This window comes from Pleuronectes platessa, chromosome 10 (assembly GCF_947347685.1).
Source record: "Pleuronectes platessa chromosome 10, fPlePla1.1, whole genome shotgun sequence".
NCBI classification, from domain to species: domain Eukaryota; kingdom Metazoa; phylum Chordata; class Actinopteri; order Pleuronectiformes; family Pleuronectidae; genus Pleuronectes; species Pleuronectes platessa.
This window is the reverse complement of record NC_070635.1, coordinates 16,582,122-16,726,300: the sequence shown is the minus strand read 5'-3', so window position 1 is coordinate 16,726,300 and position 144,179 is coordinate 16,582,122. Positions and strand designations below refer to the sequence as shown.

The 144,179-nt window shown below is 42.6% G+C and overlaps 6 protein-coding genes across 6 annotated transcripts in view; 4 read left to right on the top strand and 2 right to left on the bottom strand.

Annotated features, from left to right (window-relative positions):
• Positions 1 to 1,525, top strand: part of LOC128449866 (ribosomal protein S6 kinase alpha-3-like) — an 8,778-nt gene extending 7,253 nt beyond the window's left edge. Inside the window, exons 9-11 of the mRNA XM_053433207.1 lie at positions 641 to 819; positions 936 to 1,173; positions 1,400 to 1,525. Of these exons, the coding sequence (XP_053289182.1) occupies positions 641 to 819; positions 936 to 1,173; positions 1,400 to 1,525 (543 nt within the window). The remainder of the gene's footprint in view (positions 1 to 640; positions 820 to 935; positions 1,174 to 1,399) is intronic.
• Positions 1,526 to 42,354: 40,829 nt separating this feature from the next.
• LOC128449621 (lysophosphatidylcholine acyltransferase 1) lies at positions 42,355 to 62,622 on the top strand. The gene is made up of 14 exons (XM_053432881.1): positions 42,355 to 42,847; positions 48,889 to 49,028; positions 50,318 to 50,532; positions 53,436 to 53,548; positions 54,013 to 54,073; positions 54,271 to 54,329; positions 54,776 to 54,810; positions 55,220 to 55,274; positions 55,583 to 55,665; positions 56,472 to 56,597; positions 57,084 to 57,237; positions 57,517 to 57,615; positions 58,052 to 58,193; positions 58,399 to 62,622. The coding sequence occupies exons 1-14, from the start codon at positions 42,725 to 42,727 to the stop codon at positions 58,620 to 58,622; spliced, it is 1,629 nt and encodes a 542-aa protein (XP_053288856.1). The 5' UTR covers positions 42,355 to 42,724; the 3' UTR covers positions 58,623 to 62,622.
• A 997-nt stretch (positions 62,623 to 63,619) lies between these two features.
• LOC128449296 (transcription factor 7) lies at positions 63,620 to 66,686 on the bottom strand. The gene is made up of 6 exons (XM_053432373.1): positions 65,907 to 66,686; positions 64,851 to 64,915; positions 64,657 to 64,743; positions 64,327 to 64,483; positions 63,895 to 64,002; positions 63,620 to 63,780 (listed from the first exon to the last, which is right to left on the bottom strand). The coding sequence occupies exons 1-6, from the start codon at positions 66,684 to 66,686 to the stop codon at positions 63,721 to 63,723; spliced, it is 1,257 nt and encodes a 418-aa protein (XP_053288348.1). The 3' UTR covers positions 63,620 to 63,720.
• Positions 66,687 to 76,236: 9,550 nt separating this feature from the next.
• slc6a3 (solute carrier family 6 member 3) lies at positions 76,237 to 88,324 on the top strand. Its single transcript, XM_053432752.1, has 15 exons — positions 76,237 to 76,323; positions 76,823 to 77,033; positions 78,049 to 78,180; positions 80,255 to 80,471; positions 81,634 to 81,772; positions 82,023 to 82,157; positions 82,904 to 83,007; positions 84,401 to 84,525; positions 85,087 to 85,199; positions 85,360 to 85,488; positions 85,689 to 85,788; positions 87,112 to 87,212; positions 87,747 to 87,914; positions 88,081 to 88,152; positions 88,301 to 88,324. Exons 1-15 carry the CDS (start codon positions 76,237 to 76,239, stop codon positions 88,322 to 88,324), a joined length of 1,857 nt encoding a protein of 618 aa, XP_053288727.1.
• Positions 88,325 to 95,435: 7,111 nt separating this feature from the next.
• LOC128449295 (doublecortin domain-containing protein 2-like) lies at positions 95,436 to 118,022 on the top strand. The gene is made up of 11 exons (XM_053432372.1): positions 95,436 to 95,722; positions 96,691 to 96,745; positions 99,949 to 100,025; positions 100,692 to 100,826; positions 101,272 to 101,421; positions 102,313 to 102,367; positions 102,744 to 102,927; positions 115,306 to 115,376; positions 116,162 to 116,476; positions 116,669 to 117,209; positions 118,000 to 118,022. Exons 1-11 carry the CDS (start codon positions 95,436 to 95,438, stop codon positions 118,020 to 118,022), a joined length of 1,893 nt encoding a protein of 630 aa, XP_053288347.1.
• A 5,353-nt stretch (positions 118,023 to 123,375) lies between these two features.
• On the bottom strand, positions 123,376 to 127,921 carry nrsn1 (neurensin 1). Its single transcript, XM_053433289.1, has 6 exons — positions 127,854 to 127,921; positions 124,653 to 124,771; positions 124,320 to 124,412; positions 124,084 to 124,202; positions 123,630 to 123,817; positions 123,376 to 123,479 (listed from the first exon to the last, which is right to left on the bottom strand). The coding sequence occupies exons 2-6, from the start codon at positions 124,749 to 124,751 to the stop codon at positions 123,376 to 123,378; spliced, it is 603 nt and encodes a 200-aa protein (XP_053289264.1). The 5' UTR covers positions 124,752 to 124,771; positions 127,854 to 127,921.
• Between the last annotated feature and the right edge of the window lie 16,258 nt (positions 127,922 to 144,179).

Below are 144,179 nucleotides of genomic sequence, written 5' to 3'. Positions count from 1 at the left end.
ACAGGCCCATTTCTGCTGTGATGTTGATATATATCAATATACATATACATATATAGATATATATTTAATCATTTTTAATCGTTACACACTTGATTAGAATAGGGAGAGAGTTTTCAGTAGAAGATCACTACTTTCTACTGTTTTTTTAATGAGACAAACTAGAGACACTTCATCCATATGTCTCAGTAATATAAGGGCACCTGATGTACCTGATCAACAGTGATGAGTTTGCAAACTTGAACTAAACTAATTCTCCCGACATTGTGTTTTCTCCACAGATGAGGCTAATTAGGTTAAGGAAGGATCTGCATGAGAGATACCTCACTCCATACTGGTTCTGGCCAATACACTTGATGGAAAGCAGATTTATGGTAAGAAATTAGTTAGCAGCACTTAGCTGTGTCTATAGCTCACTATTATGATGTCTTTCCTTCAGTCTGTGGTTCTTTTCCCTTGTCATCCACTGCCAAAACGATCTCAATGAAACTATTCTTCATTTCAGTCAATAGTTTCAATTCTCGTTTGTGATCAACAGCCTGGATGAATTTGTAATGGCACAACATACCTTTTGAAAAACATTTGGCTTCATAATCCAAACACATGCAACAAACAATGCTTTTTTCTCATCCTGTTAAAGCAGATTAATCAGTCCTCGGGAGAAGACGCCAAAGCTGAGAACTGTGACCTGGAGAGCTTTAACGATCTACTGGCACAGATGCTTATGACGAATCGGTTCAAAAGAATTGACCCAAGACTAATTCTCCAGCATCCATTCCTGTCGATGAGCCACCTTCAGGGACGGTTCAAAAACAGCCTCTAGTGAGTGTGTGCTTAAACGGTCTGTTTAAATCTGTGCTGACAGATAAAGGTAAAACAAAAAAATTTGATGAAAGGAGACTAAGGTGTTTGGCCCAGCAACTTAATTTGTCTTCCAGTACGAAATCGTCTGAGGGTCTGATGGACATCTGCGAGGAACAGAGCTATGGCGATGGAGCAAATGCAGACCACACGGTCCTGCAAAAGTCCCCGAAGGAGGACTCCTCAAGCAGCCCAGCCATGGAGGGCAGCCCTGCTGGGATGGGAGGGGAGAAGCAGTCCTATTCCTTCCTGCAAAACTTCATCAGCAGTCGGAAAAAAGAAGAAATGAACGCAAAACTGAAAGCCGGGCAAAGGGTGGGTGTTGAAATATCTCCCCGTCTTGAGCATTTTATATGGTAGAAGAAAAATTGAGCATTTTGGTAAATATTCTCTATTTTTGCCCAGATTTCAATGGGAAGAATGATAAAACTCTCATTAACTGTAGAGCTGCCGCCAAGAGCATTTTACAATGTGCATTTTTGTCAAATGTCAAACCGCTGCTTTGAGATCAAGAGTTAAAAAAAATGTATCCACTTCACAGACCAGTCAACTCCAATCCCAGATAAAAGGGCCCAAGTGGGAAAACGGGTCCACCACAGTCCCCAAGAAGAAGAAGAGGGACGCCCCGACATCCTACTGCAACCCCGCAAAAAAGAGAAAAAGATGACCTTCAAAAAGAGCTGACGGACTGTCAGAGGCAGAACCATTTAGAAGCTGCCAACTCCAAATCAACCCAGGTGCATTCCCTTAAGAACATGAAGAGGGATGAAGAAGAGCTGCCAGTGTTGGACAAAACCTGCCCAGAAAAGACAAAGAAATTGGTTGAAACGCGGTTAAAACAAGTCATCTGACAAACTAAACGCCAAAGCGCTTCCAGATAAGTTAGCACTTTCTGGTTGGAGGACGACTGTTCTATTGTCATATATTGTAAAAATGTGGTGGTTTTGTTTGCCCATGTGGGATATGACAAGAAATAAAAATTGCTATACCAAAAAAAAATTGAACAATTTAGTTCTCTTTCTTAGCATTCGTTTCGATGTCTCACTATGGGATACGCCCCACGCGCGTATTCACAGAAGCACTTATTCCAATTTGCCAGCCCTGATAGGCTGGCAGTCGTGACGTCCGCGTCAAGGTGCCGCACCTTAAATACGGTGGACGCGGCGTCACACGTCATTCAAACACCTCTTCTCGCTTCACGAACAAGCATTTTTTCTAATCGACGTTGATGCTAACTAGCTGCTGTCCACAGACCGGAGCTAACACCTCCATCGCCGGACGCTAGTGGAATAAACGCCGATCCGACTGCCTTCACCATAGGTAGTTGCTTCTATTTGAATAGCTAAACGGCACCGGGAGCCTGCGGTCACCACACTGCCTGCCACCGGAGCTAGCTAACAGCGACTATCATCCCAGATAATTCGCTCCCCTTTAGCACACCAAGCTAAATGGATCAAGCTGCAAAGCTTCCTTCCACCTCGCAACCAGGCGATGCACATCGCCTGTGCACCTGTGGAAATAAAATATCGAGCATGGACACTCACCAGGACTGCTCCGCGTGTCTCGGGCTGGAACATGCCCGCGCCGCTGTCAGCAACGCGAGCTCGTGCGCCGACTGCGCCCGCTTCACAGCGAAGAGTCTCCGCCGACGACTAGCACGCCAAGCTAGCGTCTCTGAGAGGGACCCGATCCTTTCCAGTGCCAATACCGAGGAACCCCAACCCGGTGTGGACGAGGAGGACGCTCCCGAATCAGAGATTCGGCACTGGGGCTCCACGCTGGATTTGCTTGACCCGCTAACAGAGCCACCCCTCATGTTGGATTATGAGGAGGAGGATGAGTTCGACGGCGGGGATTGTCTGGTGTCGGACGGTGACGACGAGGATTATGAATCCTGCTTTGTCCCACCTTCACAGGCTCTCAGCTCTCCAAGCCCTGCAAAGGGCTCGGTTGGGACAATTACGCCCCAGCCCAGTGGCGACATGCACGATGTGTGTAAACGCGCCGCAGAGAGACTGAAGATTCCATGGCCCGCGGTCGTGGCGGAGGCCTCAAGGTCCCGCTACGAAGGGAAGAAATTACCCCAAGCAAAGAGGGCTGCGAGACAACTTCTCCCGGTGTTCCCGGAACTCCTGGAGGAAGTTACCGCCTCATGGAAGCAGAACCCTTACTCCAGCAAAACCACCATTCAAGGTGCGTCTTCCTTGGATATTGAGGGGATGGATAAGCATGCCATGGCCCGCATGCCTCCCATGGAGCCCCTGGTGGCAGCACACCTTCATCCACGGCTGTCGGCTGCCTCATCCAGGGCCCCCACACTTCCCACGAAAGCCGATCGCTTCCAATCTGCCATGACTGAGCGAACTTATAAAGCAGCGGCTTTGACGGTGAGGGCTCTCAACGTCACCTCCATGTTGTCAGCTTACCAAGCGGAGCTTTTTGACGACATAGCCGACATGCCCGAAAGTTCCGCGTGGGACGAGATCACCACAATCGCGGATATCTGCCTACGCGTCCAGCGATGCGCTGTACAAGCGGCAGGCAAGTGCATGTCGATGTTGGTGTTACAAGAGAGGACGAGATGGCTGAATCTGACCAATCTGTCCGATAGAGAGAAGGAGGACATCCTGGACATGCCTATTGTCCCCGAGGGTGTCTTCGGCTCCGCCCTCGCCTCAATGCAAAAGCGCTGTGAGGCGAAGAAAAAGCAGGATTAGGCGCTACAGCTCTGCCTTCCGAGGAAAACACCTGCCGCGGCGCCTCCGCCCCCCCGGCAGACTTTCGCTCAGGTTGCCTCTAGGAGCGCCGCTCCTGCTTTTCGCATCCCGAAGCGCCCCAGGGCTCAACCGGGTGCGAACACCAACGGCCCCACGGAAACGAAGCCCGCTTGGCCGAGAAAGCCCTTCTATTCCCCGTCAACCCAGACTGCTCAACCGGGCCCGACACCCAGTCAGCAGGCCAGGCGGAAGAAGAAGGCGACTTAGCGGTTAACCCCACCGCGAGCGGAGCTGCCACCCGTTCCCTGTTCACTGGCAGCCCAGCTATCCCGTGTGTTAGGGGAGAAATTACCCAGTGCCACCCATCCCTCTCGGCGACGCGTGGGCCCAGAGCTCAGTTCGTGCGTCCCAGTGAAGAGGCGAAGAGACATGTTCCAGATGTGGGATTGTTCAACGCCACATCAATGTCTCACAAGCACGCACACAGAGTTTGTGTTAATAAAAAGTTTTCCACTGACGTATCCAGGCTCACAGCCGAGGGCGCAGGGTTGCAAAATCATAAAAACACAAAAACAAAACCAAAAAAATACAGAGGTGCAGAGCACACTGTTGTTCCCCATAACACCACAAGGGGGAAACAGCGTCCCACCTGTGGTGAAACATCCCGTTCCGCTCGCTCCGATCCTATCAGACCGCACATGCGCAGTGATACTCGGAAGAGCGCAGCTGGTACGGGCCCCCAAAGATCGTCTGTGTCAGACAGAGCTTCACTCACCCCTAACTTTGAGGCTAGAGAGTTGGAAAGCATGCACAGCGTCAGAATGGGTATTGAGAACACTGGCCAAAGGCTACAGGCTTCAATTCGCCACAATGCCCCCCCGTTTTCCCGGCCTCATCTCTTCCCGTGCGCAGGGAGAGTCGGCCCGGGTGTTACGGGAAGAAATATCAGCTCTATTAAACAAAAGAGCCATACGAATAGTGCCACACAGTCAGGGACTGGCGGGTTTCTATTCGAGGTATTTCCTGGTCCCAAAGAAAGGGGGGACCTCATTACGTCCCATCCTGGACCTTCGCATTTTGAACTCGTATCTCAGGAGATACAAGTTTCGCATGCTGACACACTCAACGCTGATACGTTTGATCCGACCGGGGGACTGGTTCACATCAATCGATCTGAAAGACGCGTATTTTCACATTCCCATTTATCCTCCGCACAGGAAATATCTGAGGTTCGCTTTTCAGGACACAGTGTACGAGTACCTGGTACTCCCATTTGGCCTGTCACTGAGCCCGAGGGTCTATGTAAAATGTGTCGACGCCGCTATAGCCCCCCTCAGGGAGCGGGGTATACGCGTGGCCACTTATCTGGACGACTGGCTGCTGCTGGCGCGCTCAGAGCAAGAGGCTGCGGCGCACACGAGCATTGTACTGACACACCTGGCCGATCTCGGTTTTGTGGTGAACAGGGAAAAGAGTGTGTTAACGCCGAGTCAGGAAATTGCCTTTCTGGGTCTCACGTTAAATTCACTAACCTACACGGCTCGCCTGTCAGCCGAGAGAGTGCACACTTTCAGGTCCACTCTCTCTCATTTTGCCATAACACGTCGGGTCACGTACGGACTGTGTCTCAGGTTATTGGGACTGATGGCCACAACAATATTGGTGGTGAGGCTGGGCAGGCTGTACATGAGAGATTTTCAGCGCTGGGTGGCTTCTCTCAGACTGGATCCTGTGCGCCACAGACGCCGCAGTGTGACGGCTTGTGCGTCCTGCGCCCTCGCGCTGCTACCATGGCAACGCCCGTCTATGTTGACAGCGGGGGTGCGCATGGGCGCAATATCTGCCAGAAAAGTGGTCACAACGGACGCCAGCCTGTCAGGCTGGGGCGGTCTGTTCGAGGGCAGATCCGCGAATGGGATGTGGAGCACGGATCTCAAACATGCCCATATAAATTATCTGGAGTTGATGGCAGTGTTTCTGACGCTGAAACATTTTCTGCCGTTCCTCCGGGGACATCATGTGTTAGTGAGGACGGACAATACGACCACGGTGGCGTATATCAATCGTCAGGGGGGTCTACGTTCCCTACAGTTACACACTCTTGCACGCAGACTGATATTATGGGGCGAGGAGCATCTCCTCTCAGTGAGAGCGACCCACGTTCCCGGAATTCAGAATGTGGGTGCGGACCTTTTGTCCAGGGGAAATCCTCTCTATGCGGAGTGGAAACTTCACCCGGCTGTAGTAGCTCAGATTTGGTCACATTTCGGCCGCGCAACAGTGGATCTGTTTGCGTCGAGGGGGAACACACAGTGCCCACTGTTCTTCTCCCTGCACGACCAGAGCGCACCGCTGGGGCTGGATGCGTTCGCTCACAAGTGGCCGCGCGTCCTGCTTTACGCTTTTCCACCTCTGGCTCTGATTCCCCCGACACTGCTCAGGGTGCGGGAGAATCGTCTGTCACTAATTTTAATCGCTCCTCACTGGCCGTCCATGCACTGGCTGGCGGAAGTGAGACAGCTCCTCCACGGTCACCCATGGCCTCTCCCGCTGCGCAGGGACCTGCTCTCCCAGGCGTGCGGACAGATATTTCACCCTCATCCGGAGCGCCTCGCCCTGTGGGCTTGGCCCGTGAGTGGTTTGATTTGAGCCTGACTGGATTATCACAGAATGTTGTTAACACAATTCAGAATGCCAGAGCATCATCCACTAGGTCTCTTTATGACTGTAAGTGGAGATTGTTTGAGGATTGGTGTGCTAAGGCACAGGAAATCCCTTTTCAATGTCCAGTTGGTACAGTCCTGTCCATCCTGCAGGACTTGATTGATCAAAAGAGGGCATTTTCTACTGTCAAAGTTTACTTGGCAGCTATTTCTGCTTGCCATGTTGGATTTGATGGGAAACCAGTGGGCCAACACCCCCTGGTTTGTCGTTTTATGAAGGGTGCACGGAGGTTGCTGCCCGTCTCTAAGACTATGTCACCATCATGGGATCTAACAGTGGTGCTTGGAGCCCTCTCTAGTCATCCTTTTGAACCATTGGATAACGTGGACATGAAAACGTTATCCTTGAAGGTGGCTCTGTTATTGGCTTTGGCTACAGCTAAACGTGTAAGTGATATTCACGCTTTATCTGTACATCCAGCATGTATGCGGTTCACCCCGGGGAACCTTGGGGTGACGCTGAGACCGAATCCTGCATTTGTTCCAAAGGTTGTTAAACCATGCTCCCCAGTGGAACTGTCAGCTTTTCAGCCACCTCCCTATGGTTCTGCAGAACAGCAGCGGTTACACATGCTGTGCCCTGTCCGTGCCTTACACACATATGTGGAAAGGACAAGGAGCTTTAGAAAAGGGGATCAGTTGTTTGTGTCCTGGGCTAAGCCCCACTGGGGCAAACCTGTCACCAAACAAAGACTCTCTCACTGGATAGTGGACGCCATTGCATTGGCCTACTCCAGCTCAGGCCTTCAGGTTCCGACTGGTTTACGGGCACATTCTACTAGAGGTCTCACGACCTCTTGGGCCCTGTTCAAGGGAGTCTCTATCCAAGACATCTGCGCTGCAGCTAGCTGGTCTTCTCCCCTCACATTTGCGAGGTACTACAGGTTGGATGTCACATCCCCTGGCCTGACCCACGCTGTCTTGAGCGTGGGCTCCAATGTGGATCTCACTTTTAAGTGATGGGGGGGGCTGGCGGTCAGTCACCGAGATAAGCTTGTCTGGCAATACGGGAGTCTCCATATCCCATAGTGAGACATCGAAACGAATGCTAAGAAAGAGAACTTTAGGTTTCTTTCGTAACCCCGGTTCTCTGAGTAGCATGAGTGAGATGTCTCACCAGACCGCCCTTCTTGCTACTGGGGTGAAGCGAGAAGAGGTGTGCTTGTTTTGAATGACGTGTGACGCCGCGTCCACCGTATTTAAGGTGCGGCACCTTGACGCGGACGTCACGACTGCCAGCCTATCAGGGCTGGCGAATTGGAATAAGTGCTTCTGTGAATACGCGCGAGGGGCGTATCCCATAGTGAGACATCTCACTCATGCTACTCAGAGAACCGGGGTTACGAAAGTAACCTAAAGTTTTTATTGCAGAGCAAATACTGTCCTGATGCTACTAATACTGTCCTGAATGAGAAGTAAACCTACATACTCCTATAATCGATATTTATAAATTGATATAAAGAGAGCACATTTCTCCAATATTAGCATCGCTACACTGGCTTCCAGTTAAATCTAGAATAGAATTAAAAATTCTCCTCCTCACCTTCAAGGCCCTTAATAATATAGCGCCTTTTTACCTTAAAGAGCTGTTAGTACCTTATAAACCCGCTAGAGCACTCCGCTCCCAGAATTCAAGCCTACTTGTCGTCCCTAAATTCTGTAAAAGTAGAGTAGGAGCCAGAGCTTTTAGCCATCAAGCCCCTCGGCTGTGGAATAATCTACCACTTTCAGTTCGGGAGGCAGTCACCATCTTTTCGTTTAAAAGTAGGCTCAAAACCTTCCTTTTTGATAAAGCTTATAGTTAGAGCTAATTAGTGCGTCAGAACGTTACTTGTTCTATTTTATGACACATGACACACGGAGCTTCTCTTTCCAGCTTCTCCTTCCTCTTCTCCATCCCTATCCCCCTTCCCCGGAATCCCTTTGCTTTATCACCCGCAGATCCAGGGCCTCTGTGGCCGCACCATGGATTGCGGTTTGTGGATCGCGCACCGGGGGTCGCGGTGTTGGATCCAGTGTGGCGGATTCTGAGTCATGTGGGCTGATCGTGGTGCTGGTGGCGGACCCTGTGCCGCGTTGGCATTGGGCACGGGCGGTGGACCAGGACCGCGGTGGTGGCTTGTGATGGGTCCTGGTGGGCGGCGGTGGACGGTGACTGAGGACTGGAGTGGCGTCTGGTCTGGATGGTGGATCGTGGTCTAGATGGTTGCTGAGCATGGACTGTGCTTGCAGCGGGACTGCTTGGCATGTCATGTTGGGGTTGTCCTTCGGGATGTCTACCCTCATCAAATGCTGCTAGAGACTTTGATTATTGATGATGTTCTCCTGCACGTGGCATCTATTGCACTTCTGTCCGTCCTGGGAGAGGGATCCCTCACATGTGGCTCTCTCTGAGGTTTCTACATATTTTTACCCTGTTAAAAGGGTTTTTAGTAGTTTTTCCTTACTCTTGCTGAGGGTTAAGGACAGATGATGTCACACACTGTTAAAGCCCTATGAGATGAATTGTAATTTGTGAATATGGGCTATACAAATACAATTTGATTGATTGATTGATATACTTTATATCATATTTTTATAATATATAATATAATGCTGCATCGCATGTGGTTAGCTAACACACTGTCACTGGTGTGTATGGAAAGAGGGGGACCAGATAATATCTGCTTCTTACATAATATAAAAATCAATGTTCAGGTTTCTTCAATAAGCTTCTTCAGCCAGGGAAAAATTTACATTACCAGATATTGGTGTGTTTGTGTTTTTCATTAAACAAGCTAGTAAAGCAATTGTTTTCAAAGCAATTAATAAATTGAATTTTTGTTCAAGTAGTCCCTTAATCTATCAATTATTTTCCAGTTTCTTTTTTGAAATAATTTTTGGTTAGTGGATTAATCCGTCGTTATCCTAGCAATCAAAAACCATAACTTCCACAGTTAATGTTTTAATCGGGTTAAATGCCTGAAAAAGTTATGGGCCATTATTTCGAGATCTTGAATCAGCATATATGTGGGTACCTGGGATTGCGCACCTGCTATATTAAACTGCAGTACTGAGCTGTACCTAATAAATTGGTAACTAAGTGTATCTGTGTATGTCTGAAGTGTAGTGTCGCTGTATGAAGAGATAAAACACATTGTTTAGCAGAGTTTCCAGACTGCCTGAAAATCTGTTCGATTAGAGCCTTAACACAGACTGAGTTTAAGTGGAGCCGTGTATTGTGCGTTCTGGTTTAACATAAAGACGATGGTAACGTCGCTCCTATATCTATGACGTCACAAGCCTCTGTTTCTACTTTGTTTTATTGGCGGGTGGCAACCAACGTCAAGGTGAATTACCGCCACCTACTATTTAAATCATGCTTCACAAATATCTACATAGGCATATTAAAGGCAATAACAGACAGAATGTAGGCAAATATGGCTATGATCTAATTTGGCATCAAAGCCGGGGGTTCATTAAGATGTTTAGTGATATAGACACACACAAATCATTTCAGTCACATTAACCTATTGTGAGGAGCACTTGGTCAAAATCTTGCATAATTTCAGACATTTAACACTGTTTTTAAAGATTTTGACTTCTTACTCAAACAGCTTCCTTGGATCAACCCTTTGGTAAGTAGATTATTTTCCACCTGACACTTGTTGAATTAAGCAGATTAAGTATGTTATTAATTATTAGAAAGTATGTTGTTACAATTTGAGCTTGGGATAAAAGGTTGGGAAAAGATATTTGTATGTGCCATTAGTAGTTTTATCTTCATATATATATCTTATTTAGTATATAGTGTGGTCTTCTTTTTATTGCGTACAATAAATATTTTCATAGGAGTAGTATTAGTGATTGAAATAAGCAATATTTATTGGTTTGTAATGTATCTTTGTTTGAAGCAGTAGTTTTAGCATTGGTGGATTTTCAAGATTAAATGACTGAGCTTGATGAAACTTCTGTAAACCTTTCTGCTAGATCCCTGGGAACTGGCTGTGTGAGGGCATATGTGGCTTTTTGTCTAAATCCCGTCTTTCCTATTCTTCTGACAGATGCTAGAAATCAGTATGCCTGAAAATGAGTTTGAAATCATTGAAGGGGAACTGATCAATTCCCCAACTACAACATACGAGGCACAGAAATGCCTTGGCTGTGGAACCAACGGACTGGTCATCCAATGCAGGGATGTGAGAACCAATGACACGGTGGCAATAAAAATGTTTAAAAGGAAGACAGACATTGAGTTTGCGAAGGAAGAGGAGGAAATCTTAAGAGCCTTGGAGGACCTACACTCAGAATGGTTCAACGTTGTCAGATTGAACAGCTCATTCACTTACAAGAGCCATTATTGTCTAGTGTTTGAGCTCCTAGACATGGATCTGCTGAAATTCATGAAGATCAATCCGGGTAAACGCCTTCAGCTGAAGGAAATCCGCCCCATTCTGCAGCAGGTTTGTTTTTTAAACTGAAGTTCTTCCACTGACTGCTTTGTAGGGTGAAGGCTGAACGAAAATGTGTCTGTTACAGTATTTTATTTAAATAATGATAATTACAAAGATAAGTTAAATAATGTCCTTAAAGTCTAGAGATGGTGACTTGTGGAGGACACATGGACACCTTCAGTTCTTCCAATCATCACATTTAGTGTGTTCAATCACTAGTGCTATGTATGTTGGTCTATCTCCAACTATCTTATTAACCTGATCCTATAGTCGACTGTACGACTTTGGAATATCTGACTAATACTCAGTTGTTTTGTTTTTGGCTGCCATCAATGAATATATGTTGTTGATGAAATGAACTCAGTACTTCATGATTGTTATCATGTTATTCGTGATTTCAGCTGGCTACATCATTGGACTTTCTGAAAAGCGCAGGGGTCGTCCATTCAGATTTAAAGCCTGAAAACATTATGATGGTGGATCATATCAGGCAGCCACTGAAGGTGCAAGTCATTGACTTTGGCTTAGCCTGCAACAATCCTGAGGAAAAGATAGGACACACCCTCCAGACCTTGTATTACAGGTATGTAACTGACAGTACAGCTGTATACCTGGGAGAGCTGTGTTTGCTAAACTAAACAATTACAATAAAAAAAGACCTGAAGTACTATATTTGTGTTTCTCGTCTTCTTCTAAGATCTCCTGAGATTCTGCAATGTGCACCTTTCGACGAGGCCATCGACGTTTGGTCGCTAGGCTGCATTGCTGCAGAATTGCTTATGGGCATGCCACTGTTCCCTGCCCAGGATGAGGACAGCTTGGTCAGTATCACCTCACTGCACTGCAAATACAACAAACAGGCCCATTTCTGCCGTGATGTTGATATATATCTATATACATATATATATAGATATATATTTAATCATTTTTAATCGTTACACACTTGATTAGAATAGGGAGAGAGTTTTCAGTAGAAGATCATTACTTTCTACTGTTTTTTTAATGAGACAAACTAGAGACACTTCATCCATATGTCTCAGTAATATAAGGGCACCTGATATACCTGATCAACACTGATGAGTTTGCAAACTTGAACTAAACTAATTCTCCCGACATTGTGTTTTCTCCACAGATGAGGCTAATTAGGTTAAGGAAGGATCTGCATGAGAGATACCTCACTCCATACTGGTTCTGGCCAATACACTTGATGGAAAGCAGATTTATGGTAAGAAATTAGTTAGCAGCACTTAGCTGTGTCTATAGCTCACTATTATAATGTCTTTCCTTCAGTCTGTGTTTCTTTTCCCTTGTCATCCACTGCCTCGGGAGCAAACGATCTCACAATGAAACTATTCTTCATTTCAGTCAATAGTTTCAATTCTCGTTTGTGATCAACAGCCTGGATGAATTTATAATGGCACAACATACCTTTTGAAAAACATTTGGCTTCATAATGCAAACACATGTAACAAACAATGCTTTTTTCTCATCCTGTTAAAGCAGATTAATCAGTCCTCGGGAGAAGACGCCAAAGCTGAGAACTGTGACCTGGAGAGCTTTAACGATCTACTGGCACAGATGCTTATGACGGATCGGTTCAAAAGAATTGACCCAAGACTAATTCTTCAGCATCCATTCCTGTCGATGAGCCACCTTCAGGGACGGTTCAAAAACAGCCTCTAGTGAGTGTGTGCTTAAACGGTCTGTTTAAATCTGTGCTGACAGATAAAGGTAAAACAAAAAAATTTGATGAAAGGAGACTAAGGTGTTTGGCCCAGCAACTTAATTTGTCTTCCAGTACGAAATCATCTGAGGGTCTGATGGACATCTGCGAGGAACAGAGCTATGGCGATGGAGCAAATGTAGACCACACGGTCCTGCAAAAGTCCCCGAAGGAGGACTCCTCAAGCAGCCCAGCCATGGAGGGTAGCCCTGCTGGGATGGGAGGGGAGAAGCAGTCCTATTCCTTCTTGCAAAACTTCATCAGCAGTCGGAAAAAAGAAGAAATGAACGCAAAACTGAAAGCCGGGCAAAGGGTGGGTGTTGAAATATCTCCCCGTCTTGAGCATTTTATATGGTAGAAGAAAAATTGAGCATTTTGGTAAATATTCTCTATTTTTGCCCAGATTTCAATGGGAAGAATGATAAAACTCTCATTAACTGTAGAGCTGCCGCCAAGAGCATTTTACAATGTGCTTTTTAATCCCAGATAAAAGGGCCCAAGTGGGAAAACGGGTCCACCACAGTCCCCAAGAAGAAGAAGAGGGACGACCCGACATCCTACTGCAACCCTGCAAAAAAGAGAAAAAGATGACCGTCAAAAAGAGCTGACGGACTGTCAGAGGCAGAACCATTTAGAAGCTGCCACCTCCAAATCAACCCAGGTGCATTCCCTTAAGAACAGGAAGAGGGATGAAGAAGAGCTGCCAGTGTTGGACAAAACCTGCCCAGAAAAGACAAAGAAATTGCTTGAAACGGGGTTAAAACAAGTCATCTGACAAACTAAACGCCAAAGCGCTTCCAGATAAGTTAGCACTTTCTGGTTGGAGGACGACTGGTCTATTGTCATATATTGTAAAAATGTGGTGGTTTTGTTTGCCCATGTGGGATATGACAAGAAATAAAAATTGCTTTACCTAAAAAAAATTGAAGAATTTAGTTTTTATTGCAGAGCTAATACTGTCCTGATGCTGCTAATACTGTCCTGAATGAGAAGTAAACCTACATACTCCTATAATCGATATTTATAAATAGGGATGCACCAATATGGAAATTCTTGGCCGATACCGATACCGATATTTAAAATAACAATCTGTCCGATACCGATACCGATATTTGTTTATTTTCTTTTTGTTGTTATTCATTCACTCTTTTGTGCCAGAAAAATAATTAAATAATTATCTAAAAAGCACCATTTAAAAAATGTTCAGCCCTTCATCACTCTTATCTTTTAATGACACAAATTGAATCAGATTTATGGAACAATCTTTGATTTAACTAAACTTTATTTAACAGAGACATATAATGACCATTTTTCCGCAAGTGGAAATGGTTCCTTGGGATCTTAATGAAAGGACTAACATATTTTGGTCAAAATACCACAAGGATTATTTAAATAAGCACCTTTTTACCCTGTCTAAAACAGCCCTGTTAAAGTATCATTATAGAGAACGCTCTTCTCATTGTTTTACGGTAGCAGTATTGCCCGTTTTTTAGAGGTGTTACGGCTTCTGTGTGTATGACGTATGTTGTCAGCAACAGATGCTACGCTCATACTTTTTACGCCAAGTTACACTGCGTGAGTCAAGATAACTTAACAAGCCCTCCTCAGTTTGACCTGTTTTTAGTGTCAACACCCACCGTGGCCCTTCGCGATGCTTGTTTTAATTAACAGTCGGATTCCCCTGGTCCGCACCAGTTCTCAGTCAGCTGCTAGGCGCCAGCCGAGGCGCACCGCAGGGTGCCCCCCCCCCCGCGCGAACAGAGGGTTACCCCAGCGGTCGCCGTAGCTGAGGTGATCCGCGAGAAGGGCCCGACACGCGTCCAGAGTGGCCGCCGCTGACCGCGTACCCGGTCCCCTCCAACAGCCCGCCTTCCGCGCCAGCGATGGACACCGCCCCACGGTCCAAGAGAAAGAAAGCCCCCGCACCAGTGACGCCGTGAGGCGGCACCGGATGAGGACCTCCCGGTAGTGATGTGTCGGTCGTGAACGATTCGTTCATTTTGAACGAATCTTTACAAGGACTCGGGAGTAACGAGTCCTCTCAAAGAGAGATTCGTTCATTTTCTCGTGGCCGCGCATCGGGACTGTTGCATAGGATGATGCAGGTCACGTGAAAAAGGATCCAAAGACTCGTATCCGGCAGATGAACGAATCACTGATCCGAAGACTCTGTTGGCAGAAGAATGAATCACTGATCTGAAGACACGGTCGGGAGGTGAACGATTCGTTCATCTGCCGGGTACGAGTCTTTGGATCATTTTCTACGTGACCTCCATAGGCTCAGAAGAGGAAACAGTTACCTCATTCCCTTTCATGTGACCGCTGTTAAAAAGTAGCCATGACTTTGTGTGGCAGATCATATATTTTTTAAGAAAACCTCCTCTATTAAATACAGTAAAACATTACAGTTTGTATGGTTTTAAATGGTCATTTATTGTCACACTGGCATTTAATTATCACGGGAAATAATTACACTGCACTAAACTGTAAGTGTAAATGTCAAGTGAAAATAACAAAACCAGTCATTATGACTTGTGAATAGGGCTGAACGATTAAGATTTAATATGCGATTCTTTTATTTTATCCTCTCTTTCCCCCCCCCCAAAAAACGCAATGAATGATTTAAATATGACCAACACAATATTAGATACTGTACAGTATTCTTTCCCACATTTTTATTTGAATGCGGCGTTGTTATAGTCAGTGGAGCAGCAGCCGTTTAAGCTCTGTGTCCGCGGATGCGGCGGGCCAGCTGGATGCGCTGGAAGGGCAGCGTGCGGATCAGCAGCTCCGTAGATTCCCGTTCATGTCCGGGTGGTCGTGCAGCGGCATGGAGGTGCCAGGCCTCAGCAGGAACACCCCCATGCTGAACACCTCCATCCCGCAGATGTGCATGTAGGTGACCGGGGGGGCTCTGGAGCCCCGCCGCCCCGGAGCTCGGCTTGCTTTTCCGGGGAGCGATTTTCCCGTCACCGGCGAGATGAGCTCGCTCTGTGTGGCCGACACGTCGGCCAAAAACACGGTCGGGAGTTGAACGATTCGTTCATCTGCCGGGTACGAGTCTTTGGATCGTTTGCAACTCTATTTTATGACACATCAGAATCAGAATTCTTTTTATTGCCATGTATATTTGCACATACAGGAAATTGTCTTGGTGTGGTTGGTGCACTTTACAAACAACAAATTAAAAAACACAATATTGAACAATATAAAAATATTAAAAAAACAACAGTATATACAGTTAAAGAGTTACGTGCGGTTTTAAGGTGCAGAGATTGGTAATAGTGCCAGTAATATAGAGTTATAAATTATGTGCAAGGGTGGGTGGGGGGTGGGGGGGGTCAGCAGAGTCTGTGTGATGCAGGGGGCTTGTTTGTGAGCCCCACTGCCATGGGGAAAAAAACTGTTCAGGTGACGTGAGGTTTTAGTCCTGATGGCCCGGAACCTTTTTCCGGACGGTAGTCTCTGGAACAGGTGGTGAGCGGGATGGGAAGGATCAGCAATGATCTTGCGGGCTCTCCTACTGGTCCTGGAGGGACTTCCGGATGTGCTTTGCCGTGTGAAGACACGGCGTGCGGAGGCTCCGTGTAAAAGTTGTCAAAAAATATTAATATCGCCATACTGTTATCAGTTTGGGGGAGTGAACGAATACTGTTTTGTTCGGGTACTAGCAAGTGCGCTTTCAGTACATTTTTAGACCGAAAAATGACGACTCGAACGAGTCGAACGGGAGGAGAGAAGCAGCAGGTGGCTAGCGGCGTAGCCTCCTTAGCTAGCAGGGACAGTGTTAGCCCATCACAAGCCGACAGCATACCTCAGTGGGCTCAGGACATGATGTCCGAGATTAAAAAAGCCAACGTTGCGTTTAAGAAATACAGAGAGGAGACAAAGACTGAGATCGCAAAGTGTAAGGAAGAGATAGAAAAAGGAAGAAAAAAGATGACAACCGAGTTGGAAAAATGGACCAAAAGTTTGGAAGAGAGCACGAGAGCCCAATCTGAGTTGCTACGCGGGGAGCTGAAGCTGGTTGCTGATAAAATTAGAAGTCTGGCTGATAGGATGGACAAACGAAAAATGAGGTATATGAAACGTTAAATGATCAGTCCGACACCATAACCGACATGGGGACAAGACTGAAAGAAATGGAGAAGGAGATACTGAAGCTGAGGGGACGCAGTGAGGATCTCGAGGCGCGATCACGGCGCAACAACATACGTGTCGTGGGGGTAAAAGTTGGGTCTAGCGGCGGCACCGACGCTGGACCATGCGCACCGGGCACTCGGCGCGAGACGAGACGGGAACGGAGGCCCACCGAGAGCATTTGTAGTGAGATGTCATTACTACACAGAGAGAGGAGATACTGAAAAGGGCGAGGGAAATGGAGAGAACACCCGAGGGTCGGAGCGGAGGGATTCACATCTTCCCGGACTTCACCCAAGACGTAAACAGTAAGAGAGCAGCCTTCAGAGAAGCAAGAAGCCTCCTGCGGACCTGCACGGGGGTCAGATACGGGCTACGTTACCCGGCAACACTGGTGATTACGCCAGAAGGAGGACAAACGAAAAGCTTCGAGAGCCCAAAAGACGCTGTGGACTACATCAAGAAGAAATTGAGCCCCGGGTGAGACCTATAGACGGATCTGATTCTGGCTGAGTAGATACTATACATGCTTACACTGTTGAATTGGTTGGGGGATTAATGTAGGCAGGATATTGTTCACCAGTCCTGACAACATTGACAAAATATTTGGCTTCAGTGTATATTTAAAAAGAAGTTATGTATACATATTTACAATCCTCATCTTTCTACAAGCTACTGTTGTCCTCCCTCATACTACTGTTTTACTCTATTCAAGGTTTGAGGGTTGAATGTTCCCCCTTGACTATTGTTGCCTACCCTTTATGGCATTGTTTTTTGTTTTTATTTCACTGCTTTACCCTATTCAGGACCTCATTGTGGAGAGCTCCCCCTTTTTGTTTTTGTTTTTCCCATTAGGTGAACAAGTTAAAAGGGTGATGTCATACTTTTCAGACTAAGAGCGATATACACGGAGCTGCACACGGTAGGCTTGGTGTGCAGGAGATGGTGGACCGGTTGGCCACGAGAGAGCTCGCTAAAGAGCATTATATTTGGGTTAGTGTTTATATATGTTATGTGTTATGTATTGGCTGTGTCTGCGTGTGTGATGCCCCCCCCTTCCTTTCCAGACCCCCTCCTTTTAACTTTTTTGCTTTTGTTGCCAAAGGCCACAGTCTTCTGACATGGCACCAAACATGGATCCGAGCAGAATGGCCACAAAACTGATGAGCTGGAATGTAAGGGCGATCAATAATCCAGCTAAACGGAGTAAGGTATTTTCACATTTGAGAGACCAGGGAGTAGAGATAGTATATCTACAGGAGACACATTTGTTGAACAGGGACCACCTCAAGCTCTGTAGGGGGGGATTTTATCAGGTTTATCACTCGGATTTCAATAGTAGGGGTCGGGGAGTGGCCATCCTCATACACAGTAATGTACAATTTGTAGAAACAACCACTATAAAAGATAAACATGGTCAGTATGTTATTGTAGTTGGAAAATTATTCAATATGCCAGTGGTTCTGGCAAACATATATGCACCCAATTGGGATAATGTTAAATTTTTTAAGGACCTATTCTCATTATTACCAAATTTGGAGACTTGAATTGTGTCCTAGATTCAACTCTGGACCGCTCTAGTCCAACACCCAGTGTACTGAGCAAATCAGCGCAATGCATTAACTCCTTCTGTAAGGTATATGGTATATTTGATCCATGGAGATACGTAAACCCAACCTCCAGGCAGTACTCTTTTTATTCCCCACCACATCGGACGTATACTAGGATTGACTACTTCTTATTAGATAATAAACTGACCCCTATATTAACAGGTATGGAATACTCTGGTATAGTAATATCCGACCACAGCCCAGTCATATTGAAACTTCACTTTCCAGAAAACATGCCACCTCAGAGAATGTGGCGCCTTAATAACAGGCTATTGGCAGATGATAATTTTACCAAATTTATAAACTCGCAAATAGTTTTTTTCTTAGAGCTTAATGACACCCCCGACATAAGCAGTGCCATTTTGTGGGAATCCTTAAAAGCTTATATTCGAGGACAAATAATTTCATACAATGCTGGTGAAAGGAAAAGAAAGATGAAACGTACCACAGAATTAACAAAGGCAATAAAAGAAGTTGACCTGGCAAATTCTAGGGCTCCCTCTGAGGAGCTACACAAAAAACGTATTTTGTTCCAAACTGAGTATGATATCTTAATAAATCAGCGTGAGGAGGATCTATATCTTAGGTCGAGACAGGATTTCTATGAACATGGTGAGCGTGCAGGTAAGCTCCTCAGCCACCAGCTGAAGCAGTCAGCAGCCGCTGGTATGATAGTGGAGATAGGGGATAACCTGGGGAATAAGATTATAGATCAGAAAGGTATTAACAACCAATTTAAGTCTTTTTATAAGGATCTTTATACTTCGGAAGTAAATGACAGGGGGCGAGTGAAGGATTTTTTTGAAAGGGCAGATAGGGATAGACTAGAGGGTCCCCTGACTGCAAGGGAGATAGAGAATGCGATTCGAAACATGAAGACAGGCAAAGCGCCGGGCCCTGATGGGTTCCCGAGTGAATTTTATAAAACATTTGCCTCTAAACTGATACCCCTGCTCTGTAGAGTGTATGAGGAGGTCCTTGACAGAAAAACTTTACCTCAAACAATGTCACAGGCTATGATCTTTGTGCTCCTTAAGAAAAATAAAGATCCACTTAAGTGTGGATCATACCGCCCGGTGAGTCTACTTGGATGTGATTATAAGATATTGACCAAGGTTCTGGCAGCTAGGATTGGGCCTGTTATAAGTAAGATAATACATCCTGACCAGACAGGGTTTGCTGCTGGCAGACAACTTTCCAGTAATCTTCGTCGCCTTTTTAATGTGATATACACGGCCGAGGATAACATTGAGCCCGAGATTGTGATATCCTTAGATGCCCACAAAGCCTTTGATAGAATAGAGTATCTCTATTTGTTCACGGCCCTTGAGAGATTGGGATTTGGTCCTAATTTTCGTTTGTGGATTGAGATAATATGTGCGAACCCCCAGGCTATGGTAAGAACAAATAGTATAATATCTGATCCTTTTCCTCTGTTTCGGGGAACAAGACAGGGGTGCCCCTTGTCACCCCTGCTCTTTGATGTGGCAATTGAGCCCCTTGCAATAATGCTGAGGAATGCTGCTGGACTGGGGGGAATACACAGGGGGATGCAAAACCATAAACTTTCTCTATACGCTGACGACCTCCTCCTTTTCCTGTCGAACCCTGTCACAAGCATCCCGGTGGCTCTGGATATTATCGAAGACTTTGGGAGGGTTTCGGGTTATAAAATTAACCTTGAAAAAAGTGTTATTTTCCCAATTAATAAACAGGCGAGGAGACTATCATTCCAGGCCTTTTACAACAAACAAAGATAAATTCACCTATTTAGGTGTTACTGTAACAAGTAAATACAAAGACTTATTTAATCATAACTTTAAAGTAACATTGGACAAGGCAAAATTAGATATGGAAAGGTGGTCATCTCTCCCAATATCATTAGCAGGGAAGATAAATTCTGTTAAAATGACTGTAATGCCACGGTTCCTGTTTTTATTCCAGGCAATGCCAATTTTCATTCCTAAACCTTTTTTTAAAGAACTGAATAAATGTACATCTACCTTTATTTGGAAAAAAAACAGTCCCCCGGATAAGAAGAGAGTTCCTAGAGAGGCAGAGAGAAGAGGGCGGCCTGGCCCTACCAAATTATATGCATTATTATTGGGCTGCTAACCTACATAAGCTGTTGTTTTGGGTCTCACAGTTAAATGATGATGAAACCCCAGTGTGGGTACATATGGAAAGATATGCATCTAGCCCGGTATCCCTACGCTCCCTGGTCTGTGCTCCTCTGCCCTTAAGCAAACACCTTTACACAAACAACCCTGTTGTACGTGACTCTATCAAAATCTGGGTCCAATTCAGAACTCATTTTAAAAACAGAAACGCCCTCCTGTCTGCTCCCGTTTATGGCAATCACTTGTTTTCTCCGGCCCTTGGGGGAGCAGCGTTTAGGGAATGGTATAGAGCTGGGGTGGAATGTGTTAAAAATCTGTTTAAAGATGGTGTATTTATGTCTGCTGCTCAGCTGGAGAAGGAATATGGAATCCCCTTAACCCTTGTGTTGTCCCAGGGTCTGGTTGACCCAGCATGTGTTTGTGTGTGTGTGACAGTCTCCCGTCTTTGTGCGTGGCGTGCAGCAATACAAATTATTTTTAGAAAAAAACGTGTGCCACCTCATTTTCTTCTACTACCTCTTCTTCTTCTTCTTATAATTATAATTTTTATTATCACCAAGCAACAGCAGGGGCTCGGGTACCCCATGCTGGCAACCGGGGACGCTCGCGGCGCGTGCCCTCGGGTCACCGGGACCCCGGCCGATGTGTTACAGGCCCTACGTCTAAAAGAATAAAAATGAATTTCCTTCTTCCTTTATTATTATTATTATTATTATTATCATCATCAATGAGCAAGAGTCTTTTTCTTCTCCTTCTTCTCCTTCTTCTCCTTCTTCTCCTTCTTCTCCTTCTTCTCCTTCTTCTCCTTCTCATCACCGAGCAAGAACAGAGGGACGCCGATGGGAGAGATGGCGAGCAGCCGCGCAAGCCCCTCGTCGCGAGCCTTCAGGTCACAGAGACCCAGGGCGAAGAGATTCCCCGACCCGGGCATCCCAGGGGTCCCACGATTCACCGGCCCTACGTCTTTGCGTGTGTCATTCAGCTATAAGAGAAATAATAAAAATTAGTTTCCTTTTCTCCTTCTTCTCCTTCTTGTCCTTCTTCTCCTTCTTCTTCTTCTTCTTCTCATCACCGAGCAAGAACAGAGGGACGCCGATGGGAGAGATGGCCCTCAACGCGAGCAGCCGCGCAAGCCCCTCGTTGTGAGCCTTCGTGTGTCAGAGACCCAGGACCCGAAGAGACTCCCCAACGCGGGCATCCCGGGGTTCCTATGTCACACCGGCATGCAAATTGGAGCGTGGCGTGCTGAGATTACACCGGCCCAATGTCTTGGAATGTGTCGTTCGGCTATAAGAGAAAGGATACAATTGTGTTTCTTTTTTATTATTATTACTGCACAAGAGTCTTCTTTTCTTCTCCTTCTCCTCCTTCTCCTCCTTCTTCTTCTCATCACCGAGCAAGAACAGGCTCGAGAACAAGACGCGGGGAGCCGGACAGAACGCGTTGAGGGCTGTGTCTCCCATCGGCGTCCCTCTGACCCTGAGACTCGCGAAGCCGTGCCGCTTTGGCTCCCCGCGTCGTGTCCTCAGCCCTGATGCTGCTCAGTGATTGTTGAAAAAAGAAAATTAAGATGCTGTGGCAAAGCGTTTGACATTTTTTTTGTAATCTCTGAACGCCACGCTCCAAGTTGCGCACCGGTGTGACGTAGGACCCCTGGGATGCCTGCGTTGGGGAGTCTCTTCGGGTCCTGGGTCTCTGAAACCCGACGGCTCACACCAAGAGTCTCGCGTGGCTGCTCGCGTTGAGGGCTGTGTCTCCCATCGGGGTCCCTGTAACCCTGAGACTCGTGGATTCTAGCCTGTTTGGTTCCTTGCGTCGTGTACTCTAGCCTGTTCTTGCTCGATGATGAGAAGAAGAAGATGAAGAATGAGGAGAAGGAGAAACTCATTTGTATTATTTCTCTTACAGCTGAACGACACATGCAAAGACGTAGGGTCGGTGTTATCTCAGCACGCCACGCTCCAAGTTGCGCGCCGGTGTGATGTAGGACCCCTGGGATGCCTGCGTTGGGGAGTCTCTTCGACCTGGTTCTCTGAAACCCGAAGGCTCGCGCCGAGAGGCTTGCGTGGCTGCTCGCGTTGAGGGCTGTGTCTCCCATCGGCGTCCCTGTAACCCTGAGACTCGTGGAGCCTAGCCTGTTTGGTTCCTCGCGTCGTGTACTCTAGCCTGTTCTTGCTCGATGATGAGAAGAAGAAGATGAAGAATGAGGAGAAGGAGAAACTCATTTGTTCTATTTCTCTTACAGCTGAACGACACATGCAAAGACGTAGGGTTGGTGTAATCTCAGCACGCCACGCTCCAAGTTGCGTGCCGGTGTGATGTAGGACCCCTGGGATGCCTGCGTTGGGGATTCTCTTCGGCCTGGATCTCTGAAACCCGCAGGCTCGCGCCGAGAGAATTGCGTGGCTGCTCGCGTTGAGGGCTGAGTACACGACAAGGGGAGCCGGACAGGCACGCCTTCGCGGGTCTCAGGGTCGCAGGGACGCCGATGGGAGAGACATCACTGTGACCCTGAGACTCGCAAAGCCGTGCCGCTTTGGCTCCCATCGTCGTGTCCTCAGCCCTGATGCTGCTCAGGGATTGTTGAAAAAAGAAAATTAAGATGCTGTGGCAAAGCGTTTGACATTTTTTTTTGTAATCTCTGAACGCCACGCTCCAAGTTGCGCACCGGTGTGACGTAGGACCCCTGGGATGCCTGCGTTGGGGAGTCTCTTCGGGTCCTGGGTCTCTGAAACCCGAAGGCTCGCAACGAGGGGCTTGCACGGCTGCTCACGTTGAGGGCCGTCTCTCCCGTCGGCGTCCCTGTGACCCTGAGACTCGCGAAGCCGTGCCTGTCCGGCTCCCCTTACTCGAGCCTGTTCTTGCTCAGTGATGAGAAGAAGAAGATGAAGAATGAGGAGAAGGAGAAAAAGAAGATGGTTGCTCGCGTTGAGGGCTGAGTACACGACGAGGGGAGCTAGACAGGCACGGCTTCGCGAGTCTCAGGGCCACAGGGACGCCGATGAGAGAGACATCCCTGTGACCCTGAGACTCGTGGAGCCGAGCCTGTTTGGCTCCCCGCGTCGTGTCCTTGATCCTGTTGTTGCTCAGTGATTGTTGAAAAACGAAAATTATGATGCAGTTGCAAAGCGCTTGACTTACGAGGGGCTTGCGCGGCTGCTCACGTTGAGGGCCGTCTCTCCCATCGGCGTCCCTGTGACCCTGAGACTCGCAAAGCCGGGCCTGTCCGGCTCCCCGGGTCGCGTCCTCGAGCCTGTTCTTGCTCGGTGATGAGAAGATGAAGAAGAAGAATGAGAAGAAGGAGAAAAAGAGGACTCGTGCGCAGTAATAATAACAATAAAAAATAAACTAATTTTTATAATTTCTCTGATAGCTGAACGACACATGCAAAGATGTAGGGCCGGTGTGTCGCGGGCCCTGTCGCTTGTCGGTCAGGGCCTATGACCCTGAGCCTGTCCGGTTCCCCTTACTCGAGCCTGTTCTTGCTCGGTGATGAGAAGAAGAAGACGAAGAATGAGGAGAAGGCGAAAAAGATGCGCGCCGGTGAGACATAGGACCCATGGGATGCCCGCGTTGGCGAGTCTCTAGGGGTTGGGTGTCTGAAACCCGAAGGCTCGCAACGAGGGGCTTGCACGGCTGCTCACGTTGAGGTCCGTCTCTCCCGTCGGCGTCCCTGTGACCCTGAGACTCGCGAAGCCGTGCCTGTCCGGCTCCCCTTACTCGAGCCTGTTCTTGCTCGGTGATGAGAAGAAGAAGATGAAGAATGAGGAGAAGGAGAAAAAGAAGATGGTTGCTCGCGTTGAGGGCTGAGTACACGACGAGGGGAGCTAGACAGGCACGGCTTCGCGAGTCTCAGGGTCACAGGGACGCCGATGGGAGAGACATCCCTGTGACCCTGAGACTCGTGGAGCCGAGCCTGTTTGGCTCCCCGCGTCGTGTCCTCGATCCTGTTGTTGCTCAGTGATGGTTGAAAAAAGAAAGTTATGATGCAGTGGCAAAGCGCTTGACTTATTTTTGTAATCTCCGCACGCCATGCTCCAAGTCGGCCGCTTGAGTTGAGGGCCGTCTCTCCCATCGGCGTCCCTGTGACCCTGAGACTCGCAAAGCCGTGCCTGTCCGGCTCCCCTTACTCGAGCCTGTTCTTGCTCCGTGATGAGAAGAAGAAGACGAAGAATGAGGAGAAGGCGAAAAAGATGCGCGCCGGTGTGACCTAGGACCCATGGGGTGCCCGCGTTGGCGAGTCTCTACGGGCTGGGTGTCTGAAACCCGAAGGCTCGCAACGAGGGGGTTGCGCGGCTGCTCACGTTGAGGGCCATCTCTCCCGTCGGCTACTCTTTTCTCGCAACACACAGCAAAATGCATGATTCATTATTACAGCGATCAGCAAATAAAACTTTACTTACTCACCATGTAAATATCTTATTTTGGATTAAAAACAGAAGAAATTCTCACCCGGTGATGCGGCTTAACTCGCAAACTTAACACCCTTGTGTTGTCCCAGGGTTTGGTTGACCCAGCATGTGTTTGTGTGCGTGCGCGCGTGCGCAAGAACAGGTTCAGTTCATTCCGGTCAATAGATACAGGCAGCCGGGCAGGCTCGCTGCGCGTGCCCTCGGGTCCCGCAGACCCCCGATTGGAGACACTGCCCTCAACACGAGCGGCCGTGCGGGCCCCGCGGATCACGTCTTCGGGTTGCTGAGACCCAGACTGGAGACATTACCTACCGCGGGCGCAACTTGGAGTGTGTGGCGTGCGGAGATAAAAGTTAAAAAAAGTTAAACACTCTGCCACTGTATCGTAATTTAATTTTTTCAGCGATCACTGAACAACAGCTGATTTTTACTCACCTAACGATGGCTTCTCTCCTTCGAAATGAATCCTGCCTTTTCACTCTCTCTGCCAAAGACAGCGGCCGTGTTGGTCTGTCTTCTCTGTAACTCTGAGCTCGATTGATCCTAGCTGACAGCGTCCAGCATGAAAAGTGTGTCTGATGGTGAAATACTGTAAGTCAGGTGGTGAAAGTGGGGGTGAGTGTGTGAAGTCTTATGACTCCTGAAAGACGAGAGACTCCACAGTGAAGGCACAACACTGACATGGCACGAGAGGCAGCTATGTTTTCCCTGAAGCTGAACTTTTCAAAAATAGACAGTGATACTCTGCATAACCTGGATTCAAATATGTGCACAGAGTAGACTTGTAAATGTGCTAAAAAAATCCACACACGCTTTTATTATTTTTTTATTTCATCTTCCTTGTATTTCATCCTGATTTTTACCCCTAAACTGAATGGACATCTGACAAAAAAACTTATGAATCTAAGCCATGATCTTATATAAAGGAACATAATATTAATTAAAATATAACTTTCATTATATTGAAAAGCAATGACTCATCTTATAGATTTGTTGTACATGTAGTTGATACATCTCACCACCCACTTCAGTATCTGGTTCGGTTTATGCGGCATATGAACGTAACTGATAATGGCTAGACCAGTATACTTCCCCTGTATCATTTTATGTGCTGCTGCACTGTATTGTAATTTTGTTTTTTTCAACGATCACTGAGCAAGAACAAAAGGTTGGATAAGTGATCATCGTAGCATCTATAACTCTGAGCTCGAATGATCCTAGCTGACAGCGTCCAGCGTGAAAAGTGTGTCTGATAGTGAAATACTGTAAGTCAGGTGGTGAAAGTGGGGGTGAGTGTGTGAAGTCTTATGACTCCTGAAAGAAGAAAGACTCCACAGTGAAGGCACAACACTGACATGTGAGCAATAACAAAAGGTTGGATAAGTGATCATCGTAACACCTATTTTCATGAAACATAACGTAAAAAAAATTGACAATGAGAGTGTAGCAGGGATAAAGACACACACTTTATTTATCATCTTTTCAACCTAAACCATAAACTGCTGGAGGGATTGCCTTTCTTTTTGTGCATGAACTTCCTTACGACACAATGGTGTGATAAAGAGTTTTGCAACGCACCCATGTGGGGGCCGGAACACCCTCGCCCACGTCATCTAACTTCACACACATAACTCCAGAAGAAATAAAGGCCCTACAGTGAAGCGAAAACCCTGACATTTTAACAAAGTCAGCTGATGATCACAGAGCGGCCAGTCACACAGAGAGAGAGAGAGAGAGAGAGAGAGAGAGAGAGAGAGAGAGAGAGAGAGAGAGAGAGGGATATATATATATATATAGAGAGAGAGAGAGAGAGAGAGAGAGAGAGAGATTTTGATTTTTCAAGTCACTTTTATTTTCTCAGTGAAGTTCCAGAGAGAGAGAGAAGATACATTTATTGGTCCCACACACATGCACACACACACACACACACACACACACACACACACACACACGACATGCAAATGGTGGAAAATTTGTTCTCTGCTTTTGTCCCATCTGATGAACACAGGAGGACACAATGGTGGAGCAGTGGGCAGCCATGCACAGCACAGCAGAGAGAAAGAGAGACAAAGAGGCCCCAGCATCCCCCAAGGCAGGCAGGGGATGTTCCCTCATTTTTCAGAAACGGGGGCAGATATGAGATATGCGCACCTTCTTGACCGGATCAGCCAGGGACAACACAGGTGTGAAGGAGCCCTGAGTCACCACTCCCCTCTCAAGTAGCTGGTTAACTTTTTCTACGCTATCTATAAACACCACCACAGCACTGTTCATACGTGAGGCAGACTTCACACTGTCATACCCCACAACCACTTCACCCACAGCCGGACTGACCTCCTCCACCGAGCAGTCCACAGCTGGACACAGTTTGATGCTGTGTCGGCGCGTAAGCTTGTGGAGGCCGGAGCCTCCACCTGCAGCAAACTTTCTCCAGCTCACTCACCACACTCACTCCCAAGATGCACACTATAAGAAATAAACAAATAAAAAGTAATTTCTTTTTTATTATTACTCAGCAAGAGTCTTCTTCTTCTTCTTCTTCTTCTTCTTCTTCTCATCACCGAGCAGGAGCAGGTTTCGATTACACAAACGGATGGAGCGTGTCAGTCCAGCGTCGCGAGTCTCAGGGTCACAGGGACCCCGATCAGAGTTACGGCCCTCAACGCGAGCAGCCGCACAAGCCCCTCGGCGCAAGCCTTCGGGTCTCAGAGACCCAGGCCGATGAGACTCCCCAACGCGGGCATCCCAGGGGTCCTACGTCACACCGGCGCGCAACTTGGAGCGGGTGCGACAAATACATCTGCAAGGGCTGTTCGCTTTTCCACTGCCCTTCGTGCGCGTGCTGATGTGTGGTGGGCTGTGCGTGTGCACGTGTGCGCGTGCGTCTGTGTGTTTGAAGCAGGGTATCGCAAACAAGCGTTAGTCAAATCGCTACCCAAACGCTCACAGCCAACAGCATGGGGAAGCAGGGACAACACAAGGGTTAAAACTAAGTTAATGATTTATTTTTTGGGAAGAAGTGTTTAGCTGTAATTATTTTGATGTGTACAAATCTTTATTTATATTGAGATAATAATAAAAGTCTTTAGTTATTTTGATATCTTTTTATTTCCAAATAGTTCAAGAGAGACCACTACAAATGAGCAATGTTATGGACATTGATGGAGTTTTAAATTTGAATGTGTCTAGTTACAAGGATTAATAAATCACATTACATCTTTCTTTCAACCAAAAATGCTTTGCACTGGTTAGGGGGTACTCTGCAGAATTATTTTTTTCAACGGGGGTACGTCACTGAGAAAAGGTTAAGAACCACTGATGTAGTAGTTCTTTCCGTATTTTCTGCTGCTTCTCCTTCTCCTGCTTCTCCCTGTCTTTCAGGAGCTTCATCTCTCTTTGTCTGTTTTCCTCACTTCTTCTGGCTTTGTCGCTGTCTGACATGAGGGCCAGCTCCTGAAGCTTAATAGACTTCACGATGAGGGACTTAATATCCTCCTCCATCTTCTGAACTTTCTGTTGTGAGTCCTCCTGCACGTTGAGCCACTTCTTCTTTGTGGCTTCAACCAGACTCTCCAGCTCCTTGGTTCTTCGCAGGCAGGTCTCTTTCTCCACCTTCTCACTCCTGAGCTGATCCTCCAGACTGTTGACTTTAAGGTCTGAGGTTTCAACCAGACTCTCCAACTCCTTGTTTCTTTCAGAGCAGACGGAAAACTGCAATGCCAGACCTTCGATGTAGTCGACTTTGCGGTTAAAGGCAGTCTTGCCATCGCGGATCTGAGTCTGTGCGGTGCTCAGTTTGGCCCTGAGCTCAACATTCTTCTGCAAGTCCTCCTGCACATTGAGCCACTTCTTCTCTGTGGCTTCAACCAGACTGTTCAGCTCTTTGATCTTTTGAAGGCAGGTCTCTTTCTCCACCTTCTCACTCCTGAGTTGATCCTCCAGAGTGTTGACTTTAAGGTCTGAGGTTTCAACCAGACTCCCCAACTCCTTGATTCTTCGCAGGCAGGTCTCTTTCTCCACCTTCTCACTCCCTAGTTGATCCTCCAGAGTGTTGAGTTGAAAGTCTGAGGTTTCAACCAGACTCTCCAACTCCTTGTTTCTTTCAGAGCAGACGGAAAACTGCAATGCCAGACCTTCGATGTAGTCGAATTTGCGGTTAAAGGCAGTCTCGCCATCGCGGATCTGAGTCTGTGCGGTGCTCAGTTTGGCCCTGAGCTCAACATTCTTCTGCAAGTCCTCCTGCACATTGAGCCACTTCTTCTCTGTGGCTTCAACCAGACTGTTCAGCTCTTTGATCTTTTGAAGGCAGGTCTCTTTCTCCACCTTCTCACTCCTGAGCTGATCCTCCAGACTGTTGACTTTAAGGTCTGAGGTTTCAACCAGACTCCCCAACTCCTTGATTCTTCGCAGGCAGGTCTCTTTCTCCACCTTCTCACTCCCTAGTTGATCCTCCAGAGTGTTGAGTTTAAGGTCTGAGGTTTCAACCAGACTCTCCAACTCCTTGTTGCGGTTAAAGGCAGTCATGCAATTGAGGATCTGAATCTGTGCGGTTATCAGTTTGGCCCTGAGCTCAACATTCTTATCGACCAGCGCGGTGTTTTCACTTTGGAAAGTATGGATTACTTTATCTCTTTCCCTGTCGACAGCCTCCTTCATGATCAACATGCTGTCCATTTTCTTCAGCTTGGATGTTTGTTCTCTCTGTACATCCTCAAGAGCTTGGTTCTCCAGCAACAGTTTAATATTAGTTGACTGTAAGCCTATCAATTGTTGCCGGAGTTCCTCCATTGTATTCATTGAGTATGGCTCCATGTTGCTGTCGGAGCGCTTGTCTTGAAGACTCATGATTGTCTCAGCTGTTGACTGATCAAGTTGTCGTTGTGGACTTGTAGAGCTGTCTTGACTTGTTGTCATCTTGCACTGTTTGATCAAACTGACAAGTGTCTCTTCGGTGGTCAGTTAGGTAACCACGGATTAAAGAACCTAATGTCTTTGATCTCTCTGTTCAACAAAGGAACTCAAAGGCATTAGCCTGCTGATTAAAGATGGCGCTAATGTCTCTGATCTCTCTGTTCAACAAAGGAACTCAAAGGGGGTGTGTCACTGTGTGGCTGTTTTGTCTCTTTTATTTAAACATATGAGTGTAAAATTAGCCTATTTAGCATGGTTGGTTACCATGGTTACGAAGGGTCCTTTGGAGTCTCCAAATGGTCTTTGTGGAAAACATGCCCTTAGGAAAAGAGCTGTCAAATATAAACTTTCTGTGGTATTGTTATCATATTTGAACTTGGGCTAGTCAAGGCTTCATGCTAGGGTACCATTGTGTTTTCCAGCTCATAAGTCCCAGCTAGAGTCATCTGCAAGCTTCTGTTTACGGTTTGGTGGAGGAGATGGACCCAGGATGCAGAGGTTTTGACAAAAAGGTCTTTAACAAGACAAAAACAAAACACTAACAGGTACGTTCTGGCGACAAAGCGCACGGAGAACAAGGAAGGAAAAGCAGGGGAAAACAAACCATATCTGACGATGACTAGAAACGTGTAGAACAACAACGAGTACGAACCGACAAAGGGCTTGGGGAACACAGAGGCTTAAATAGACACACAGAGGGAAGGCTGGAGCAATTAACCACAGGTGAAACACATGAGGACTGGGAAGACAATCACCGAAAGGAAGTGAAGATAGAAACCACACACAAGGGACAGATACTACAAAATAAAACAGGAAACAGAAAATACACTGATGAGACTGAAATTAACAAACTAAAATGACAGGACACCACAGGCGGAAATAAAAAACCTTCTTCTTCACCGTGTGCCAACTGCTTTTACTCAGTGCCAGTAGCACTTCGAGTGATTGTGACTTTTTTTTTTGGGGGGGGGGGAGTTCCGAATGTTGCCTTTCAAAAGAGACCAAGACCATGCATGTACTCCAAATGGTTCAAAAACAGCTTTCAATTTAGTTTGAAGTTCCTCAGACAGGCGTTTTAGGCTAATCTCACCCGCCTCATGTTACTGTGAAACTTTTGAAAATTGAATTTGTCTAATCATTGCCTTTCCCACTTGAACCTCAAATCAACGAACACGACGCTGTCCGGTCCGGACGGGACCGGGCTCGACAGCTCCCATGTTAAACCTTTGTGCGGGTCACACCGGAGGCTGAAGCACCGCGCTGCGCCAAGGCTGCCTCGCACCGTGCAGCGATCGTTTCGGCGTCGAGTCAATTTTTTGCGCTTGACGCGAGTGTATCACACCAGGAAACACACTGAAAAACGATCTTAAACTATATTGATGACATATTTTATATGATATAAATGATCAAATATGCATCCCATACTTTGAAGTCCCCTTCTGTTGTCCTGGAGTTTTAATTTGACCAATGACATTATTAAATGTCCCCCTCTGCCCATCCACTACAGCCACACAAGCAGTGATACAGATAAAAAGAGAGAGGGGGGGGGGGGGGGGGGGGGCTACGTATTCTCCACATAGGCTTGAGTGGAGAATACGTAATTTACCCCCGACACCCGACATGTAACGGAGCAAACAGCGAAGTTCTTCAACATGGATGATATTAAATTAATAATTGAAGTGGAGAAGTACAGTGAGTTGTACATATATATATAGATATATATTTAATCATTTTTAATCGTTACACACTTGATTAGAATAGGGAGAGAGTTTTCAGTAGAAGATCATTACTTTCTACTGTTATTTTAATGAGACAAACTAGAGACACTTCATCCATATGTCTCAGTAATATAAGGGCACCTGATGTACCTGATCAACACTGATGAGTTTGCAAACTTGAACTAAACTAATTCTCCCGACATTGTGTTTTCTCCACAGATGAGGCTAATTAGGTTAAGGAAGGATCTGCATGAGAGATACCTCACTCCATACTGGTTCTGGCCAATACACTTGATGGAAAGCAGATTTATGGTAAGGAATTAGTTAGCAGCACTTAGCTGTGTCTATAGCTCACTATTATAATGTCTTTCCTTCAGTCTGTGTTTCTTTTCCCTTGTCATCCACTGCCTCGAGAGCAAACGATCTCAATGAAACTATTCTTCATTTCAGTCAATAGTTTCAATTCTCGTTTGTGATCAACAGCCTGGATGAATTTATAATGGCACAACATACCTTTTGAAAAACATTTGGTTTCATAATCCAAACACATGTAACAAACAATGCTTTTTTCTCATCCTGTTAAAGCAGATTAATCAGTCCTCGGGAGAAGACGCCAAAGCTGAGAACTGTGACCTGGAGAGCTTTAACGATCTACTGGCACAGATGCTTATGATGAATCGGTTCGAAAGAATTGACCCAAGACTAATTCTCCAGCATCCATTCCTGTCGATGAGCCACCTTCAGGGACGGTTCAAAAACAGCCTCTAGTGAGTGTGTGCTTAAACGGTCTGTTTAAATCTGTGCTGACAGATAAAGGTAAAACAAAAAAATTTGATGAAAGGAGACTAAGGTGTTTGGCCCAGCAACTTAATTTGTCTTCCAGTACGAAATCATCTGAGGGTCTGATGGACATCTGCGAGGAACAGAGCTATGGCGATGGAGCAAATGTAGACCACACGGTCCTGCAAAAGTCCCCGAAGGAGGACTCCTCAAGCAGCCCAGCCATGGAGGGCAGCCCTGCTGGGATGGGAGGGGAGAAGCAGTCCTATTCCTTCTTGCAGAACTTCATCAGCAGTCGGAAAAAAGAAGAAATGAACTCAAAACTGAAAGCCGGGCAAAGGGTGGGTGTTTGAAATATCTCCCCGTCTTGAGCATTTTATATGGTAGAAGAAAAATTGAGCATTTTGGTAAATATTCTCTATTTTTGCCCAGATTTCAATGGGAAGAATGATAAAACTCTCATTAAATGTAGAGCTGCCGCCAAGAGCATTTTACAATGTGCATTTTTGTCAAATGTCAAACCGCTGCTTTGAGATCAAGAGTTAAAAAAAATGTATCCACTTCACAGACCAGTCAACTCCAATCCCAGATAAAAGGGCCCAAGTGGGAAAACGGGTCCACCACAGTCCCCAAGAAGAAGAAGAGGGACGACCCGACATCCTACTGCAACCCTGCAAAAAAGAGAAAAAGATGACCTTCAAAAAGAGCTGACGGACTGTCAGAGGCAGAACCATTTAGAAGCTGCCACCTCCAAATCAACCCAGGTGCATTCCCTTAAGAGCATGAAGAGGGATGAAGAAGAGCTGCCAGTGTTGGACAAAACCTGCCCAGAAAAGACAAAGAAATTGGTTGAAACGCGGTTAAAACAAGTCATCTGACAAACTAAACGCCAAAGCGCTTCCAGATAAGTTAGCACTTTCTGGTTGTAGGACGACTGTTCTATTGTCATATATTGTAAAAATGTGGTGGTTTTGTTTGCCCATGTGGGATATGACATGAAATAAAAATTGCTATACCTAAAAAAAATTACTCGTTAAACAGAGAATTTTGTTACTCCGTCGTTATCCTAGCAATCAAAAACCATAACTTCCACAGTTAATGTTTTAATCAGGTTAAATGCCGGAAAAAGTTATGGGCCATTATTTCGAGATCTTGAATCAGCATATATGTGGGTACCTGGGATTGCGCACCCACTATCAGGGGTGGACTGGCCATCTGGCATACCGGGCATCGTCCCGGTGGGCCGTTGACCCAATGTGGGCGGGTCTGGTCCGCTATGTTTTTTTTTTTTTTTTTTGTTTTTTTTCCTCTTCTTCCTCTCTAAATTCCCTCCAATTGGGCCGGCCAATTGGCGACAGAGGGCTAGCAGTGTGTTGCCAGCATCGACACATATTATTGGTCTATTGTTTGTCATTGTCAATCAATCATGTGCTGACAGGCTCAGAGAGCCCTGACAGTGCTGTCAATCACAACACAAACCAGGGTGGGGCGGGACCTCATGGCATTGGCGGGGGGAGTCGCGGGACGGGCTGCTGCTGAGACAGAAACTTAAAATGGATAATAAGAGTAAAAAATGCCCGGGTGGCGCTGTGAAGCAACGAAAAAAAAAGCTGAAGTCTCTGTGGGTGGAGGCTGCTTGTAGTGGCCACTCCACTAAGTTCCAATACGATGGCCACTTGCTTGTGTCTGAGGAGTAATTTCACAGCTGACTCGTGTCCAAACATCAGACCCCGTCCCGTTGTAACCCAACGTTAAACGAATCCAGGAGGCCGATTACACTTGAAGTGATGGATTTTATTTTCCTTTCCAGCACAGTTCAGAAACACCGTTCAAATGATCCATTATCAAAGATTTGGCGTGCCTTAATTCCATGCTGGTCACAAAGTCACTTTATCTATTATCACTGACGTCAACAATCACTTTCCCATCATCTTCATGTAAATGTCATTCACATTTTTCCGCACGGTCCACACAAATGTTGCATATATTTCACGGTCAAAACTTGTTTGAGTCTACTCCTACAGACTCCTCACTCACCACTCTTCATGCGCGTCACTAACCAACCCGCGCTGGCTCCACCACGCACCTATATGAAGAACCGGCTTACGGCCTCTTCAAACTGTGGCAAAAAAGACGCAAACAGCGCTCAAAACAGAATATACTTGAATATAGAAAACACAATATACAAAATATAATTCAACTGCACAAAACTTAAACTACAAAAACTGGACAATATAAGAAAATATCAAAACAACATAAATATTTAACTATACACACACACTTGCTGCATAATGGCTCTTACAATTCCGGCCCCTAATTATAAGGCAGGATAACTTTATAATTATTTACGCACAACATAGTCACAAGAGCCAAGTTACAACAAAATATCATCAACTTACAAATGACACTTTTTTTTTCTTTTTTCTTCTTTTTTTTACACTTTGTACACACATGAGAGGAGGTAATCCGTCTTCACCCCGTAATGGAGCTTCAAATGTTCAACAGTCACTTTCTCCTTTCAGTTACTGAGTAGCAATACACTTACACTCCGGCCCTGCACACGACTGCAGCTACTCTAAGTGTCCACGTCACATATGAGGCAGAGTTTATCCACAGGCCTCTCCAAGGTCCTGAACTTGGTTTTGACTAGTACTCGTCGAACGAGTCCCTTATCGTCTGATATGGTTTGTACGACTCTACCCAGAAGCCAGGAGCTCCGGGGGGCATTGTCATCCAGGATCATTACAATTTGTCCTGGTTCCATATTTTTCTTGACAGTATTCCACTTTTGAAGTTCTTGCAGGCTGGGTAGATATTCACGCACCCACCTTCTCCAAAACAGGTCTGCGAGATACTGAGTTTGCTTCCATCTGCGGCGTGAGTAGCAGTCATCTTTGTGAAACAGGCCTGCTGGAAGAAAGGGCTTCTTCTTTAACAACAGCAGGTGATTAGGTGTCAAAGCCTCAAGATCATTCGGGTCTTCAGACAATGTCGTTAGTGGTCTGTCATTAAGTATTGCCTCAACTTCACATATTAAAGTCTGAAGACACTCGTCATCTATTGTTTGCTCTCGAAGCACAGACTTGAGAACCTTTTTCACTGATTTCACTTGTCTCTCCCACACTCCTCCAAAATGGGGTCCAGCAGGTGGGCTAAAAATCCAGTTGACTCCCTTCTGAGCAAGAGCATCTTGGATATTGGCTTGGTTCCATTGCTGCATAGCTACTCGTAGCTCTTTCTCAGCAGCGACTAGGTTGGTGCCATTGTCTGACCTTATAACGGAAGCTTGACCTCTTCTACACAAGAACCGTCGGAGGGCATTTATGCATGAGTTTGTGTCAAGCGTGTGAGAGACCTCCAGGTGAACAGCTCGGGTTGTCAAGCAGGTAAACAGTACGCCATACCTTTTAACGATACTTCGACCTCTTTTGACCTCTATGGGGCCGAAGTAGTCCACACCCACATGGGTGAAAGGTGGCTTGTCTGGTAGTAATCTATCTGAAGGCAGGTCTGCCATTTTTTGTCCATGAACTTTTTCTTGGATTTTTCTGCATGTAACACACCTGGACAGAAGTTTCCTCACTGCTGTGTTAGCTGCTGGGACCCAGAACCTTTGGCGTAGACGAGAGATTGTATAGTTTCTCCCTAAATGACCAACCTTTTCATGGATGTACCGCAGAAGCAGGGTTGTGGGATGCATGTCCTTCGGCATAATTATGGGATGCTTTGATTCCTCAGGCATTGCAGAGTTGCTCAAGCGACCTCCTACCCTTAGGATGCCGCTGTCAAACTTTGGATCTAACTTGCATAAGGAACTGTTTCCTTTCAGAATCAGTTTTCCTTTTTTCAGTGCGGCGATTTCTGCCTGGAACCTGCAACGCTGACAATATCGGATTATATCCATCTCGGCCTCGTTCAGACACTCCCCGCCAAGAGGTCCTTTAAGCAAGGCAGTTCTCAAATCTGGCTGTCCTTTACTTGAAAGCAGCAAGCCCTCTTTCAGTCGTAGCATCCAAGCTACTGCTCTCTTAAGACGATGCCAATCAGAGTAATAGTTCATTAACTTATCCAAGCCAGTACTCTCCACGACAGCTGTACAGTGTACAATGACAGCTTTCCTCGCCTCATCATCATCCTCAGAGAGCACCACATGGTCCTGCTTTCCTAAATATTGATTGTTCACTTCTTTCAAGATTGATGGTCCTTCGATCCAGCTCTGTTTAGCCATGAACTGCTCTGCAGTGAGTCCACGAGATGCACAGTCGGCTGGATTTTCTGTTGTGTTAATGTAACACCATTGTTCCTTTTTTGTTGCTTCTTTGATAACTGCAACTCTGTTTGCTACAAAAGTTTTGAGACGTAATGCTTCATTTCCAATGTACTTCAATACAGTGGTGCTGTCAGTCCAGAAGATGGAGTCTTGTAAATCCAGCTGGAGCTCCTTTCTTAACATTGTGTCCATGCTGACAGCCACCACAGCAGCTGATAGCTCCATGCGTGGGATGGTCATTTGCTTCAGTGGTGCCACCCGTGCCTTTCCCATCATGAAAGCACAATGCACATGGCCTGCATTGTTTGTCGGCTTCAAAAATGACACTGTCCCATATCCATTTTCACTTGCATCCGAAAAGTGATGTAGCTGGGCATTCACTATAGGTCCAAAGTTATCAGGCTTAATGCATCTCCTTACTTGGAAGTTGGAAAGCTGAGGCAGGCTGTTCACCCAATTCTTCCAGTATTGGGAAATTTTGTCAGGAATCCTCTCATCCCAAGTGAGCTTTTCCTTGCAGAGCTGTTGCAATAGGATTTTAGCCGGTAGAACAACTGGAGCAAGGAATCCCAGTGGGTCGTATATGGAGCTTACAAACGATAAAACTCCTCTTCTTGTGACTGGTCTCTGGATGACATTGACCCGAAACTTGAAGCAGTCTGACTCAATACACCAGAGCACGCCTAGTGCTCTTTCAACAGGAAGGGCATCCGTAGACAGGTCCAAGTCCTTAACTTCTTTTGCCCTCTCATTTTCAGGAATAGCCGCTAAGAAAGCTCGGCTATTGCTTGTCCATTTTGTCAGGTGGAAGCCTCCAGCAACACACAGGGTCATGAGGTCACTACCTAGGGAAATAGCATCAGAATCACTGCTGACTGACTTTAGACAGTCATCCACATAAAAGTTCCTGAGAACTGTGTCCACAGCCTCAGGTGATGCTTTTGGTCTGTTTTCTTCTGCTGTTTTCCTTAAAGCATAGTTGGCACAGCTAGCGGATGAGGTGGCACCGAAGAGGTGTACAACCATTTTTTACTCTTTAACTTCCTGTGTCAGATTTCCTTGTGGCCACCACAAGAAACGCAGGAGGTCTGTGTCCTCTTCTGGAACTCTTACTTGGTGGTACATGGCTTCAACATCCGCCATTAGCGCAACATGCTCCTGTCTGAATCTTGTTAACACTCCAAGGAGAGTGTTTGTGAGATCTGGTCCTTGAAGCAGCTCTTTGTTCAGCGAAGTGCCCTGATAACTTGCAGCGCAGTCAAAAACCACACGGAGCTTTTTCTTTTGTGGGTGGTAAACCCCATGGTGTGGGATGTACCAAACCTTCCCGTTCTGTAAGTTCAGCAGTGTTTCTGGCAACTCAACTGCATACCCCTTTTTTAACAAGTCATTCATACAGTCATTGTATTCCTGGTGAAATTTGTGGTTCTTGATGAGCTTCTTCTGGAGGTTCAGCACTCGCTGCACTGCAGCACTTCGGTTGTTTGGCATAATAATCAGAGGTTTCTTTGTTGGTAGATTAATGTAATCATGTCCGTTTGCATGGTTAACTGAGTTAGACACAGAGGAAATAAACCGCTTGTCCTCTTGTGACATTTCCACCTCGTCATTATTGCAATGCTCTGGAAAATCAGCGCTATATTGCTGTATGAGCAGTTTTTCAACTGTCTCCACTGAGATGCGGTTAATTGTGACATGCTGCTGTTCATCACCGTCCAAAGCACTGTCCCTGTGATCTCGGAGCGGACCATTAACTGTCCAACCAAGAATTGTCTTCACAGCATATGGCCCATTGGTTTGACTGTGTATAACCCTCCATGGCTCGAAAGCTTCATGCACACAATTTCCAATGAGGAGCCCTATTTCGGCATCAATATGCGGCAGCCTCACGTCATGGAGATATGGCCATGCTTGTATGTCCTCCTGCATAGGAATGTGTTCCTTTTTTACCGGAAGGCTCCTTTGAGTGAAGACCTTTGGCAAGCTGATGAAGCTAGTTTCCTCAAGTCCACATACCTCCAGATCTCTAAGGAGGCAGCTTCTCACTTCCTTAGTTGAGCCCATTGTTGTTAAAATCAGCTCAGTTCCTTTTCCATGAAGATTGAGCTGCATTGCTAAGGAATCTGTGCAAAAGGTTGCTGAGCTCCCAGGGTCAATAAACGCATACGTTGCAACAACTTTATTTCCTTTCTTTGCCTTTACATAAACTGGCAGTATGGCAAGAACACACTTTTCTCCGGCCCCAACACAGGGCTTTTTCTTCTGGGTTAGGCTCACCATTGCGCTGGAAACAACAGCTTGATCTGACGAAGCATCCTCTTGTCTTTTTACACCTGATTGGTTGTAGGCGTTTTCGTCTCTGTATATGTGTAACATGCTGGGATGCTTTCCTGAACATGTTTGGCATGACATTTTCTTTTTACATTCTTTACTTGTATGCCCTTTAACTAGGCATCCAAAGCAAAGTCCAGCCTTCCATATGAAATCCAGCTTGTCCTTATGTGGTTTAACTGCAATACTACGACACTCCTCTAGTGTGTGATTCCTTTTGCAGAACAAGCATGGCTTAGTGAAGGCTACAGTGATTGATGTAGTGAAACTCCTTGTCTTTGAACTTTCATAATCCTTCTCTTTGGCTGTGGCCACATTTGTAGCAAAGCTGCTTCCTTTTATTCTTTCTTTCCGGAAATTTCTCTCCATCATTGAAACTTTCTTTTCCTTCTTTTCAGCAGCAAGGCCATTCAAATCTCCAAAGAGAGGGTCTGTGATGATTCTTGCTTGCCTGTCAACAAAGGCGACTAGATCTTTAAATCTTATTCTCCTCTGACTTTTTTCCTGGATCTCAAATGCCAGTCCCCGCCATCGCTCTTTCATTTTGTAGGGAAGCTTGGAGACAATAACTCTCATGTTCGTAGGGTTATCCAACTCATCCAGGTAGTCCACATCTTCTAACGCATTACGACAGCCCAAGAGAAAGAGAGAGAAATTGTTAAGTGCCACCCTGTCCTCCGATTTTATCTAAGGCCAGTTAAACACTTTTTCCATCAAGGCTGTGGCAATTTTCAGTGAGTTGCCATAGCGACCAACCAGCATTTGCATGGCTTCATGGTACTCGCGATGTGCTGGCATATGCTGGCAACTTTTCACAAGGTCCTGTGGATCACCTCGTGTGTACTGCTCCAAGAAGTTGGAGTGTAACTGTAACGCTGATACAGTTTATCAGCGTTATTGTCTGTTCTGGAATCCACAGTGTGCTCGAAAGCCTTGAGGAAAGATCTAAAATCAAGAGGGTCACCACAGAAAACAGGAATGTCTCGTCGTGGCAGACGTGCTAAGTTCTGATTTTTCACAAGCAACTCTGTGATGTCAGTCTGCTGCTTAATGACATGGAAGATATCCTTTGTTGTGTCAATTTGATGCGGAGGAACCCCATGGGATTTTGCAGCTGATTCTTCATCTCTGCGTTCTTTATATCTGGCTCCACCAGCAGTAAACGTCCTCTCAGGAGGCTTTTCATACTTGAGGGGGGCGTGTGTTCGAAGGTGTCCTGCTTCTGACTGGGACCTCTCCTCATTTAATTGAGTGTGTGACGGGTTTTCAGCATCTATGTATTTGTTCATGTCATCACCTTTAACAGGGGAATCATACTCTTCGTAGATCTTTATTTTAGCATTAGACACTGCCAAAGCGGTTTAAGTTCCAGTTCCTCCTTCTCCGTATTTAATTGTACTTCCTTTAATGCTAAAGCTTGCCTTTCTTTGAATACAGCTGCCTTGGCTTCCAGAGCTGCTCGCTTGGCTACTTCTCTTAAGCGTGCAGAAGATGCTCTACTACTTCCTCTTCTGAATGAATTCCTTCACCCTATCTTCCTTAGGATAGAACCATTCTTCTTGGTCCTTATTTATTTCATCCTGATGAAGATAGAGCAGAACCGTGCTGTTGCATTCTTTGAAGTCCTCATGAATTGCTTTAAGAACTTTCAGCCTTGACTTAACTTCCTCCAAGTTGCAGTTGTTTTCCATTAATAAATCCAGTTCGTTTGACTTTGTTGTTAACATTCTTAACTTTCCTCTTCTGGCATTGATGTGATGATGGATCATCTCCTCCATTGACTTTTCCGTGGGCTTGACTGCTCTCTTGTGGCCGTGGTCCGCAAGTGCGTCATAATCATAATTTTCATCCGCCATGACGTAGTGCTGATGTAACGTCTCACCTTGACTTTGTCAGCAGCCTGTTCTTAGAGTCCTGCAGCCTCACAGACATGCACAAGTTGCTGTCCGTGCTCAATAATCCAAATTCCTGCGTAATTCCTGCGGCAGGTCCTTTTCCAATCACACTGGGGTTTGTCCGTGCGCTCAGGTAATAGTCAGATCCCTTCACGTCACGGTAGCTGCGCAGTCCGCTGCGCTCGTAAGTTTTGACTTGATGTAGTGGCCACTCCACTAAGTTCCAATACGATGGCCACTTGCTTGTGTCTGAGGAGTAATTTCACAGCTGACTCGTGTCCAAACATCAGACCCCGTCCCGTTGTAACCCAACGTTAAACGAATCCAGGAGGCCGATTACACTTGAAGTGATGGATTTTATTTTCCTTTCCAGCACAGTTCAGTAACACCGTTCAAATGATCCATTATCAAAGATTGGCGTGCCTTAATTCCATGCTGGTCACAAAGTCACTTTTTCTATTATCACTGACGTCAACAATCACTTTCCCATCATCTTCATGTAAATGTCATTCACATTTTTCCGCACGGTCCACACAAATGTCGCGTATATTTCACGGTCAAAACTTGTTTGAGTCTACTCCTACAGACTCCTCACTCACCACTCTTCATGCGCGTCACTAACCAACCCGCTGGCTCCACCACGCACCTATATGAAGAACCGGCTTACGGCCTCTTCAAACTGTAGCAAAAAAGACGCAAACAGTGCTCAAAATTCAAAATTATAATAATTTTCAAAAGGTTTTAAAAGAAACACACATCCAAAAAGTTCTCAACTCTAGGTTCAGGACAGAGGAAAACATTTTCTTTATTTTTCAGACATTATAATGTATCCATGTCCTTCTCCGGTTGACCACTTGACATGTGAGAGCCTGAGGAGTTGTTCAACCTCTGTCCATGTTCGAGGACTTGCTCTCTGTCTGCCTCCACTCTCTGCCTTCACTGTACCAAAGTGTGTCTGTTGAGTCTCCTCCTAGTCTGGTGAGTTTATCATTGTTTATGTTTTATGAAATCATACTTAATTTGTGATGATTAGAGACATTATAATGTATCCATGTCCTTCTCAGGTTGACCACTTGACATGTGAGAGCCTGAAGGAGTTGTTTTCCAGACACAGGTAGAGCTGGCAGGGGCGTCACCCTGGGCCTGCCCTTTTGGGCTGGGCTTCAGCTGCAGATCTAAAGGCTGCTTCCAGGGGCATGGGGCCCTCAGCCTTTGTTTTTCTTTGCTTCTGCACCTTACAACATACATCACACCTTATTTTCATACATCCAAACACTGTTAACACCACTGACGCGTAACATATTTTACACATCCCACTACGTAGTTAGAGCTATCTTGATTTGGAGTTAAATAAATTTACTTTTGGCTTGAGAGGTTTGTGTGTGGCCTCCCTTCTTGTTGCCATCTTTGAGCTAGGTGGTAACAATAGTATGCATGAGAGAAGACGCCGCGAGATTTGTGGACTTCTATGTGGTGTCCGCTGATAATGTAGTGGGCTGGTCTGGACAGACAATGCCAGGGCTGCATTTTTGTCCCAATCCACCCCTGGCTGACCCACATAGACGTGCCGTGAGGTGTGAGAGATTGAGAAACATCTGGTGCAGATGTGAAATAACTGCGATCACACTGGGCCGTGGAGGCAGCATCACACCGTGAGACACCCTGTGGCGTCCTCTGCGCATGCGCCCCTGCCAGATCGGAGGAATCGTGGCTGCGCTAGCATTGGGGTTAGCATTCCGGAGCTAACACACTGGGAGCGCGGTGCGTGCGGAGGGAGGAAGGCGTCCTGCACACGGGGAGGCACAGAGACAACGGCGACTTCGAACACCCCCAGCTAATCCTCGAGCTAACCATTATCCCTCCATGCTGCCCGGGGAGGGAAGATAACGTTAATAACCCCGGCGCTGCCACCTCAATTAGCGAGGCGGTGTGAGGCAGATAAAGAGGAGGAGGAGGAAGAGGAGGGGGGGACTGCGTTATTTTTTTGGTTTAAAGCGTGAAGACGACCCTCTCTTCCCTGACGGAACCACAGGTTTCTCCCAGCACCGAGGAAATCCACCCGCAGCCTCGCCTCGTCTTCAGCATGAGGCTGCCGAGCCACCGACAATGTGCGACGGAGGCGGACGGGAAGAAGATGGACCAGCCGCCGCCGTTCAGGAACCCATTTGTGCACGTCTTGAAATTCAGCCCCCTGGAGAAGGCGAAGGTAAATGTTGTGCCCGCGGACGTGTTGCTCCGCACGCCGCCCTGCCGCGGCTGCTCGCGGAGCCGTGTGGCTCCGGTGCCACCCGGGGCAGAGGGGGCTGTCACTGCACGTCCACTTGGCAGGGTCTTTTCCCCCTCTGATTGCTAGAGTTAGCCATCCTGCTAACGTTAGCTGCATACATGTTGCTCCCTGGGCTTCTGGCTCTCTGCATCCCTCTTAAGTGCTGCTGTACGTTATAAAAATGGATGCTTGGCTGCAGCCGTGGTGTGCACTTCACATGTGAGTGCATATAACTGCGAAATGCAACATGTCACAACCCCCCTAGATTCAAATGCAGGTATTTGAGCGTGGCCGCTTGAGCAGGCTGGGCCTAGCTTGTTGCTCTTTAGCTGTTACCATAGTTATTGTGCATCAACAGCACGTGTCTTTGCGGAGAAATTACAATTTATTATAATAATGGCAGAAACCTCTAGCTTCCTATGCATTCACACCTATCTCTGTTGCCTGTAGCGGGTCGTCCCAGTCAGCCAGCGGCCAACACGTGTGGATGTGCAGGCTGGAGAATGGAATGGGAAAGTGACAGTCATGTTCATATTTGCCCCTCAGCTGCAGCTCGGATAGATGTCCCCCTCCAGCTGTTCATAACAGACCAGTCACCTGATTGAATTCAAATCAGAGCAGGTTTGCAGATATGCTGCCCAGTTACCCAGTCAATGCTGTTGATAATCAGATTTAGGGCTTTCAGGCTCCCCTGGAAGAGGGGTTCTCTTGCAGGCTGCCTCCAGCTTGAAGCCACAGGTTTTGTGTTTTGGAGCTTTGCTGGTCAACACCTATGAATAGATATCATTGGAATGTATTTTGCACATACATAAAATACAGATAAACTAAAGGCTCTTTAGTCTGATTGATAGAATCCTGTCTTTCATTCCAAATATTACAAAATGAGAGTAGAATTATGTGCAGATGATGCAACTCTAAACTCATATGTCCGAGCATCGCAATATCCTCCTTCAAAACTGAAACTTCTCACAGTTTGGAAAGACGTGTGGGCCCCCTTGAAGTCACCTCAAATGATCTCAGTACAGCTTAAATATTTAAGGAAGTGAGTTTGTGATCAATAATCGTACACTGACTAGATCCTGATCCATACGTCTGGAGGGATTCAGATGATGTTAAGCTATTTCCCTGCTGAACATCATGTACTACATTTTATCTTGTTCAATTGTGTAGTTCATTCACACCATGTTAAAAATATCACAAAAGTGTAGTTAAAATGTAGTTAAAATATCAGCCTGTGTTCTAAAATAATTAGATTTTTAGTGTTTTGTTGGTGAGCTCTTAACTCTTGCTCACAGCTCCAGGATAAGACAGGTGAAGACATGTTAGTCTTTTAACTGGAAAGCTTCCAAACAGCTTCCCAGAGTTGCAGTGTACTGACTTGATGTCAAACCATGATTGCATTGTTACCTGTAAGCACAAAACAGTAGAGCTTATTTATTTCTTAGCATGTTAAATGCCAAAACTGTTACCTTCAAGATTACAACATTTACTGTGCTAGAGTTAGTAAACTAGTGTGGAACTGGGGCACAGGTGTGAGGTATTTCCAGTAACACTAAAGTATATTGGGCGAGCCTCATTTTATGAATGGCGCTGCCCTGGCATACAAGGTGTGAGATCTTGTTACAAGTAAGAATAGTGACTAGGGGAGGTTCACACGCATTTCTTTTTTCTTGGCTTTTATGTGAGAGGTTAATTGGGGAAAGTATGTTCTCTCCTAAGTATAACATAACTTCACAAAAAGAGCATTAAATGCACCTTATTTGTTTACACTAATCACATGTTGCTTGTTTGTTCTACCATGAGAATACATGTGCATATTACAATTTGCGTAACGTTTTGACAACTGGGCCAAAGTAGATAAGATATCGCATGTAACTCCCCCATTGAAACATAGAATTACATTTAGTTGGCATCTTCTTGGCAACAAAGCTTTTTCAGTACACAAACGACATGCGTTTTAACATTACATTAAGGACGTCACAGTAGCTCGGCACTTAAAACCCGTTTCTTGTAAACCGTAAGTGCTGAACAAAAACTGGGTCATGGGATGATGGAACATGGTTTCCTAGTCGTTCTGATGTTACTGGGAACAGCTGTTTTCAGCATGTTGCGCTGGTCTTGCTATCACATCCATGAGGAAGATGCAATCTGAACTGAAACAGAGAACTAGAGCAAAACACAATACTTTTGTGTGTGACCTGACTAGACAATACATTAACAAACCCACAGAATCTGTTCTAGGTTGAAATGAGTATTGAATGACACTGCGAGTCAAAAGCATTATGATTTTTGAATATTCCTGCATGATAAGAAATACATTTGTCAGGGATTAAGAAATTAGTTGCAACTTTCCTGCAGCAATGGAGGTAAATGTTGCCTTGAAAGTTATAGTGCAAACAATTCTTACAGGTTCCCAGACTACTGTCTATACAGAAGGAAATGTTGGAACAAACTGTCTCTACAACCTCTATTGCTTTATTAAGACAATACTGTACTGCAGGAAGTAGTGTTGTATATTGTTGTTAGAATGGTAAGGAAAAGACAAGTGAGAGCTGATGGTCAGAGGATCAGCCTACAGCAACGAAGACTTGAGTACCATGGAGCTGGTTTATTATGAACTGGACAGAAGCTGAGAGAAAAGCAACATGCAAGTGATACACAATCACAGGACTTTTCTGGGCAATATTTGATTTTCATTGTAGATCAAATGCCACAGATTGTAGCTGACAGACTAACTGGATGATGTATGATTACTCATTTTGAATTGTTTGTATGTATTGAATTGTTTATTTTTCTGGTTTCAGCATCACTATAATGAAACCAATTTTTTGTGTTGCAATGGTTGGCCACAAACACATATGATTGTCTCATAATTGTATTTTGACAAATAAGTAATATACATTTAAAACCCTCTAGAAGCCCCATTTGGAGGGTAACTGATGGTAATAAGAAGATTTGAACAGATGAGTTATTTTGGATTAGCCCAGGCCATGAGTTTGCTTGATGTTCAACCATAAGACCATTGCATATAAATGCAGGAGCTAATGAAACACTTATTTTTGTAAAAAGTCGAATTGGTATCGTGGTTCACAGTGCGAGGGTCCGTTAGGTTCCTTTTGTAATCTATGATTCTCAGTCTTATCAAAAGGAACAGCTGTTAAGGAAAGGGGACATAGTTAATAACATGGCAATTCTGACTAATAGCCACATTAGTCAATCGCCTGAAACGTTGGTTTGAGTGCGGTGACTTGCAGATGCTCATTAGCAGTCTGCACTGTAATTCAGTATCCTGACCTTTGAATCCACATAAAGATTTGCTCGGAGGTTTGCACTTCGATGAGCTAATTAATGGTTCAACAGAGGTTGGCATAGTCCTAACATGAAAACATTTTGCTGTGTTCTTTTGAGATTTGAGGGTATTTGAAAACATTTCATTCCTCAAACAGCCACAAACTCTTAAGACTGTTGTTGTAGTGTCAGACTGAAAGCCTCTAACGTTAAAGTAAATGTAATGGCCAGCTTAGCTATGACAAGCCTAATTTATATTCCTGTGTGATTGATTGGGGAACTCCAACAAAGACCTAAATCTCTTTTGATCCTGTCAGAGTCAATAGATTGTTCCCACACTATATAGATCAGTATTTCTGTCTATTTGCGCTTTTGATTACATGAGTAGTTGCAGTATCATCGGATAGATTTAGAAGGTAATGTTTTCTCAGTTTAAAGTCCTAGGTTTAAAATGTCAGGTGTCAGTAATGTGAATTATTGCTTTCCGTTAAGCCCAGAGGGTGTGGTTGAAGTAAAGCCAATAAGCTTTCAGCTATAAAATTGCTTTTCCCGTTTCTATTTCACTGTGTTCTTCCATTTTACAAGTATTTAAAACTTATGGATATATTGTTGTTTTCCTATTCTGACTGAATACCTGAAGTAACTCATGATGTTTTCTACTTTGACAGTTGCGTAGTTTCTCTATGACGTATACTTGCACATTTTAGAGTAATAATTTGAGTAATAAATTGTTCAGCATGTCCAACTAACACACAGAGAAACCTTAATGAGTTTGAGAAACTAAAAGCATCGCTTCATCTTTCAAGGAAATTGCTTTCAAGTGTGCAACATGTGCACTTTGGAAACAGGAAGCTCGTACATGCGTCTACTAGCAAAAAAAGAGCTGCAGGCTTTCTGTCAGTGAGCAGATGGTCAACAAGGTAAACCCTGAAATGAAGCCTGATCTGTAACCATGGTTGTGCGTTTATCACTGAAAGCACATATAGACACAGTTTATAACAACCGGAAACCTATGCAAATGGTATGCCGCTACATAAAGCCGGCACTGAACGCCTGAAGTCATTGTAACTTCTAAGTAACCTCTCTGCGTTTTGTAGCATTGCCTGTATTCAAATTCTTAGTGACATTCATGCACTCTCATGCTTTGGCTCTGAATAAATCTTTTAAGAAATGCATTATCGAGTGGCTCTCAAACATTTCTAGCAAGACCTTTTCATAGTAAAAAAAACTAAAAATACTTACAGTGGTTGTTCTTTTCTTGAAGCACATCATTCATATACAGTAAACAGTTTGCAAGTCTATAAACAGAACCGAAACTAATGTGATGTGTGACTTTGAAAAAAAGTAGTATTGGTGCATTGTGTCCTAAACATCACATCATAATATAAGTATGGTCACGGTTATGTTTCAGGGTAACTTGACAGCCAAAACCGAAATTATTTTAGTGCTCATTCTGTGTCAGTAGTTTAACAAGCAAATGTTCAGTTGATTGATGTCAATTTACAATACCACCAGACCAGAACTGTCTGTGGATAAGAGACTTCATACTCATTTGTAGTGGTTGTTATCTAGGCAAATATTGACATTAGATAAGGAGGATTATCAGAGAGTCATAAAAAGAGCTTAAGTAAACAGCCACCATTTAGCTCAAACAATGAAGCTCCAGGTTTTGTCAGAGCCTTCAAGAATGACACCATGTCTTGTAACATTTACATGTGTTTGTTTGTGAAGTGCCGTATGCACGAAGGCTGGGTGTCAGTGTCATTTATTTAAATTGTCTATTACATTTAACACACACAGCTCATCATGTAGTGTCGCTGGTGTTTTGTATTGCTGAGCTGTTGCTAGTAGTTGTGTGCAGAGGCCATGCTGCAGATCTATTGTCCTTGTATAGTATATTGGACACATGTGGGAAAAAGTCAAGTTCAGCTTCATTAGATCCTGGAAGTTGACCTATAAGCAGCTTTTTTGTCTTTACAACGGTTTTTATCCAATAGATAATGCTGATCATCTACTGTGCTCTCGGCCGAAGTTTCCTTGGGCAAGATAATTTCCCCTCATAGAACAAAACTGCTGCCCATAGATGCACTGTATGAATGAGTGTGTGAAAGTACAGTGAAAACTGTACCTCAAAACACTTTGAATGGTCATCAAGAATAGAAATGTGCACTATAAATGGACCATTTACCATTTTCAGTGATTGCCAAGTCTCCAAACCATGACCAACACATCTTAGAGGATATACTGCATGGACTAAAGTGAAACTGAAACTGTCTCCAAAATCCCTCCTCATTTACTGCACACTGTTCTCCATTAACCTTCAATCCTCAAGAACTCCCCAGTGGAACCAAAGCAGTTCCATTGTGTCCCTGGCTTGCTTAGTGCGGACTGCTTTCGATCACACAACGCAAGGCTCAGCACTGTACAGATGAAAACTAATTATAGTCGATTTTGCGTGATTTAACAGTTGTTACTGAGGATGCAACATGCTGATAATTGTGTATCCGAAATCTCAATTCACTGCCAACTATTTTGAGCATCTTTTTTGTTGTTGAATGAGTGAATGTTGCAGTGATTTATTTTTTTACGGCAGAATAATTTTTTAAAGGAAAACAGTTGTGATGAGTGACAACATTGTATCGATGTGGATCTATTTCTCTAACACTTTTTCCCATTTCTTCAATTTCTTACAGATTGCATTGATGACAGTCACACTATTCCCCATCCGTCTCCTCATAGCTGCATTCATGATGCTGCTGGCTTGGCCTTTTGCCTTCCTGGGCTCAGTTGGGCGCTCGGAGACAGTCGTTGAACCCCAGTGCCTCTGGAGGAGGTGAGTGCTTCATATGTATATTTGTTTGTGTTTGTTAAAAGGTGGATTTTCTATTGCATGAAGCACTACAGTTCTATCCATATTGGGACGTTTGCCTTGGAGGGATTTTTTGGGACTTGACACCAGCAACAATAGAATGCTATGATACAAGCAATACAAGCATCAGTGCTGTTTTCAGCACGATAGAAGAACCATATTGTCAGATTTTGTATGATTAGAATTAATTTGATGCCCGATTAAAACTAGAAGAATTGATGCTACTAGTATCTTCTGACTGCAGCTATGATATTTGAGAACAAGGTCCAAATTAAAACGATCTTGTTTTGAGTCAAACAAAAAACAATAAAATTGATAATGATTTGTTAGCTGTCTGCTTTTATCCGGATTCATCCTTGAGCTTTGATAATTGTCCTGTTTGACCCTCTGCCTTGTGCTCCTTACTCTGATTGTGTAATGGGCTGTGCAGGGAAGCACACAGCAGCTGTCTAAAAATACAACCTGGAACTTTTATGAATAGGCAGATGAACAGTGTCATATTTTCAATGGAGACTTGGGTGTAGACAGTAGTAGTATTTCAAACGTGTGGTTATGGCAAATATAGATTTTTTTTTTTTAAACCGACTAAGGGTCAAGCAGGGTAGAGAAAGCACAAGTCAGTAAAGTGAATGAAAATGCTACAGGTGGGTAGCAACCGACATCCTCATACCATGATTCAGCATATAGCAGGATGGGTACTAATGTGTTTTTGTGTTTGAGCATCTTAACAACACCAAGTGGCAACTATTGATAGAGTTTTTGTTTTTTTAATCTTGTATTTCGGTTATATTTAATTATGATGCATTGTGCCCTGCTGATTTATTTTTATGATGTTAAGCTTTCATCTCATTACATTTAAGCTCTAAGATGGTTTGACTCTTGCTTGGTCTAGATGACATCAGTTTCGAGCTCTCATCAGTTTCTCAAGGCAGGGCAAAGGCAGAACACAGACTCAATGTGCAAAATGGCATTAATGTCAGGTCCTACACATTGTTGAGATGTGCGTTGAGGTGTTATTTCTTTGTGTCATCTCTCTTTTAACAGCACACAAACCATATTTATTTTCTTCATTAATTCATAACTTTAACTCTACTCAACCCTGTCTTTTGAAATATGATTCTCTTCTATCATCCAGTATTTGTCATTAGAGCTTATTGACTTCTATTATAGCAAAGTATATTATATCAATGTAATGTGTCTACAGACCTTTTTTTTTTAATGAAATTACATATCATGTATAATCTTCTTTCCAGACTTGTGGACATAATTCTGAAGATCATCATGCGGGTCATGTGGTTTGCGGGAGGTTTCCATTGGATTACTGTGAAAGGGCAAAAGGCGTTGCCAGCAGAGGCGCCCATCCTCACCCTGGCACCCCACTCATCTTACTTTGATGCCATCCCCGTCACCATGACGATGGCCTCGATTGTCATGAAGGCAGAGAGCAAGGATATACCTGTCTGGGGCAGTAAGTAAACCTATATCTATGACATAACCTTTATTGCAAAGAGAGGGAACAGATATATGAAGCAAATCTGGGGAAAAAAGATCTGATCTGATTCTTCTTGGCAACCTTACAGTTTCTATTTGATCACGATCCAGCATCTCTATCCTTAGGAAAACCTATTAACTATGTTGGTTACTCAGTACAGTACGTGCCTTATGCTGTAATGTGCCCTGAGGCAGGCAAAGGCCCTTTTTAAAGGGCAGGGCACAGCAACTCTCTGTAATGTTTCCGTTGTATCAGTAAATAAGAGGGAATTGCCCAAACAAAAAATGATTTCACACATAAAAATGCACATACACATAACTGTTGTGGAAGCAGAAGTCAGTTTTCAGTTCTGTCTCAGCAATTTAATTCTGTAAAAGGTTGGGATTGTCTTGTGCTTACAGTTCTGTAGTGGTGTTAGATGTGGTCTACATAACATTGTTTCAGAAAGAAAACAAATCAAATGTTCCTGTCTGTTTTTCTCGATCTCACTCAGACAAGGAAAGGAAAAACAATAACTCAAAAATCTCTAAAACACTGAATGCTATGGATGTAAAATAAGCTTTAGATTTAAGGTTATCTCAACCACCTCATCCACCTGTTGGAGAAGTTTCTCTTGTTGAGTAATGTGAGGTGATGCTGCCAAGGGGCTAGGTGGGGCCATCTGATACAGTAAAGGCTAAAGATGCAACACAGAAGTCTAAACTGAATGAATGTCAAATCAATGTGGAGAGCACTGACCACTGTTTTAGTCAGATTTTTGTAAATTATAGCACTTATACACTTCTAATAACAATAACAGTCCAAAATATTTTTATAGCAAATCAGGCTAGTGAAAACGTCTAGAAGTCAAGCAGTGATAAAAAAACAAAACATGTATAGAAATACAATTCTTTGATGCATCGATAATAGTTGTATAATCGAATGTTAGCTGCCTGAATGGGTATATAATTGAGGTACCAAGAGATTCCCCTATAAGTCAGTAATGAGCCACTTTTCTACCTCTAGTCTTAGTGAATCTTGCCAAGTCACTCCAGCTGCATTTGAACACATTTCCACATTGACAAACTGATATTTTTCTGAGCAGCATGCATTCAGCATAAAGAAAAAGTATTTTGTTGCAGGATTCCTTTTAGTGTATAGTATTATATTATTCTGGTACGTCTGCCACCCAATAATGTCTCTGTTTAAGTAAGCTTGACTAGTTCTTTGGCTTTGCAGAAGCAGGCTCCAGGCCTGGCCAAACAAGTGCAATCCAGAATAAGCATTAAGAGCTGATCAGCCACTGTGACGTGTGAAGTGTCTCTCAGGCCACTTGCTCAAGCCCTAATCCCTTCGTATAGGCAGAGAGCTCACCGTTGGAATCCGTTTCTTCCTCTTCATGGTCTCACCCACTTCTTTCTTCATCTTGTGTTATCTTTGCTCTCTTGAACTTTTTCTCCCTCATTCTTTTTCTTCTCTCCTCTCCCAGTCAGAGGGCTACCAGTAAATTGTTTTTGATAATTCTTCCATGTCTTAAGATGGGATGCACAATACATGTTTTCAGTATCTACAGACGCCTACAAATGTAATCTAATGTACTTAAACACAGTCTTTCTGTTTGCTGTTCCTTTTTCATTGCATTGTACATTTTCCTTTGTGGGTCAGCTAAGCTAATGTGTCTCGCATCGCTAGAGAAGAGGCGCTCTCAATGTTTGCCCTGCAGATTATACACTATGCAAATATCATTGAGCCGAGTGCTCTTTTAATAATTCATCCACTTTTTCGTCATTGCATTTACATCTGAGGAGTTTCTCAGTCTGAAACTAACAAGTGGCTGTGCTGTGGAAAAAGAAATTGGCAAGTGGTGTGTGTTAGTGTGTCTCTGCTATCAAACATGACGAGGTATATATGAAAGAAGGTGAGACTTGATGTCTTTCAATTTGTATTGTAGTAAAACTTATTTAACATCTGAAGCAAAAATATCGGTAGAACAATACCTTCATGCCAATTTTAATACAGTTTTTAATTAGATGAGTTCTCGGCTTGCTTCTATTACATGAGCACACTTAGCAGAATGGCTTTTTTGTTTGTTGAAGCCCTTGAATGTTTGATTGTGACAGGATCTGCGAAATTACAAATGTCAGTCTGCATTTTGAAACTCTGGCGCTACTGGTTTGTTCGTCTAAAGTCCTGACTGGGCTGTGTAGGTTGTCGCGGAAACTACCTCATCCTCAATCAGGTTAAGCATTAAGGGAGCATATTATCATGTCTTAATACAGAAGAATGTAGCTTTTGATTATTTTATTTTCAATATATAAGGTATTAGGTTGGCTGCTTCCACTCTCAGCGTGAAGAATCTAATGGCTGGTTAGCAAGGCACATTAACTCTGTAATGCTGTGATACAGATCAGTAAACATTAATGGATACTTTTGTGCCTTTATCAACGGTAGTTTCTCATAGGTAACAAGATTTGTATTTAGCCGTGCTGTACTGTTATAGGAATCTCACATTCAGCACAGCTACATTCTTCCACTCTTCACCCCCGTGCAACTCTGTTAGACTGATTCGATTTAAGTGTTTTGTTAAGCGATGCCATTAGAGTGGTGGCTGCTGTAAACAAGAGGATTCCATTCCTAGTCAATACACTGAATTGTTTGTGCAACAGAATTCATCAGATTATTCAACACTTATAATCTTAATATCTAGTGCAGACATATTTTAGTTTGATTCTATTCGACTGTGACATTTACATAATGCGTGGAAAGGTCTTACTGGGTTCTTGTTGTGTTCAACCAAAGCACGACATGCAGTCGATACAGATGATGAAAAGAAGCTGTGGAAGGATATTTCTTTTGTACATTTATATTTTCTCGATTCTCTCTTTGATTTTTGCTTCTAGCTTTGATCAAGTTCATCAGGCCAGTGTTTGTGTCACGGTCCGACCAGGACTCCAGAAAGAAGACAGTGGAGGAGATCAAACGCAGAGCTCACTCAGGAGGGGAATGGCCTCAGGTAAGTGAACGCAAGTCTCACAGCTGCCAAATTACCAAATCCTTGTAACACAGCACCTGAGATTTAACATTAACAGTCAGCAGATAACTCTCATTGACGCACATGTAATGAAGAGCAGCCATGATGAAATAAACACTAACTCTAGTTTATTGACTCTATGGCAGCAAATAAAAAACGAAAGGTTATTGGTGAACTTTTATCACAGCAAAATGTAAACCCAATTCTAAAATGGCAGTTCAATACATACAACACCAGGGTTTCAAGACAAACTGCAGTTTTCATTTTAACGAGGACACTGCTGACAGACCATTCCAATCCAGCATTATTGACAACAGTGTTGGACTAATTGCTCATCTGACTTACTGTGACTTGCATTATTTTCCAAATTAATAAAACTGTACATACAACATGCTGTCCAAACTGTATTTTCCAATATATAACCTCTTGCCCTCTCTTTCCAACAGATAATGATCTTTCCAGAGGGAACATGCACCAATAGATCCTGTTTAATCACCTTTAAGCCAGGTAGCTCCCCTGCGATCCCTTCTGTCCTCATTGAACCGTCATCTCCTCTTTTGAAGCCGGCTGTTTCTGTTGAATGTGATGTGAAAGTTAAAAACTAAGTGACCTTCCACAAGACAAAGACCTTGAATATACAAATTGAAAAATTGGTACGAAACAGAAATGTGACTTGTTAAATTGAAACATTATTTCTCTAATAGGGGCTTTCATCCCAGCTGTACCAGTGCAGCCTGTGGTGATTCGTTACCCTAATAAACTGGTAAGATTGCTTCTGTACATTTTGCTAGCACACCTTCATAATTGCACAGTTATATGTAGAAAAATCTAATTCACATTTTTTTTAATGCAAATAGTTAAAGTAACATGTATGATGCGGATAGTTTAGCCCATGGCAATAGTTATATAAAGGTTAAATAATCATGTAAGGTTTTTATTAGGAGAGCATTAAATGACCCTGTTCAAGTTTTAGCAACTTAAGGCAACTCAACCCATTTTATGACCAACTGATTTTCTGCCTGAACCTGATGCACAGTAATCTTGTTATTGGTCCACAAATATGCGTAGTGTCGCCTTTTATTGAGTCCAAGGACAGCTGCAGTTAAAGTGAAGCATTACTCCAATACCCTTTGTATAAATGTTACATAAATAAATAAATACATTTATATTCCATTCTGTTTATTGTATTGACATTATGTGCTTTTGCAGGACACCATCACATGGACATGGCAAGGACCTGCAGCGTGAGTCCACAATTTATTTTCATATTTGTATTTCACATGTGACGTTTATCAGATTGTTTTAAGATAGAAAAAAATATATGTGTTAATTTTATAATTTTCTCAAATTGAAAGAGAAACATCGTCTTTCTTCTATATCTCTGTCGTGTTGTCTCATTACTAAGTCAATTGATTCAGCCTCCGTCTTTGTGGTGCCTTCTCAGCTCAGTTTAACAGAACTATACACCACATAGCGATGGCAGTAGCTGCAAGTGTGAAACCTTTTTTTACTACTAGGAGTTTTCTTGTGTCTACCTTTTAATGTGGACAAAGAAAAGCAGGTTCTCAACTGTGAAATAATTTGTCCTATTAGACATGGACCCTGTTTTAGACTCTTTGTGTTTATTCATGTTTGTGTCTTTTTATTATCCAGGTTTGAAATTCTGTGGCTGACCCTCTGCCAGCTGCACAACGAGTTTGTGATTGAGGTAAGCATCACATTGTTTCTCCATATTGTATGTATCAACAAGAATATAGATCATGTCCTGTTTTCTGATGATGACCTCTGCAATGAATTCCAAATTAATTAAAGATGCCAGACGTTAATTATATTCTATTTATTTCTTAAAGATATTGTTATGTATATGCATGTCCCTTCTTTTTATCTGTGTTCTATTTTTCATCAGTTCTGTTTGTGAATTTTTTATATAAAAAATTCTTGAGTCAATATAATATAAATATACTTTTAACTATATCTATATTCAAAGTTTAATAATTATAAACTTCTAAATTACAGTTCCTTCCCATCTACACACCCTCAGAGGAGGAAAAGAAGAACCCTGCTCTGTTTGCTATCAATGTGAGACGCATCATGGCAAAGTAAGTGAATGAGTTGTGTCATTATGTTGGCAGTTCATCTTTTATGGCGTTATAAATATTATTTGTGTACTCAAAGTATAGATGACTTTTCAGCATGACCCTGATCGTAAACACAAAAATCCTGCAAGAGCTTGTAAAGAAGTAAAAGTGAGTTACCTGATTTCACTCCAACAAAACCTTTGGAGTGTTTAAAAGAAGAAAGAAAAGCAAAGAGCAGCTAAAGAAATTCAGAATTATGACCAAAGAATTTTACCATCCATGATCAGAAAGAGCAAACGTCCCGTTTTTCAAATTGTCAACTTTTTTCTTGACTAAAATGTTAGAAATGGCAATTTAGTGATTGACATTTTAGTGTGGTGGGTTTTGTTGTATATTGTCAGTAACTTGTCGGTCTCAGCAGTTAGAAAGGACAGAGACAAGTTCAATTCCTCTTTCTCACAGAGCAAGTGAGAACAGGTCCACCTCTGCACAGCCTCACTCTGAACTGAGGTTCTAAATATTATCCGGCTTTGAGTAAGACACCTTAATCATGATTCACATAATTATGATTATGATAACACAGCACCTCCCTTACTTTCATGCCAACTCCTTCATGCAGTGCTTGTTTTAAAGGCTACACTAACTACCTGTTCTCTCATACACCCCCACACACTGTGCTTCACTGCTGTGAGCCTGGAATTCTAAACTTGATGCATACAAAATATGTATATTTTTCTGAACATCAATGTTGTTATATCAGCCTTAAGCAAAATGTTCATGGTTTTGCACACAGTGATTATTTATTGTGTCCTCTGTTCTCTGCCCAGAGCCCTGGGTGTACCCATCACAGACTATTCATTCGAAGACTGCCAGCTGGCCATGGCAGAGGGCCAGCTCAGACTGCCAGTCGACACCTGTCTGCTGGAGTTTGCCAAGCTTGTCAGGAGACTGGGGTGAGTCACTCAAACCTTCCAATGGGCTGCACCCATCGGTGAGAACTAAGTGAGGGGCACCAGGGTGAGACGGCAAGAATACTCACAGCACACCGGGGGCAACCAGACTAAGTTTTTCTGTCAGTGGTATCTGTGGGTGGGGGGGCCTTTAGGGATCCATGTCCCCTGGCCCCTAGGGATTCCCAGTAAATGGTTTAGCTGCCGGCACAGGATGATATCTGGAGGGGGATACTGTTATCTTCACTCGCGTACAGTTTCTTGGTAAATGACCGTCCACTCCCTCGCTGGTCTGATGGTAGAGGGGACCATGAGGTGGGAAATATGGAAATAGATAAACCTGGTGACATTATTATTTGAAAATATCGCAGTCCAACAAGATACAGGTTAAAAAGGTGTCGTAGCCTTTTCTGCTCTAATGGTGTCGTTTTATTTATTTTTCTCTGAAATTATTCATCAACATAACGTATCCTCCCCTCACTCGTTCAGGCTTAAACCACGGAACATCGAGAAGGTTCTGCAGGAGTATGGGAACAGAGCCAGGAAGCTGGAGGGGCAGAAGCTGGACTTGGACGACTTTGCGCAGTTCCTCGACGTGCCAGTCTCCGACATGCTGCAAGACATGTTTGCTCTTTTTGATGAGGTAAAGATTGAGGAGATTTTTTTACTGTTAATCTCGATAGAACCCCAGTTCTCCTCAGTAACCAGTATTAAATAAATTATAACAGGTGTTGACAAAGTGCTGTGAAAACACTGCTTAGCCGAGAAAGTGGGTTTAATACAAAATGCAATTATAACACTGATCACAGTACCTTGTCTTTCACTGGGGGGGATACTTTGCATTGTAGCACATAAACACTCATGGTTTTATTGCTCTGTGTAGTGGTCTTTCATAAGGTGTTGTTCTCTCTCTGTTTTCCAGCATGAAGATAACTGCATGGATATCAGAGAGTATGTGGTAGCCTTATCTGTCGTATGCAGACCTGCCAACACTCTGGAAACGATGAAATTAGCCTTCAAGGTTTGTCCTGATTGAAGCTTTTCTAATCGCCCGGCAGAATATCATTTCCTGTGCATGTCGGGGTCAATGGGACATTTGATACCTTAAAATGCCACATTGTGTTGGTTGTCTTATATTTTGCAAACAGAGTTTATCATTGCAGCCGATCTGTTGTGGTTGCTTGAAAATCAAGATTGCTCAAGTTTGAGTCACTTCCATGTTTCGACTTGAATTACTTTATATAATTATTCAGCAAGTTCTTTGACCTTAGTGCTCACAATGCCTCTGAGAACAGATTCATTATTTATGACAGCTGGTGTTATTTCAGACGAAGGGGCGTCCGTTTAAAGACTGATTTCCGTGGCTTGTAATCTCACAACCCTGTCAGAGTGACAAGCCACGAGGTAACGTCCAAGAGATCTGACTTCTGCACTTCTTCCCGTTTAATCTTCTCCAGATGTTTGAGGCAGAGGAGGACGGTGCCATCACAGAGATGGAGTTGGCAGTTGTACTGAAGACCGCTTTAGGAGTGACTCACCTCAGCGTGTCGCGTCTCTTTGGGGCCATCGACTCTGAAGACACAGGGAAGATTACATTTGGTAAGAGAACAAATAAAATAATAAAACCATTCCTGGTTATTGATTGACCTAAATATTTCTTGAGTGAATTTTGTCCTAAAATTGGGTTTGTCATCAAAGCAGTTGTCATCTTTTCTGTCTCCAGGCAGTAGATGCAACCACCTTGTCACTTTTTTAAATCTTGTTTTCTTTGTCTCTGGTGCCCTCTTGTGGTCTTTTTTCACAGACAAGTTCAGATGCTTCTTGGAGCAGCACCCAGACTTTGCTGAGGAGTACCTGCACACAGAAAACCCAGGACTGTACAGCGGCCCTTGCCAAGGTCACCAAATAAAGACCAGCTTGTCTTCCCTTAGCCTGCGAGGCACTGCCCCCACCAAAACTTCCAACGGTATCTGCCCCGATTTTACCCACAACGACACAATAGACGGACTCCTCAAGAAACACAACTGAGAAGGTTTAAATTGTAGTGGGAGAAAACGTACTCCTCTCCTGGTGAGAGGATGTTAATAAGGGGCAAAGGGTTGTTGGTTACATGTTAGTAACTTGTTTGAACAGTAAGTGACTACATTTCAGTAACCATGACGACAAATGAAGAAGGTTACCTTACCCTTTTTTATTAATATTGTATCCATGAAGTTTTACTGAGGTTGTTTTCTGCCTGGCAACAGTTTATTTTGTTATAAATTACTTTTTTTCCTTTTCTTTTTTTTTTATAGCAAGAATTGTCAAAATGCCAAACACTTGTTGTTTCAGATGAAATGATTGAATACTTGAAGGGCAAGCACTTCCTGGGACAAATGTAATTTTTTCTCTTCTCCCTCCAACATAGTACTGACTGTGCATGTTTGTAACAAGAGGGAGCCAAGAAAAAGAATCGAGCCCCAGAGAGTGAAGTGACTTTAAGTGAAATCAGTGTTCGATTCTCATTTTATTTGTAACTTTTGACGGTTTCTTTTCTGTAATGGTAGCTGCCTTTTGGGGGTGCAGAATGCATGGGCTCATGTTATTTTGAGCAGGATTGAGGATTATTAATCTTATGGTGGGAGGCCCGAGGGTACCAGTGACCATTGTTTGACCACTACAAGCGTTCAGCTTTAGTTGTCACATTTGAGGTGAACTCAGGTCTCTAAGAATTGATGGTCATAATTGCTATGAGCCTGATATACATATATGTATAAACATATATACATATAATTATATATTTGATTTAGCTCAGGGTTCAGTGACAAAAATGAAAATTTAAACTTGTATGATGTCATCATTTTTGATGCTCACTGAGTTACGTGCATGTTTTTTGTTCTTATGACATCAGTTCTCTTCTGCCCGGTCATTCCTCCTCCACATAAACATCCCTGATGTTTTCTGTAAGGGCGGCAGATTCAAGTGTCTTTTTATTTTTTTAAATAACACAATGTGGACCAAAAATGTAGTGGGGTGATTTGATGTCACCTGTAAATGTCCTTTTCTTTGAGTCAGTGGTGTAATGGCTTTAAAGGAAAAGATTCACAACGTGTGACCATTGAAAGCACATTCTGTTGGCCGGTTAAGTTTGGTTTTCCAAAGGCGAAGGTCATAGCTTTTTCCTTTTCTGCATTACACTGTTATAACTTCAAGTAAGTCCTCCAATCTTCACAGCATATGATTCCTCAGTCTGTCTGAAATCTCCAATGTTCCAGCATATTGTCACTAAACATTGGCCCCTTTGTCACGTGTAAATTTACCATATTTCAGATGTGCATGTTCTTCACTAACTGGCGCTTGTTTTGAAAGTGAAACATGCACCGTTGCTGTTTAATCACATTGTGGGGACCAGTCTAGAAATATCAATTTGTGCTAATATTTATGCCTCATTCTTCAGATTTTTTTTTTTTTAATGTTGGTGTTATTGGCATGAAAACATTTGTCACAGATATAATTTAATGACTTTAATAACTTCTCACTAAACCTTACATACATACTCTGGCTATAAAATGTATTTATAATTATATAACTGGTGGTCCTATGATTTCTGGTTGAAATAACATGAAGGAATATTTAAGATAACCAATTTATTTTTGAATTAGGCAAAAAGTAGAACTGTTTAATAGTAGCTTATAGTCTTTAAATTATTGATTTTAAATTAAAGTAACTGGGAACTCATACTGGGAAGAAGCAATTCTCCCGGTACATTTTTACATTGTCCAGTACCCGTCGTTCTTTTTGTCCGATTTTAATACAAGAAACCTAATTGAAATTACAATCAAGTGACAAAGTGTTTTACAGTAATGCTTATTCCAATCATCCAAGAGTTTAATAATCGGCTGTTTTTTTTGGCTTATTGTCTCTGGAAACAAACAAAATAATCTAAAACTATAGGAAAACACACACACAATGAAATGTAGATGACGCTGCAATTTATTTAGAAATGTACGTATCGTGCTTTATATCATGTTTTATAGGAAAATGGTTTGTTAAAGGGAATACTTCTCCTGAGCAAGTTAAAATAGGTTTGCAGCCAGTTTTATTTGTGATCTATAAAATTTTGCTCACTGACAATGGATGAATTTCAGTTTTCCTTTTTTAAATCGATGACGTTGTCAGTGAGCATCATGTTCCCCTCACACTCACGACCATGTGCGCTGTACACGTTTCCCTGTTATGGCTTTTAGTGAAGCAATATTTCACATCCCTTAGGCCTTCTCCAGATGTTTGATTTTGAAGAGTTCTGATATGTATTTTGAATATTCCAAATGCAGGACATTTTGTGAATTTTTGATATACGTATATGAATGATTTTTATTTTCACTGCCATGACAGAGATCTGTGATCTTCTCTCCTCTGCAGATTGTATTGATGGTGAAAATTTAGCCACGTGTTATTTTTTCTTTTCTGTGTATAATACTGCAGTTGTTTTGTGCTGTACTCCTCCTACACAGTGTAAAGTTTTATCGTTGTTATATTATTACTATTATCGCTGAGTTGACTGCTTAAAAACATAATGCAGATTTCATATGGAAACCGATAGCCTTGAATCTATAGAATTTTTATGCTAAAAAAAACAGAATGTATAGACAATCCTGTCATAATCAGAAGCTACTCGAAGCGCTGATCTCCAGTGGACATTTTCCTAACACGGTTTTCAATTGTACATTTTGTCTCATTTCCTTTTTGTTTGTTACTTTTAAGGCGTGAAGGTTGAACTAAGCAAAGTGTGAGTGTGTTCAGCATGTCAGGCCTTGAGGTAACGTCTGCCGCCACATGACGGGCCGCACAGCACAAACACTCCAGACTGTACGCACTACAGAACTAACATTTGATATGTTCACAATCCTTTAGTTCCACTTTGTCCTTTAAACTCTCTGTATTTGTGCTTGCACTTTAGATTGTTTTGAATTATTTGTTTTAAAGAAAACTCACATTGCTTAAAAGCATAGGCTAAAGTATCGTAGCTCACCCCTCTTATAATTCTGGATTGTTATATTTGCAGTGGGAGCATAGAGAAAATTATGAACCCAAATAACAGAAGCTGCCCTATCTTCCACATTTTATTTGACTGTATATAAGAGTTGAGTTACTTTAAAACACCTTCTAGACCGACTGCTTTGTTACAGGATTGTGGAAAGTCTGTAGTTTGAAAACGACCTCTTATACATACAGAACTCAATATCGTACCGATTTGAAGGACTACAAATAATTTGCACCGTGGAATAGATTAAGGATTCAATATACTCCAGAGTGATGTGATTTTTACCACAGGATGTTAAATGTACAATTCACCATGTATTGGAAAATCCTGTTCTTTTTTGTACATAGGTAGGGGAATTCTGATTGTGAATTATGACACAATGATATGAATCGATATTTTAAACCTGAAATGTACTGAGCCACAGTAAACCCCCCTCATGCAGTTTTGTAATTTATTTTATTTAAACAGAAAACTCCATTTAAAGTTTGATGTCACACGTCATGGGCAAGTCAAATATACATTTATATATTAAATATTTTCAAATAATTCTGCACTAGGGTTGTATGAAAATACTGGGTCCATTAGAGTTCACACTTGTTTTACTTCCCCTTATTTCAAATACCTCACTAGAGGAGAATCTCAGTTTTCTACTTGCTGAGGAAAATGTAAACCTGCGAGAGATAAACTTGTATTTATGCTACTGCTGCCTGCGCACCACAGTTGTCCTGCAGTGAGCCTAAGACGAAAGACTTGTGTACTCTGACCAAGCGATGGTGTCTTTCTGATGGCTCTCTGTGTGAGGACCGAGAAACTGAACTCATCTTTTCTCTGTAGCTTTACTTCCTGTCTTTTTCTATACTCTACAGGTTTTATTTTATTAATGCATTTTGATGATGAAGAGTCATAACTGCAAGCTACTTTGAATTTGTCTGTTCAGGACTGCTATGATATAACTTGTAAATGTGACTCTTGGATTGAATTAAAAAAAGAAAACTTAACGCACAAGTTGTGTCACTGTCCTAATGGTGGTTTATAATGTGTGTGTCTAGCTGCGTGATGTAGAGCTAGAGTGTGTAGATGTACAAGTGTTGTATGAGGAGTCTCACCACAACAGTACAAGAAAAAGAAGCACTAAAATAAACCTCACACTAAGCAGGAACCAAATTCCTTTCTTTCCTCATGTGCCAGCTCATTGCATAAATGGCGCCCTCGTGAGGAAGAAAGATGCATTTTTCAGACCGCTTTAATGCAAATTCAAGAAAATGTATTACCAAGAAATTCATGTCATCCATATTGGTGGAGTTAACTATTAGGCATTTTAAAGAAATATATCTTTGACTTTTAATTGGTAAATTGACTTTGCCATTATCAAAGCTTTTTCACTCGAGGTGTAGTTTTATTTCTTTCTGATAGTGTGCTGTGATTTGGTTGCTTGTCTGATGAATGACTAGAAATACTCCCCCTGTCTCTTCTCGGGGCCTCGACAGTCCAGAGCCGAATATCTCAAAACCTGCTTGTTGTGATATTTGTATACAAACATTCCTGGGAGCCAGAGGATGGATCCGTACAAAGTCAGTGATCCTTAGACTTATCCTCAAGGTCCGTCAGCTGGTCACTGATCCAATTCCTCGGCAGCCGCTGGATGATTTGCACATTATTTAGAAGGACCATTCATGGACCCCAGACTATGAGTCATCGCCTGATGTCTAGTGTAAGTATACATGTTCATGACTGTGGTTTGTAGGATCGATGCAACTGTTTCAAGGCAGCCACTTGCACCTGAAATCGTGTGTAAACACAGTTCCATAGGACTGACCGTAACTTTTCACTATGTCACCTGATGGAGATTTTATGAACGTCGTAAACAAATACTGTAGATATTTTCTTTCTTGCATTGATTTGTTTTCTACTACGTCAAAGTCAACAGAGAAATTTGAAAACAAGTTGATTTTGTACTTAATGAATAACCTGACATTGGTCAGAATAACACTGCAGGAAATCATTTCATTTTTAGTATTTATTAAAAAAGGTCTACTTAGTAGACAGAAGGTATAAAAGTAACACATCTGAAGGTCTTCAGATGATTCTCACTCCCTGGAGAATTCAAATGGCAGAATAGTCAGTCATAGGATCCTTCCTCCTTATCCTCTTCCTCTTTATGCCCTGTACACAAAGACAAACATGTCAGACACGTGTGATATCACCTGCAGTGACCGTGTTGCATCATGACTGAAAAATGATGTCAACATGTATGTGAGCATAGTACACAGTACATACGTAATTGTCACAGGCTGACCACTCAGGGAACATCTGAGTGTGGAGCTGCCTCTCCCTGTCTGCATGTCCATAGTATATCGCCTGCTCCTCTTTGGGCAGTGACCTCCACTGTGGACGCACAACAACACAAGTATAAGTACACACAGATCCACATGAACAGGTGAAGGCTCTGCAATGGATCCACCCACAGTTTGTTTGTGACATAAAATGATGGAAAAGCTCTTTTCACATTTAGATTTGCTCACTAGTCATGTGACCGTATATACAAAACTGATAAGATGACCAGAATTATAGTTAGAGGAACAATTCAGCATTTAAGCCGTGTTGTCTTCGACAGTGCTCGATGGCAGAAAACTTTTAAATCTTTTATCAAACTGTGGTGAGGTTTGTGTGACACCAAGAGTTTCACAGATACAGAGCAAAGACACTCACCATCTGTCCGATGACTTTGTTGATAGCTGCACAATCCCTGTTTTGCAGCTCTGCCGCAACTGTTGGCCTCTGTTCCGTGCGATATATCATGAAAGCGTTTGGAGGCTTCTTGACGTAAGGCTTGCTCTCGTCTGGTTCTGCGTAGAACTTTCGCTTTCTATGGGAAACCAGTAAAACAGGGAGAGCATGAATTTCCACTGTGTAAAACTGAGAGGAAAGAAACAAACTCCCCAAAAAAGAGGATTAAGGTATAAAATATATGGTGATTTAATTTTGAGTCTGGCTATGTTGTGGTCGGCCACAGATGATGAAGCAGTCAGGCGAACTCACCGTGGAGCGTGAGCCTTAACAACAGGGACATCAGAAGCGACAGGTGGAGCTGTGTAGTTCGGAAGACCATACACGATCTGTCCATTTCTGTATAGACACAATCAGGCAGACACATTAGATGACACAAGAAGTGGGTTTGAAGAACAGAGTCTCACAGTTGTGTGTTGGTTTGCATTTAAGTGGGAGATACATACATGTATCCAACAGCAGTCAGGTTCTTCTCCCAGCCACGAGGGAGGTTCGCTGGCACATTGTTGACCTGGAGACACAAACACAAAGTTTTGTTTACTGCTTGAATGAGCTGCCCTGGTCTAAAAACACAGACTGTACACACTAACTGTATTTATACCTAACCCAGATTAAATAATCTCTGTCCTGATGCTAATACTCTCATCCCAACAATTACAGCACAAAGATTGATAATGTGTCAGTCGCTCTGTGAAATATCCCAGAACTCAGCCAGGATCACTGGTTAGGCCCAATCCCATTTCCCCCCCACCCCTGGTAATGGTTGAAAACCCCCCCGACGAATTGGGACAGCCCTTCCAGAAGCCGTGACGTCATCAGCAGTCGTCAATGTTAGTAACATTGTGGAAATCTTAAATCAACCAATTCAATAGTTTCCATTAACTAAAGTGACAAAAATATATTATCCTAATAACATATTACTGCAGGTGAATCTATGACCTTTGAACTTGAAAAGCTTGGACGCTCCGAATTATTTCAAATTTAAATTCAAATAACAGCCTACAGCTTCAGGTTGCTAGGCAACCCTGTCAGGATGCATTGTTGTTGTTTGAGCAGCTCGGTCGCCAAGGTGTGTGTGTGTGTGGGGGGGGGGGGGGGGGGGGGATGCGCGAAATGAAAACCAGTGAAAATACGGGATTATCAATGCAAAATAAAAGATTGCTAGCATGCTAACTAGAGCGCGCTAACGCTAGCATGCTAGCGATTTTGTTTTAAGTTTGTTTTTAAATAAGAATTACCATAATACATTGAAACAATATCAAACTAGATATAACAATTACTTTCGTAATGTTTAAATCCTTATTAATGAGGAAAACGACACATGTGTGGGTCTCTGCTAGCTTGCCGGAGAACGCGCTAATCCCAGGGGAAGAGTTTAGCGGTGAAACGGGATTGGGTTTAGTATTAATGGACTGATCGTGAATAGGTGAATACGAAACATCTTTTCCCCTAAGTGTTGACAAAGTTGTTATGAACCGATCTGTAACCAGTGAAGAGCTTACCTGTCTGCGGCGGCAGGGAGCTGCCGGCTGCATGTAGCTCGGCTGCAGGGCGGTTGGTGGCTGGTACATGGGAGGAGCCGGTCCGGGTGCAGGCAGGACCTGCTGCTGCAGGCCGAACGGCGCTGCTCCGTAAGGCATGGCGCCGTGTGTGTGAGGCTGCTGGGGCTGGTACCCATCGGCAGCCGCGGCATAACAGGGAGGACGAAGAGGAAAGTCGGTCGGTGCAACATTAAATCCAGGTGCAGGCAGGACCTGCTGCTGCATGCCGAACGGCGCTGCTCCTTGGGGCATGTCGCCCTCTGTCGGAGGCTGCTGGGGGTGGTACCCTTCCTCAGCCGGGGCATAATTAGGAGGAACAGGAGGAAAGTCGTTCAGGGCATCCAGAAATCCAGGTGCAGGCAGGACTGGCTGCTGGAGGCCTAACGGCGCTGCTCCGTGGGGCATATCGCCCTCTGTCGGAGGCTGCTGGGGGTGGTACCCTTCCTCAGCCGGGGCATAATTAGGAGGAAGAGGAGGAAAGTCGTTCAGGGCATCCAGAAATCCAGGTGCAGGCAGGGCTGGCTGCTGGAGGCCGAACGGCGCTGCTCCGTGGGGCATGTCGCCCTCTGTCGGAGGCTGCAGGGGGTCAAACCCGTCCTCAACAGGATTCTCATCGGGAGGAGGAGAGTTGTCAAAGTCTGCCTCCAAAATTTCCAGTAAAAAGTCAAAGTCCAAACTGCTGTAGGTCATGGGCTCCATCTCCTCTCTAACGTGGTAGTTTGCTGGTTTCAGCTCCTTCATCCTTGCAGGTAATAGTAACAATACCAGCGAAATGAAGTTAGAATGCCGAGTTCCTCTCTGAGCGTCTCTCTCTGCGGTGAACTGCCAAGGCAATGAGCGGAAATCGCATTTATTTTTTAAAAATGAATTTTTTTCGTGTCAAGATCAAAGGAGTGTGTCTTCACCTGATTTGGAACTTTGGAAGTCAGCTATGCAACTCAATATTACATGCGTTTGAATGTAATCACTTGATTCATAAGATGCATCTGTATTTATAAAGACAGATAATTTATATCAGCATGTTTAAGGGATTCAAACTCATAACTGTGTAGTTGAATTGAATGGAAAAACACCAATGCAAGGACTTTTAGCACCAATCAAATAACATTAATAGTAAAGTGTCCTGCACTGTCAGTACTTGGGCCCTAATTAAAGGGCAAGTACGTCATTTATAAAGCTATAGTTACTCATTCAGTTTGTAAAGTTTAAAGATTAAAAATATTCCCTACTCTGTTTTGGGGAAACAGAAAACACCTCTAACACATTGTCCTTTTAAACTCTCTGTATTTGTGCTTGCATTTTAGATTGTTTTATTTAATTTTGTCTAAAGCAAACTCACATTGCTTAAAAGCTTAGGTTAAAGTATCGTAGCTCACCCCTCTTATAGTTTTGGTTTCTTATATTTGCAATTGGAGAATACAGAAAATTAGGAACCCAAATAATAGAAGCTGCCCTATCTTCCAAATTTTATTTGACTGTATATAAGAGTTGAGTTACTTTACAACACCGACTGCTTTGTTTCAGGATTGTGGAAAGTCTGTAGTTTGAAAACGACCTCTTATACATACAGAACTCAATACCTTACCAATTTGAAGGACTACAAATAATTTGCACCGTGGAATAGATTAAGGATTCAATGTACTCCAGAGTGATGTGATTTTTACCACAGGATGTTAAATGTACAATTCACCATGTATTGGAAAATCCTGCTGTTTTTGTACATAGGTAGGGGAATTCTGATTGTGAATTATGACACATGACACAATGATATGAATCGATATTTTAAACCTGAAATGTACTGAGCCACAGTAAATCCCCCTCATGCAGTTTTGTAATTTATTTTTATTTAAACAGAAAACTCCATTTAAAGGTTGATGTTACACGTCATGGGCAAGTCAAATATACATTTATATATTGAATATTTTCAAATAATTCTGCACTAGGGTTGTATGAAAATACTGGGTCCATTTCAGTTCACACTTGTTTTACTTCCCCTTATTTCAAATACCTCACTAGAGGAGAATCTCAGTTTTCTACTTGCTGAGGAAAATGTAAACCTGCGAGAGATAAACTTGTATTTATGCTACTGCTGCCTGCGCACCACAGTTGTCCTGCAGTGAGCCTAAGACGAAAGACTTGTGTACTCTGACCAAGCGATGGTGTCTTTCTGATGGCTCTCTGTGTGAGGACCGAGAAACTGAACTCATCTTTTCTCTGTAGCTTTACTTCCTGTCTTTTTCTATACTCTACAGGTTTTATTTTATTAATGCATTTTGATGATGAAGAGTCATAACTGCAAGCTACTTTGAATTTGTCTGTTCAAGACTGCTATGATATAACTTGTAAATGTGACTCTTGGATTGAATTAAAAAAAGAAAACTTAACGCACAAGTTTTGTCACTGTCCTAATGGTTTTTATAATGTGTGTGTCTAGCTGCGTGATGTAGAGCTAGAGTGTGTAGATGTACAAGTGTTGTATGAGGAGTCTCACCACAACAGTACAAGAAAAAGAAGCACTAAAATAAACCTCATACTAAGCAGGAACCAAATTCCTTTCTTTCCTCATGTGCCAGCTCATTGCATAAATGGCGCCCTCGTGAGGAAGAAAGATGCATTTTTCAGACCGCTTTAATGCAAATTCAAGAAAATGTATTACCAAGAAATTCATGTCATCCATATTGGTGGAGTTAACTATTAGGCATTTTAAAGAAATATATCTTTGACTTTTAATTGGTAAATTGACTTTGCCATTATCAAAGCTTTTTCACTCGAGGTGTAGTTTTATTTCTTTCTGATAGTGTGCTGTGATTTGGTTGCTTGTCTGATGAATGACTAGAAATACTCCCCCTGTCTCTTCTCGGGGCCTCGACAGTCCAGAGCCGAATATCTCAAAACCTGCTTGTTGTGATATTTGTATACAAACATTCCTGGGAGCCAGAGGATGGATCCGTACAAAGTCAGTGATCCTTAGACTTATCCTCAAGGTCCGTCAGCTGGTCACTGATCCAATTCCTCGGCAGCCGCTGGATGATTTGCACATTATTTAGAAGGACCATTCATGGACCCCAGACTATGAGTCATCGCCTGATGTCTAGTGTAAGTATGCATGTTCATGACTGTGGTTTGTAGGATCGATGCAACTGTTTCAAGGCAGCCACTTGCACCTGAAATCGTGTGTAAACACAGTTCCATAGGACTGACTGTAACTTTTCACTATGTCACCTGATGGAGATTTTATGAACGTCGTAAACAAATACTGTAGATATTTTCTTTCTTGCATTGATTTGTTTTCTACTACGTCAAAGTCAACAGAGAAATTTGAAAACAAGTTGATTTTGTACTTAATGAATAACCTGACATTGGTCAGAATAACACTGCAGGAAATCATTTCATTTTTAGTATTTATTAAAAAAGGTCTACTTAGTAGACAGAAGGTATAAAAGTAACACATCTGAAGGTCTTCAGATGATTCTCACTCCCTGGAGAATTCAAATGGCAGAATAGTCAGTCATAGGATCCTTCCTCCTTATCCTCTTCCTCTTTATGCCCTGTACACAAAGACAAACATGTCAGACACGTGTGATATCACCTGCAGTGACCGTGTTGCATCATGAGTGAAAAATGATGTCAACATGTATGTGAGCATAGTACACAGTACATACGTAATTGTCACAGGCTGACCACTCAGGGAACATCTGAGTGTGGAGCTGCCTCTCCCTGTCTGCATGTCCATAGTATATCGCCTGCTCCTCTTTGGGCAGTGACCTCCACTGTGGACGCACAACAACACAAGTATAAGTACACACAGATCCACATGAACAGGTGAAGGCTCTGCAATGGATCCACCCACAGTTTGTTTGTGACATAAAATGATGGAAAAGCTCTTTTCAAATTTAGATTTGCTCACTAGTCATGTGACCGTATATACAAAACTGATAAGATGACCAGAATTATAGTTAGAGGAACAATTCAGCATTTAAGCCGTGTTGTCTTCGACAGTGCTCGATGGCAGAAAACTTTTAAATCTTTTATCAAACTGTGGTGAGGTTTGTGTGACACCAAGAGTTTCACAGATACAGAGCAAAGACACTCACCATCTGTCCGATGACTTTGTTGATAGCTGCACAATCCCTGTTTTGCAGCTCTGCCGCAACTGTTGGCCTCTGTTCCGTGCGATATATCATGAAAGCGTTTGGAGGCTTCTTGACGTAAGGCTTGCTCTCGTCTGGTTCTGCGTAGAACTTTCGCTTTCTATGGGAAACCAGTAAAACAGGGAGAGCATGAATTTCCACTGTGTAAAACTGAGAGGAAAGAAACAAACTCCCCAAAAAAGAGGATTAAGGTATAAAATATATGGTGATTTAATTTTGAGTCTGGCTATGTTGTGGTCGGCCACAGATGATGAAGCAGTCAGGCGAACTCACCGTGGAGCGTGAGCCTTAACAACAGGGACATCAGAAGCGACAGGTGGAGCTGTGTAGTTCGGAAGACCATACACGATCTGTCCATTTCTGTATAGACACAATCAGGCAGACACATTAGATGACACAAGAAGTGGGTTTGAAGAACAGAGGCTCACAGTTGTGTGTTTGTTTGCATTTAAGTGGGAGATACATACATGTATCCAACAGCAGTCAGGTTCTTCTCCCAGCCACGAGGGAGGTTCGCTGGCACATTGTTGACCTGGAGACACAAACACAAAGTTTTGTTTACTGCTTGAATGAGCTGCCCTGGTCTAAAAACACAGACTGTACACACTAACTGTATTTATACCTAACCCAGATTAAATAATCTCTGTCCTGATGCTAATACTCTCATCCCAACAATTACAGCACAAAGATTGATAATGTGTCAGTCGCTCTGTGAAATATCCCAGAACTCAGCCAGGATCACTGGTTAGGCCCAATCCCATTTCCCCCCCACCCCTGGTAATGGTTGAAACCCCCCCCCCCCCCCGACGAATTGGGACAGCCCTTCCAGAAGCCGTGACGTCATCAGCAGTAGTCAATGTTAGTAACATTGTGGAAATCTTAAATCAACCAATTCAATAGTTTCCATTAACTAAAGTGACAAAAATATATTATCCTAATAACATATTACTGCAGGTGAATCTATGACCTTTGAACTTGAAAAGCTTGGACGCTCCGAATTATTTCAAATTTAAATCCAAATAACAGCGCACAGCTTCAGGTTGCTAGGCAACCCTGTCAGGATGCATTGTTGTTGTTTGAGCAGCTCGGTCGTCAAGGTGTGTGTGTGTGTGTGGGGGGGGGGGGGGGGGGGGGGAATGCGCGAAATCAAAACGAGTGAAAATACGGGATTATCAATGCAAAATAAAAGATTGCTAGCATGCTAACTAGAGCGCGCTAACGCTAGCATGCTAGCGATTTTGTTTTAAGTTTGTTTTTAAATAAGAATTACCATAATACATTGAAACAATATCAAACTAGATATAACAATTACTTTCGTAATGTTTAAATCCTTATTAATGAGGAAAACGACACATGTGTGGGTCTCTGCTAGCTTGCCGGAGAACGCGCTAATCCCAGGGGAAGAGTTTAGCGGTGAAACGGGATTGGGTTTAGTATTAATGGACTGATCGTGAATAAGTGAATACGAAACATCTTTTCCCCTAAGTGTTGACAAAGTTGTTATGAACCGATCTGTAACCAGTGAAGAGCTTACCTGTCTGCGGCGGCAGGGAGCTGCCGGCTGCATGTAGCTCGGCTGCAGGGCGGTTGGTGGCTGGTACATGGGAGGAGCCGGTCCGGGTGCAGGCAGGACCTGCTGCTGCAGGCCGAACGGCGCTGCTCCGTAAGGCATGGCGCCGTGTGTGTGAGGCTGCTGGGGCTGGTACCCATCGGCAGCCGCGGCATAACAGGGAGGACGAAGAGGAAAGTCGGTCGGTGCAACATTAAATCCAGGTGCAGGCAGGACCTGCTGCTGCATGCCGAACGGCGCTGCTCCTTGGGGCATGTCGCCCTCTGTCGGAGGCTGCTGGGGGTGGTACCCTTCCTCAGCCGGGGCATAATTAGGAGGAAGAGGAGGAAAGTCGTTCAGGGCATCCAGAAATCCAGGTGCAGGCAGGACTGGCTGCTGGAGGCCTAACGGCGCTGCTCCGTGGGGCATGTCGCCCTCTGTCGGAGGCTGCAGGGGGTCAAACCCGTCCTCAACAGGATTCTCATCGGGAGGAGGAGAGTTGTCAAAGTCTGCCTCCAAAATTTCCAGTAAAAAGTCAAATTCCAAACTGCTGTAGGTCATGGGCTCCATCTCCTCTCTAACGTGGTAGTTTGCTGGTTTCAGCTCCTTCATCCTTGCAGGTAATAGTAAAAATACTAGCGAAATGAAGTTAGAATGCCGAGTTCCTCTCTGAGCGTCTCTCTCTGCGGTGAACTGCCAAGGCAATGAGCGGAAATCGCATTTATTTTTAAAAAATGAGTTTTTCGTGTCAAGATCAAAGGAGTGTGTCGTCACCTGATTTGGAACTTTGGAAGTCAGCTATGCAACTCAATATTACATGCGTTTGAATGTAATCACTTGATTCATAAGATGCATCTGTATTTATAAAGACAGATAATTCATATCAGCATGTTTAAGGGATTCAAACTCATAACTGTGTGGTTGAATTGAATGGAAAAACACCAACGGACTTTTAGCACCAACCAAGGAACATAAATAGTAAAGTGTCCTGCACTGTCAGTGCTTGGGCCCTTATTAAAGGGCCAGTACGTCATTTATAAAGCTATAGTTACTCATTCAGTTTGTAAAGTTTAAAGATTAAAAAAATATTCCCTAGTGTGTAACATGTTTAAAGAACTTACCGTAAACTTTTTATTTAAGTGTTTGCTTTTAACCAAGAACTGTCTCTTGCAGGTTTTATTATACATGACATTTTCACTTGTTGATGACAGATTTCATGAAGATTCCCCACTGTGTTGCTCAGCAGGTAAGATGGTGTTTTCTGTTTTGGGGGCAAATTCCCAATTGTCTGGACCCAGTGGTCATGGTCATTACTTAATATGCAAAGAATTTGTCCTCATTCCTCTTTTGTGTCATTTTTCCTGTCCCTCCCCATGGGAGTAAAAGAACACTGGACTCGTGACGAAGCAGGACAAGTTTAAGTTAAGTGTGTGGTTCCACATTTATTGTCATATTCCCCATTTATTTATATTTTATTGGGTTTTTTTGGCCGTCATTTCTTGCATTTCTCCCTTCCACCCCTTCCCCTTCTGCACCCATCTGCTCTCCCTCCTCCTCCTCCTCCTCCTCCTCTCCCTCTCTCTGGGTCTCAGCTGTTGCGTTTATGACAACAAGACACTCGATAATGTTCACCTCATTGTTGTCGGAGCTCTGTCGGGAACCTCGTACATCCAGCACGGCTCACATTGACCCAACGATTTCTGTTGGGAGGCCTGAGGCTTGATGGATGATTGCACTTCATAGGTGTGTGCACTGCGGCAGCGGCAGTGTTAGTGTAGGGGATTAGTGGCCCGATTGATCACAATGATTGGCTTGCAAACCATAAGCCGTCGCTCTGGCCGCGACAGTCATAAATCTGTCCGTGGGGAGCGGGCTGATTGGGTTATTTGATGCCCCGGCCCTGTTTTGGTTGAGCTTGAAAAGGGAGAGGTCTGGGTGTCAGGGCTGATTGTGTTTAGGCCTGTTGGACATTTACAGGTAATGATATTTCTGACAATTGACAGGGTGGGTAGGTGGGTCATCGGGGTCTATTGAGGAGGAGGAGGAGGAGGAAGAGGGGAACAGAGAAAGGAAAACTGCTTTTAAATAATAATATCAGATGAAAATAGATTTTTTATCCACACTAAGGTTGCTTAAAACTATTTTTCATAACTTTTCTCTGTGAGTTTTGAGGTCGTACAAAAATGATTTCCATCAGTTTAAACTGTTTATCGTATTTTTTGTGAGAAATGTCATGAATATGATTCCCCCTTGTGCTTTTCCTAATAGTTTCAGGTGTTTTATTTGGAAAACCGTAAACCAATCAGGATTCAGCATAATTTGAACCAGAATTTGATTGTTGGGTTCATTGTGTTGTCAGATCACATGCCACTGAGCAAATCACACACAATCCTGATGATACTTGTTTTTTTACTCTTAATCAATAATACCTTATGCAATATACCAAAGTTGCTTCTTATTTATTAATAGATTTATTAAAATGTTATCATAAAATCTTTAACATGTCAAACCAAGTATTCAAGATCTTACAATGACTGTTCTTTTCTTGCACCATTTGCAGCTGAAGACATTTTCTAACCTTCCTTTGTTTTTCAGACAAATCTTTATTGATCAACTTTGAAAACCCTCATTGATTTTTGGATTATAATTTTAAGAGGATGAGAAAAATGATTTGTGAAGAATAACACCAGGTAACAAATTAGAAAAATGTCTAAGAGACGAAGAGACACAGAAATTGAATGTATTTCTCCATAGTGACCATTTTTAACTCTTCTATTTCAAATCTTTTTAAATCTTTAGACACTAAATCTACAGGTATTATATAAAAGCATTATCTAGTGCATTTGGACATTATAAGTTGTCAGCAGCCTCCACTGCACTTCATTTTATGAATATGAATCCACAACCCATTAATGATGATGGAGCTATAACATGTCAACTAACTTTAAGCAACCGTAGTCATATCCTCAGAGCAAGAAAGAACCACTGTATGCTGAACATGTTATTCAGTTCATCTTATAATAACACATCTGGATCAGGTGGATGATGGAGAAGATAAATGAGACCCTATAGGAAGAAAACAACTATTACAGGGGTATAAAGACCTCAGTGGAAATCAATGTTTGCTTGATTTAGTTTTTAAATTTCACTTACTTATTTTGTGTTTATTTGAACCACACAGAAAGAAGAGTCATCGGGTAAAAATGCAACAATATAGAAGAGAGAGAGGAGCAGGAGCACAAGAAGCTCGGGTAAGGAGGGGGAAAGGGAGGGAGGAGAGTGATGGTGATGTGGGTGTGTGTGTGGGGTGGTAGGTGGGGGGGCTGTTGTTGATTGTTTCTGATATTTGAAGAGTGGTCCCGCAGACAGATCTCCACACCAGACCACAGGGTACTCTGGTCTCTGTGTGTCTGTCACTGGAGCCAAAGAGGGTGGGAGGGCTTTTCTACAACTCATCGTAGATTTACCAGTCCCTCTCTATCTTTTTTTCTGCTCATACTGTGATTCTGTCTCTCACTGCATTTTTCTTGTCTTTTGTTTTTCTTTAACCGACGCCTTTGCCTTAAATCAGAGTCTAACTTCTCCAAGGACGCTCTGCGTAAATATGGTCAGCATCAGTTTGCAGCACACGGACGAACGCCAGCACAACTGGGATTAAATTCATTCAAACACTGAGGAGTGTCAGTCATTTTTGAAAGGTGAGTGTTACATTTCTGGAAATATTTATATATATATATATATATATATATATTTTTTTTTTATATTGTATATATGACTAATAATACTATGTCCAACAAGACAGAGTTACGATGCAGACTGCAATGTTATTTGTTAAAATTTCAAAAAAAGTACAGAGTTTATCATTGAATTTTAAAACATTTAGTTAAAAAAGGTTTAAATCAGAATGTGATTGCATGAGAAATTGAATTGTTGCCATATTTAACGCTGAAATGTTCACATGTTCCCTAAAGCATTGATTCAGTTTTCAGCATCAAAATTCACTGCGTGAAGATATGAAAAACCATGACAACTATTGCAAATAATGCACATTATCTATTCCATTAATTATAATTTGCTAAAAATTATTACTTTCTTGTATTGGATGCATAAACCTGGATCGTTTAAATGTCCTTTTAGAGAATAACATTTTTTCAAGACGGCGGTTTGCAGACACTGGGACAAATCTGTGAGCAAAATGGCGATCAACAAGTGTGAAATGAAATGAGCACGCTGTGGTGGCCTCGTAGAGACACCCACCCCACCCCCCAGTTTACCCTTATCCCAGTTCCCATCACCCTGTCTTCTTTTTCCTCTTAAAACTGAAAGCTGGAAATTCATTTCAATGTACAAATTCGATTTTTCATATAATTCCATGATTAAAAGGGTTTTCTTATTTCAAAACATTATTGTTGAATTCTTGCTGCACTGTTGAGTTTTCCAATTTTTTCCAATATTTGCATCAACAGCCTCATTTGCCATAAAGGGAATGATAAAGTTCCCCTTCCTGTGTTTTCTCTTTCATTCTTCACATTCAGCTGCTTCCTCTCCCACAACCACAGGCATCGCTCTGCTGAAGGCTGTGCACCCTTCCATGCTGACGGAGAGAGTCGCTGTCGGCCTCATGTCCTCGGTTGTAGCCCCAGAAAAAGCCCCCTCCAACACCATGGGCCCCAAAGAGGTCAGTGCAGATGCGACACATTAATGTGGATTAATGGCATGCAAATCAGCCTGATTGTGAAAACCTCATTGAATCACTGCAGGATGCAAGTCTCCTAATTTAGTGCATTTTCTCAGTTTGAGCTTGATTTATAAAGTGTTGTGTGAGGGAAAAAATCATAAAGGTATTTAAATCCAAATTTTCTGAAAGTTCAAATGTACCTTTCCAGCTGAATTTCTTACATCAAAATGTACGTATAACGTGGAGGACATCATTATAAAACCTTGTCATCTGCAAGAGGTGACAAGGGAAATTAAGAAATGAGAGTGAGACTGAAGCGGCTAAAAGAGATTCAACCTGTACCCAGTCCTTAAATCACTTCTACATGTGAATGTTACCTGTCTGCAGTTCTGTCATTCCAAGCTTGTACCGAAATGTTGCACGATCAACATTAGTACAAGATTAGAATGACAGAAATAACAGATCTCTGATTAATTCTACGTTGTGTCCGACCCTGCAGGTGGAGCTGATCCTTGTAAAGGAGCAGAACGGGGTCCAGGTCACCTCCACCACCTTAGTGGCGCCCACTCCGTCTCAGACCACGGCCAGCGGGGAGGACGAGAGGGAGACCTGGGGGAAGAAAATCGACTTTCTCCTGTCGGTCATTGGATTTGCTGTGGACCTCGCCAACGTCTGGAGATTCCCCTACCTCTGCTACAAGAATGGAGGAGGTGAGATGGAGGAAAGGAGTTGAGGGAAGGAAGCTAGACAAAGGGTCTAAAGAGTCGATAAGTCTGTGACACGGAGAGAGTCCAGGAGAAAGGAAGCGGGGGGGGGGGGGGGGGGGGGGTTATGTGCTGGGTCATTTTGAAAATTAAAAAAAGACAGAGGAAATAAGATGCACTTGCAATACACATATGCACGTGCATGTACAGGTGTCTAGGTTTGCATGAGTGCTTCAAGCCCTTGTGTTTGATATTCACCATTTGTGATACGTCCAAACCCTTTACAGGGATCAAAATAGAGGAGAAACCACCACAGCTGCTCTGAATAGATTAGCTCTAACAGTCAGGGCCGCTAATTACGGCTGTTTAACATAGAGCTCTCATTGTGTTTAAGAGCTGGAAATGATACTGTGACTGTGAGCGATGGTGACACCCTTACACGGGGACACTGTGCGACCCCGAATCCAACTTGATGTCTCTATACTGACATCGTCTCAATCTATATTCACATTCTGCATAATTAGGACCAAAAACTAAATCAAAGTCTGGCTGGAAATTTCAAATCATATTAAACCCGATCGAATTTTCATTACGTGGGGTAATTAGGCTATTTTGTTGCAAAACCAAAATATTCTTCTTTTAATTAAAGTATGTTTGCATCAGGGGTGGATGGAGGGGCGGGGCCAGAGGGGTACCGGCCCCATATGATTGGCCCCTGAAGTGCCTTTGTCCTGCCAGTAGTCTTTTTTATGATGAACTAGCTTTTTTGAACAAGGAACAACTTTTCAAAATATACTCAGTGATGTGTGTCTTTGCCCGACGTTAGAGTTAGAGACAACAGCCAATAAGGAACTAAATGTTAACCTCTCTGAATCAGGAAATGTGCATGAATGTTGGACATATAATTGGCCCCTCTGTGTAAATTGTCGCCCCTCTATGGCCCCTGCTAAAGAAAAATCTGCCACTGGTTTGTGTCGCATTTGAATTTTTTGTGTTTGTTTGTGTGTGTGTTTGTTTGCAGGAGCGTTCTTGGTGCCATACATGTTCTTCATGGTGATAGCAGGCATGCCCCTCTTCTACATGGAGCTGGCTCTGGGACAGTACAATAGAGAGGGGGCAGCAGGGGTGTGGAAGATCTGTCCTCTATTTAAAGGTAGGAAGTGACACGTCACAGGAGACATAATCATACATACAAACAGTGCCCACACACTAAAGGATGAACACCTTCAACACGTTCTTACAGGAGTCCCCGTACATGTATTCTTGATCTGTCCACCGCAGCACGACTCGCACTCTCTCCATCCGTCCATCAGCCTGCCTGCTCCTCTGTCCGTATGATCATATACTTCCTTTAATATCCATGTGTCTGTTCTGTCTTCTTGTCTTCCCACATGCCTGCCCATCCACATGCCATTCTCTTTTGTCTGCTCGTCTCCGTGTTGAGCGGCGACAGGCATTGTTTATCACCCCCGGAACATCAGGTTCTGTTGGCACTCAGATGGAAGGCAAATGAAAATTGGGCTTTTAGACTCGAGTCCTGATCGTCCAAATCCGTCTGTCAAAGACACTCTCTCCGGGTACTTTTCAACACATCGATAAGCAAAGCGGAGAATGTCATCCAGGCGCACGCAGGAGAAACGCACATAAAGACCAATCCACTCTTCTGAGCAAAGTCACTGGGTGAAAATATAATAAAAAAACTTTTCTTGGTGTTATAAGATGTGACTTGTGTGCACTCACTTAAATCCATATTTAACACATTTCCATGAATTTAAAGATGCATCAGAGATGCATCATCAAACCCTGTTATTAGCAGCAGACCATCTGTTGCTTCACAGTAGGAATCCGTAAAAATGCTTTTTGTTGATTATGTCCTTTCTGATCTGAAGGTGGCCCACAGTTTGCACGTGTGTGACTGTGTGTGTGTGTGTCTCTCATCCTCCTGTGTGTGAACATGTGCCGTCTCTCAGGGACCACACTGAGTACGTTGACGTTCTAATCACACGCTTCACACTTTCCCTGTCTCTCAGCGGGGGGATAACAGTAATTATTCAAACACACACATACACATGCCCATATCGACACTAATTATTCTGATCAACAAGCTGGTTTCCTCTCAGGATCAATGCATCTGAAGAAAAGGGCTGAGGAGGGTTGACGGAGAGAGACGGAGAGATAGCCGGGCCACATGTGGTGCTAATAAGAGGCATCGTTGCCTGGACAAATATCACATCCAAATGACAAAGGAACCAATAAGGCACAGTCGCGGTCAAGCCTCTTAGCAAAGGCTAACAATTAAATTCAGCCTTAAAAGATTGGACATAGTTACAGGTTTATAGAAAGGGTAGATGTGCTGATAATTAAAGCATGAAAAGGCAAACGTGCTGGTATGTTATAGACTACTGTACTGTGTGTGCTCTGTGCAGGGATTTGTCAACATGGAGTCACTGCTCAGCCAAGCCGTGATTAAGTTTGAACTGTACAAGACCACATGACCAATACAGAAGAATATTCAAGATTATGGTGATGATTAGATTTGGTTCACTTTATCTTGCATGATATGCTAAAAGGAGTTTGTCGCAGGAAAGTGTGGAAAGGGGACTTTGTAGTCAACGTTTGGACAATGAATGACTCCCGGTCATTTAAAATTCAATGCATTGTAAAAATGTAGTGGGGTAGAAAAGGACCAGAAAATAAATCTACCAAATTAAAGTACAGATACATGTAAAGTGTACATAAGTATAGTCAGTAACTAAGTACATGTACCTTTCACATCCCACCTCTGCAAAGGTATTCCTACTACCCTTCTCTGCTGTAACATGTTATTATAGCAGGTGAATAAATGCTGGGATAGGAATGCTGTGATGAAGTATAAAGTGGCAAAGCAATTGTCATACTTAGGATTGTTCCCTAAAACATTTTACAGAAAAACAGTACTTGAGTAAATGCACTATACTTAACAACACTAGAATTTTTTCAGCCATTGAAATCAACCATTTAAAGACAAATCAAATCAAATAGTATTTATATTACCGATTTCCACAAATAACAGTTTGCCTCAAAGGGTTTAATGATCTGTACAAGGTGTGGCATCCTTAACCTTCTGCTATAGGGTGACGAAAACCTCAAAACGGATAAAGGCAGAAAACTATTTGTTTCACGATTTGTGGAGATTCCTTTGAGGTGCCCCTTTCAAATATCTGATTAATTTGTGTTGCCCCCGACAGGCGTCGGCTTCACAGTGATCCTCATTTCCCTCTACGTTGGCTTCTACTATAACGTCATCATCTCCTGGGCGCTGTTTTACCTCTTCTCCTCGTTCACTGGCGACCTACCCTGGGTCCACTGCAACAACAGCTGGAACAGCCCCAACTGTTCGGACTGGGCCGACAACAGTTCAGTCAACGACATTTACAAGGCCACTCCTGCTCAGGAGTACTTCGAGTGAGTTGGTCCAAACTTCAGAAGCTTGAATCTGTAACTTTCCATCAGATCAGAGTGTTTGTTGAGGTTTTTTTAGTCTACATGCAAATATGGAAACTGCATTTAGAAGCACCTTTTACTGTGACTTAGCTGAACTTAGGCTTAACTGTACTGTAAAGGACACAAGAAAAAGTCCAATCTCTAAATCGACGCAGTAGCTGAGGCTACTGTTATTACTGTCCTCAAATATCATATTAAATGAACAGTAAAATATTTGTAAATGATGTACTTTGCTCAAAATGGAACTGCCGTTCGGCTGCATTTAGCTTTTCGCCACTTTCCTCCCTGTGACCAGGTGTCTCTTTTTCCAACAAGTGAGGGGCTGGTATGTTGTGACAGTTTAGGCATTTCATCCCTGCTCATTGAAACGGCAGTGTGCTATTTGCACAGAACCACCTGCAGACGTCTCTATCATCGGCTGATCTTATTCAGATCACCTCTGAAATTATCTGAGTCAAGGCGTCAAAAATGTTCACTGACTTTACAGTCTCTCAGGTGACAAATTGGATACATTTATAGATGTGCACTTTCAAATCTGTTACCTTTTATTGCTCTTCCAATTTTCCTTGTCACCAAAGAACTCTAAAGATATTGATTTTGATTCCAGTTTTATGCTTGATCCGGATGCCCGTTAATATATCATCTGCTGGGTTCACTATATAGACTTAGGCTTTTGCTGGAACCTAGATATATGAAATCTTTATTTATCTAGAATCCCTTAATTCAATGCAAGTTGTAATGTCTCTGAGTCGGGACACAAAGTGCACCTGGGTTCGACAGCACTTTAGTCCAAGTGTTGAGCTCGTCTACCTTTGATCAGGTTTACCTTAAGTTTATGTAAATCTCAAGCTGTGGCCAGAAAACATGAATCTTGTTCCAAGACAATTCCTTTGCAATTAGATAAGTGACTGTAGCTCTGACACTTAACTACTGGAGGCGATTGTCTTAACAACAGGTAACCAAAGGTTGTGAGGCTAGTTGTTGGCATTGAGGTACAGTGTGTAGTTCTTCTCAGTCTTATTTATTCTTTATTCATGCTAAACATTAGACCTCCAGACTGTCTGTCCAAATGTCGGACTCTGTAGTGGTTATTGTTGTTAACCAGAATATTCCTTTTCCTTAGTCGAGGCGTGCTCCACATCCAGGACAGTAGAGGCATCAATGACCTGGGTCGTCCACGCTGGCAGTTGACTTGCTGTCTTGGTGTGGTGATTGTTCTGCTCTATTTCAGTCTCTGGAAGGGAGTCAAGACATCTGGCAAGGTAGGATGTGACACCGTAGCCCAGAGAAGAACTGTTAAATCACCAAGTGACTTTAAGCTATGGACTTACTTTGAGGTAATATGTGATAAGGAAATGCTGTCACCAACACCACTGTACAGTATGTGTGCACACAGCATAAACGCTTTCTTTCGGAAGAACTTGCTTCTTAATTTGTGTGTGTTAACGACCTTATTTCCTCATGTGCTGGAGTCATTTGTATGTGTGTGTGTAACGTGTGCAACCCCGTCAGGTTGTGTGGATCACAGCTACCATGCCCTATGTGGTCCTGACTGTGCTGCTGCTCCGCGGAGTCACCCTGCCTGGAGCCATCGATGGCATTAAGGCCTACCTCTCCGTGGACTTCCTGAAGCTCTGCGACGCCAAGGTGAGAGGGGGGGGGGGGCGGGGGAACAGGTGAGGTGAGAGTGGTGGTCGGGCAGAGGAAGAAGAAGAAGAAGAAGATGTTCTATGAGGGGAGGGAGGCTGAAACAGCGGCTAAAAGGCACATTTATATATATATATATTTTTTCTTTATCTAATATTATCACTTGTATGGTTATCTGTGCCCACGCACTAGTAACAACAGCTATTTTATTAAGAAAATTGGTAAATCATAATTTGTAATAGGGGAAATCAGTTCAATCCACTGCGGGTTTAATTCATAACATCTGAGAGATGATACTAAATGAATAAAACACTGGTTTACAATGACAAGTACCATTTAAAGAGGGATTCCCTCAAGAGGACAAACAAACGTGAGGAAACTGTTGCCATAACTGGTTTCTAATATTGTCCTTATCTGTGAAACCCACTATAACATCACAATATCGTATTTACCTTAATAGCAGACACTAAGGAGCTCAATAAGTAAGCATGCAGGACTCAGTTATGGACAAAGAGAGACAAAGCAAGAAGGAGATGGATGGAGAGATGCACCGCAGCAATTGCAGAATTAGATTAGATAGATGCATGGAGCAGTAATTTGCAAAATTACCCCCCGTATTCACAAGCGTCTTTCATCTACTGCCGTTGAATGAGTTTCCTGCAATTATCCCTAATAATGGCTTTTTTCCTCTCCTGTGCCTTTTGTTTGCCGCTTCACACAAGTGTGCTTGTTCTGTCGCTCCCCAGGTCTGGATCGAGGCAGCGACACAGATCTGTTTCTCGCTGGGAGTGGGGTTTGGTGTGCTAATTGCCTTTTCCAGCTACAACAAATTCAGCAACAACTGTTACAGGTAAAGACGCATGCACGGGGGGTGCAGGGGCCGGGTGGAGGACGGGCACTGGCCTCTACAAACACACACACACACACACACACGCACACACAGTGCATAAGCAGGTGAATTACAATAACCTTTGAAGCTCCTTGAAACACGCTATGTCTTTGACAGCATGCTGCCGTAACATCGCTCAAAACTGTCGCACTCTTTGAAAATCATCAGCATCCCAGAGGAGGCTTTTATCTCCTCTTTTGCCTTTTTTAATGTTTCTGATAAGTGACACATGACACCTTCCACCTCGAGGATTCCTCCTTAAGCTCATTTTAGCAAGGGACACTTTTTTGTTTATTGGTCAATTTTCTATATTTACTTGAGCTGCTTTCAGACATTTCAGAGTGAGACGCTCCTCAGTTTCTACAGACTTTATCTGCCTGACCTACTTGTATAATGTCAGTAGAAATCCAGGAGAAGTCGATGTTTGAACACAGCGGGGGATCTTCCTCTGGATTCACCGCAAACCAGTGGAGGGGACTTGAACTCTCCGTGCACTTTAACGATCATACTGTACATATATCAAATTGTAAATATCTATCATTCATATTTAACTTTTTTTTTTTATAGTCTCCATAAAGCTTTTATACTGTTTCCTATATTTATAATTTTATATTTTTGCTTGCACAAACAGGCCTCAGCAAATTCCTTGTATGTTTAAGCCTACCTGGTAATAAACACAGATTCTGGTCAATTTTACAATTGCAGGAGACTAGACAGGGGTGTTGCAGTATAGGGGAGGAAAAGCAAACAATTGTTTGGGGCATAGAGATGAGAGGAAGCTCCAAAGAACAGCTGGTAACATCTGTCTACAGCAACCACAGTTGTATAGGACACCCCTTCATTTCCAAGTCTGACCATGTAGAGGAAACTGCACCATGTAAACCCCCAAATGAGGCTAGTGCTTTGGTTGGTGAACATCTAAATGTGCGCCTGTGATGTGTCTGCGATGGTGGTGGGGGTTAAACTTTACGACCTTGCTGTTATTAATTTGGTTGGGTTCAATGAAGAGCTCCCCAAGGACCCTTCTATCTAGGGACCCAAAAGTGAAACACTCATGAGGCAAGACTCTATTTCAAAAGGAAGGGTGACAGGTTGCTGGTATTACACAGGATAAGACACTGACTTACTGACTGACATAAAAATCCATAAAATCATTCCAGGTTCTCCAGATTGTGCTGCCAACCAGACTAATTAAGCCATCCAGCATAAATCCCATGTAGAAGCCAAGAGATCGGCCTTGACCCACCCCTGAGATTCTCTTGTGTGTGTGTTGATATTGACTGTTTGCTGACTAATGACTGACCAATGAATGTTTTCTTTTTTCCCCCCATTTTATTTGATGTTATTGATCCAGAGACGCCATCATCACCACCTCCATCAACTCTTTAACCAGCTTCTTCTCCGGCTTTGTGGTCTTCTCCTTCCTCGGTTACATGTCCTTTAAACACAACGTGGCCCTGGACAAAGTTGCCAGAGATGGTGTGTCGTTATACATTTGTGTCTCTATTGTGGTGCTTGTATTTGTGTTGTAGAATATGTTAAAACATGCTGAAAAAGGGTCTTTTGAAAAAATGAAACCAAGCCACCCTGCTTATATTTATTTGGGGATGTACGGGGCCAAGTCAAGTGGTGAGAGCTTCAGCTCATTTTCTCATAGCTTCTTGTCGAATCTAATTTTGTAGCTTCTTGACACATATCAGTTATATGCTGTGGGAAAGAAGAGAGTAAAGGTTAGACAAGCATCTCACAGAGGAATTGTCGATGTCAGAAGAATGAAATCTGTATTGTGTGCGTTTGTTAATTACGAGTGTCAGTAATATTTACCATGGACTGCATTTAGTTTCCAACTCTTTAATCAATGAAGGAAACCCACAGGGAACTTAATAACTGGATTTATGTGCTGCTAATAATATTCTTTATTTCTCAGACTTTTTTTTACAACATCTATGTCATGTTCCTATATAGCTGTAACTATAACTCTTAACTTAAGTTTGAAGGCAGCTTTAACTTTCTTTTCATGTCGAATTTCTTGTTCTTTAGGTGCTGGGTTGGTGTTTGTCATATACCCAGAAGCCATTGCCACATTACCTGGGTCATCAGTGTGGGCGGTTATCTTCTTCATCATGTTGCTGACACTGGGCATTGACAGTGCTGTGAGTGTGTGCCCACACACACACGCTGACACAGACACACATAACAAGTCGTTTTAGTCGTGTAGCTACAACTACGCAACAAACAGGGATATCTAATGTGACTAAGCAGCTTACTTCTCACTGACTTTGTGTTTTCCTCTGACTGTGTGTGTTGTTGTAGATGGGCGGGATGGAGTCGGTGATCACTGGGCTGATTGATGAATTCAAATGCCTCCACAAGCACAGAGAGCTGTTCACCCTCTTCATCGTCACCTCCACCTTCCTCATATCCCTCTTCTGTGTAACAAATGTAAGTATCCAACCCATTAGACTGCAATCGTCTTGTTTGTTCAGTCGTTGTTCATTATTTGTTCACTTAGTGCATTTTATTATTTCTGCTGTTTGTAACACCGTCCCACTAATTAAAGGTGGCAGATTGTGTTTAAATGCTGTGACCTGAATAATGAGTATTTGTTTTACTGTAATCTTCCTTCTGTGTCTCTCTTGCAGGGTGGGATGTATGTGTTCACCCTGCTGGACCACTATGCAGCCGGAACATCAATTCTCTTTGGAGTGCTTATTGAAGCCATCGGCATCGCGTGGTTCTACGGTGAGAGAGATGGACATGTGAAAGGAGCAGGGGAAACAGATGATTCATGTTTCCATGGCCGGCAAAGCTGATGCTATATTAGGAGCTTGATGAGAAATCAGTTGGTCTATAGACGTTCTGTGCCTCTGTGCCTCAGTGCCACATACTTCTATTAGACAAAAGGATACCTCAGCTACAAGGTCTGATTCCCACTAATGGCTTTGGCCTGTTCAGTCTCCGGCCAGGTTTCTGTGCATGGTCTTGGTTAGGTACACGTCTTGCGATGTGGCCGTGATGGTGGTAAGAGGTCAGTGACGTTAAGTGGCCCAAGCTGCAAGGGGCCACACAAAGAAACTGCTGCCGAGGGAGAGGCCTTTTCCCAGTTATCATGGACAGGAGTCAGCTGTCATATAGCTGGATTTTAGATTGTTGTGGGTGGCAACTGGGGGGGCGACCCCAAATTAAATTTCTCTGCAGATATTCAGATTCGGCTGATGCTGTATTTTACATCCATTTGTCATCACCTCAACAATGCTTTCCTATAGTCTCCTAGGTTTTAAAAAGGTAATGACTGAAGACTCACATCTTTTCTAATGAATATTTATCTCTTCATGTATTTCCCTGTTTTTCACCTCCAGCAGAGAAACTGATGAAAAAATGTGAAAACCTCACCCCCATTTAGAAACCTCAGCAGGCATAAAGTACAAAAAAATAGTATCTTAAAGGTCGGGGAAAACATTTGACCTGAACTTCTGTCTCGGGTTCCTTGTCCATGTCTCCTAAACCTGCCTGTGGTCAGATCCATAAAGGGCTAAAAACTAACCAGGCCCCAGGCAGTGGAGGTCAGTGTACCGGACCGCTGTGGTGGGCCGCGACCTTGGCAAGCCAAATAAATCATGCCTGAGGCTTCACAGAGCCTTTTTCCTCCACTTCCCCTTAACTGCTGACAGGGAACCTAACCCCTGGCCACTGTGGTCTTTCCCTCATCCTTCTGCTGTCCACTACATGAGAACGTTTAGCTGCGCTGAGTACCTAGTCGTCAGTCTGGATCTGTTCCCTTGCAGTGAGAGATGCCTTCTGGGCAGGAAGAGGAAATGTAGTGCTAGTTTCATGAGTAAAGGAAAATCATGATATTGTAAAAAAATATATATGTCCAGAAGCTTATTACACTTTAGTTTCTCTAAATGTTGGATTATGAATTGTATTTTAATAGTTATCTGTGTCCTCCGTGGCATACAAAAGCCACATGTAATATGTATCCGAGTGCTTGATATTCTCTACTGGAAACACATCAAGCTCTAGAGATGTTGAACGTACCTCAAACCGGCTGTGAATGTGTTTCAGGAGTGGATCGTTTCAGCGACGACATCGAGGAGATGATTGGCCAGCGACCAGGCCTGTACTGGAGGCTGTGCTGGAAGTTTGTCAGCCCCTGCTTCCTCCTGGTGAGTCGAGCATTGTGAAACCTTACTAGGGGGAAATGAAATAGAAAGAAACAATGGGTTGAATCAATACTAATCCTCAAATATCTGGTCTTACTCTATGTTTTCCATGCACAGTGACACTGAAATTGTAGATTTTCTCACTTTGATACTCTGTCTGACAGTCCAGCTTCTTATTCAGGTCAAGTACACGTGCTTTAGGTTTTTCCCTCAAAACCTCCTCCTCATCCTTAGCACTGCTCAAATACTTCCACTCCTCTGGAGAGATTCACCACCAGCAGGTTGTGCCTGGTACATTAACTTCCATGACCTTCTCTGACCTGTAGCACCCAAGATACATAAAGAACCACACTCCTCATCCACAGTAAACAGTCCTGAATTGGGCAAAAAGAGGGTTTGAAGGAATACCGTGCTGGGTATCTGACCCATGCTCAGCCCCACCCTGCACATATCATTTTAACCGCTTGACCAGAGGGTTCATCCTCCTGTGACATCTGATAGATGGATTTTTAAGTCTTTTACCATCTTCCCCTGTAGTTTATGGTGGTGGTGAGCTTCGCCACTTTCAACCCTCCAAACTACGGCAGTTACGAATTCCCTCAGTGGGCCAACACGGTGGGCTGGTGTCTGGCCATGTCGTCAATGACCATGGTGCCGCTCTACGCCATCTACAAACTCTGCACGCTGCCTGGAAAGTTCTGCAATGTAAGTCTGAGTCTTGTCCAAATATGAGTTGAAATAAGTCATATAAATGTTAATCTTTCAATCTTCAGTTTGCTTTGTTTTGATGGAGCCCTCTCAGTAAAGATAAATTGAGGTGTTCTGCTACGGCAGAGGCTCTAAATGTCCTTCTCTCCCTCTGTTGGAGCAGAGACTGGCTTATGCCATCACCCCAGAGAAGGATCACCATTTGGTCGCCAACGGGGAGGTTCGGCAGTTCACTGTAAGTGTTGACTTAACAGTGATCATGCACATTTATGTCTTATCTATGCATGCTTTATATAAATGTGCATATTTATATTCCTTATCAATTCAAATTCAACCATACCGACTTGTTTTAATTAATGGGCATATCTCAATTTCTCCCACAGCTGAAACACTGGTTGGTGGTCTGAGTTCTACCAAGAGAGAGAGAGAGAGATACAGAGAGTGAAAGAGTGAGAGAGACAGAAAATTAGGTTATGGACATTGGGTGGATGAATGCCTGCACAGCAAAGACCTGGGGAGCAAAGAATAAGAGAGAAATAGCCATTTGAATTTACCATGATTGCGGCTGCGGGGGTGGGAGATGTTTAAAAGTGCCGAAAAAAACAAACCCATAGAAAACAGTGTTCTTTTCCATAAATACAAAAAATCCTATAGTCAAAAAATCATACTGTGTAACTTTTCTTCACTTTGCACATAGATAACAATACAATGAAAGTAACAGGGATAAGGAGTTTGAGATGCTACAAACAACAATATGATGTTTTTTTTTCTAAATGAATCGAAATTTATGGAAATAAGCATTTTTTTGAATGTGTTTATTATTATTATTATTATATTTTATTTATAGTTGCTAATGACATTAGCAGTACACAGCTTTTTTATTATTAGTGTAATACAAGAACGTAGCAGTCGGGTGTGTGATAAATGTCACAGGTTTCACTGAATTCATGTAATAAGTTATTGACTTTTAAAAGACTGTTATGATGTTATGTCACAGGTTTATTGTCGGCTTTCAAAAGGCGAAAAAAAAGCGACTCACTTTTGTTTACATACGAACAACTCACAGGACAGAACGGCTGCTACATCAACACACCAAAAGATCTGCATAAGATAAAACCTGAGCTTTCTCATTTTTATTATATCAGCACAATACACATCGATCAATCAGTAGTAACGTAAATATCTGAAAAACTGGATGACACAACCCATTGTTGATTCCTTTTGTAATATTACTTTTAAATTAGCATTTTGGAAATTACATTAAATCCTACAATTGGAACTGTTTATCATTCAGAAAGGTAGAGATTTCTAAGATGGAAATAATGAGACTTATAATAATTTGGTGGTGAAAGCAGAACAAAAAGTCCAAATATTTATCACTGACTCACTGAGAGAGGAAATAAGGAAAATGTATAATTTGCAACGTTGTTATTCGTCAACATTTCTCCTCAGTTTCAGGTGATTTCTTCCTCCAGAAGCTTTAATTTAAACTGTTTACAGAATCTCACTCCGAATCTCAAGATTGTTTAAAACGCTGCTTTTTATTAAACTGCAAATAAATAGTGTGTGATGTACCATATGAAGTAATTTAAGTTATACAGTAAATCTGTGTAAGTAAATGTAACGTAGAGGGGCTTGTATCGTATTGTATTGTATGATATTCTGTAACGAGCTCAACAAGACCACATGTATTATATAGAATATATGATCTGAGATTATATATATCTGAGACCACTTTCCTGTTCACTTCAACAGGAAAGTTGATTCAGACCTTTGTATATAATATATAATATCATTGCTTTGTTTACTGTGAAGTTGATATTAGCCTTAAGGGCCTTGGTGAGGATTACATGGAGAATCCATAGGAGCTCTTTCTTTTGGAACCCTTTTCAAACGGGTCAGCAGTGACTCGTTCTCACCTCGTGCTACATGTAACACACCGAAAGGGTTAATTATGTCCAAAATTGTATGCCTGTTCTGCTGTGCTGTGGTGTTCCTGACTGTATGACTTTGTTTTGTACTGTCAAATAAAGTATAATTAATTCAGTTGTTACATTTAAAATCACACCCTGTCTTCTTCTGTTGTCTCTGTCCGAGTCATTTGGCCCTAAGAAGGCAAAGGAACTTGTTCCTGTGTATTTGATCTATGTGTGTGAACTTTAAATTTTCCTTTTTTAATTTGATTTCATAATTCACGTTGCTGAGTCACTAGGCACTACTCATTGATAGTCCTACTTAATCAACCGAGCTTCTATTGTGAGATTAAGTGACTCGCCTCATTCTACCAGTACACTTGATTGAAAATCAGATGTAAAACACAGGCTTCAACACTCTCACTGTATAAATATCAGTGCACCTCTTTAATACTTAGCACTGAACAATATGAATAATTACAACCCATCGCCAATGTTGTATTCAATATTCTATTGAAGGATCTACAGTTCTCTATGCAAGTCTTCAATCTGAGCAGAGATTAGGGGGAAATAAACTCAGTCCTAACACAATGAAGATCAGCTATAATTGTTGTGGGTCTTCTTTGAGATTGGTCAGCATGACCCTGAATCAATCCATTGTGCATGTAGGTGTTTTTTCCAGTGGTTACTTATTATAGTCTACATAAAACAGAAACAAATACAAAATATGTATGTCATAATTTCCCTCCATTTCATCCCTGACCAAGCACCAATCATTTCTCCCTATGAAACCAAAAATGCCTGAAATACTTCCAGTAGAGATACAACCCAGGTGGAGGGATTAGTGTTGTTTTCTGTATTCCATAATAACCTGCACGCACCAATCTCTGATGTTGTCACATTCTACAGCTTTCAAGAAAGAGATTAGCTGAGAGAGCAACTTTGGCATTCAGCTACATACATAGAAGACACATTTTTTAAGTAGAGACATGATTGAATACCTTCCAATACAGTTTAATCTAAGACCATTGTCCATAACTGGTATAGTGAACATATTTATCTCCCTCATACCATCATCTGTTACACATGTGTGTTGTCCAGGCATTACTCACATTGTGGGGACCTAAATTTGTTTTCAGTCATATTATGGGGACTTGTCTTCCTTATTGGGACAAAAAAAGCCCCCATAATATAGATTACATTTTAAGGTGAAGAAATATTTTCACTTAAAAGACTATGACACATGTCTGCTAAGAGGTTTTCCAAACATTGTCAAGCTTGGACAACTGCAAAGCAATTTTGTCCTTTCAAGGACAAAAGGATAAAGTACAAAATGTGCCATTATCACGTCCTATTAACATCAGTAATTATGTATAATCTTGTGTCATGACACTGGTGTTGAGACTGTAAGGAAACAGAATTGTGTTGTTTTTATCTAAGCAATACAAGCTTTGTTTTACAACTAATCTAAAGAGGACACACATGATCAACATCCAATCAGTAGATCTGCCTTAAATATCACTGACTCTCCAGATGTGAAACTGATGGAGCTGATGATTGATATTATGATCACTGGACAATGAAGACTTAGACAAAAGGCTGTAGAGCGATGTTCCACTGTGACTTTATATCTGATCTGTACCTTCGTGTAATTCATTTTGATCTAATGCAACACACACACAGAGATAATTACAGAGCAGGATTCATTCAATTCTTTCCAAGATTTCAACAAACATTGTGTTTAGAGTTTTACTTATTTCTCAGATGGGTGTTTGTGTGTGATGTTGGTGTGTGGCTACGACCTGTTATTTGGTTGACACTGCCCTCTACTGGAAGAACAGAGGCAAAGCATATCACTCCATGAACAGCATCATTGAGCTTTACATTACATTACATATCATTAAGCTGACGCTTCAATAAGTGCATTCAACATCAGTCACCATCACCACAGAACACGTGTTCATACAGCTCCACAGATTAGTCCAAACAGAGAACATGTCTGCGTCATAGTTGAGAGCTCCAAATCCCAGAAGTGACTCACGTCTTCTACTCTGTTCAAAGCCCCTAAACAATTATAATACATTTCCATTAAAGGTACATTAACCGTGTAGACAGTGACACACAACCAACGAGCAATCATGTGAACAAAAGATTTTTAATTGTATAATCATAATAGTTGTATAAACAACCACTTTGCTCAATATGCCTGATCACATACTACTACTGACAAACCTGCTACCTCCTGCATCATTAAAATTGTCATTTTATCGTTATATAAGTAAATACTTGATTTATTTACTTTAAAAACATACACAACATTGATACCCTTTTTAATTCATGTAGACATTGTCTTTTCTCATGCATGGTGTACATATTGTGATTATGTTGTGTGTGCTCTGCTACACGTGGCCGCTATTACACTTCGATCTCAGAGTTTTCTACATTTCTTTCTTTGATTGATTGATTGAATCGTGAGTGCAAATTGTGCATTGGGTAAATTTTGAACATTAAATTAATATGTCCTGTACATTTTAATCTGTGGCTATAATTTTAATCCACACCACATTCTATAGCACCATCAGGTGACTTCAAGAAACTGCATCCAAAGTACTGTATGTAGTTGGACTGTGCATGTGCATTGATGCATCTTTGCAGTACATAGGCAACGCTGTTATAAGATATAATAATTAATGTACTTTTGATGTTTAGACATGTTTTCATAAACCCTTTTTAAAAATCACAGAAACTAAACTGTATCAAACCATATTCTGTGGTAAATGGTAAAAAAAAGTTAATTCAAAATATTTTTGTCCGGTACTGGATTTCCTGGCCTTAATTATTGTTATTTATTATTGTAATTATTATACGATGGTACTATATGCTATAGTGCCATCGGGTGGTGTTAAGAGCGAATTGCTTCCTAAGGAGTTTGACTAGTTTGACTGTACAGGTGCAGTGGTGCATCTTTGTAGCAGAGGCAATAATTATATATGATATCCTTCAGATTTTATCCTGTCGTATAAGGAATCTATTGATAAGATTTGAGCATTCATCTTTGTTTCCTGCATACTATCTGTGGCTGTAATTGTAATTCATACCGTTTACTATAGCACCATCAGGTGTCTTTAAGAGGGAACTGCATCCAAGTGAGCAGGTACTTGGACTGTGCAGGTGCAGTGGTGCATTTTAGCAGTATAGAAAACACAGGTATATAATAGTCAAGATTGGTAAATAAATAACCATATTTTCATACATAAACTTACAGAAATGTAACTGTATCGACGTGATGTTGTGGCATAATAAGTACATTTAATACGATATAAGCATTCAGTATTTTTATTCCTATGTATAATTATTATCTGTGGTCAGTGTTGTGCACGTTCACACCTCTTATGAAATAGTTCAAAGTTCAGTTCATACAAGTAAACATGAATAGATCACTTTCATAGTTCACCCTTTAAAAACTCAACTAGTTCATAGTTCAGTTCATTTCATAGTTTAAAGGTGGAAAGTGAGTCGCCTGGCTGTTAACACCGGACGCGCACTTCTCAGTGCTGGTCAGCCCGCGATTCTGCTTTCTCCGCTTGTTGAATGTAACCCGTTCAATCAGGGGCGGCTCCTGGTACAGGCGACATATGCGGTTGCCCTGAGAGCAAAATGCCGAGAGGGCGGCACAAGAGACTGATTTATCATGACTTGACACATGCAATGTAAAACAATACATTAACGTCACACCATCATCCTCTAACCCCGGGGACGCACCGTAGTAGCACTGCGCACCTCCTGCGCAGAGGCCCACTGTGCACCTCCTGCACAGAAGCCCAATGCGCACCTCATGCGCAGAAGCCCATTGCGCACATCCTGCGCAGAAGCCCAATGGCACCTCCTGCACAGAAGCCCATTGCGCAGGAATTGCGCAAGCAGTTTAATTTTTTTTTTAATTAATAGAATAAATCCTGCCATTTATAAGAGATCAGTATTTTGCCAACTTGAAGATGGCAAGACTAGGGATCGAACCCGGACCTACTTGCTGAAGAACGAGCACTTTGCTGACTAGTCCACACCGCCTGCTGATTCCCAGAGGAACTAAGCACTATAAGAAGATCGACAAATTATCGTGTGTGTGTTCATTCTATGCAGGGGGGTGGATAGGAGGCGCTTGGCTTTCCTTGGCGCCTGCGGCGCGGCATGTGGCTATGGGGTCAGGTGTAAACCCAGCGTGTTAGACAGCGTCCCTCCTCAGGAGAAAGAAAACATTCCCGTTTTAGCCAGACCTCAGACAATATGAACGTGTTCACCGTTCAGATTCATTATTTGTCATTGAGTTGCGTTCAGTAAATCGTTCTCATAAAAAACGAACGTGTTCAATGAACGCGTTCTTTTGAACTTGTTCATGCACAACACTGTCTGTGGCTATAATTGTAATCCAGACCATATACACCACACCACCAATTGGCTTCAAGAGGGAAGTGCATCCAAATGACAATATAGTTGGACTGAACAAATGCAGTTATGCATCTTTGTAGGCAACATTGTTAAATGATATGATAATGAAGATTTTGTTGGTAAGCATCTTTATATGTACAAAACATACTGTATATGCATTTACGCTCAATACTTTGGATCAAACATAACTCTAAATTCTGCTAATAGACTTCTGTTCATGCCCATCACGTTTTAAATCCTATTGCAGGTGCTTCTAATTGGGTCAGCAGGAAACGTACCACCTGACAATCAAATGTACAAAAAGCAGAGAACATGTGTCCCTGTGGTGGAGCAGCACCTCCACAACACAAACATGTTATTTGTCCCACGTTCTGCGTGTCGCCGGGAGCCTGTGGTTTGCAATTGGTCTCCTGATGCCCAATTAACTTTGTACAGTGGCTCCTGCAGAGTTTCCTACAGTTCAAAGAGCTGCAGCTTGATTTACTTTTTTAATTTTCTCCACTCGCGGAGCTCCTCGTGCATGTTTACAGTTGCGTTTCCTGCACGCTCGCAATGTGCTTTGAATTGAACCGATATTTGCTTCTGCTCTTGAGATTATGATTGACTGCCTGCTGATTACGACGGTGGTAATCGGGGAGAGAGCAGCGGTGTGTTCCCATAGATACATCCCAACACATGAGCTCTCCTGACGCTCAGGCTGCATCGTGGGGAAACTGCACGAACCCGCCTGGCTCTCACTGTCACCCGCTGCGCGTACTTGGCGCCGATAGGAGCACGCGAGGCTGGACAACTCCGCACACTTAACTGTGCAGCGCCCTGAGACTCTGTGAAGCTTGTGGATAGTTGACGTGTACAACGTCGGATCACGTCTACATACGTGCATGTGGTTCTGTTTTGATTACTCTGCCTCATTTAACCTGTGGGCAGCATTTGGCTCTGGACGCTGTTGTGCGCAAAACAACTCCTTGAACATTTGCGTGCCGCCTTCAGCTCCACTTAACCCTGCACGTGTGGCCGGCATGGAGCAGCTCTAATGTAATTACAATGGCCTGTAAGCCTTTGTCTTGCAGCCCGTATCATCCGGTCCCAAGTTTGTTTTAACAAAGATCCCCCACTCGCTCTCTCCGCCGCGCCTCAAGTCGCTTTTTACGCACGAACAATGGGCTCGGAGAAGCCCAACTTTTTGTCGCAGCCGGTGGTGAAGAACGTTTTCATGTTCCGCAACGGTGACCCGCACTACGATGCTCGTCGGATAGTGATTAACCAAAAGAGGGTGTCCAACTTCGACACGTTGCTGAGAGAGGTGTCCGGCGGGATCCAGGCCCCGTTCGGAGCGGTGAGGAACATCTACACGCCCAGAGGAGGCCACAAGGTGGACTGTCTGGAGAGCCTGCGGAGCGGGGAGCAGTACGTCGCTGCCGGGAGGGAGAGGTTCAAAAAGCTGGAGTAAGACTACAGTGCAATTGTGATAAATGATATACTACTTGATGCTTTTCTCAAGGTCTTGAGGATATTGCAACTATGCGCAAAAACTGATCCATTAGCCTCCTTACCGGCATATTAATATTGAATATAAATGTGGGGGATGTCGGGTCTTACCTGCCTGCTCAGCTAAGATTACAAGTAGTTCCAAGTAATACTAACTTCAAGCTATAAAGGCATATTCCTGTATCCCACGCTGGGTTCCACGGTCAATGTTGTCAACCGTGGTCTTAAAGTGACTCAATAGTTTTACACCAGTGGATAAGAATCACATCGCTGAGATAAGCATGATGTGATCAGCCCTGTAGAGAGGTGTGCTGCCTCTGGCCTGGCTTAAATAAGGTGGACTTATGCAGCAGGTAATGAGATTTGGGCAGCCGTGTTATTCATAGAAAGCAGTGGTGAAGCAGCTGAGTTGGAAGGATTTCTGGGGACACGATGTTTGTATACATTCACCAACTATCCAGGGAAAGATACTGGGTTCATATATATCCTCACTTTTATAGAGCTTAATATATATAGCACTGCTGTCCCACTCAATGCATATATACCACATTATATCTTTAGACTTAAAAGTGTTGGATCTTAAAAGGAATCAGTTTCAATGCAGAAGATAATACAATAAATTCAATCATTAATTCCCCAACTAAGCATTTAGTTGCACTAAATATGTTTATTTTTCTGTTAGTATGTTTTAAAGGAGCCATGTACGTTAGTTATCATGCATACTTAAGTCCATCTTGTAAATTAGCCATGCAGGGTCATTAACATCTTCAGTCCCTGGCACGTTGATGACTGAGAAAAGATAAATAACATATAAACATGAATAAAAACACACTCCTTATATGTTAAATGTAACTTTGCTATTTGGGTGCTGTAGATGTTTGCTTCATGTTCACACTTCTCCTTATCTTTTTGTTTTCTTTCTGCAGTTACATCCACATTGGATCTAGAAAGAGGAGGTTGCTGCAGACTCTTCCGATGCATGTGAGTCAGCTAATCTTCTCTCAATTCCTCAAAAACTCATTTCTGTCATAAAGTTACTCAGAAAAGGTAAATTCATGATGGGTGCAATCAGTGGCCAGAGCTCACCATGCTCTGTTTGTTCCCTTTGCATCAGTAGGGACTTCATTGTGCAGCATGGTGACTGAGCCACTGTGCCCATAACTATGATCTGTGAACCCATATGAACAATCTGCTGAGATGGAAGCTGTTTACATATGTTAAATTGTCTTGTCAGTCACAGTGTTTGGTGGATCCTCAGCCAATGAAGACATGTTCATAAAAAAATCACACACTGGAACTTCAAGATTTGTTTTTGCTTGATTTCCAGTTGTGTGAAATCTGTGATGTTATGGTGTCGATATGATGACAATGAAAACCTTAATCACAGAAGCGTTGTGTGAACATTATTGTCAGTGAGATTTGCAGATTAATGAAACCTTTCAGCAGCGGCTCTGTTTTCAAGGACAGGTTTCAGTTACAATATCCTTACTCAATCCAACCCTTCAACATTTGAAACTGCCCCTAAATGCAAGATACATGAGGATTTGGCATCATCACCTTCACACTCGTCCCCGCCGCCCACAGTGTGAAGGGCTTAGAAAGCATGGTGTTATGTTGAGCTTTTCTCCCCCTTTGTTCCCTGCAAAGAATCACTATGTTGTTGTCTCAGTGGCCATGAATTATTGATTTATGGATCATAATCATCCCTCCTTTGAATGCATCTTTTATCACCAGCTGTGAAGTCGCAGCCAAGACCAGGGCGGCTTAAAGCCGGGCTCGTCCAGGTCCTGTTTCCTGAGGAGACGGAATGTTTTTGTCTTTCTTTTTAAATACGAAGTTCATTCTGTGGAAGGAAACAATGCGTCTACTTCACCTAATATGCTAAACTTTTTTTACTCCCCTCACATGTTTATAGGGACAGCAATTCTGAAACACTCATTCCAACCAATGGGTCACACAAAGTCTCTGTGAGGACCCTAGGTACTAAATATAAGACAGAAACTTTAGTCCCTGGTCTTGTGGTCAGAGCCTCAGAGGTGTTTCCTGTGTGTGAGCCCTGCCTCTCTCTACCCTCTGATTCAGTCTTATCACTTGCTGGCAAAAAGCTTTTTTGTCATAACCGAAAACCTGAAGGGGCTGTTGTTGCTGCTGTGATTGGCGAGCAGTAAAAGAACCAATCTAGTTCTCAAGGGCCTCCTCACTACCGCACTTGATCTGGCTGATTGTGTCGATTAATGATGAGAACTCTTGGCGGTGCTGGACGCTCGGCAAGTTAGGGTTCTTTGTCCTATTGATTTTCGGAGCAATTGTAGGTTGGATTAATGAAGTCTATGATGACTCGTTTTGCATCTGACTCTTATCCTCAGCATCTTTTTTTTTTGTTCCACATAGTAGATCTGAATTTGTTGTTTATCTCTCCTTAAACATTTACTTTTGCATTTGGTTTTCATATGATGTTGATTACTTTCACCAAGGAGGTTATGTTTGTTTATTAGTAAGCAGGATTATGCAAAAACTACTGGATGAAAAGGATGTGTTATGAGTCAGAGCAGATCCCAATCATTTGTGGGTTTGGATGGTTTTTCTTGATTCCTCCCCAAATAAATTCTTGATGAATATAGTCAAGCATTTTTAGGGAACTGACATTTTGTGTTTTGCACAGATCCAAATTGCTCTCAGGATTTACTTTATTTAAAAATGGTTTCACAAGGACACTGGTCAGCCTTGGCGGAGGTTTACATAATAGTGTCACTCTGGTGTTTTCATTGCCATTTCTTTGTTAGTTAGCAGGATTACTCATAAACTACTTAACCAATTTCAATGAAATGTCATGGAAGGGAGGGGACGACTCAAAGAAGTTCAATTTTGGAATCGACCTGAATAAAAGGGTTAGGATATTTGTTTTATTTCACTTCTTGAACTTGGCGAGATCGGTTGTTAGCCTCAGCAGGCGTATGTGCTGTACGAGCGCCCAAAGCCTGAAATGAAGTGCCCTGATTTAGCTGAATCTTGCATCTACTCTCTGTACATAGAATCCAGCGGATGGAATGGGAAGTTTATCAACTGTACAAGATGTATAAGATGTTTTCTTGCTTTCCTATTAAAAGTGCAATAGTCAGTTGACTTATAAAGCCATGTAAGATCACTGTTAACAGCTCTAAGTGATGGATCGACACAAAAAAAAGCTGAGTGGGCTTTTTCTTCGCTGTTAAAAGGCCACACGATGTAAAACGAATCATTGCCCGTGGAAAAACATCAAATCTAGTATTTATATTTGCTCCCTAGAGACTGATTGGACTGGTTACCAGCTGCTCTCTGTAGCAGACGTGAAAGGCAAATTATCAGAATGGAAGAGCAATTGCATTTTTAATGACAAGCAAATTAGGGAATTTTGATAATTTCAGCAATTATGTAAATTAAAATACACTGTAATGTTTTATGATGCATGTTATTTTGTAGTCTTTAGCCTGAAATATGGTGCACAGAGAGCCTTTCCCTTTACAGCACTTTATTATTTTTTCAAATCCACTTGTGGCCTAAACCTCTGTTACCAGGGTGCACTCACAGATCCCAGAGGACTTTTAATGCGCCTGCTCTCTTATCTCTTTCTCTCACAGGATTCAAATCTCAGTCTTAGAGTCACAGTGTGTTACCAGGTGCTATGGGACAGGACCTGCGGAGCTCGCTCTCTGCGACCTCGCCACCTCAAAGGGTTAGAGAGGGGATCGTGCTTTTAATCGTCACAGCGATTAAAGACAGATTATTCCAGAGACTACAAAAGCTCTTTCTCTTCGGCTTTTCGGATGAAAGGGTTTGATGTCAAACAAGATTGTTTTTTTGTAACTTTAACAAAAAAATTCCACAGAAAAAAAGCAGAGAACTCTTTTAAAATGTGGATGGATTTAAAGAAAAAAGTTAATTAGAAGATACTTGACGTTGTCTAATAAACACATGTTGCTCCATCAGACTCCCACCACCCATGTTGGCTCTGGTTCTCCAAGCACCGCTGCCTCTAGAGGACGCACACATGGTGCTTTATTTAGACAGGTCTGTTCTCCTGAGCCTCCGCTGGGAAACTGAGGCTGTCCCTAAATCCCAACTGTAACTCACTGATGTACCAACAAACTTGCAAATCACTCCTGGGTTCACAACATGTTTAAATCTGTCTCATCCCTCTGTTCCAGGCCAAACCGCTGCCACCGACTCGAATCATTGTGTCGGCTCGATTCCTGAAACCCATCAAGGAGCCATGTACAATATTGTGAGTTAAAGTCCCCAATTTAACGCCATTTTACCACATTATATTAGATTTACTTCTTTATACTGTATATACACAGTGGTATGATGTCACAAAGTACATGTAATTCATTAAGTAACTATTTCCTGTATCTATTCTTTGCTCAAGTAGATTTATTTTGGGATACTTTTTCCTTTTGCTTTGACTCATCAGCATTTTTACAATGCATCAACCTGGAATTAATTCAGAAGAGGTCACTGTTGCGACTTGGCCATGATTTAGAATGACAATATGTTTTTGTTAGCATCATCTGCAGCTTTTTGAATTAACATGACAAAGTCTGTATTATTTTTGTGCTAAAGCGAACTAACAGTAACCCCAGCTACTAATAAAGTCGACCGTTGCATTAGGGAATAGGCCACAATCTTTTATTACTTTTACTTTTAATACTTGAACTGTATTTTAAAGCTAGTATTTACTTACTTTCACTCAAGTAGAAAACTTCATGTGGTACTTTTAATTGAGTACATTGTGAATACATCCTCCACCACTGTATTAGACACAATAACGGAGCTGCCATTGTCTTTGAACGAAGTGGAAGATAATGTCATCGACTGCTGATTTCTGACACATGAGCTCAGAGGGATACCGTCACCATGGAAATCCCTCACTGTCACTTTCTTCCCGTAGCGTGGTAGCCAATGGCGACGTGCTGAACCCTGCAGTGAGGCTGCTGATCCACCAGAGGATGCTGGGCCAGTTTGAACGGATATTAGAGACGATCACAGAGAAGATGGGTCTGAAAGTCCTGGGGGGTGTTCGAAGGTAGCCTCCACCAGACATCGCTCTACATGAGGATGTAATGTCGTCTTCTTAACATAATAAATCAAGAACACTACACGACACAAGCTTCAGACCTACACCACATGTTCCTCCCTTATAGCGGATGATCTCATTAGATTTTCCATCACCTTGCTGCATAAATTTACATATAAATGAAAAATACACTTTTTTTTTTTACTGCTTCCAGTCATTTATGCTAACATAGACTTTTAAAAATAACCTTACACACACGTACAGTATTGGTACTGGTACAAACATACATGAGGGGGCTTTTGACTCTCTGACTCACCTGCCAGTAAAATGTGTTTCATTTTCACTTTGTATCTATACATGTTTTTAACCTGATTACATTTACACCTGTACTCTCTTATGATCAAGATCACGAAGAACTAGGTGTAAATCTGGTGTTTGTGTGTTTGTGTTGTAGTCTCTTCACCTACGAAGGCCACCAGGTGACTGAAGGGAGTCAGCTGGAGAGCGGTCAGCTGTATGTGGCTGTAGGAAGAGACAGGTTTAAGAAGCTGCCGTACAGTGACCTACTCTTCAGCAAGCCAAGAGGGACCAGGAGGGTGAATGGGTGAGCACCACAGGAGATTTAGAAAAATGCAAAAAAAGTCGTGAATTCATCAAACTTTTGCATTGTGTTATTTGCCTTTACAGAACAATATTGATGATAAAAGGCGTCATTTTATAGGATATTGTTGGTTGTTTCATATTTTTTTTCTCTCATACATTGACAAATAACACCATAATATTGTTTTCTTTTATAGGAGTAGAATTTATAATATCTTTTCCATCCTTACACTAACTGCACCCACACCTATCCTGCAATACAGAAATTAAAAATGTTCTTATTTCACAAACTGATGTAAAGCTTGACATTTTTTGACAGTTAGTAGATTCAACAGGACACTAGCTGTGTGTGTGTGATTATGTGTTCCGATATAATTGCTAATTACTGTTACTAATGAAAAGTATGGAGAGGACGAATGAATGGTTTGGAGAGATGGTTCGTGGAGACCGTTCAGTTTGTGTTTACATGTGTTCCAGTGCGGCAGCTAATTACTCCTCCTGGGTTAATGTCCTCTTTCAAATCTCCTGCAAGCTAAAGTCCCTCAGCTCCAAATATTATTTTCAACATGAATAATTTGCATGTGAGCAGAAAAACCAAGTGCCTATAAATTGCTTTTTTTAAATGGACAAATTTGAAATGTTTTCTGTTTTCAGGCACGTGTTGAGTCAAAAACAAACATTATTTAATAGGTTTTTTCCATATTTCAGGTCAATCAAATATTAGACATTACTTAATGCTTAAACCTTACAATTATCATTCAGCCCCTTAATTTTTATTTTCAATTATATTTGTACTGGTATTTATGAGGCTGACTTAAGGTGCATGTGTTCATGATTCTGTGTCGTAAAGAGGAATTTGACTAAGTCACATATGTTTTTTCTGTTTTGTCCACAGAGTGAAAGCTTACACTCTCCCACCTATCTACAGATTCTCCAAGCAAAATGGAAACGTAAGAACTCTTTTCATTTTGCAGAGATTATTTAGATCATTAACAAAACCTTTTAAAATGAGCGATTTTCCCTCACACATTTTTTTAAGGGGGTGCGAGCTGTAGTTCACAAACAAGGCCAGAGTTAACTGTTTTCAGATGATGAGGGGTTGAAAAGAAAGATAGAAACACACTTCCCCAGCTCTGGCCAGTTCAGATTTGTAAACGCCTCACTCAAGAGTTTTACATAAACAGATGTAGAAACATTAACCAGAAAACCTTTTAATCTCAAAGGGAGGTGGCTCCTGATATTTTGTGCAGCCGCTGTTTAATTTCCATAATATACATAACTCTTTATTGGTCATTCATCAACTGACTAGACTTCCACTTTTCCCAGAGCAAGTCCGTAGTCCGGTGCAGTGATAGTGGAGATGGAGACTTCAAGGCGTCCCCTCCAGGCCACAATGGAAACAACAAGGAACACCTGTCGTCCATCGTCAGAGAAATCTCTCAAGCCAGACTCCTCTCTCTCAGGAAGAAGAGGAGCGGACAGAGCATGACCCTCACCGTCTCTGACCACGGTAAGTTAAGATCGTATAAAAGAATGTGAAGAGGAATGACACAAGATGTGTTTAGACTCATTCAGAGTCAGATGTCAGGAGAAATTACTCTGTGTTTTTATTTGGTTCAGTGTATGCAGAGTCGTTGAACAAAAAAACACTGGGATAGATAAGCAAAAACAGAAATTCGTCTCTTTGGAAGAATATATGAAACAAATAATCCATAAGCTGCTCTCTGTTGTAGGGGTGTGACATTTTAATGCGAAAGAAAGGAAACCAAGGCATCCTTGCTGTGGACATTTTTTATTTTAAACCATTTTAGTGTGGATGCATGGGAAAGAAAAAAAAAAGCACCTTTGTGTTGAAGTACGCTGACGTCATCAGGGTGACAGAAGCGCATAGTGAACGAGCCGTATAGGCATGGGAGATATCAGGAAATGACATCATAGCTCATAATAGACAGAAATTAGAGGAAAATAACAAATAGATGACAGACAAAACACAATGCAACTGCACTGGTGCATTTCTGTAAAGCTCTCTTGTTTAATTAGCTGACAAATATATATTCACAATACAATTATATTCCATATCAATACAGAAATCCTTCCTAACGATTACTTGTATTTTCTGCAGCTCTTTACAGTCACCACACAGAAGGATGAAATAGGCTTGGATGTGATGTGCTGACATTTAAAAAATCAAGTGTCCTCACAACTATAAAGAGATCAATGAGTGTGTGTGCGTACATGTGTGTGCGTTTGTGCAGGTGCATGTGTGTGCGTGTCTGCGTGTGTGTGCGTGTGCGGGTGCATGTGTGTGCGTGTGTGTGTGTGTGCCTGTGTGTGTCTGCGGGTGCATGGCTGTTTATGAATCCATGATGAATTGAATATCAAGGTGGGCGTGTGCATACAAGTGTGATTGCATGTGCTCATGCAATTTCAGAAGATGAGTGTAAGGCTTAAAAAAAAGCATTTTCCCTGCAACACAACAACAACAACAACATGACACTGACACACACTGAAGTAATTTGCTTCCCGGTTATAATGTCTGTATGTCTGAATTGTCTTTTGTCATAAATAATTCCCAAAGCATGCGGCCCAAACAGGGCTGTAGAACCGACAGGATTAGAAACTATAGAGACATGATGTAATGCATGCTCTTTCAAATCTTATGTAACCTGCTGTCTTCTTAAACGCCCACATAGTGGCGCTGTTGCTCTGCACAAACTCCAGTCGGAACTATTGAAAGTAGGTCTTGTATGATGACATTACCCACTATTGCAAGAAACACATTACGTCACCTTCTGGGCTTGTGATCAATGTGTTTTCACATCCAGCTGAAAACTCTTTACTTTTGTGCTTATTTGCCACTTGTACTCCTCCTGCCATTCGGCTGCTACAGGAGCAAAACATACATTATCTGTGAATGGTGTTTGTATTGTACACCATTACAATAACAAGGGGAGAGGTAATTGTTTGATGCAAACTCTATAGGAGAAGGGAGTTATATTTTCTGCAGATTGCAGCTGACCTTTTTGAAAGTCCTGCTGCTGTGCGGACCACATTACATCATCGCGCAGCTCGTGATAGATGTGGCCTCCTTTCTCCTCTGGCAGGAGAGTTGACGGCAGAATCCTAAAGGAGCGTGGGGGACTGTGTCTGTGGTTCAGGGGAGCTGGCAGGTTGCATCAAAAACAAGAGGTTCAAGGAATCTTTGTCTGTGTGTGCTGTGAGTGTGCGTCGAAAATACATCATGTCACCCTCAATTATCCTCCGTACATCAGACTTTGCGGCATGTCATGTTATAAGCACAGAAAACGACGTATAGTTATTGCTCCCCTTGGGCGACATTGACCAGAGATTGAATTAACAGACAGACAGCTCGGAAAACAAGATCAGGCATCAGACAAGATCGTTTGAACGGCTTAGAGAGAGCATATCACATTCTCATGCACTCTCCACTGTTTGACCTATAAAGTATTTTTGTGTAAAAGCTGTCATGTTCACAAGGAGCCCATATTTGACTTTTGCTCCTTGTTTCATCTCTTGGCTTTAAATCTCTTTTTGGCCGTCATTCTGTCTCTGTCCATGGTGCTGAACAGACTTCGTTTACGGTATCGTAGGTTTCATAGCTCTTTTTTTGTTCATTGCTTTTTCTATATAAAGTATATATATGCTTAGTTGTTATTTGTCCATTTATCTTTCTTAAAGTATGAGCTAATATCCTAGCTGCTTTGTACTAAATTGGTTTTATTCCCCTCAGCATTCCAAGGGCAGGTAGTGTGTTTTGGTCTTGTTTGTATACTTCAGCTTCAAAGTAGGATCGTGGCGTTCTGATCAACTCTATTTAGTGATTCACAGTAGAGCCGCCATGTTTTCAGTGTTATTCTCCCCTCGGGGAAATCCTGCCCGGTTTTGGTATGAGGTAAACACATCCCCGATCTGCTGCCAGGAAAGATCTCAGCCAAAGAAAAGTTGGCTGACTTGCAGGTAGTGTGGAAAGAACACAGTATGTAACCCACACTTCTGATCCCTGGCGCGATGGAACATTGGACCAAAAACAAAATTTTTATTTCAATAGTGTTATGTCATTATAAATGTAATTGTGAGAGAGGGGAGATAGATGTAAAGAGAGCTACGAGAGAGAAAGAGAGAAGAAGAAGACAAAAAGACAAATGAGACAGAGTGACCCAGTAACTTGAGATTCGCCCGCTGTTCTGCGCTGACTCTGTTGTGACAGCCAGGTTCGTTTTTGTGTGTGTGTGTGCGTGGGTGTGTATGTGTGCCGGTACACCAGTCCCCATTATTCACTGTCTATCAGCTGCTGGGAGCCAGTCGGAGGATGACTACAGCGGTTTCTGTCTGGTGTATTGTAAAGCCTCTGACTTTTCTGCTTCATTAGAGTGAACACAGCGGTTAGTGACAGCAGAGACAAGGGGGAGGCATTGTGGCAAGTCATGCAGCAAAGGTCATGGAATGAATTTGAACTTACTATCACAAAGACATTTGGCTTAAAGGACTTAACCTACAAGACATATTGCCTGTTGTCCGCTTCACACAACAGAGTCATACTCTTGTATCAGCTCCTTTTTTAAAGTAGTTTAGTGCAGTGCCCGTTCTAAACCTGCCTGATTAGAATGGTCCTGTGTGACTGCTCTCGTGCTACTTTACAATTATCCCTTGTCATTAGTGATTCTACCTCAAACTGTCAACATTTTTATTGTTTATGCGCTGGGCGTTGTGTGCAGCGCTTTTTACAGTTTATGATGCAGAGTGAAGTAAGACAACTTTGTGTTCATCCCACCTGGTTTATCTGCAGTGAAGATTGGATTGTCAAAGTCTTTCCTAAATTTGTTTACTTTATTACTGTTTACGTGTGTAGTGACAATCTGTGACAATCCTAACTTCACCACTTTTCAAAATAAATGCAAACCAACATGGTGCTTTTACTTTGAAGACATTGACATACAGCATGTGATTCTATGAATGTTGTTCAATGAATCAAATATGGCCTATCAGTTTTATCTGTTGTAATTTTGACCCTCGGTTTGACCCAATTGGTCAAACATGCTGTAGTTTATTCGAGGACGTAGAAGAAGACATGTTCAACTCACACACGCTGACTGCTACAGAGCGCTGGTGGCTTGTATATTCAATACTAATTATACTTTATAAATACTGAATACTGTGTGTCCAAATTGCACCACACCTGGCACTGCACTTTCTCTGACAATTTACGATTCACATGTCAAATGTGAAGCCGATAGGACGAAGGGTTCAAGAGACATCTGTTCCACACAGAGACAGACGCAGACGGTGGGTGGAGTTAGTCGGTGGATTACTGGTCCGGTCTGGCCAATGTTAGATTCTCTTGTGTTAGATTCTCTTCCAAAAAACACATTCAGTTGTGTTGCTTATGTTCAGTTTGTAACCAATTAGCAGCTGTTGCTAACCTCAAAATAGAATGTTTATCAACGTTCCTTTTTCCTAAAGGGCCTTTGTGATCAGTTCAGTTTAATGGGGCCCTTGAGAAGGGAGGGGAGAGGAAATGAGAGAAGAGACCGGCAGGAATGGGAAGAAAGGGAGCAGAATAAAACGTGGAAGGAAAGAGGTCTGGAAAGATGAGGGGGAGACAGGAGCCAAAGAGAAGGGATGATTAAAGAGAAGGTTAAAGAAGAGGGAAGGAAAGGTTGAGACGCTGAGGGGAGGAGAACATTACGAGGACGCAGAGGAGAAGGGAAAAAAAAGAAGCACAGGTGGAAACAAAAGGTGAATATAATGAATGGTCTGAAATGGTAAAGCACAATTGCTGGGAGTAAAGAAAGGCACAGGGATATACTGTAGGGACGAGGTATGGATGGGGTTGGGATAATTGCCTTTCACTTGGATAATCTCTCCATTTAGAGTAATCAAAGCAGAATTTTACTTGTCTCTGCCCTTTGCTTCAGCCAAATTGCTGCTCGGAAATCAACAAAAGTGCCTTGTACATCAAGAAGTGAAGGACAGGCAGGAAGGTATGGACAAGAGGAGGGGGGGGGGGTCCGTTCACTGATTTCTGTGAACTCGTATATGACTTAGGCATGCACACGGGGGGCACACTACCATAGGCTTTTTTATAGTTATTTAAGAGCTTCAGAGAATGCATAGGAATAAAACAACAAAGTACAAAACAAGTCAACTCAAAAATATGAAAGATGACTTTAGATGATAAAGTACTAAAAGCAAATAAGATCCTTTAAACCCAGTTAAAATCTACCATTCCTGTAAAAAAAAAAGCTTTTCTATAAAGATGTTTTTAGCGATTATTTAAAAACTGGTAATGTGTTGGCACTAATTTCCTCAGCCACCGAGTTCCAGAGCCTCTGGGCCCTGATAGCAAAAGTCTGGTACCGGTCTCCACCTTAAACCTACAACAGCGTCAGTCCTGAAATATAACCGGTGATCCCACCGTGCTGACCTATAAAAGTTATTAAAAGATTCTTAAAATAATTCAGAAATTTAACTGGCAGCCAATAAAGGGGAGATATGGGCCCTATGCTTGGCTTTAAAATGTGAACGGCAGCGTTTTCCACTAGCTGAGGCCTTGAATTGCCTGGGGGGGGGGGGGGGGGGGGGGGGTGTAAACAGTGCATTGCAGTCGTCCAGACGTGAGAAGACAAGGACAGGAATCAGAAAATGATCAGAATCTGTCAATATAAGCAAACTATCATCCCAATGGAGTGAATTCAACAGAATCAATACAGTGTACGACAACAGGTGCTGCTTTTAAAAAAGTTTTTCCAATGGATGAATATTCAAGCGATCTCGGCAAACGTGTGGAACAGCCCAAAATCGGTATCCATTATTAGTTAAGTTTAGCATTGAATCCTCAAGGGCGTCCACCTCACTCAAAATCTCAAAACCTCGGGTTCTGAATAGCCTGTTGTTTGAATACTGCAGCAGTCGGTCCCCATTATGTCCATTGAAGGGGCTTCGATTCACAGTCAATTAAGTTGGGATATTTTCAAAAAGACAGAAAAAAAAACGTATTTCCAAAACGTAAAAGGAAAGATTCTTGCCTTTATTTGCAAGATGATTGCGAAAGGAGTGAAGGTTGTTACATATGTGAGCGCTGTGCACTGTGTCAACCCTTCTTGTGTGTGTGTGTGTGTGTGTGTGTGTGTCTGCATATATACAAGACATACAGCCAGATCAACCTCCTGCCTCTGGTGTCATAACATTTGATGCTGCCGTGAGGAATTAGCCCTGTTAGCATATGTTTCTATAAAGCCTGTCAGCGTGAAATAGGGTTCAAAACAGCCTTGGGAGACAGGAGACATGTACACAAAGAGGCTGTGTGTCTTAAATCGTGTGCCTGTGTCAAAAAGAGGCTAAGCGGCGGAGGATGAGAGATGGCAACATTTAGAGAAAGTTTTTTTTCCCCTCCCTTGCCAAGTTCTTAGAAAGTGCGAGAAGTGTTTTTAAAGTAGTCGTGTGTGTGTGAGTGTTGATTTTTTGCTTATATTATTTGTGCACAAGCCCATATGCCACATCCCAGACAACATGACCATCTTTCCCTCTTTCGTTCTCCGTCTACTTTCATCTCCCCCCCCCCCCTTTTTTCCACTATACGACAGAAACAGGTTCTTCATGACCCTTTGATGCAGGATTAGCGGATTAAAGAGCAGGGGAGCTGTGCTAATCTGCCACGTTAATCTGTTAACAAGTGTTTCGGCTGCGACATACAACTGTGCCGCCGATGACATACAAAGTCTAACGCAGGGGTAACGTGTGCCACTTTCACCGACCCACATTTCTCCTAACGTCTGTCACTTCTCACGGAGCCCGCTTTGCATGTTTCAGGAGGTTTTCTTTTCTGAGGTTGAGCTGCTAGACGTGCAGCTGAAGTGAAGCTGTGATCTGAGCAACGGCTACTGAAACAACTTTGACACACAGAGTGAATGTTGTTCTTTTTTACATAATTTGACGGCTCTAGTACAAACACGTGGGTCAAAGAGAACATGAGCACATGTAACAAAGGATGTGCAATTTCCCGAATTTCAATCAATGAGAAATATTTCACCGAGACCTTTACAGAACCGGAATTATCAGTCTAACTTGGTTTAATGATTGATTATTCAACCATAACAAATGCTACTGGGTTAATTGATTATTAATTGAATAGCTGCGGGTACGTAAATACATTAAAGAGCAGCTGTCATGTTTTTTTTGTTGGTGTGTTTTTTTTAGAAGAGAGAAGAATTAAATTCAAAATCTGTTTCGTATTCCACTGAATAGACAGAAGCCATTTCGATTTAAGCCTTCATGTACGTAATGTAGATACTGGCTGGCAACGTTTCAGGAACCTGTGAGACGAGTGATTGAGACCAACGCCTTGAATTATTGAAATGTTTAACGAAATCCATAAACTGTAGAAATATGACTGGGCCTGTCCGACTGCAGCACTGAGAGGCACAGCTTTGCTCTGATTTAGTGTCAAAGCCCTTTAAGCAGAGGGCTTCACACAGGAGGCCTTTTCTAGACTGCTGGAAATAATGTACGGTATCTTTTTATGCCTTGATGTAAAGGATGTGGTTCACTGGAAATACTTTATATAATCAATTTGATAGAGTACAGGGAACACTGTACAGGACTTGTGTATCTGGTTTGGTGCATACAAGATATTAAAAAATATATGTGTATATATATATATATATACAGTATTTTTTATACCTTATGATATTTAAGTCCTATTTTGCTAATTGCTTTTTAAGGTAAGCTTCAGGAAATGAGTTGCCTGGAAACCAAACTAATCAGCTTGTGTTTATTTGCTCTTGAAGATGGGCCTGCCCACATTTCCAAAGCCATAAATCTAAAGCAGGTTTAATATGATGACACCACTGAAGCAGTTTCATCAGCAGTCAGAATTCGTCTGTAGCTAACGTAGCTAACGTTGAAGGGTCTGTTGACTTCTGTTGAGGGGTCTGTTGCAACTGTATTAAAACAACTGAATGTCAGTGTTTAACCATCACAGCTCTTCTCAGCACGTTGTACGTTGCATTGTGCCAAGTTATCATTTTCTTTATTCTGATTTGCTTTGGGCTAGCATGGTGGTGCGGTTTCCTCCCGCAGTCCAAAGGCAGTCCAGTTTGGGTTAGGTTCATTGGAGACTGTACACTTCCTGTAGATGTGAATGTGAGAGTGAATGGTTGTGTGTCTCTGTATGTCAGCCCTGTGATATGCTGCCCACCTGTCCAGGGTGAACCCCGCCTTTTGTCCATTGTCAGCTGGGATTGGCTCCAACTCCCCTGCGTCTTTCAAAGGAAAAGCAGTATAGATAATGGAGGGAGAAGCAGTCTCTCCATCGTTACCATTGATAACCTTTAACATGGAAAATCAACTGAGAGTTTTTAAAACCATTTTCAAAGGAAATTGGTCAAATGGGTCTGGTGATGCCAGGCTGTGAAAACAAGAGGCAGGAAAGAAAAAACAAGTAGTAGCAGTAGCTGTATATTTTTAATTTGAAGTTGTCTGCACTTTATATGCCATGTTGCGGACCCCATGAAGACCAGAGGCACACCCATGTGCTTCTAATGGGGATCCAATAAAATAAGTAAAATCAAATATCATGACTTTTAATCAGCAGTATGGGAACATCACTTCAACCCTGAGGCTTATGATTCTCCTGACACCCTGACTGTAGCTCGTCGACCTTATAAACCTATGCTTTACATGAGAGTTTACTGTGTGTTTGCATGAGAGAAAGACAGAGAGAAACAGAAACAGATGAAGAAGCAAACAGTCCAGTCATCAGATTTGAGGCAGCTGCAGTGGCTTCTCTGTGCAGCATCACTATAAAGCGAACCTCTGTGACGGGAGTCGGCCACACAGTCATTAAACCTTTTAACAGGACCCTGGTCAGTGACTGGAGGACGCTTGCTGAGTGGCAACATTTCCTAATTACCATTCGGAGTTAGTACCCATGTTGTTTTACACTCCGCCATAACTCAGGCATGTGCTGACTGGGGTAAATCAGACTGTATATACAGTACGCAAGCAATATGGTGTGCTTTATGGTGATAGTTGTGTGGAATGATTTAGGTACATTAAGTAGTGAGTGTGTATTTAACACTGTGGAGGCTTGTTGTGGATGTGTCAGTTTTTCCAGGCTTTGGTTTATAGGCATAAACACACTGTGTATTACAGCCTTGGGTTTATTTTGCGCGGCAACCTCTAAAACACACACACACACACACACATACACACACACAAACACACACAAACACGCGTACTATTGACCATGACATCCACAGCATTTCCAGGAACATGTCTTTCCAGTGCTTGTTAGGCAGATGTCCGCCTGTCAGAGGTGATAATGCTCTGAGTGTCTCATCGTGCCTGTTGACTACAAAAGGGATGGAGCAACAACAGTGGTTCCCATCAGGCTGTGGTGACAGACGGGTGATTTCATTCAGCATTCCTCTCCTCTCATGGACTACACTGGCTAAACAGCCAACTGTGATTAACCTACACAGTGGATGATGGGTGATCAGTAGATTTTTGCACATTAAATGTCGAATAAAGTGTTTTTTGTCAGGTGATTTCCTAATAAATAGTGCAGTAAGTAAAATATATACAAAATTGAGTAATTCCAATATTTCTCTATGGCTTGATATTTTTTATTCTAACATTTCAGTCAACTCAAACCTCGATTATAATAATGTCTCCACACTTGAAAAGTTACGTGACAGATTAACAACTAACTCGGATCAATGGTTTGTTTATAGGTATTTAGGCTGGTTCCTCTCCAGTGCAGCGACTTCACAGCCATTTAAAAAGAACCACACACCCTCAGTGAATCTTTTCACGGTTCAATTTTGCGATGAAAAAAAAAACAACACGTTCTTGAACTCGTCTGCCTCAGATTTCCTGTGGAGTCAAGGACTTGAATGCTCTGTGTGGTTTGTGCACATTAATGCTTCCTGGAGGAGTGTGGAAGCTTTTAAACAGGATATTGGACCTCACAAGTCTCTGCTCGGCACTGCTGCTCACTGCACTTCAACGTTGGACGACAACAAAAACCCTGCACTTTCTTATTTGCTGTTAGAATTGCGTATTCATAAACAAAATGGTGATGGAATATACAACACGTCACTTCAACTTCTGTAAACAGGAGATGATTGGTAACAATCTCTCACATCCTGCAGAATAAAAGGGGAGCATGTGCCTGTTTGCTAACAGCGGTGCCAGGAAATAGTCTGTGATAGTTGTTGATGTCCAGAGCTCTCAGGGAACCGCAGAGGGTTGCGTCGTGTGTTTTATTAATTAAGTCTATTAATGTAATCCTTACATATTTCATGGAATAGTATCTACATCATATTACCTGGTGTCAATTGCTCTCAGGTGTCCCCCCCAGCGTGTCAGTGTCTTTATGAGAAGTGAATGTGCACATCAGGTGGAAGCAGAGATCAGTGAAATGTTCCATTGTGTTATTGCGGAGTGTTTCTTTCTCGGTTTTATGCACAAGGCAGTATCCTAAAACTTAAATCCTGTATGTGTGTGTGTGTGTGTGTGTGTGTGTGTGTGTGTGTGTGTGTGTGTGTGTGTGTGTGTGTGTGTTTGTGTGTGTGTGTCTGTTGTGTGTGTGTAAATAGAGACATACAGTAGTTGGCTAGTTGAGGCGTGGGAGGTTGTTATTATTTACTCGCTGCTATCACTTCATCTCCAGTTGTGTTTTATTGCCCTGCTCCGCAACACCACTCATTTATAACTCTACCTTTCATAAGAATGGCAGCGAGAGCCATTTATGTGAGTAATTATACCCGCTTACAGTTGCATCCTTGTTTTACCTCTCGCTGATGGATGAGATGTTGCACTACCTCTGAAATGGGGGTGTGCTCCGCCGCTGTTTGTGCGCCAATGTAAGTGAATGTAGGAATGTGTGTGTATGTGTGTGTGTGTGTGGGGGGGGGGGGGGTGTAATTTCTGTCTGATTATGACAGAAAAAAAAACTAACTTGCGCACTGACACAAATACACACAACTGTCCGGGCAACTCCAAAGTCACAACCCAAATGTACTGGATTTAATGAGGAGCGGGGAGGGGATGTTCTAAATGTTGTGTTTAATTTGATTTAGCATTTTCATGAGCCCGTGCCTCATCCTCAAATCACGTTAAGATGTTTAGAGTCGCGGCGGATCATCCACTGCTTACGCTCAGTCGTTCAGCCATCGCCGTTAATGAATGCAGCCGATTTCCATAAAATATTCTTAAAGAAGTCCGTTATTATTACCATAACGTTTCATCTCCCACAATAGCTAAACTTCAATCAGTTTTGCATTTGAAATGCATTAAATGTCTCCATAAACTCCTCTAATCTCTACCTGAGTCATTTTTCTTCTTTAACTAATATTAAGGACATTAATTACACTGTTCTTTGGTTTTTGTTTTTCTCCACCTCTCTTTTGCCGCTTATTTCTGATTGGAAATTTCTATCTCATCCTGTGTTTCAAAAACAAGTGTGTAATTATGTTGTTTATCAGAGCGTATAGTTGTATTCCTCTTATGATGTTTAGGGTTAATTATTCCAAAGGCCTCCGATGCACATGCTCACATGAAAACTGAAAATCCCCCTTATTAATTTTGCACTCCAACAAACCTGCCTCGCTGGGCTGAGCGCTCCAATAGAAACGAGTGTGTGCGGCTGCTGTTGGGTTTGTGTGATGCCTTCATTTAAACAGCAGGAGTCTCACTATCACTTTGTAATTGTTTAGACTGCAAATGGTGACAGGTGTTTCCCCAGGGGGCCACCGGAGGATATTTTTCCATAGCTGAAACTAATCTGGCGGTTGTTATAAAGGCTCATTGTGCGTCTATGTTTTTCTTGTCTTTTTGTGCTGCTGTACGCAGCCAGCTCCAAGCACTTTATACAGTCTGTGGCTTGCACTGTCGGTGAAAAGAATAATCGAAACTTCAGCGAAGGAAACCAAGCATTTCTTCAAACTAAACAAGAAAATGCAGGTTCCATCCTCCCTTTGTGTTAAATCTAAGATCCTGAAGATAAACATCAGCCCTGGAATCTCTTTAATCCATCTTGTCTGTGTGTGTGTGAGGTAATAAGAGCAGTAGGTTCTCTAAGGTACAACAACCTCCACCTTATGAAAACAACACCAGACACATCCTTTGTCTGGGCAAGTTGTTTACTTGCCTGAAAAAATGTATTGGTTGCTTCCCCCTCTGACCACCAGGTGTCACTCTTGTGCTGTATTTGTTCAAACCTGGGGGGAAAAAACCAGCTGCTGAATAGAAGCTGTATAATTCCAACAAGTCACTTACTGCGTGGTGAATAAAAGCTCCCTTATTTATAGGAGGAGGGCTTTATGGATTCCTGAAATGATGTAATGGGCTGTGATTGAGGAATTCAGGGTTTAGGGTCCTGGAAAGTCGTCAGCACATAAATCCAACTGATGAAGGTTTTCACATAACAAGGCCGGCATTGAATTAATCACAACTCACCAGCATGTAGCCGGTTTTTCATTTTTTTAATTCCGCTTAATTTAATTCCGTGGATTTCTCTCAAATATTGAATGATTATTCATATCTTTGCGGAGCTGTACATCCACCTATGACCTTTCAGCCTCTGTTTTGTCTGATTTGGCCTCGACAAGTCTACCTATGCCCGTGTGAGATGAATAAATACTCTCATATTTACACTAGGATGACACTTATCACTCATCTTCAACTTATATTCCACCTAACAAGCCCGTACAAAACTCAATATCACACATTAGGATGAGGAAACCCATGGTTTTTCCACATGTTCTATACTTGTTCTTAACCTGCTTTGATTTTTTTTTTTTTTCTAAATCAGCCTCAGTTGTTTGCCATGCTCAGTGAGTCTGTGTTCTCCTCCTATTCCCAGATGACCAGGAATCAAAGGCTGATGATGGAAACACTGATGACAAAGCCCCTCAAGAGCAGCCGGCTGAAGAGGTAAAAGCAGAGAGCAGTGCACACGATAGACTATTGCACGGATCAGTAATGACGTCTTTATGAAGATAGACTGGAGCCAGGTGTACATTTGGTTTGAAGGGGCCTGGATGTTGTTTATATCTTGTTATGATTGCGGATTTATACCAGCAGTAAATAGCCTGAGCCTTGATAAAAAAAAGTATTATCAAGGAGGTTATGTTTTCATCTGCATTTGTTTGTTTGCAAAAACACAACCGGACAGAAACTTTGCTGATGGATGCGATGAAGGTCAGGGAAGGATCCATTAAATCGTGGTGGACATCTGGATCAGGGGGCAGATCCAGGTGTTCTTTTTAGAGATGGGATACAGAGGGCACTTTTCCACATTGTCACATCCTTCTCTTAAAATGATTAATGGGTCTTGATAAAAAACATCAGGCACATTTAGGGGACTAATATTTAAAAGTTTGGAATTGGGAATAAATAATACTAACATCACCCATTAATGTTTAAGCAGAAAATTATATAATTGTTATTTGATGAAATCAATTAATACTCATTGGTTAATAGACCATGGGACACATGTCTTTCTTATTCCTCCACTACTTGTTGTGCCTTGATTGACATTCCATTAGCAGGCTTTCAGGGAGAAACACTTGATTTGTAAGAGCTCATGACTCTAGTGCTGTCACTCCTCCAGGAGAGTGTGGGTCACAGGAATAATTATTGTCACGCAATCTAATTATACCATTTGCATACCTGTGTTGATAGCTATAAATTGTTTCCATGGTATTATTTCATTACAGAAACCTGCAGATGATGATTCAATAGCTGCAGAGGAGAATAGCGAAAAGTCAGAAGAGCAGAAACCTCCAGACGAAGATTCAGAAGCTGCAGAGGAGAACAGCGAAAAGTCAGAAGAGCAGGAGGAAGCTGCTGCTGAGATCACCAAAGAAGAAGAAGAAGAAGAAGAAGAGGATGCTTCTGCCAGCAAAGCAGATCAGGAGGAAAACCAGGAGACAAACGGTGAAAGAGAGGGGGATGAAGAGAAGAAGGGAGATGTAGAGCCAAGTGAAAAAGAGGAGGAAGCAACAGCAGAACCTGAAGAGAAAGAGGACGAGGTAAAAGAAAAAGCGGCAGAGGAGGTCGAGAGCAAGGAGGAGGTCGAGAGCAAGGAGGAGGTTGATAGCAAGGAGGAGGTCGAGAGCAAGGAGGAGGTCGAGAACAAGGAGGAGGTCGAGAGCAAGGAGGAGGTCGAGAGCAAGGAGGAGGTCGAGAGCAAGGAGGAGGTCGAGAGCAAGGAGGAGGTCGAGAACAAGGAGGAGGTTGAGAGCAAGGAGGAGGTTGAGAACAAGGAGGAGGTTAAGGCTGAGGAGCAGAGGTCCAGCGGTAGCAACAGTGATAAGAGCCAGGACAGTGCAGAGAAAGAGGATGGAAGTCATGCATCTTCTGAGGGTGAAAAGGACGAGCAGGGCAAACACGCAGAAGAGGAGAAGCAAGATAAAGTCAGCGAAGAGGGGGAGAAAAACAGTGAGGACGAGAATAATGATGTAGACGTAGAGGAGGAACAGAAGGCGACGAAGAACGACAGCGACCCAGAGAAGACTCAGTCAGATAACGAGACAAAAGATGGCGATAACGACCAAAGCAGCAGTGGCAACAGTAACCAGGAGGAAGATGTGAGCGAGACAAAAGAGGAGGCCACCAAAGGGTCAGGGAAAGAGGAGAGGAAGGAGAACGGAGAGGTCGGGGGGGCAGAAGATGACGAGCTGGAGAGCGAATTGGAGCTGGACACAGAGGACACAAATTCAGCCGGACCCAAGGATACGGCAGCAAACGGAGAGACAGGAGAGGGTGATGAAAAGAAGGAAGAGGAGGAAAGAGAAGGAGGAGGATTAGAAAAGAAGGAGAAAAAGTGAAAGTTGATTGGGTTGAGCGGTGCTGAAGATGCGAAGCAATGTTTTACAGTGTGTAAAAAAGAAAATGCACGGAAGGCAAAGAACGACATGACTGCAGATATATTTACTAGATGGCCCTTGTAGAAGTCGCCCTGAAAAGAGAATGATTTGACATCACAGAGCAATATAATCCTTCAAATGCTGACAGTGAAATATAGTTTAAGAAAATTCAGGTAAACGGTTTTACTCATAACTAACTATTCATTTATCCATGTCTGAAAGAGATAAACAACAAATACAAACTCTAATAATATACTTTTATTTTCCATTTACAAGTGCTGCGAACTTCTGAGCTGCTTTACACTGTGAGCACGGTAGTGAGGGATGCATGGAAATTTAAATATACATATTATCATTACATTTTTAAATCCAATAATATAAGTTTACTCACAGGTATAATTCTGTTAGCTGCTTGTTTCAATATGTTATTTTTTTGTATGTATGGTGTTTTTGTCCCAGTGCACCGGAGCTTTTTAAATAAGTACAACGAGCTGTATGTGATTCTGCATGTGTCTGAATGTAAAGCTTTATAGGTTATGTGATAAGGAGTGTAGCTGGGAAGTCTAATTTATAAAGCTGTTCCATTTTGTTCCACTTTATTTGTATTTATTTTCTTCTACCAAATAAATAAATAAGGAAATTAAAACCACGTTGCTTTATTTATTCGTGCCTCTCAATCCTCTCAGGTCTGCTTGATGAGTCATCATAAAAACAACACTGTATGTATTAAAAAATGTGAAGAAAACTCAAGAGTAATGGTCAAGTTGTACTTTATTATAGTATAAAGGTATTTATGTTTACTACGGTGACGGCAGGGTTATCTTTACTCGTTATTTTTAGGGACAGCTTCACTCACTGTAACCATTTGCTCTTACTTTTGAATTTAAAGTAGATTCAGAAGAGTCATTACTCTCCATATTGATTCTGGAGAAAGTATCTGCATCTGTTGCTTTGAATGAAAAGGAAATAGCAGCAGAGGAGTAGAATAGTAGGGTCAGATAACTCTTTTAATTCACCTAAACACTGTAAACCTAACACAACCTAAAAACAAGGACGGCAGATGTCTGCTTCCAGCACTGAACACACGGAATCTATTCCATTTCTGCAGTTTCTACACAAACCTAGTTGTTGTTTGTTTTTTGTTTTTTTATCAGACAGATCGGTGCCTCCACTCTTAAACCCTTGGATTCAGGTCATAAAGACTTAATAAGTGTCATAAGAGTTTTGACATAATTTATTGAAAAGGGGTTAGTCTCTTTAAGGACCTGATCGGCCTTGGCTTCATTAATTCACTATTTAAAGCCCTAAATGGCAACTCGACATATCTGGTCTTCGGTACTAAAGCTTAAAGTCCTGTGTGCAGACAAGAATCTCAACGTACCTTTTCTTTAGCCTCGTCCTGATCCACCTCAGGTATGTACACATATGTATTATATCATGTTGCTCTCGACATGACATGATATTACAGAGCTGAGTAACCCTTGTGCAATACGGAGACTTTCATTAAGGAACGTTGACAGTGTTCACCCACTGCGGTCGCAGGAGTTTGCAGTGTTCAATAATAACGTGATTCATTGTGTGTCCGACTGATCCTGACTGCTAAAGGTTAGCACCGGTTAGACATAGAAACTGTTTCGTTAAGTTGAATGCTCATCACACATGGTCAGTGTAAAACCTTTATGTTTTTTTATTATCATACTTTATAGATAATTATACTGCCAACTTCATTAAAAAAAAAAAAAAAGGATATATTTTTTGTAGTTTATTCTAATATTTCCTTATGTTTTTAACCTTTTTTTTCCATGTAACACACACACAAACACACACACACACGCACACACAGAGTGAGGGGCCGGCAGCGGAGGATGTAAGACAGAATTAATGGCAACTCCAGAAATAGCACCTTAAGGATCACCACCCCGACCAGTCAGGCTTTATGACTCACTCACAGACACACAAACACACACACACACCAGCCCCCACCTCCCCTGTGTGATGCTTGCTTGTTGCTCTCTCCTCCTTCCTCACCCTCTCTCATCCGTGCACTCCCTCTCCCCTTGGATGGTGACTCACAAACTCACATGAATCCCATTTTGAGCAGCTGCAGGGATGAGAGGGCGGCGAGGGCCATCGCGCTCACTAAAATAGATCAGAGATCACACCACAGTTTCCGTTCTGTCCGAGGCTGCTTGTGGCTAATTTACACAACCGACTGTTTCGTGTGTGTCTCTTTTAAATGATCATTGATTGAAAAAATAGGTTGCATCATTCATTATTGTGAAGGTACCTGTAAATCTACCCAGTGTATTTACATTAGACTAAAATTCCTGTGAAAATATGTCTCAAAATATCATTAAAGCTTAAGTTTTAGTCTTTTGTTCGGATTAACCAATTGTTTGTATGAATGGAAAGACTGAGAGAAATAACAGAATGAAGCTGTCACCCTCACTATAATGCAGTACTGGTGATAATGCTCATTATATCATGGAAACCTCCCTTTGATCGTTTGGTGATAATGTTTTGATATGAGGATACAGAGAATATTCACACGTTTTAAACTACAGATATTTCAGGTTTATTGTGTTTCTTTAAAAATAGACATACTCTCTGTAGACACCGATATACAGACGGGTGACTGTGGGGACTGTAGAGGAAGAATCTCAATTAAGTGGAGTGGAGGAAGATAATGATGGCAGATATATAAGTGTAAGTATACATAAGTAGTATGACTATATTATTCACATGTGGAATGTTTCAAAGTGCCATCTTGATTTTTCTATCAAGATGGCAGGAGGATAAGATCTTTGCTTTGACAGAGGGTTTATTATCAGGGCACAGATGGCAGGAGCTTCAGTTAAAAGGCTCAACTGGCCAGTGCTTCTATATGACAGTGACTAAGTGACATCTGTGTTTGGATCCACGGGAGAGACGTCAGTGACGAGGGTCAGAACTCGTGATCGACGGCTCACATTTGATGCTCCTGAGTTGCTGTGATGCATGAAAAAATAACCTCGTCTTATAGTGTCACTGCAGGACCGTGGTCAGGGAGAACCGCTCTGTCGGCGATCATATAGAGAGCGGTGTTATCAAACTCCTCGTTGAAAAGATGAAAGCCCCGTTGTGGGTGTAGAGGTGCAAATAAACCATACACACTGATCTACAGAGATGTGTGTGTGTGGGGGGGGGGGTAATGGTAGGATGAATCACCCTTCACCATGTTGTCGACAAGTGGGCGAGCGACAGCGGAGCAGGCATGAACGCTTCACTCCTGCGTTGAGGGGATCTGGTGGCTCTGTTATAGTGTGGGATGTGTGTGTGTGTGTGTGGGGGGGGGGGGGTTTGAAGGATTTTCTTTTGAGAGGTGGTCTTTTCTGCTACGAGGAAAAATGTCCATACTGGCAGGAGTGGACTCTTCCAGTATGAAAATGCCTCCAGTCCAAAGGGTGCAAGGGTATCGCTGAATGTTTAGATTCAAACTTTTGAAACACACAACTATGGAGATTTTGCACTGATATGTTTGTCAGCCCTCATTGAACCACAGTGGTAATCCCACCATTAGAGTTCGGAGACTCGTAGGATCAATGCAGAGGCCCATTGAATCTGCTCCGCTGGCTCAACACCTCATCAACATACATTATGTCGGTATTTTGCTTTGTCACCCGTCTGTGTATTTGTTCTTTATCCGATCCAACCTTCAGTAAGTACAGTCCACTTGTTTTATTCACTGGGAGAATCCACTGTTACAGCAACAGACAGTAGAAGATAGAATCAGAGGAAATAAGATCAAAAGCATCTTTTTTTTCACATAACAGAAAAAGAATCTCCCAGATTCTGGGCTGGAATGAACAATTAAACTCCGGTCTATTAAAGCAACACCATGGAACTTTTACTGAGCTACAGCGCCCTCTGCAGCCACAAGTGGTGATCATTCTGTTGGGTTGCGTGTCTGAATGATTATGTGGTTTTAATGTAAAACCAAAGACAACAAAAACCAAACTGATTACTTCAAAAGTTTCTTCACGGATATCAATAATCAACGTTGTTTTTAAAGATATTTTTAAGTCTTTTTAACTGATCTACAGTTGGACATTACTCTTGAACTTGCTGGGCACTGATTTTATCATTATAAGCAAAGACTAAAAGTAACAAAGAGCAAGAACAGATGTTCAGGGTGAGGAGTTGGAATGAAACTGGTAACATTTCCCTTGTTCCAAGTCAGTGAACCATCGTTTAAAGTTTCATAGTGTTGCTTTAAAGAATACAAAATCAAATTCACAGCATGTAGCAATACATCAGCACATTTATTATCCACTTACTCAACACTGGCCCAACTGGAGTGTTTGGTTACAGCAGCTTTGTTTTTCTTCCTGTATTGTACTACTTGACAGTTGGTTCCTTTGTAACATCTCCTTTGTTAGTATGTTGTTCTTCAGAGCTATAGCTACAATTGTTTGTTTTGAATGTGCCGAATATGTTTAAGCATTGAAATGAAAATTCCAGAATTTCTCAAAGCAAAAGAAGAAAGGCAGTAAAGACGGGAGCGGAGGCTGTGAGAAGTCAAGTTACATGAACAGCACGGTATTTCAGACAATGAGCATCCACCGTTCTTGCCGCATGAATTCGAAGGAGCTGCTGCATTGATACACATTGGGAGGCATGTAGCTTGATGGCACTTGGACAGTATCTACCACTGTAACAAATGAAGGGTTAGAGTTTGAATCCAAGTCCAGTGTGTTGTAATTCATGTAAAAATAAAAAAAACAAAAGTAAATAATAATAATAATTTAAAGTGGCGTGGTCCCAAAAATTCAAAAAACACATATTTATGAAACATAAAGAGAGAAAGTTTTAAAAAGCACCGACACGTGACTGTTTACAGCTTGTTGTGTCGTAAGTTACGGTTACAGCGTGTGAGTTGGAGCTCGCGCCAAGCTTCTCACAGGAGAGCTGAGCGCGCTCCCCTCACCCCCCCCGTTATGTAACATATCTGTCATGTTGTCTCTCCTCACGCACCCTCGGCACCATCTCCATCTTTGACCGGCTCAGGAGGGAGAGGGACAGAGAGTGAACGGGTTTGCCATAGACAACATGATGAACGCCTTGTTTATCTCACCCGGAAAGTATAAGCTGTGTGATTTAGTGGCAGACTGCGCTGCTCTGCATGTTCTGTCCGGTTCAATTGTAGCTTTCACCGGCCTGTCTGGTCCGGTCTCATCGATCCTGTCTGAGGATTTACTGGAGAAGACAAAATCAGAGGCCTAACAAGACAGATGAAAATGTCAGTTCGGGATCTATACCCGCAAGGTTTGTTCTCATCAGCTTGTGCCTAATTTGTTCTGACTACTTGCAGAAGTATGTGTTCTGTTATGTACTCATCAGTTATAGTACACGTATTCATGTTGTGTGCCCGCGATGGACAGGTCTGGCTCACAGTTCAGGGATAAATACACCGAGAATGCACACAAGAGTATAGCTCCCACAATAACACACTGTCTCTGTTTTTAGTCACCAGGCAGAAATAATGGTTGTTGAGCCTGGTGCGTCTTTTGATCATTTCAGTGAACAGGGCCCAATCAGCAATGACTTCAAACAACACTGCATCTGCTGCTCTGCACCCTCCAGCACTAACACCATCCTTTTCTGTTTTTTCATAATGTGAATCCTCTCGGCAGGAAAATGCTCCGTGGAAACTGCGATTATGTTGTTCAGCAGCCGTGTTTTATTGATTGGTGTCTGAGGTTTGATTTCTGGGCATGGCTCGAGAGCGGCATATGCTTTGTTAGAAAAACTATGAATTTTAAGCAATCGATATTCCTTTTGAACGTCTCTATATTAACTCCGCAGCGACTGCATGTAACCGTAAAATCAAACTTCAATGTCAAACACGGCAAATAAGGACAAGGAACCGATATAATAAGTAACAGGTAAGTTGACCTTTCAAAGGAGAAAATATACATCTAGATCAACACACACACAGGTGTGTATTCGCACTCGCACACACTCTGCTCTCAAATCACTCCTCACACACTCTTCTCCACCCTCTGGCTTCATGTCGACGACTGTCAGGTGTCCGACTTTGAGTTTGCTGGCTGGATGTTCTGGACTTTGGAAAGCGTGACTGGCACTTTCCCCTCCCCGGGGGTGGGTGCTCTCATTATGGGGGTACCTGCGACAAGAGCAGATCGGCATTCAGGCGTGTCCACACACGACCAGTACATTTTAACCGCTAAAAGAGATCTTTGATTTATTCTACTGACAGCTCGGCAAATTGAATCCATTTTGTGTAATAATGAGACAGAACGGGACTAAATCTTACCAACTGTTGCGTGCAGATCTGCCAACCTCTCCTTAAACTTTTGCTGCAGATACAATTCTTCTTTGGAATAGCTTTTGGCAAAGGCTGACAGCAGGAGGCCCACAGCCATGGAGGTGCCGCCCACACAGAACAACACGGCACCCGTCAGCTTGCAGACGTCCAGGGCGCGGTTGAAACTGACAGCATGGCTGTTCGAGAAAAAGACGAGTAGTTTAGGGCTTTATTTGGAAATGTAACATTGTGTTTCTGTACAACTAATATCCGCAAACATGAAGCATGAAAAAACTCTACAATAATGAGACCAACCGTTACTTTTAAAATCTCTACCCTTATATAGAACCCACTAGGCAGGCAATAAATAAAAACACAGCCATTATTACAGTTGTTAGATCTACAGTAAAGCCAAATAAGAACATGATTTTTTAACTTTTATTTGACTGTATTGTTTCTATACCTGTCAACAAAAAGTAGATCATCCTCTCCAAATGCTTCGATCCTGGTTGGAGTGGTGTATCCCACCAAAACAATGATGAAGCCTGACACCAAGATTAGGGAGCCGAACACGAGACAGACCTGGACAGAGGACAAAAAACATCGGGGGCTGTAATAAAAGCAAAGACTTGATAACAGAATGATAATAAAAGCAGCTGAGGCTCGGTTGTGTGTTGTTGTTTTTAAAGTTAACCTTACCTTCCAGAGTAAAGAGCTCCACCTGCTAGGTGATCTCTGAATCTGAAAATCTTCATCGCGTTCCCAAATGGAAGCTGTGCACTCCTCATAAAACTGGGATCATAGAGAAAGAGATGCTCCACTCACATTTCACATAAACAAATTATAACCCACAAGAAATCAATATCTGAAACCCCAAGTTTCACAAAGAAGCAGTAAAGTGATTACGAAAAGAGGACGTGATGACACGAGTGTGTAACAGAGAATGGTTCATATGTGCTGAGGGAAGCCCTATACTTGTATTTATTTTGAGTATATACGCCATGTGCTTGTGTGTGTATGTGTGAGTGGTACCTGGTGTAGGTAGGAGCGGACTCCGTACTGCTGGCAGTTCCCATTGGCTTGAACTTGCTCTCCGTACTCCGACCCACAGATCTCTGGGCAAGAAGTCATCCTTCACCTCTGTGTACCTGCTGGAGGGTACATACACACATGCACACAAACACACACACACACACACATATATACACACACATGCATGAATGCACGGCTGCACGCTTGCTCGGAGGAACCACCCATGCGGTTTGTGGACAAACGCCGCATAAACATGTACACACATGCAAATATTGTACATTTCAACATTCACATTGACAAACACACACACAAGCGCTCATCACCCCTAACACGCAGCGCCAGATAGTTATGTAACATCGAACGGAAGGCAAGGCTGGCTCGGTACATTGAGATTAATGATGCATTCTCCTTGTCTGCCATTATGAAATAAGCCCATGAAATATTACATCGCTCCTCCTCTTGAGATTCAATATTGTGTCTGCTCGATGCAGTGAGTGCTGACATGCACAGAATTAACCCGTTCCATGCAAAAATCATAACATAAGCATAACATGTCTTTTGTATATAGCAGGTTGAAAGCTTTCATAGAAGATGCAAACTAAGGACATGCTGTATCAGTTGTAGCATGCTTTTTGTTTGACAAGTTAAGTATCAGCCTTTCAATAAATATAACAAACAAAAACTATTCTGTCCTGCAGAAGAAACTAATTTCCTTTTAAACGTATTAGTTTTTACTAGAAAAGCTTTAAATTCATGATATTCTGTTAATATAGCTGCATAAACACTGTTATACCTGTAACTAAATTCTCTGTTCGTCTGCTTTCTTCCAAAGTAACCCATGCATCCTTAAACTAAAACGAGAGGACAAGAAAACATTTGCTCTAGGAAATGTTAGCTAACACACAGTTGTTATTCCCTCAGTATTAAATATCTCCGAGGCATTACACAGCTCGGTGCCTCTACACAAACACACATAACTATGTTTCAAGTTTATGGCAGACGACACTAAATCTCAACTGCTGTTTCTGTAGCACCACAGCAGGAATAGACTGGGGACTCGAGAAGTGGGAATAAAACATTGATCCTAGTGTTGGCAATATTTCATTACGCTATTATGTGGGTCTGGCCAGAACCAGACAGGGCATGCATCCCAGTGAAATATATTGCGGTCTCTACAGCAGCAGTGCTGTGCTCTCCTGACACATGTGACAAATGGAAAAGAAACAACTTGTCCCTGAAACAAAACCAGTGGCTTAATTGGCTTTCTGGTTCATCAGGGTCGGTCTATAAATCAAGTAGAATTACTGTAGTGGTTGTTTAATGTTAAATAAAGTAGTGGTGGATACACACCTCTTGTATCAGGCGTGCAACTGGGAGAGCTTTCAGGTAAACTAATTAGGAAACCAGTTACTGAAGTGTATGTACATCAGCAGGAGAGTAAACAGTATAAGTGCTTTGTGGGTAAAGGTGTGCAGTGATAATCTGACATGAAATTGCCATATGGGATGGATATTAAGGGGCTTTAAACTGCCAGATTGAACTGCCATTAATATCATTACACAACTTCTGTGTGGCTAATCTGTGAAAGAAACACAGAACTAGACCCTCAAATAAAGTATGGAGGAGATTTCCAGTGTCTTGCTTATTTTTGCTCAACATTACAAAGTCAAGTCAGGTTTGTTTATTGCCCAAAATCACAAATTGTCCCTGAAAGTAATTCGACATTTGATAAAAGATTGACTTATTTTATTGGACTGATCAAAGGTCAACCAGCACAATACATACCTCGTTTTTTCTGAGTTAAATAAATGGGGAAGGTCATGTTAAAGTCAGCAGGACACAGCCTCTGTGGACACAGCAACCCTCTATCTTAGCTGTCTGATTTCCCCTTATAGATGTTCAGGTTATAAAGATAACAAGAAGAGGATCTGGACAGTGTCTCACTTCATTATATGAGTAAACATGAATTCACACGGCACACTAACGAAAGGCACATATTACATGAGTGGGATGAGCGAGAGGCTGCATTAAGATGAGACACGTTGTTTCCTGGTACGTCATGTTAATCGTATTATCGTTTAATTTGTCCATGCGGAGGACTGTCATGAACATCTGGCTGGGCCCAGATGTTGTCAAATCTCTCTGTAGCCATATCTGCATATGTCCGAGGCCGCATCCCTTTTCTGTTATATCTCATATTTCCATTTATGATTTTACAACTCTTTAAACAAGGTTAAATTGGCTTCTGTTTTAACTTAATTAATAGGACCTTGACTTAAGGAGGGCCAGGACACAAAGATACAATACATTAAACAAGTTAGACCTGATGTGCACATGAGCATGACCGAATACTGAATAAGAAATTTTTTTAAATAAAAGAGTGAGTGCAGGGTGACTAATTTAAAACCACACTATACCAAAACGACCTGTGACATTTGTCAAACACTGATTATAATACTCTTATCCACAAAACAAGACGTAGCTGAAATAACATTGAACCTGCCAAACCAAACAAACTACGTAGGTATCGACCTTGTCTTGACCTAGACAAAAGTGGATGAATAAAACCGTTCTACATGAACACAATAATGGAAATAGACGGGTAAAATGGGATAACACTGCCCATGATACAGAGTGTTCTATCGACCATAGGACTGGGAGCTGTCCTTGGTGCTGAACGCCATTATTACCATAGCAGGAGAACACACAGACGTAACATGTGACGCCAGACTGAGCACAGATCTCGTCTGTTCGTCATCCCAGCCCCCCCAAGAGACGCCGGTAGAAACAGGGAACGTTTTTAATGCATTTAAGCACTTTGACTAAATCAGGTCGACTGATCACCTAAATAATCCAATCTCGGAGAAAAACACACGTCTACAGGTAACAGCATTCGAATTATCAGTAAGTTTCATTTGAGGAGGACATCAACGACCAGAAAACGTATATATAGATGTCATTTATAATAATCGAATTAGGTCAAGGTGAAAACACAAAGTTGACATTTTATTCCACATTATTCTCCACATGGAAGCTACTTTCTGATGTGCGGGCTGATACCGTGCGCACCGATGACGCACGGCTGAAAGAATCTTTGCAGGAAATACGAATCCGCAGATGTGTTATTTAGCGAAGCAACAGTCATATGTAGCTGCTGCGGCGTCAGAAATATGATCAAAAGTCATTAAAATCGTCATTTACCTGACATCAGCAGCGCGGAGAGTGATCACTCGCTCCTGTTCCCTCAGCCGGCTCCCATCACTCTACTCTTTCTCTCTCTCTCTCTCTCTCTCTCTCTCTCTCTCTCTCTCTCTCTCTCTCTCTCTCTCTCTCTCTCTCTCTCTCTCTCTCTGTCTCTCCCGATGATTCAAGATTTTTACGACGTCTACTGCGCAAGCGTCACTTCCTTGACAATATATTATGATTGAATAGCGAATATAAATAACCGGGGAGGAAGGACGAGCTGAACAGGAGGACATTCATTCAACATTCAGAGATGGAATAATACATGAATGGATTTATGGAGGGTTTAGATAGATAGATAGACAGATAGATAGATAGATAGATAGATAGATAGATAGATAGATGGATGGATAGATAGATAGATGGATAGATAGATAGATAGATAGATAGATAGATACATAGATAGATAGATACATAGACAGAATGCACTGCTATGTATTCATAAAGCCATGGTTGAGGGTTATCTTCCATATCCTTCCATAGTTAGAGGAGAAACACAATGAGAAACACAATGTGGGTGAATTCAAGACGTCTGAGTCCGGCTTCCACTACAGGTACACGATATTGCAGACGCACATGCGCATACACACGCACACACACTCTCTCACACCATTATCCAGGATTCCAGTCACATTCCCTGAGTCTATTTTTAGTGCGCTCTCTGACGTACATTGCTGTAGAAAGAGGTAGTCACCATCTCAGTCGTCCTCTTGAGAAAAAAGCAAATTGAGAAATTTAGATTTCAGATTTTAAACTGTTTAGCTGTTATTTGTTAAAAAAATATCAAATTATTTCAGATTTTTTGAGAAAAAATCCTTGAAACAAATATACGTTCAAGTGTTCATGTGCTCTGTACAACCCAAGAGATTCCTGGAATTCACTGAGAACAGTTTGAACTCAAGTATGACAATCATTATTATTTTTTAATTACCACTCCAATTGTCATTCACTCTCTGTGGTTTTTCCACAGTTTAGGTGTGTGTGTGTGTGTGTGTGTGTGTGTGTTTATGTGTGTCTGACAGCTAAAAAGATTGATTCCCACTTACAGAAAGGCAACATCAGTCAAAATGTATTCATTTTCAATGGCTGTCAAGAGAGAGGGACTATTCCTGGATGGCAGATGAGCTCTCCCCAAAATAGATTCAGGAGGCAGAACAGTCTGGTAAAGTAAAATGTTGACGTGGTCAGTCTGAACCATAGCCTGTGCATAAGCCCACTGGCTTCTTTAATAATAGAGGCTTGAGAATGAACTCTGTGGCAAGTAACCGGAAAGGGCCAGCTCGTGGGATGGTGTGAAACGGCAGGTCTGTGGTGGCAGGCTAGTGTGTGGCAAACATCCGCGGAGACAGAGGGAGGAAAAATGGAGCGAGAGGGTATGGGAGCAGCTGTCGCCATGACGATGTGTGAGGCGAGACGGTGGTACAGAACGTCTCAAAGGACAGGAAGTGTTGTGCTGTGCTTAAACAAGCATTTCATGTTGTGTTGCTCTGGAAAGACAAGATGTTTTTTGTGGTAATTGAACAAATTAATATTTTACTGTTTCATATATGACAGACTTTTCCTTTCCATGACTTTATGATAAGCCAATACCATTAGTAGAGTTAGACTGGTGACGGTGCATATTTATTGTACAGCCTATGAAACCACAGACATATAATGAAATGTAAAGGACTGTGGAGCCTATGTGTGTCCCTGCCTTTTTGCCTGAAGTATGTATTCATAGGTCTTCATCCACATGTATTGAATAAGATACATTATTGAATTTCAAATTTGTAATGGTGTTAAATCAGAATAAGCCTAATTGTGACAAGAGCCTTTACAGCTCACATGTGTTGTTATTTATCGAGTGGTGTTATTGAATAACTTTAGACAGCCAAGAATATCTCTCATAGCATTAAGTTGTGGAGACACTGCATGAACACATTCCTGTGTGGACTAACACAAAATAGTACATGATCATATCACATAGTGACGAAACATGGCAGAGAATGTGTTTAACTCAGGCTTTGACAGGCTGCTTTCAATTTGTGTTTGTTTTTGAGCTACATTCACATTTAAAGAAAACAAACAATGCAAATAATGAACCAAACTGAATGTTCTAAACATGTCTATTTAGTTTAAAAAAAGAAAGAAATTATATTGCACCAATAGCCATCTTTTAAATATCATTTAAAAGCATAATTCTTCATACAGATAAAGGAAATGAGTTACCTCAGACTGCCTCCAGGTCAGAGGAGCTAATGGACCTTTGCAGCCCTGTTTTTAAGATGAATTAGATGCAATTAAGCAAAAGAAATGGAGGCTTGCGGATGCCCCGGTGTTAAATAATGAGCAGGTTCATGTCTATTTATTATTTGATAACAACATAATCTGTAGTTCCGCATCACAAAATGATTTGTGCGGATGTGCTATCACATTGCAGCATACTAATGCACTTTTGTTCCAAAGAAAATGTTCTGTTATCTCTCCCTGTCTCTCTCTCTCTCTCTCTCCCTTTCTCCCTTTCTCCCTCTCTCTCTCTCTCTCTATCTCTCCCGTTCTCTCTCCCTCTCTCTCTACCTATGTATCTCTCTTACTCTCACTCTCTCTCTCTGCCTGTGCACCTCTCTCTCTCTCCGAGCAGAGAGAGGTGGTTCCTATGGCAACGTGGAAAGGTCACCTTCAGGAAGTTCTCTGGGAGCGTGTGCAGAATGCCAGTCGGATAATCAGGCTTCCTGTAATGACTGATAACAGACCACAGCTCATTAGAGAGAATGAGAGAGAAGGGGGTGGGTGGGGTGGGGGGGTGGGCGGTGTGGTAGAGTCGAGGAGAGATTATTAGTCATAGAGCAATGAAACAATAGCACATTTATACTAATGGTATGCAGCCACACATACACACCGCGTCACATGTGCTGTGTGAATGTGTTCGGCCCACTGACTAGCCCCCCCCCCCCCCCCCCTCACATGCAACACAATTCATGTGCGATGCTGTGCAGGATTCTCACTTTAATCACACATGGAGTGATACAACTCTTTAACGCAGCCAAGAAGACATGAATACAACTAACCGAGCGGCTGAGTGTTTGCCTTTCCCTCTGATTCAGGTGCATTGTGATGCTGTCGGCAGCAGCAGCAGCTAACCAGGAGATAAAAAAGGATTTGATGAATTAATCTCTAATAAATGTCAGTCAGTGTGGTTTCATTTCTCAGATTTGAGCCAATTTCTTTTTCGGTTTAAAAAGTATAATTTCCCTGTGCACAAGGTTATTTGCATATGTGACTCATAGGTTCAAGCTGCTTGAGGCATATTACTTTGTGAAAACCTGTGGATTAAGCATTGAAACTCTTAATTTCCCAATAAACTATGTTGGAACAACATTCATTTTAAACTTGTAAGTTTTATATAGGTCTGTTTAAGGAATTAAAGTCTGTTTGTAGCTGTATGGGATGTGTACTTGTGACTCAAATCAGAAATACAACAGTTACATTACCTTATATAGCATTTAGCTGAAACTTTTTTCCAATAAGTCCAGTTCTGGGGTTGCAGTGTGCAACCCACTTAGCAAACATATACAACAACCTTAAAAAGTTGTATGGATTGCAAGCAAAGTGTTAAAAACATATATATAGTCATTATTTACCATGCAGTGTTTATGATACCTCAGTCCAGTGCTAGGCTCTCAGGGCAGTATAAACTACATTGTTATCTCTGAGTGTAATCATGAAGATAAATGTTGGCAACAATGGTAACATCTTGCCCCTTATTCTCCGAAAACTAAATTTTCATGATTCTATGTTCATTACTGATGGATTCAGTTGCACCAATATTATTCTGGCAGCACATTAGATAACCTGATAAAACATTCAAGCAGCTAAGCACAGTTCAGCACATTATTTGATTTCTGTGCTCCAATGAGAACATCGTCCATGAAGTCAAAGAATTCTTTCTAACAATGCTGACATCTACTGGAAATAATGGGACCTGCATCAACAGTAAATACATGCTGGATGAGGAATGAGTTCAGTCACATCATTTACATTTACAGGCAAATGTCTCACTCATGTGTTATTCAGGGACCTCGACCTATGCTCTTGTTTGCATTCTCATTTTAAATAAGAGTGCTGTGTTAATAATAAAAACCTTTTGAAAACTGCAAGAAGTGTAAATAAAATCAAGTTTGTACTTTGTAGCTTTTGTAATAAAATGTGTTCATTTCATTAGGAATTATAAAAGAATAGAGCACAATAATTCAATGACATACATCTGTCGTATTGTGTGCCGTCAAACAGTATTTACCAAGTTACACAGGGCTCTGGAAATGTTGTAGCTCTGGACATGGTTTTGGCTTGTCTTGGGTTTGCCCGCCCCCCAAGCTGTTATATTGTATGATAGATGAGAGGGAGGGACGGCAGATCCATCCATCTCAGGAACCTTAGCCTTGGTGTTTCTGTCGATTCTTCATCTTATTGATTCCTCTGTCATCCTGCCATACCGGAGCTGGAAGCTCGGACTTTCCACTTTGGCCATTTCATAAACCACTGACTGGAAGGGGGCAAAAAAAAAGTGTCGCTACGATGGAAGTGATCTTTCTTTGCCGGACAAAGCTGTCACAGTTATCGCTGTACAGGCTTTGAAGTATATTAGTATTTTTACAGGCTCAAAGAATGGTGGCAGAAATGTGAGGAAACAGAAAAAACTCTATGGTCTAATTTGACAAACCTGGCTTAAGAGGTCAGATTTGGCAAAGTTAATTGGTTTAAATTCATCTTTATCCTGAAATAATAGAGACATCAGATAATAGAACATTGACACGGCACAATTATTTTCAGCTCAGACCAGAGCTTTAATGTTGCAATACCTCTGGAGAATAAAAGTGGGCAAAGTCCACTTCTCATTTGTATTACATGAAAAAAAATCATACACATAACTGTTATGCAAATGTCATTGTAATCCTAGCACAGGCTCCGCCAGCACTAATGACATCCATATATTAAGACTGTGGCCAAAGGCTATCTGTTTTACTTGGTCTTCAGCAAATCTAGTTATGAGAACACATCACTTACGTTTCCTCTTATCATTTATTTACGTGCTGGGAAGCTTCGGGGGTGGATACGGGAAATCAGGTTCTAGAAGGTGAGGCCACGGTTATGGATTCCTAAACAGATCAGTCACATAAATATTCGAAGAAAGGGGTATAAGGCTGTTTGTTATATTTCTTCATTATGAAAGGATAACAGCATTAGACACTTGGACTTCCAATACAAATTAAACTTACACCTTTTTCTTATTAGATTGTCCAGGTGCAGTTTTATATTAATATTGATTCTAAGATTGAGTATTATTAAGTAATTTGGTTAAGAAATACAATATAAAGAAATCATGAATAATACTGTTATGCAATGGATTGTATTTAATGTGGAATTAACATATGAAAAAAACTGTATTTTAGGCTTCCACTTTCCCAAAAGATAGCCAGGTGAAAAGCAAGTGTTTCTACACGGGGGGGGGGGGGGGGGGGGGGGGATGGGGGGAGTGTGAGTTTACAGATATCAATCATACATAACATGTGGCAGTGGATTTGGTCAATCTGCTCAACTTGAACTCTCTACGTAGTGGACCCAGCACTACCACACCCACCCCCCCCCCCCCCCACACACACACACACACACTCACACACACAGGTCTTCTGTGGCTATAGCCTGCTGCTCCTCAGTGGTCCTCAGTGCTATACCCCCATATTTTAATTGTACGATTCCAAACATTGGTGCTGAGTGGTCATCAGTCACCGGTCTATGGGGTTTGATGTATGGGTCCGAGCTGTAATAGTCTCTGCTTTGCTCTCCAGGCACAACATCACTTATGAGAGACACACTTAACAGCAATTAATCATTCTGGATCACACCCCACAGACTCTCCCTCGCTCATGCACTCTCCCTCTCTCATGCACACACGGACACACACGGACACACACGTTTCTTTACCTATTGTGTGCTTCAGGCCATTTAGGTGAACACTGCCAGGTAAAGTGATGGGATGGTGGTTTAGGGAAGCTGGTTCTATTTATTTTAAATGAGACACGGCTGAGATTTGTTTTAGCTGATAAATTTACAACCACAGTATCTATAACAAGCCACTATTTTCCCAAGACTGGAGGTTTTTGGTTCATAATTTTCGCTTTTCAGTTTGCACGCCCTCTGCTTGAATTTGAGCTTCTCTTGCGTTCACGAGGCAAAATGCAGACCCTCAGGTGTAAACAGTTCTAGCGTAAAACGCCTCGTGGATGCATCATCTCATTTCTAAATATAGAGCATTGTGTGAAGTTTTGTGGAACAGTGTGAAGATGCTGAACTTGAGTTGAACTTGACTTGTATCTGGGCGGCTGTACGTGCCACCCTGCACCTGCCCCCTCGCAGTGTATGGGGAGGAGGGTCCAGCTGGATTTTACCATGACACACACACACAGCGGTGCCTCTCCATCTACAGTGCTGCTCTTTTTGTAATCTGTATTTCCATCTGCCATTCAGGTCAGTCTCCTCCTCAGCCCCCTCTGTACTTTGCTCCTTTTCTCTGTCTCCCTGTGTCTCTGTAATTGTCCATTTAAATGAAAAAGCCCCAAATTGGAGGCTCAAAGGTGCCTGTCTCTCGCTCCTTCTCTCTCTGTGTGCATGTGTGTCAATATGTGTGTGTGTGTGTGTGTGTGTGTGCGTGTGTGTGTGTGTGTGTGTGTGTGTGTGTGTGTGTGTGTGAGAGAGAGAGAGAGAGAGAGAAACAGAGAGAGTCCCGTGGTGATATTGCAGACAGTCTCTAGGGGATGTCCTTAAGAACAAAAGCATCTGGAAGAGGCCTCCTTTGCACTCTCTGTTGCCATGGCTACAGACTGCTTGTGTGTTTGTATAGTATATGAGTCTGTAATGTCAGTATTAGATTGATGCTGATTGAAAAATGCATTGGTTTTAAACTTTCTATATTAATTTATTTTTTTCCAGAGCTGAGGTTAAGAATCATATTATAGCGTAATACTTGTGAGCTCAATCAGGGATGGATTAGAACAAATATTAGTCAATGGAAGACGCTCAGAAGTTTAACCGTCTGCCCGAGTGTGTGTTAATGCTTCTGTGCGCGTGGTGGCGTGTGTGTATGTGTGTGTGTGTACATGTGCATAGACAGGCCGGCTGGCGAGCAACTGTCACCACGTGGCAACAGCCAACCACGCTCCACTTCTGGCCGTGCCAAGCTCTCCAATTACAGAAGCAAGCTCTGCCAAAGGCCTCCTCTTTTCTTCTCAATAGATGGAATGACTGGGCTGCATCCTCTGACACACACACTCTCACACACACACACACACATGCTGCTCTCTCTGTCTCGTGGTGCACCTGCCTCCCTGCTCTCCAGGCCAGCTCAACTCCTATCAAAGGAGCTGAGCTCTTTTCTTCCAGAAAGCTAATCCAACACCTGTCTCCAGGCTTTATACTGGGAATAGAGGGCCCAGTGCTGTGTCAGTACAGTGTGTGTGAACGGGGGTGAGTGTAAAATGAAGGGAGTGTGTTTTTCAGGGGATCTCACAGTTTGTTTTTCTGTGAGATCAAGAACAAAAAATAAAGAAACAGTGTGTGCGGGGATCTTTTGTACGAGGATTTGAGAGCGGACATATGGAGACCACACGGCAGACTGTATTCTTTCCACTGATAATGGAGTATCAAAGGGCACGTCGAAAAGAGATGGGGTTTTATTTAGCAGGGGGTCAGATTAGCAGTAACCCAAAGATCAGGAGTGGTTTTATTGAACTGTGAATACGATCAAGTGTAACTGTGGTAAGTCTGTTTTTTGACAGAAGACATACAGTATCTCAGACACATTATTCAACAAATAATGTTACACAAAAGGCATTAACCACAAAGAGCCGACTTCAAATCTCACAGTCCTCACATAAATCCTTTAAATGTGCCTTTCAAATGGGTTTACTTGTCACAGAAGGGTTGTTCGGCTACATCCAATTCAGGGTTTTTCATGACTTTTCAGCTCCAGTCATATTTCTGGGGACCAGTGGTAATGGGCCCTGACTCTCAAAGCCACAGAAACCACGAAGGTTAGTGATGCATATGACTCTGTGTACAGAAAACAAGTGGTGTTCGGGTCTTGTTGCAAGAAACATGGGGAGCCATTGAAATTTCTTTGCCATTTTTTACAGACTTTAATTTAACAGGACGACTCACATCAGGCCCTCTGAAGATTCGCCTCCAGCAGCGGGGGTCTCTCAAATTGGAAATTGGAGGTAAAATAAATCTAAGATTGCTTCCCTCCCTGTAGAATCCTGAAAATGGCTGCAGGGGAGATATTAGAGAGAGAGTGGCTGAGAGGGAGAGTTAGATGGATAGAAGGCGGGGGCAAGGAAGAGAAGAGGGAGAGAGAGATAAACAGAGAGAGTGAGAGAGTGAGAGAAGGGATGGAGAGCACAAGCGAAGAAAGGAAATAAACAGAGAGGGCGATATCAAAATGGAGAGAAGTGGAGAGAGAAGGAGAGAGAGATGGAGTTAATGGAGCCTTATTCACTTTAGCCATTGGGGCCTGAAATAGTCATTTTACCAGAAAGGGTTTTGAAATGTGTTCTCTCTCTCTCTCTCTCTCTCTCTCTCTCTCTCTCTCTCTCTCTCTCTCTCTCTCTCTCTCTCTCTCTCTCTCTCGTGTGCACATGGGGTCTTGGTGCATGTCTGTGCTCGCGGATGTGTCCTGGATTTCACAGCATGTGGGCGCGTCTACATGGATTCATACATTGTTATGTATTTCTGCAGTCATCAGAGGACAGCAGTGATTGGATACACCTCACCGTGGCGTGCCAAGGTCACACGAACATGTGTCACTGAAAATGAAACAAGCTTTATTTGACTCAGACTCTCCAACGTGGCTGCCGAATCGGTCACACAGCACATAGAGGAACACTCGGGTTCTCTCTGTGCTCAGACTTGTCCTTACATGAAAAGGACTGGTTAGATTATAATCTAAATGTGTTACTAGGTCAAGTCTCAGAGATTGTAGGATGCATGTCCAATTGATTGGCAACAAGAATGGGAGATAAACTCACAGCCATGCGACACGTAATTATATTGTCTATGGATCTTAAGTCTCTGGTATTTATAGAACCCGTTCATGCAAATTTGCCAAGGACTTTGCATAATATGTGACATAAAATGTGTTTTTTATGACATTCAGAACACCTGTAGGAGAGGCACACGCTAGGTAAGGCACACGCAAAAATGCAGTTGTCACAGGCAGAACTAGAATAGCACTCAGTGGAGCACATACCTCCACCAAGGGCCATCAGTGCCCTAAATTCAATCAAGCTGCACCAGCTTTCACAAACCCGTAGAAATCAGCTCCCTAAATGTGCCTGATTTCTTCTAGATCCATCTATTATTCCCATGGAAGACGGTGAAAATGTGGAAATATCAAAATGTTAAAGAAAACGATAAAATAAAACAATTCCCTGGATCCAGCCCCTGATCTAGGTCCACACCAAAATTCCATGGGTTCCTTCATGACCCATACTGCATCTTTCCACCAGGTTTTGTAGTACTTTATTTCCACTAGTTTTTGATGTAATCTTGTATCCAACAACTCCTTTGGTGGAGGTAATCGATAACATGTTGTGCAAGTGTGGCTGTTGCCTCTCCTAGCAGCCTGGACAAACTGTTTGTTGGACTGAGAAATAGAGGGAGTGGACGCTCAAATGGGCGTGCAAATACAAGCAACCATACAAGGAGATCATTAATTGTTATAATGTAGTAATTATTCCAGGTAATCTAGCATAATTGTGTGTCGTGAGTGGTTTTATGAGTGGTTGTCAAATCCAAGGGGAAGAAAGATGCCGATGCCGCTGCTGCTGCCGGTGGATGCCAGGATGCTGTCCTCTCGTGGGGGCCGTATTAAATTCCAGTGAAGATTGGGTTGCTGATTACTGCACCAACCTCGGGATGGGATGTCAGGACGTTTCCCTCCCCTCACAAGGAAGTCCAAGATGTGCGCCAGAGGAGCTGTAATGATCTCCCTCTCCCCATTTGTTCTAAGGAAATATCCCCCCGCAGGACAGATTGTCATATAAATTACTATACATATTCATGTGCCCCAGAAGATGAATCATGTATATTTTGGACTCTCTGGCATAATCTCACAAACTGTAAATTTGATGGCAGGATACATGTTCCCAGGAGGATAAACCCCTCATGTTTTAATGGACCAATCCCTTGTCCTCTAAAGCCACCATCAAGCCAAACAGTGGTTTAATTAACTACTTGTTGATCAAAGCATTGGAAACTTAATGTTTACGGCATAATGATAACACTGTAGCCTACATGGTTATTTTAAGTCATCTCTATTAGTGCTTTACATTAAGTTTTCTGAGGAACTCTCTGGACCTTTAGGTGGTGATACATGTGGAGAAGCAAGTCAAGGTAAAAGAGCTTTGCTTCCCATCGTTTTCTTCATGAGCTGAAAACCCTGCAATCACATTATGACCTCTCAGAAAGAGTGAGTCATGATTCTTTCAGCACATTAATCATATATGTGCATTACGCTCAGATGTACCTGCTTTATTGCTTCACAGCATGTATAGGCTACATTGTAAAATTGATGCTTTTAAAGGCTGCCAGTTGCCGTTAAATCCATAGAAATACCTTGAAAATCTGATTTTTACATTTTAAATTTTTACTGGTTAGTCTGGAACTCACAGGAGGGCCAACCGGTGCACACAGGTTCTGACTAAATGCTGAAACGCTCACAGCAGAGTAATGGTAACGTAATGGTAACAGGAAAGAGTAAGACTCACAGAGACGCAGGTGTGGTTAAAAGAGACGGTCTTTACTCAGGATCCAAAGGGTCATAGGTCGACACAGACAGTCAGTACAAGCAGCAAACAGATCTGACAGGCAGAAGGGAAAGACACCAAAAAAGGTGGTAACAAGACAAAAATCGAAACTGTGGAACGACACACTTGGAGAAGCGTGCGAGAGGTAAGAAGACAATCTGAGAGATGACAAGGGCAAACAGGTGAGCATCTCACAGGCTGAACTGGCAGGAAACAGTGGGGGGGAGGTGAGAGGGGGGATCTGGAGAACAGAAGGGAAGGAGACAACATAAGTAATTCTACTTCTACATTAGTAAACATTCCTTTAAAGTTGACAGTACTTTTACAATGAGTGCCAGTTGTCCTCATTGCTGGCTTATGGCTTGGTAGGGCTACAGCCCTATGGAGAATTGTGTTGGCTACACTTTAACCCCACCATTCATCCTGCCTGAATTCTAGCACCTCCACACACTGACAACATGATACCATATAGACTGTACATAAGGATGGACGACGCGTTTCCACTTCCTCCGACCATCAAGAAATAAGGCCAAAATGTTCCGGATACTAACATAAATTTAATTTCACCACATTTTTAGAGAATCAAATAAGTGAAAACACATCAGACACATGAACATTTGAAAAAACCATCCAATGTGAATAGAACGACCTAAAATGACAGAAACCATCATTGAGAACGATTTACTCGAAGCTTACTCTTTAGTTTGATCCAGGTCCCATTCACTAACAAGGAGGAAGCAGGACTTATGATCTGTAATGCACAAGTAACCAGGTGCAAGGGGCCTTGGCTTCACTTTTCAGTCATGTCGTACATCTAAAGATATAATTTTAGCATGACACCTATTGTGGCGCCTATTACTCTGATCTGAATTCAGTCCCAGGTCTGTTCATTCTATCTCAACCCTGGTATTTAACGTGAGCTGTCACTGCACAGAGATTATTTTTCCTCGACCTTTGTTAGAGAGAGAACAAAACATATGTCTTTACAAAAGAACACAAAACACCAGAACCAGAAGGTTTGTTATATTACACAAAGCTATTCAAAGTAATATGTTATGGGTTTAATTTACTCTTTGGTAACAGATTAAGAAATCTGGATGGTCCTCTGGATGGGTTATTCGATCGGCAGGATAATATTCGTGAATAATCCTAAAGTAGACTTCCTCACTGTTCCTGGATCAGCGCTGAGGATGACCTCACCCGCGTCACATGTCTACGTCACTCTAGTGAGCCCGAGGTCGCGGTCGGTTCGCGGTGCGTGCCCCCCCCCCCACTGGATCTTAAAAACAGTTTGCGTGTGAGAAGTTACAAGTTTGGAAGTTTTCAGCGTGGATCGCTTTGTGTGAGTCAGAGCGGGAACATCTGGAAGAAGACCGACACATGGCAACTCAACATCTGCTGGAGTTTGGTTGTGGAGGCCTCAGCTGAGCGCACACCTGTTCACCACACGCACACGCACACGCATGGTTTCTACCTGGGAACCGACAAGACGTGGGGGAAATGAAAAGACGTTTCTGAACCGGGGCTGGAGGTGTCCAAACCTGGGAGTCCAAACATGTGTCTCTGCTGCACAACATGTGTCTACAGTCAGGTGAGTTCGTATTTATTCTAATAGACGGGCGTGTAGGAGCATATACGGTAATGTTATCGGGTTATAACGGGTTGAACTGTGAAAAGAGTGGAATCAAAGTAGCAAGATAATAAGATACAACTTTATTGTCCCAGTGGGAACTTTTCCATATCACAGTATTTCCTGTATGAAGAACACAATCAAATACGTGCACCCCATCACTCATTCATCCAGATAGATGACATGTTTAGGCCTATACATTGTGATGTAAAACATTATCATCAGGAAAACAAAACAAACTTATTATTTAGCCTAGGTTGTGTTAAGGGCTTTATTGAAAGGTGGTACCTGCTGAAGAAAACCCTGTACCCTGTCTGCCTGAGCCCTTTTTGGCAAGAAGTGATCTGTGAATATTGGCTATACAAATATGATTTGATTGATTGATTGATATTTAAAAGGATGGAGGACATGAGTTTTTGGGGCATGTCTGATTGATTATAGATTGTTAGTTTGCTGACCTGGGGGATCAGGACGTTCACGGACTCCGATGATTTTCACAGATGTGTTGAATAGTCAGTTGATCTGCTTCTTAGACTTCATACTTAGACTTGTTCATATTTGTAGGGGGTTGTATTTTGTTACAGTTGTTTTAGTAATTTGTTTGTAAAGTAGTCTGTGATTTTCTGTTTTATATGAAATTCATTGGCCTCCACTTGTTGCCCTGTAACAAACTTGCATAACTTTATATGCTAGAAGATAAAATTGCTAATTAAGAGAATGCAAGTGACATTTGCTTGAAACAGTCTTGCACTGTCAACACTAAACACTCAAATCCAAGTTTAAAGTTCATCTAATATGAGATGAACTCCAGTTATTGCAGCAGAGAAACTCATCAACTCTGATACTCTCTCCCCTCCGTCACATATTTGCATACATGCACCCACACACTAATCCTTTCCTCTCTAAACTGAACACTCTGTCCCTGCGCACGTGCATGTTCCAATGTTCCATGTTCACCATTTTTCTTAAAACACACAGTCACATTTAGCTGGGTGCCTTTAGATGTAATTTATAGTCATATTCCATTGCAATGAGATCATAACTGTGTCCCTCAGTACTGGCTAGGCGGAACTGGTGTAGCACTATAAAAAAGGACAACTGTTCTCACTCTCAGGCTCACACACACACACACACACACACACACACACACACACACACACACACACACACACACACACACATATTCAGACACACACACTCACACCAGCCAGGCTGTTAAACTCATATCAGCAGAGGCTCACTAGATTAGCATATCTGGAGGAGATAAAGAAGCACACGATGGTTACTTAACTTTGACTTAATTTCCCCCCATCTGCTTCTATCTCTTGCTCCTGCCGTCTGGCCGTCTTTGTCATTCCTTCTTTTTGCAGAACTCAATGATTTTGACTAATTGTCTCGGTGTCTGTCTCCCCTCGCCGTTTCTCTGTCTGCGCCGTCTCGTCTCCCTCTCCCTCCCGCGCTCTCCCTCCCTGCTTTTGGCAGCTGATGATATCGCTGAGAGCATATTCGTATGACAATACATTTCTTATCATATTGCATCCACCATGAAGTTGGCGGATTATCCGTTTGTGCATTAAGCTGGCCTGTCCCTCACCGCACACCGCTGACACAGTAAATCAAGGACATCTAGCGAAAAGTAAATTTTACCTGTTAAGTCCACCTGCAAACACAGATACACACGCAACAGTCACAAAAGTGTAAGCACGACAAAGAGCCTGTATGCAATGAACACAAAAGATTAAACTCACTAAAGGCCACACATGCACATGCAAACGCACGTGCACACCACACACAGATGCGGTGATAAACAAAGTTTATACCCCACGCTCAAGAAATGTCACGGGTATATACATGAGATAGAGAACCATGACATTTTATTCCCATTTTGGGAATTTTGGATTATCCAGATAAGGATGAGATGGAAAAACCGTTGCATGGTGCCTACCCAGCACATCAGCGTGGCTTAAATGGGATATCCCTTACTCCCCTAGTTTTCATGCATGTTTAAAATAGAAATTGCTTTTCTGAGATTATATACAGTTTTTTTTTTGACTGATGCAATATGGCTTATCCTGTACACAACTTGTATTTCAATGATGCACAAATACACCGTTTAGAGAAGTATAACCGTGTGTAATTAAATACAAATATGAATACCATTTTTTTGTATCATCCCTCACCACGTGTGTTCCCTGATCCTGTGACAACAAAAAAAAAAATCTTTGTTGAAAATATAACAAAAATTGCGTTTCTACGAGGTACTTCGTTTTATAGATGCATTAGAAATCTGAACTTCTTTAAGACAACATGGAGCACTATGGCTAGTACGTGTGTCATCTTGAACTCGGTGTAATTCGATCACGTCCATCATAGCTTAATAAAGTATTGGTATTTGGGCGTCCTGAGTCCAAGCAGAATTAACCTTCCCTGCTTGTATGGTCTGGGCAGACTTTGTTCCGTCCTCAGCGCCGGACATAACCAATCACCGACGATAATGAAATCAGACTGCATTACATTACATTCCACAATTTCACCTCCTGTAAAACCTGACCTGACAGTGCTTCATGGACATGAATGTTCCATCGGAATCAATTGCAGTTCAAAAAGTCACAGCCATACATAATCATGAGGCCGATGCAGGGGTGATGGTTAAGAAAGCAACTGCACCGAAACCTATGAATCTCTATTTTGGAGCAAGTTAGCATTTTCATTTGTCAGAACCTAATGGTGCTATTAGGAAACTAATTGGCATTTGCTGCCCCACAGAGTGAATTCATGCATATGGCCGTTCATCCCAAAAGGGGACATGCGGTGTACGGGCACGCACACAAACATACACATAGACCCACAGCAGTAATACATCCGGCCTAACTGTGTAGGCATAATGATAATATATTTATTTCACTGTCACCTGTCAGTGTAATTGAGATTTGCTTGCTCCTGACCACCCACAACGCCTGGGTGTAACTCCCGAGGGTAACATGGTGATTGTGGACGCTGCTACATACAGTAATTCAAATGGATAGTGACTTATTAAGAAGGGCACACAAGCAGGTCCTGTGCATGTTTATAAGAATGTGTTTCCAGGCACAAATTAATGACAGTGGCTCCTGCAATGATGCAATAATGTCGCTGCATGGTGGCAGAATAACAATATGCACACAGGCAAACATGATTACAACAACGAAAAGTCTACAGTTACACACACACACACACAATCACCTTTGCATGCACACAGAGAAAAAACGATGAATACTAGAAACTTAATAATTCACTTGGACATGTGCATAGTGACATACACATTGGCATATTTGATGCATAAAAAACTATTCTTTTCACTGACACGTGCTCATATACTATAAACATTGTTGCTTCCATGGCAACAAGGGGGAAGTCAACTTGGCAATCTGACATTATCTACAATCATTTCACCAATGACGTAATTCCCAGTGGAGTATGTAGTCAATGCAAAATGGAAGGTTTTGCATTAAGGGCACCTTGTGATGGAAACATTCTTCAGGTCGATTTGCAATTAGGTTTAATAACAGATAAATGTGTTTTTAAAATAAGTGTGGCTCCATAAGTTTTACCTACTGTCACTGTGAAAACCTGAGTCTTATTTATATATTGTCTCTCGCCTAGCATCTCTTATTTCTTTTCACGGCCCTTCTCCTCATCCTTTCCTCCATTTCCAAGCTATCAAATTGTTCTATGTCCTGCATGTCATCCTTTCCATCTCCTTCTCTCTCTCTCTCTCTCTCTCTCTCTCTCTCTCTCTCTCTCTCTCCTCTAATTTACCTCAATTCAGATCCC

Excerpts from the sequence above, each read along its gene's own strand:
- LOC128449621 (XM_053432881.1), top strand. The coding sequence starts at position 42,725 with ATGAGGCTGCCGAGCCACCGACAATGTGCGACGGAGGCGGACGGGAAG. Across the intron at positions 50,533-53,435 it reads GGATATACCTGTCTGGGGCA|CTTTGATCAAGTTCATCAGG; the intron begins GTAAGTAAACCT and ends TTTTGCTTCTAG. Across the intron at positions 55,666-56,471 it reads GTGAGACGCATCATGGCAAA|AGCCCTGGGTGTACCCATCA; the intron begins GTAAGTGAATGA and ends TTCTCTGCCCAG.
- LOC128449296 (XM_053432373.1), bottom strand. The coding sequence starts at position 66,686 with ATGAAGGAGCTGAAACCAGCAAACTACCACGTTAGAGAGGAGATGGAG. Across the intron at positions 64,744-64,850 it reads CTGACTGCTGTTGGATACAT|AAATGGACAGATCGTGTATG; the intron begins GTATGTATCTCC and ends GTGTCTATACAG. Across the intron at positions 64,003-64,326 it reads ACAAAGTCATCGGACAGATG|TGGAGGTCACTGCCCAAAGA; the intron begins GTGAGTGTCTTT and ends GTGCGTCCACAG.
- slc6a3 (XM_053432752.1), top strand. The coding sequence starts at position 76,237 with ATGCTGACGGAGAGAGTCGCTGTCGGCCTCATGTCCTCGGTTGTAGCC. Across the intron at positions 85,489-85,688 it reads CCCTCTTCTGTGTAACAAAT|GGTGGGATGTATGTGTTCAC; the intron begins GTAAGTATCCAA and ends TCTCTCTTGCAG. Across the intron at positions 85,789-87,111 it reads CGGCATCGCGTGGTTCTACG|GAGTGGATCGTTTCAGCGAC; the intron begins GTGAGAGAGATG and ends AATGTGTTTCAG.
- LOC128449295 (XM_053432372.1), top strand. The coding sequence starts at position 95,436 with ATGGGCTCGGAGAAGCCCAACTTTTTGTCGCAGCCGGTGGTGAAGAAC. Across the intron at positions 100,827-101,271 it reads GTCCTGGGGGGTGTTCGAAG|TCTCTTCACCTACGAAGGCC; the intron begins GTAGCCTCCACC and ends TTTGTGTTGTAG. Across the intron at positions 102,368-102,743 it reads TCTCCAAGCAAAATGGAAAC|AGCAAGTCCGTAGTCCGGTG; the intron begins GTAAGAACTCTT and ends CACTTTTCCCAG.
- nrsn1 (XM_053433289.1), bottom strand. The coding sequence starts at position 124,751 with ATGACTTCTTGCCCAGAGATCTGTGGGTCGGAGTACGGAGAGCAAGTT. Across the intron at positions 124,413-124,652 it reads TCCGCTCCTACCTACACCAG|TTTTATGAGGAGTGCACAGC; the intron begins GTACCACTCACA and ends CTATGATCCCAG. Across the intron at positions 124,203-124,319 it reads GGAGCTCTTTACTCTGGAAG|GTCTGTCTCGTGTTCGGCTC; the intron begins GTAAGGTTAACT and ends TCCTCTGTCCAG.